This window comes from Juglans regia, chromosome 11 (assembly GCF_001411555.2).
Source record: "Juglans regia cultivar Chandler chromosome 11, Walnut 2.0, whole genome shotgun sequence".
NCBI classification, from domain to species: domain Eukaryota; kingdom Viridiplantae; phylum Streptophyta; class Magnoliopsida; order Fagales; family Juglandaceae; genus Juglans; species Juglans regia.
In genome coordinates this window covers 1498744-1612996 of record NC_049911.1, presented here as the reverse complement: position 1 = coordinate 1612996, position 114253 = coordinate 1498744, and the positions used below count along the sequence as shown (strand labels likewise).

At 36.7% G+C, this 114253-nt stretch overlaps 8 protein-coding genes and 1 non-coding gene across 11 annotated transcripts; 5 read left to right on the top strand and 4 right to left on the bottom strand.

Moving 5' to 3' along the window:
- The first annotated feature begins 21168 nt into the window (after nt 1–21168).
- Nucleotides 21169–22746, top strand: LOC109020625 (transcription factor bHLH94-like). The gene is made up of 3 exons (XM_019003130.2): nt 21169–21850; nt 21977–22375; nt 22553–22746. The coding sequence occupies exons 1-3, from the start codon at nt 21380–21382 to the stop codon at nt 22646–22648; spliced, it is 966 nt and encodes a 321-aa protein (XP_018858675.1). The 5' UTR covers nt 21169–21379; the 3' UTR covers nt 22649–22746.
- A 4280-nt stretch (nt 22747–27026) lies between these two features.
- LOC108988833 (branched-chain-amino-acid aminotransferase-like protein 1) lies at nt 27027–54601 on the bottom strand. Its single transcript, XM_035695368.1, has 31 exons — nt 54429–54601; nt 54129–54198; nt 53461–53589; nt 53297–53360; nt 53130–53217; nt 51889–51973; nt 51495–51551; nt 51141–51257; nt 50972–51042; nt 50261–50746; nt 49013–49034; nt 48684–48764; nt 47461–47559; nt 46001–46072; nt 44499–44591; nt 43387–43524; nt 41926–41984; nt 41031–41133; nt 40510–40698; nt 40304–40404; nt 39515–39569; nt 39277–39363; nt 38568–38619; nt 37410–37495; nt 36203–36256; nt 30137–30220; nt 29672–29743; nt 28868–28948; nt 28208–28243; nt 27590–27742; nt 27027–27301 (listed from the first exon to the last, which is right to left on the bottom strand). Exons 1-30 carry the CDS (start codon nt 54527–54529, stop codon nt 27611–27613), a joined length of 2964 nt encoding a protein of 987 aa, XP_035551261.1. The 5' UTR covers nt 54530–54601; the 3' UTR covers nt 27027–27301; nt 27590–27610.
- Nucleotides 54602–61437: 6836 nt separating this feature from the next.
- On the top strand, nt 61438–67130 carry LOC108988830 (kinesin-like protein KIN-1). Its single transcript, XM_018962202.2, has 17 exons — nt 61438–61551; nt 61709–61811; nt 62052–62095; nt 62188–62217; nt 62301–62423; nt 62531–62556; nt 62750–62831; nt 63098–63139; nt 63214–63247; nt 63733–63808; nt 63881–64097; nt 64179–64270; nt 64896–65010; nt 65092–65271; nt 65515–65724; nt 66178–66290; nt 66737–67130. The coding sequence occupies exons 1-15, from the start codon at nt 61438–61440 to the stop codon at nt 65680–65682; spliced, it is 1446 nt and encodes a 481-aa protein (XP_018817747.2). The 3' UTR covers nt 65683–65724; nt 66178–66290; nt 66737–67130.
- Nucleotides 67126–71459, top strand: LOC108988826 (GDSL esterase/lipase At1g54790-like). Of its 3 annotated transcripts, XM_035695415.1 has the most exons (6): nt 67126–67534; nt 69004–69229; nt 69415–69615; nt 69735–69901; nt 70031–70301; nt 71012–71436. In XM_035695415.1, the coding sequence occupies exons 1-6, from the start codon at nt 67247–67249 to the stop codon at nt 71278–71280; spliced, it is 1422 nt and encodes a 473-aa protein (XP_035551308.1). In that variant the 5' UTR covers nt 67126–67246; the 3' UTR covers nt 71281–71436. The 3 variants fall into 3 exon arrangements, with proteins under 3 accessions (XP_035551308.1, XP_035551306.1, XP_035551307.1); XM_035695413.1 differs by lacking the exon at nt 69004–69229 and having other exon boundaries at nt 67130–67490; nt 71012–71459; XM_035695414.1 differs by lacking the exon at nt 67126–67534 and having other exon boundaries at nt 68933–69229.
- Nucleotides 71460–73692: 2233 nt separating this feature from the next.
- Nucleotides 73693–80420, top strand: LOC108988829 (sodium/hydrogen exchanger 1-like). The gene is made up of 14 exons (XM_018962200.2): nt 73693–74018; nt 74113–74231; nt 74554–74651; nt 74808–74867; nt 74958–75004; nt 75092–75286; nt 76071–76117; nt 76945–77011; nt 77736–77836; nt 78536–78637; nt 78875–79013; nt 79094–79156; nt 79239–79319; nt 79860–80420. Exons 1-14 carry the CDS (start codon nt 73836–73838, stop codon nt 80178–80180), a joined length of 1623 nt encoding a protein of 540 aa, XP_018817745.2. The 5' UTR covers nt 73693–73835; the 3' UTR covers nt 80181–80420.
- Nucleotides 80421–86644: 6224 nt separating this feature from the next.
- LOC108988832 lies at nt 86645–89163 on the bottom strand. Its single transcript, XM_018962206.2, has 3 exons — nt 88674–89163; nt 87942–87965; nt 86645–87088 (listed from the first exon to the last, which is right to left on the bottom strand). The coding sequence occupies exons 1-3, from the start codon at nt 88870–88872 to the stop codon at nt 86796–86798; spliced, it is 516 nt and encodes a 171-aa protein (XP_018817751.1). The 5' UTR covers nt 88873–89163; the 3' UTR covers nt 86645–86795.
- A 5506-nt stretch (nt 89164–94669) lies between these two features.
- LOC109021273 (phosphoglycerate mutase-like protein AT74) lies at nt 94670–97786 on the bottom strand. The gene is made up of 2 exons (XM_019003877.2): nt 97185–97786; nt 94670–95189 (listed from the first exon to the last, which is right to left on the bottom strand). Exons 1-2 carry the CDS (start codon nt 97666–97668, stop codon nt 94762–94764), a joined length of 912 nt encoding a protein of 303 aa, XP_018859422.1. The 5' UTR covers nt 97669–97786; the 3' UTR covers nt 94670–94761.
- A 3102-nt stretch (nt 97787–100888) lies between these two features.
- Nucleotides 100889–100970, top strand: TRNAS-UGA. The gene has a single exon. It is a non-coding gene; the product is annotated as a tRNA-Ser (tRNA).
- Nucleotides 100971–101732: 762 nt separating this feature from the next.
- LOC108982881 (protein FANTASTIC FOUR 1-like) lies at nt 101733–103252 on the bottom strand. The gene has a single exon (XM_018954352.2). It carries the CDS (start codon nt 103018–103020, stop codon nt 102046–102048), a length of 975 nt encoding a protein of 324 aa, XP_018809897.1. The 5' UTR covers nt 103021–103252; the 3' UTR covers nt 101733–102045.
- Nucleotides 103253–114253: the final 11001 nt, after the last annotated feature.

Sequence of the window (114253 nt, the reverse complement as noted above, 5' to 3'; positions counted from 1 at the left end):
AATAAAAAATTAAATTAGTATAATATTTATCACTATTAAATATAAATAAAAAATAAAATCAATATAATATTTATTACTATTATATATAAATAAAAAATAAAAAATAAAATCACTATAATATTTATCATTATTATATATAAATATTCAAAGGGAAGAGTTGTTTTTATTAATAGATTCGAGATAGTTAAATCTTCTAATATAATACATATTAATGCCTCAGCTAGATCTTAGAAATCTTAATGCCTATTTAAGATGTGTATTTTAATTTTTAATATTAAATACGATAAGATCAATTAATATATGATTCTAAATTATGAGATATATTTAGATAAAAACAAATTATATAAAAAAAAAGTCTTTATATGAGTTGAGACTTTTTTTTTTTTTTTGAAATGAATATGAGTTGAGACTTGAGAGACGTTCTTCGAATTTTCGGGAACGGGAAAGTCGAAAGATATGAAGTCATTGGTAGCGTCACACGTGGACTAATTCCAGGTGATTAGGAAGGTTCCGAAAGAAATCAAAGGGGCCGCGATGAAGTTGGCGTCCAATAATTGAGTCCTTAAATTAAAAAATAAAATAAAAAATGATGACGTGGCTAGAAATATAATATGCTTCTATAATCTATATTTCTAGTTGTACGGATTAAAATGGACTCTCGAAAAAATAGTTTAATTCAGCACTACTTGTATGACCACCGCGGTACCATCCAAATCCTTTGTATCTGTAACGCACAAGTTTTCTAGTCAGAGTCAACATATTCTTATTCTGCTTTCCAAAAGAAAAAAGAAAAAATAATAATAATCTTATTCTTATATTTACAACCTTTCCTATATTTTATTTTGATCTTACACATTATTTTGATCTAGAAATAGAATAAAAAATATTTTATTATAATTTTAGCTTTGTTCGGCCCCCTACAATAAATTCCTAATTCCGTCACTGATTTTTTCAAAATTTTAAATAAAATAATTCAATTTTTCAAATCTTAAAATAAAAATAATATTAAAAAAATAATATTTTAATAATATTTTATTCAATTTTCATCTCATCTGTGTAATCAAATGAAATGTTATTAATAGTAGGTCTCACTATTTTTTGAAAGGAGTGTAGATTTACACACACTATAACTGTATATAACTTTATTATTCATTTCAATATACATTATTTAGAAGAGTAGTGTTATTTGATGGTCGTTTTGGTTTTGATAGTGACTTGAGATGAGATAAAAGTTGAATAAAATATTGTTAGAATATTATTTTTGTTTTGAGATTTAAAAAAATTGAATTGTTTATTATATTTTGTTTGAAAATTTGAAAAAATTTTAATGATTAAATGAGATGAGATGATTTTACTATTCAAACTAGACCTAAATCAAATTATATCACGCGAATTATGTGTGGTGTAAAAGCATGCAATTAGAATTACTAATGGAACTGTTTAAAATTGGACAAGGCTCGTAACTTCATCAATGTGATGTTTTTTGTTTCTTTCCTTCTTAGTTATTATGGGATGCTCGAAGGGAGGAATTTGTACAGCAAATTAAAGGGGTTGGCATGTGAATTGAATCTTGAATCGGATACCGATATTCTAGAAGAATGTGATTCTGATGTAATCTATATATTGACAAATGGGTAGGAGTGGGTGAAGGAGATTTTATAGATAGTCATGATCACTCGTGTAGACATTGGAGGTCATGTGTACAGCCACATTCAAATTAACAAAAAATTCTCAGCTTAATCATGGCGTGCAACGACGACCACCACCATCGCTTTCTATCTTGACCAATTGACATTTGACACTCCGTTTTTAAGGCTTGCATGCTGCTCCAATCGATCAGTACATATGAGGTACAAAAACGTTCTTCTTTATTTTTAGATTATGTTGTATGAGTTACACATTTTAAATGATTCATATTCGTTTAATTGGTAGATATATAGAGTAAATTAAAACTTACGGTATTAACGATTTATGTGAATTACATATATTTATATTTTATAATATAAGATAGTCAAGATTAAGTAAAAGTTAAAATTAGGAGGTCAGCTGATCATCGAAATGAAGCGTGTCTTTAAATTAGGCATTAGGCGACGTAGAGGCATGAAAAGCAGCACATTTTTCTTGCTTCACACCCTTTAGAAGCGGCTAGCTGTGCGGTGATCCATTATATATCAAACTTGGCTGCATGCAGCTTGTGATTCAATGGGTCAAGGATTAGGAGCATGAGCAACCATACTGTATTTTATTGCTAGTCAAACGAAGTTCCAAAGAAAACAAGTGAAAGGGAGCCATGGCATGCATGCAGCAGCAGCAGCAGCCGCCGCCGCCGAGTGAGATTCTTAATTAATATATATATTGGTTCAAAGTTGGACCGGCCAGCGCGTTCTTTCCAGCTTCCTTCCTTCCTTCCTTCCTTGCAGGTGAAACATATAATAATAAATTATGGCGGCCTGCACCCGATGAATCCGTACGTCTTAGCTTCGAAGGAAACGGCAGGACAGCCCCCCTCATGCTAATGGTTTGGCAATTTCTTGTTCATATTGATGATCTCTGCTCCAAAAAATACGAAAACCAAACCAGACACCGTTTGTTCTTCTTTCCATTAAGCCCATAACTGACTTCTCATATATAAATGGTCCAGCCCTCCCATTGGACCACATAGACACGATTTGTCCACAGTGCTACTTATAATATAGTCTATAATTCTGGCCCAATTTCATTTTCATGCATCTATTACCTGTACTGTAATAATTCTAATTGCATACATTTATAAGACTTGACATAGAACTAACTTGTTGAGATTTAAAAATCTCACTATGGTAGTCTCACTATGCGTCGATTTTTTAGAGCCATAGATCTTGCAGACAAGTTTGATAAAGGCGTCTACGAGCACGTCGCAACCGGAAGAGTAAGGACCGCTTATTTATTTATCTTCTATGTTTTGGAACAATTTGTGGTTTGTAAAATTACTCAGCTTGATACTGTGGTTGTAATCTGGTGACTTATGGATGGCATTTAATGCCATGCTTTGGGGGTTTATACTAAACATTGGGCCAAATTAGTAATATGCTAGGAGCATGATTATAACTGTCATGAATGCAAGGTCGTCACACCGGACCCTTCATCATACAGCCCCCGCCCAGGCGGGTGCGGGGTCTGGGAGGGCAGGCTACTCACCCGCATAGGTCGGGTAGCATCCCTACTAGATAGATCTAAATAAGGGAGGGCTTGAGCTTGGGCTTCAGGATTGAGTTTATGAACTTTTTTATATTTGCATTAAGCCCACAACTGGCCTCACATAAATGGATGGTTTGGTTCAGGCTCTGGTCCCTACCTAATGTCCCAATAGATCTGCTTTCCCATTCTCTTGAAAAAGGCTCGGCCGGACAACATTGGGCCACAAAGACATGCACGATTTGTCCCATTGCTACTATAATAGTGGTCCAATTACCTTGAAAAAACAAAAGGTGGTCTAATACAACCAACATGTATAACATTTTTGTCCCTTATTTTTAACGTGTAGATCATCGAGGTTGTGTTTTTCCTAGCACTAAAAGCCCTAGGGCCACATCGATCATTCATAGCTCAAAAATCTTGTTTTTCTTTGCTACCACATACCAGAGACAGAAACACACTTGTTTATGCATATTTCCCAGTTGGGGGTTTCATTAAATTAGTGCATGAAAGATCTGGATTCCAAAAGGGCGGCTGGCACCATCTATCTATATATATATATATATATAGATATATCTCATGAAACACAGAGAGACATGGAGCTTTATCGATCATCAAACCGTAGACACAACGCCCACAATCAACCTTTTAGGACTTTATATTATACTGATGATTACGACTGAAGTAAACAACATAATAATAAAAAAGAAAAAACATGTTTTGATGAATGTCAACCTCAAATTGGGACCCAAATGCACGAAAGGCAGGATTGAGGAATGGATCGACATGCGTATATAAAAGAAAAAAAGCCTCTAGAGTGTAGGCATCTCTGCCTCTATGGCTATATATGTTGTTTTGGAGTTTTGTTTAGGTTCAAAGCAACCATTATTACAATTACAATAATCATGAAGAATAATTGTAAAAAGTAATGAAGCTTATCCAAGACTACCGCCCCTTCATCTCCCTCCCTCCCGGTCTCCCTCCTTTCAACTTTTACCCGCCCCCCTGTAAAGATCAACCATTAATAATCCACCTCATTAACATATATATATATATATATATATTATGTGTATATTATTCCAAGTGATCAAGCAGGGAAATTAAAAGAAATTCCTGGATGAAATTAATTAGATGGGGGCCAGAGCACATAGGTCAGCACGAGTTTGTTTAGAACAAGACAAGTCTAGCATCATGTCATTTCCAGTCATGTGTTTGTTTCCCCCCCCAACTGATTCTCTATTGGGCCGTATAATGGCCAATTATATATTGCATACCAGCTGCTAACTTCGAAAAGCTACCTTGTTCATTATTAATTAAACTCATCATGGACAATATTCAAATTTAATTAATTAATTGGTTAAATTTTGATCAAATAGCTAGCACCACTATCTATATATAATATATATATATATATATATGTATAGGAGTTTATTAAAGGAGTTCATGAGATTTTGGATTATTTGTTAGTACCCTAATTTGTTACCATTAACATTGATGAGGTTCATTTAATTACCATGCACATATAATTTTTACTTTGGATAGTGTATTGGCAGTGCATGTGAGTAATATGCATATATGGGTTGAGACGTACTACGTCTAGTTGCAAATATTTAAGTTGTCAGCAAGTATTACGTACGTGTTTCTCGAACACATGATGTCTAGGCGCTCTTGATAAACTTTGATGTGCTCATGTTAATTAGCTACCACATGAACTATTTTTGGGAAAAAATAATTCCACCTTTCATATAATTAATGCATTAATATGTTATATATATATAAATATAAAAATATATCCTATATATCATCTATATATATATATCTATTAACTTGAGCTCATGCATCTTGTTGATCCCCAAGAAAAAAAGACAAAAGAAAAAAAAAAGGGCAGAAAATTCAACTTGCTCAATCACATAACAATAATTTTTCTCTTAATTTGTCTGTATTCTTGATATTTTTTCCCTAATAGGGAGCTATCTAGCTAATAGTAATAATAATAATGTACATATATCACGTATCAAAGTAGATCGAGAATCGACGTAAATCTTGAATTTGTCAGCATGCAAGATTCGAACATATCATAGACGACGACCTAGCTACTCTAATTTATGTCGTAGCAATATTGCAAGTTAATGAAACAAAATTATAGTCAGCCTTTCTTAATTTCCAAGGGATTAATTAATTAAATAAGAACACGTACGTACATTCTAATTAATTAGGATTACGACCACTAACTGATCGACCGATCTGTTAATTATAGCCCATATATATATATTTTCCACATTTTCTTGCTTGGTCCCAAAGCTCAAGTACATATATACATACCTCATCAATAACTCACAATTAGTTAATAAGAAAAAAAAAAAATTGAAGCGAAAAATGGGCCAAGACCCATTATAATATTTATGATTGATTTCTATTAATTCTCTGCTACGTACGTACATTGCCTGATCAAATACATATATATATATATATATATATACACGTACATTGCCTGATGATATATATATATTTATATAATCATGTCAGTGTCCATCACCTTCAAGAAAAGAGGCAGGGCCGGCCAAAATGCATCGTGTATGTTTTTTCTTTCTTTCGTGGATTCCAACTTCCAAACCGAAACCGCTGTGTAGTAGTGGGAAGTGGTTTTTTTGTTGCAGCCGCTGTTTCTGATCTAACGAGTGCACTGCATGGGAGGGAATTTTGGGGGTGAAAGCAACATGTGATGTTTCATCATGAGCTGCCACAAACATCTACGGTGGAGATTGTCTTGCCCGCCGAGGTGCTCTTCCAAATGCATAATGACAAACGACCATTTTCTTTATGTCAAATCGAACAGCGTCCATTCGATTATATGTTTTCTACGAGGGCCACTCGATATCTTTTGCATGCATATGTTAGGGTTTTGGGATTTTGATTGGGTCACAGGTAGGAAAAGCGTTCTGTCTGAAGTCATGGAGTGACACGTACGCACGTGGCTGCATATCGATATACAGTTCTTTTTTACTCATTTAGTAAAATATATCTAGAATCATTTATACAACCAGCTGTTCTTTCTTCTGCAGATCATGAATTGTTGACATCATCGATCAATACTTTTTATATATATATATTGCATGTCTGCATGATCTATCTGTTTCTTAGATGCAGGTTCTTACGTTAATTTGTGGATCGATCAGTTCAACCAACCTAAGAATTAGTTGCTGATTTTGGGTTTTTATCCTTAGATTGTGGTAAATATGTGTTTTCGTTAATCAAGCTACGTGTTTTAGACAATATTGTGACACGGGTATTGGCCGTCCATCAGGAATATCTGTCATATAACGCGTGAAATGTAGATCAGAGAGCCCAAGTCCATTTTTTATTCATCATGTGTACATCAATTCTTTGGTAGTTTTGCTGCGTTTGTTGACTCCATCAAAAACTGTCTGCTGTTCATGACAATGCCAAAAAAAGAAGAAGAAAAATAGTGTTTTTTTTAATAATGTTTTTAAAATTTGACGTTGTACTTCCAAATGATCAATTCCATGCAAAATAGGTATTTTCAGAAAGCTATATACGTATACCTGTAGTTTCTAAAGATATATATATATATATATATATATATATATGCTTAGAAGTATTTGCATTATTTGATTAATGGATGGAACTAATTAAAGAAGGCGTTTAGAGCCCAATATTCTATATATCCTTTTAATTGAATTCCTTTCATCATTTATATTTGTCTTGGTGGGACACACAAATATGGCCCACCAACCAAGGTTTTATCTTGTGGCCACAAGTAGTACTAGTACTACTCGTAGTGAAATGAACCATATATATATATATATATATATATAATAAGATCATGAGTACTACTTAATAGTCTGGCCTAGTCATATGCATGCATATTGACAATCCATAGATAATTATGCCTTAGAAAAGGGAAAAGGTTTCTCATCGATCACTTTGAGATACCAAAGCCTTGATAAGAAGAATTTGATTGGATGTGCGCATAAACTTTTTGCTGTTAAAATCATAATAATTGATCAAAGGTGAGAAATCATGTTGGGTAGGTAGGTAAGATTGTGGGCGGTCGATAGATTTGATTGAGCTTTTAAATGAAAACGATTTTGCCCGTTTGTTCGGATAAACCTTGAAAAAAGTATTTGCCTTTAGCAAATCATGATCATTTTTTCCTACCGATCGAATTGGCTTCTACTTTATATATATAGCAGCATGGTTCATTTATATATATATATATATATATATATATTAATATGGAAGAACTATCTATATATTTTCTTGAAACTGTAGGCAATGATCGAAACACACACTCTCTCTCTCTCTATATCAAAGTTTACAGTTGGATGAAGGGAATAAAGTATCGAATATGCATGAGAGACCCCACAAATATTGATGTCTATTTTCACATGATAATCAAAAGATTAAAGTAATTCTCTCTCTCTCTCACTCACTCTCTCTCCTTCCTTTTGTACTGGTTCCACATGAAGTAAAGATAAAGCAATGAGTTTCCCTCTGTGTCTCTCTCTCTAGCTAGCACCTATAGCTAGATAGGTCGATAGAGATTAAAGACATCAGAGTATTAATGCATGGTCATGATGTAATCATTATCATTGTTTCAGAGTTATGCGTTCAACAGTCTTCAGGTGTAACATGTTCCTAGGAAGCAAATTAAGAAATACATTGAACATATGAGAGAAAGAGAGAGAGAGGGAGAGAGATTTTATACAGCAGCCTCTTGATCATTTACTCGAACCGTGTGGAAAATGGAGTCCCTCTATGACTAAATCTTCTTGGCAGTGATCACTTTCATGATTTCCTTGCCTCTGTGCAGCCGCCTCATTGTCTTAAGCTGTGAAAAAGTTATGGCCAGCGGGGTGATGGAATTATCACGCTTTTGGAAAATGAACAACCTTTCGGGTTGAAAACTGACATCGGAATCAATCAAAAAACTTGCAAAAAGTGAGCATTAGTAAATTATTTGGTCATACGAACGTACCTGCAGGTTTCGTTTTGCTGCCATGTAACAACAAATACATGAACTAAAATTCCAGGTGTCGGGCAGAAGCATTAATGTATGAAAATAGTAAGGCATCATAGCTTGGGGAGACGACAGAGTTCATTATATATCAAAAACGCTTTATTTACGTCAGTTCTTTTTTTTTTTTTTTTTGGGAGGTCCTTGTCGAGATTTTGTGTATTAATTATAAAAAGATTCATAATGCAAGGCTACTGTTCTAGTACTACTATCAACAAATTGAAAGGCGTAACGTAATTTAATTTAGTGGATATCCCACTTAAAAAGATATCATAGAATATAAGATTTTCTGTAGTAGTGGCACCATAACATGTTCTATATATATAGACCTAATTAAAGCGCATGCAAGGCGCAAATTAGATACATAAAATTAAGAATCACAGTAACATATATATATATATATATATATATATATCATGTACAAACATGCAGTAACCATTTTAGTAGTAGTACTAGTACGTATATATACATGAACCCTAATGTGTTTCTATATATCATGATCAGTAGCTACTACTGTACTCATGATAATTAAATTGCGTGTTTCATTAAATAAAAATTAATTAGGGTGAACCTGAACCATGTTCGTACGATATATATATATATATATATAAAGCTATAGCTATTGTACGAATGGATGGAAATTAAAATATCAATGTTAAGGTGATCAATTAATTTAATACCGATGCATGACCTATTAAATATTGATTATACTTATTTAATTAATATATATAGTACTATAATCTTTGTGACGTAAGTTATTACATAAAACATGTAATCATGAATTAGGTCCATATTTTTGTTTCTTTAAGGGATGAACTTATACGTAGTACTAGTACTACTACTGTGAAAGATAAGGAATTTTCAAGAGGAGACAAATTTGCCTAAAATAGACCAGAGCATGATCATGAGAGGGGTTAATTTAGTGTGGTTTGGGGCCTTCGATCTCCGTCGGCAACAACAAAATCTAAATCCTTGAAATCTGTTTGTTTCCATGCAGAGCTTGACCTGATACTGACAAAGTTTCGGGTATTAATTCCTAGCTAGCACTAGCAGTACCAGAGAAATTATAATGGAACCAAAAAATCATCGATCCATTCTTCAAACCTATTCCCAGCAGTGGTACCTAATGCTTTAAATGTGTCCCCACCGACTCCCTAGGGTCCAGGGCATTCATGCATATATATATATATGAACTACAAATTTATATATATATTGCTACAGAAAAAACCCCAGAAGACAGGAATTTTAGAATATTCTACAACAGCTTCCCAAAATTAAACGAACAGACCCAACATGATATATATAAGAAAATGAAGGAACATGTTTACGCGTAATTCTTCTATGTTTGGTTGACTTTTTTTGGCATGTCCAGCCTCATTAAAGAAAAAAGTTCCCAGGTACGTTATCAAGGGAACATACCACCGGATTTTGCGATACAAATTACGCAAAAAAAAAAAAAAAAAAAAAAGATATCTTGACGATAGCCAGCGATATATATACCTGGAGCTTAAGGTACTATATATACATACATACAAGAAATTAGAGTACTCTAGTAGTAGTACTACGACTGCTACTGCAGAAAAACAAACACATTTCGAACTGCTGCATGGGTAGCTAGCTAGCATGGATGCATCTACATATGGTTGACTTGGTTATTAGAAACATGATCTAGTGAATGAAATCGATCAAATGTGAACTCAAAACTACTATTAAGTTGACATATTCATCAGCACTGACAAATAGCCTTAAGGGATCGAGTGAACACAGTCTCCCATGCATGCACAGTTGGTATTAAGTCCATGGATGCGACGTACGTAATTAATTAAAGACGATCAATTAACCGGCCTAATGACTAATATATTCGCCCTAGCCCTAACTACGACCACTTGATCCAATGATATTCTAGCGATTCATAATTATCAGGATCGATTTTAATTACCTACTCAACGTCCATGATCATTGGATGCGTTTCTTAATAAATTAGATTTTTCATCGACGTAGATCAACATGTTGACATCAGTACTCGTATATGCTAGCTAGCTAGCTAGCTAGCTTATTTTTACCTGCTTAACATTTTAATGCATGTTTTTTGATCTAGAGTCAACATGTTGACATCAGTACGTAGTACTATGTGTGCAATATGCATGGTGGTCGTACTTCTCCATATATATATATAAATAAATCGCGTAATTAGAGGCCAATCAAAGAAAGCAATTAATAATGTTCATGTTACTGTTTTTGTTCGAATAGTACAAATAATAACTTGATCGGTCTTTGCTTTAAAATTTATATACTTTACATGCCTGAGAATACGTACGTGTATTAATTAAAACAAAGTCTATGAATGAATATCAATAGTCATATTATAATATATATAATATATATATATATTAGTTACAGAGAGAGAGATAGTGTGTGTGTGGGCGTGTTTTTGTTTGATTGGCCACAATTTGCATCGGGGTGCATGAATCTACCCGCATACTGAATTGCAGAAAATTAATTGAAAAGAAGACACATCCAACATGTAGTTTTATTTTTTTGCAAGACGTGTTACCAAACGACAAATGGATATATTTAAATTGTCGATCCAGCTTTTGTTTTTATGTGAAAATAGCCAAATGTATGACATAAAGCTGTTCAAAGGTGGTTGTTCATGAATATAGAATAACATCCATATAAATCTACACAAGCAGGATGATCAGGACCACATCCTAAAGCACTTAATTAGACGACACATGAGTAGCACGACATATCGTATATTGATTAATTAGTTAAACTAAAATCTGCAATATCCTGATGCATTCTAATTAGGGTTTTCCTTAAAAAGGTCTAGATCGAGAACACATTGAATTGAAGTAATTGAACATATCTATATATATATAAAAGATCATGTTATATATATGATGATTCAGATCAAGTTTTACATGTTGTCTGGCTTGAAGACTTAATTAATTAGTTGTCATCGTATGATCTCTTAAACTATGACATTATCGATACATTCAAATGAGTGCCAGTTGGGTCTAATCTTTCTTTAATAGTTTTAGATGGGTTGGTGAAGATGGATGACCATTTTTTACTCAAAAAGTATTAATTAGGTGCATATTTCTTGGTACAAGATATTTTATTCCACCAACTTCCAAGGTAATCCTTCGGAGTAGCTAGCTAGGACTCGGGAGTCTTCCATCCTTTAAGGTAAAAGAACGACATAATCGTCTATATGACGTTTGCATCATTCAAATATTTTTTTATTACTAAATCGGTCTCTAGAATGAAGACCAACTTAAGCCTAGCTACTAGCTAGCTATGTGGTCGGTGTTACATAGGGTTGAATGCAGTAGGATTTTCTATATGTTTTAGCTGCTAAATCTCTACGTTGACTAAAATTACTTGTACAAACCAAGAACCTCGGAGCTGGCTGCATGCAGTTAATTAATTAGTACTATTAAGATTTTGCTTTGGTCATGTTCATTAATGGAATCAAATAATACATTATGCATGTCGACACATGAACTGATGAGGAGAGGTCGTCGTACGTGATGAAGACGATGGAGGCACCCTCACATGACATGCATGCACGTGATGCAGAAGATGGTCAGCAAGCCACATGAATTGCAAATCTGGCCGTATGATTGCTTTAAGGAGCTAGCTGGACGTTACAGTAATCTTCTTATAGGCTGAAAGGATCATCGAACAATGAGTAATTTGTAAAAAGATATATAGAGCCGTACAGTTTTATGTATGCATGTGGCCCGGAGCAGTAGCTAGAAGGTAGTCGACGTAGCTTAATTTGGCTGTTTGTTTTGGATCACATGGATTCCTTCTGTACACTTCCGACATCCAACGCTATCATGTACAATAAAACTTTGCATCTCCTCTGATCGCTCTTGTAAAGTTCTTAGGCTTTTCTCTTTCTTTCTCTAAACTTTCTTTTCTTTGTAAGAATCTCTGCAATGTACAGCCTTCTCTCTCTCTCTCTCTCTGCTCGTACGTACGTCCGACCGTATTATTACCAAATGACGAAGCGCTACCTCTTCTCTTGATCCGAAGGATTTTAAAAGTTGCTTGGCAGGACGTGTAAGCCACCCTCCTTAAAATCTGTGGTCTATATTGGTCTTTGATTTTCACACTCAATGAAGAGTACAAGAAGAACGCACGGAGATCTCCCAAAGTTGAACTCAGATCGGAAAAGCTGAGTCACAGGGAAAAAAGAAAAAAAGAAGAAGAAGACAGAAGATAAGAATAGCTAGCTAGAGAAAAAGGAAAAAGAGATCAGAAAAAGCATAGCTCCATGATTAATTATATATATGGGATTAGAGATTATATAATCTCTGACCCACATTAATCTTGATCTGGTGATCGATCTCTTTTAAGATCAATTTTGAAAAGGACCTTATATATATATAGCCGAATAACCAATTCAACACATCATCTAAATTAATTAGTAAGGAAATGTGAAAAACATTGTCGTCTTAATGTAGCCTCACTTCAGCAAGTACTTCATCATGTGGTATTGTAACTCTTCTCACTTTTTTTTTTTTTTAGAAGAGACGAAGATCACATGTCCAAGAGTGATTCCCTCTCAATTTTATTAAAGAAAAAGGACCCTCACTTGTAGCGGAGGAAAACCGTGGTAACAATAAAGAATGAGAAATACAAACAAAACCCAATACCCAAACCTAAAGAATTCTAAAAAGAAAAAAAAATCAACAAAACTTACTTATGTCTCAAATATGGCAAACCACCCTTATCAAGTCTTAAATAACCTCTAGCCAACCGAGAAAGATCTGAAGCATAATAATAAGTAGAATTTTTACCCTTAGCGCCATCTTTTGCCAAAACATCAGCCATCGCATTGCACTCCCGATATATGTGTCTAAAAGTGAACCGTATCTGACCAAGAATGCTCATGATTTCCTCCCAGTAATCTTCTAGATACCACAAACCACATCTTCCATTATCAATCCAGTGAATAATCAACTTTGAATCCATCTCAATTTCCATAGCAACACAACTCATATGCCTAGCATGCCTCAAGCCATAAAGCAAACCCATAACCTCAGCATGGTTATTAGAGCAGCACCCAATAGGAATAGAAAAGCCCAACTGAAACTCACCCTCATGATCTCGAATAACTCCTCCTACCCCTGAAGCACCCGGATTACCCAATGAACATCCATCAACATTTAATTTGACCAGCCACACTGTGATTTCTCCCATCTAACAAACTTCTCCCCCCTCATACCAGCATTCGGGACGGGAAGATTTAAAGATTGAAGCAATTCTTCGTCTCTTTGTTTGATATTATTCTGAAATTTAAATTTTAAAGCAACCCAAGACAACCAATATTTAATAGAAATCCAAACTGTATCAATAGATTCAAAGGAACCCTCCATCCGAGCTTTACATCTCCGCCACCACAAACGCCAAGTAATAATAATAGGAAGGAGACCAAGCATCTGACCATGACAAGAGGATCGTTTGGCCCGACGAAACCAACACTCCATCCTCTCTTTCCAATTTCTTCCAACCAAACTTGGCATGCCTAACAGGATACAAGCCTGACACCAAATTTGTGATGCAAACTCACCCAATGCAAGAACATGATCTTGATTTTCATAAGCACCCAAAGCACAACAATCACATTTTGAAACCAAAAAAATCCCCACCCTCCTCAACCTATCATCCACAGGGAGACAACCATTCAAAACTTTCCATATCAATATGGACATTTTTTTAGGGATAAACGGATGCCAAACCCAATCCATTCACGGAAGCCTAGGAGCTTGATTTGTTAGGTTGAGTTGATAATTTGATCTATTTGGCAAGCTTGAACCCATCACCATCTGCTGATCTAGAACCTTCTTCATCACCTGGAATCAATTGGTGCACCACGTTCAATGAGGCTTGGACCATGGAGTGCATGCATGCTTTGGCCGATAGGCCCAAGCCGAAGTGAATGCCAGACAGACAAATTGCTCAAGAAATGCTAGACAAATGGTTTTTTTACTCTGTTTGTGGCTTAAGAAATGCTAGACATAAAGTTCACTTGACAGGTCGCTCAAGCGAAATTCAAGCAAGGAGTTCGCTTAACACTAGCTTGAGCGGATATAAAATAGAGAGTTCGCTTGAGTGAATAACGTGATAATTGTGAAATTAGAATTTTCGCTATACAACCCTATATATATATATATATATATGTTTATTATGAACAGTATGGTCGTTTGAAACAATGTGTTTCGCTTCCACTTCAAGAAAAATGAGCATTTATGATGGATTATTTGTGACGATATATAATGACTATTTGCGACAGAAACAAACTCATTTTAACAATAAATAGTCATTTTTGCAAAAAATAGTTGGCCACAAATAAACAGTTTTCTTGTAGTGATCAAAGTGTATTCTGTCATTCCTCAAGATAATAAAATCATTTACAATTCTGTGGATGTATGCATGTTACCGAACCACATAAATCTTTAATTATGTTGCATGATTGTTTCTTACTTTGTTTTACATTTCTATCATCGTTTACCACATCATGGGTTTAGGAACAATTCATTTTCGTCGAGTTGCTAACACCAATATATTCTTTCCTAGCTTAATGTTCAAGCTGGTATGGATAGTTTGTCACCCATTAGGGAAATGCTAGGATCAATCATTATTAAGGCACTCAGTAACCTATTCAATCGCATAACCACTCAAGCAACCATGCACCAGCAGTAGGCAAAAAGCATATTCTGGAACCTACCTCCATAACAGAATAATATCCTCTCAAGCCACCTATCATCACATGAGTGGCACATTGTATAAAGTTTGTTATGCAATCCTCTATAAATAGATGTTCTATTGTACACGAGATATAATGAAAAATAGAATCATTGAATTTCAGTCTATATCTTTTGTGTGTTTAGTCTGAACTTCTCTCAAATTTCTTGCCTGCATTCTATTCTTTCAAAGTTTCAACATGGCATTTAGAGCCTAAGACTCATGTCTCCTCCATGGCCTCTCTAGAAAATACCTCCCATCCGTCCCCTTCCTCCTCCATTCTCAATTTTGCTGCTCACTTTGTTAATATTAAACTCACCATCCATAACTTTCCACTATGGAAGGCACAAATTGTGCCTTTCCTCAAGGGCCATCAAATGTTTGGTTATCTTGATGGTTCTACCCCTTCACCCACTACATTTGTTGATGGTAAAACAAATTCTGAATATACTCACTGGCTTTTACTAGACTAGCTCATCATCTCTGCTCTTAACTCATTGTCCGAGTCGGTTCTTGCTCAGGTTTTGGACTGCACTACCTCTCATGAAGTATGGACAACTCGTAAGAATATTTTTCAAGCTCAATCCTCTGCCCATGTCATCCAAACCCAATACCAGCTTGCTACCCTAGAAAAAGGCACTGAATCCATCTCAGAGTATTATAACAAAGCCAAAACACTTGCATCTTCCCTCAATGCCGCTAGTCATACCCTTACTGATCAAGAGTTCTCCATCTACCTTCTTGTTGGACTTGGTACAGAGTATGAATCAATGGTTACCTCTCTAACCACTTAGCCTAATCCTTTATCCCCTCACCGAATCTATAGTTATCTCCTCAACCATGAAAGTCGCCTCTCTCATCAAAACCAATCATTGATCACTAGTTCCTCCTTCTCTGCAAACAACACAACAACTCGCCCACCTTTTCTGCTTGGTCTCCCTTCTCGTGGTCATAATGGGTTCTCTCAGGGGGGATTGTCATGGTTGTCGTGGTGGTCGTAATCCCCCATCCTCGAACTACTTCACCAACCGACCTGATTCTTGCCCTATTTGTCAGATGTGTAACAAACCAGGCCACTATGTTATTTCGTGCTACCATAGGTTTGACCATGATTTCCAGTCCCTTGCACCCTCCTCCTTCACCGCCAACTACACCCATCTCCTACCCCAAAATTCACATCCCTCTAACTGGTTTCCTGACACGGTTGCCACAAATCACTTTACCCTTGACCTCTCTTATCTCAACCTCGATTCTGTGTCATACCAGGGTTTGGACCAAGTGAGGATTGGCGATGGATCTTCCCTTCCCATCCAGAACGTTGGCTCAGCTCAATGGAGTTCTGCCTCTGAAAAATTTCTCTTGACTAATCTCCTTCATGTTCCCTTGATTTCTCGCAATCTACTTTCCGTGAGACAATTTTACCTTGACAATGATGTTTTCTTTGAGTTTCACTCTAGTTTTTTTCTTGTGAAGGATTTACGTTCCCAAGCGGTGCTTTTCCGAGGTCCAGTTGAGAACGGTCTCTATGTTCTGTCATCCAAGCCCTCTATTTCGTTGTCTCCTTCATTTCCACAAGCTCATCTCGGCACCAGGACCTCCTTTCTTCTTAGGCATCAACGCTTGGGCCATCCCTCCTCCTGCATCACTCGCCTAGAGCTAGGCGTTGAAGGAAGCACTTCAACGTTTTCAGCTTCCTTCAACACCTGGCTCTAGGGAACGCCTAGCTCTAGGCCTTTCTTCTGCTTGGCCTTCTCTCAAGGTAAGGCCTATGTTCTCCCCCACCCCCCTTCCCCCTCACGGTCCACTAGGCCTTTCCAACTTATTTTCTTAGATGTTTGGGGTCTAGCCCCTGTTTTATCCACTATGGGTTGTCGTTTTTACCTTTCTATATTAGATAACTTTTCCAAATATGTTTGGCTCTTTCCAATGAATGCTAAATTTGATGTTTCCTCCATTATTATTGCTTTTCTCAAATTTGTTAGTAATTCATTTTCACATAATATTATTTTGGTCCAAACCGATGGGGGTTGAGAATTTCGTCCACTTCGGTCCATTTTTCACTCATGTGGCATATCTCATCGAATCATTTGCCCTCATTCCCATCCTCAAAATGGAAGTATTGAGAGATGCCATAGACACATTGTAGAAACCGGTTTATCTTTACTCTCTCACGCTTTCATGCCTAAAAAATATTGGGCCGAGTCATTTTTAACCACTACATATCTAATTAATCAATTGCCCACTCCAATCCTACAAAATAAATCTCCTTTCGAAGTTTTAATGGGCCTTGCACCCGATTATATTTTTCTCCGAGTGTTTGGGTCCGCTTGTTGGCCCAATCTAAGGCCCTTCAATTGCCATAGCTGGACATTCGCTCCAAGATGTGTGTCTTTATGGGCTACAACCCAGACCATAAAGGTTATAAGTGCGTCCACCTTCCCTCAGGCTGGGTATACATCTCAAGAGATGTTATCTTCAATGAACTTCTTTTTCCCTTTGAGCCTAAGTCCACTGACCCAATCACTTTCTTGCCTTTTTCAAATATTCCACTCCTCTTTTCCCACTTTCACCATACATGGCCCAGCCCACTGGCCCAATTCCTCCACCATCTAGTCCCCATAATACACCCGAGCCCAACTCAATTTCGCCTTTACCTTCAAATCCTAATTCCTCGTCTTCTTCCTCAATCGACATTGACTCTCCCACTCCCTTAATCTCTTCTCCAATACCAACTCCCATTAGAACTTCATCTTCTTCCAATCATCCTATCCAAACCCTTCCTCGCCACCGTATGACCACTCGGTCTCAAACCCAGACCCTATGTTCTCGAGTTCGGACCGATGGCACTGTCCCGTAGCCTTGAAAGAAACCCTCTATCTCTCTCACCATCATTCACCCCACCTCATCATCTTCCTCCACCTCTTCTATTTCAGAGGAACCTTCTGCTGTAACCGAAACTAACAGATACTCCGAATGGCGTTCTGCCATGGTTGATGAGTTTCGAGCCCTTCTCCTTAACCAAACTTGGGATTTGGTTCCCTCTACCCCCAATCTCAACATTTTAGGAGCTAAATGGGTTTTGAAAACCAAGAGGAGAGCTGATGGAATCCTTGAAAGCCATAAAGCACGGCTTGTGGCCAAGGGATTCCATCAGCATCAGCAACCCGGTTTGGATTACACCGAAACCTATAGCCTTGTGATTAAGCATGTTACAATTCATTTAGTCCTCTCCATTGCAGTGACCTTGAACTGGCATCTTCATTAACTCGATGTGCAGAACGCATTCTTACACGGGGACCTCGATGAAGTTATGTTCATGCATCAGCCGCCTGGTTTCGTGAATCCAGACTACCCTTCACACGTGTGTAAGTTAAGAAAATCACTCTATGGTTTGAAACAAGCTCCTAGAGTTTGGTTTTCTAAACTCTCTGATAAATTACTTTCTCTGGGTTTTATTTCATCACGCTCTGATTCTTCCTTATTTGTGCTAAAAATTGATTCTGATTGTCTTTATATAATGATATATGTTGATGATCTTATTGTTATTGGGTCGAACTCTAAGATGATTTCTGATTTCATTGATTCTTTGAGTTTACATTTTCCTATAAAAAATTTGGGTATGCTACACTATTTTCTAGGGATTGAGGTTTCGGATTCCTCAGGGTTGTATCTTTCTCAATCCAGGTATATTTCTGATCTGTTACTTAGTACCAACATGCAATGTTCCAGACCAGTCACTACACCCATGTCCTCAACAACCAAATTAACCTCTCTTGATGGATTTACCTCTGAAGATCCTCAGCTATACCAAAGTGTCATAGGCAGCCTTCAGTACCTAGCCTTTATCAGACCTGACTTTGATTTTTCTGTAAACAGAGTGTGCCAATTCATGAACTGCCCAAGACTGCCCCATTGGCAGGCTGTCAAAAGGATCCTTAGGTATCATCGACATACTCCACTTCTAGGCCTACACTTTTCTCCCACCTTATCCTTTAAACTTTCGGCCTTCTTCGATGTTGATTGGATAGGGTGCCCTGATGACTGCAAGTCTATTGGCGGCTTTTGTATATGTTTTGGTAGCCACCTGGAGTTAAAAAAAATAAGCCACTATTGCTCGGTCTCCCTTTGAACTTGAGTACAAATCTGTTGCCAATACAACATGTGAAATCCTTTGGTTGTAGTCTTTAGTCAAAGAACTTGGCATTTTTCTCACTTAATCTCCTACCTTGTGGTGTGATAACCTAGGAGCCACTTACTTGTCTGTCAACCCTGTGCTTCATTCTCATACTAAGCATATTGAGCTTGACTATCATTTTGTTCGAGAAAGAGTTGTAACCAAGACACTCCAAGTATCCTTCATTTCCAGCAAGGATCAAATTGCGGATATCCTGACCAAACCACTATCATCTACACGTTTTCATCTGTTACGATCAAGCCTCACTTTGAATTCAGTGCCGCTTGACTCGCAGGAGGGTATTAAGGCATCTCAGCAACCATTTCAGTCGCATAACCACTCAAGCAACCATGCACCAGCAATAGGCAAAAAACATATTCTGGAACCTGCCTCCATAACAGAATAATATTCTCTCAAGCCACCTGTCATCACATGAGTGGCACATTGTGTAAAGTTTGTTATGCAATCCTCTATAAATAGATGTTCTATTGTACACGAGATATAATGAAAACTAGAATCAGTACTGAATTTCAGTGTATGTCTTTTGTGTGTTTAGTGTGAACTTCTCTCAAATATCTTGCCTACATTCTTTTCTTTCAAAGTTTCAACAATCACATGCATCCATATATACAATCTAGTACACCACAGTACTATGAATTATAAAAATTATATATTTTATTCCTGTATGAATTTACATGCATGTAAATTCTCTAATGGGTGACAAAATATGGCCGTTAGTCTTCACTTGGGGGTCTTGTTAACTATCCTCTTACGACATCAATACATTCTCATAACTGCCTATTTTAATTATTGAGCTTGCAAACTCCTCAATCATGCAATTAAGCTATATGGAAAAGACTTGTTCTCATTCAATCTTCTCCAAAATATCTTTCGGGGCTGACATGTTTTCTTCTAATAACAAGGGCCTTGTTCGGGCGCCATTACAATATCGATCCCCAAATATATATCGTTGTGCCTATAACAATAATATTATATATGCATATATGTTCTAATTCAATGCAATTCATGATCATTTCATCTAATTTAATCCAAATTAATATTCTGATTTTGTCATATAATTAGTAGGACGTTCTTGCACATTTTGTCAATTAAAGACCAGGCTGATCTCCACATATAGAACAACGAATGATCATGCATGGGGTTCAAAACTCGTTGATCGCGTACGTATAGCTAGGTTGTGGGGTACTAGGCCGATCGACGAATTTCCCAAGGATGGATGCCTTGTTTATTTTAATCTCCTCTTGATGATCATCATCATGTAAATTAATATATATATATATATATATATATATATATATATATATGGTATTAACTGCTCATCACAGCTTGTTACTACTTCTCAATAATTAACAGGTCGTAAATTAAAGCACGCATGTTGGCTGTAAGAAACAATATATTTAGATCAGTTAGTCATGGAGACGAATTAAGAAGGCCTTAATTGTCGCAAACTGCATATATATACATATATATATATATATATATATAATACACACACACACATATATAGCTAGGAACTGTGCCATGCATGCAGTACGGCCATTAACTGTCCCTCAGTCTAAAACAGATCATTCTAGGCAATTAATTGAAACGGAGATTGAATATTTCTACCAATTAATCTTGCAACATTCTTATATATGATGCTGATTTTCTTTAATTTGCCATATATAATTCAAAATCTGGCAACTAATTAATTAGCGTGTAAAAATGTAATTGGTTTCGAATTAAAGTCAATAGATCATACGATGTGCACTGTAGACATGGGAATACATACACATATTATATATATATACGTGGAATAAGAGTTTTATTTATTTAAAAATGCTTTATTAAAGAAAAAAACATTGTAATTATCATATTAATTTACTGGATCATGATGTGACAGGTGTCTCAAAAATGGCGAATAAGTGACCCTACTACTTGCTGATCGTATAAGCATAAGGTCTTCGAAACAAAAGCACAGCTCTGATTATGTTTTCTCCCTTTGAATGAGTTCAATTTTATTTCACGTGCCATATATGCTGTAGATTTTGTTTCATGTAGGCCTTTAAAAGCTCCAACCCTTCATCCAAAGAGGACCCCAAAAGGCAAAGTGGTCTCTTTTTGGGTCTCTATGCTACCGATCTTCCATATATTTCTTTCAACTTAGAGAGAGAGAGAGAGAGAGAGAGAGAGAGAGAGAAATTAAGATCAGAGAGGAATCAGAGGAGAGAATGGCACTTGAAGCTGTGGTTTATCCACAAGACCCATTTGCTTACAGCGGCTACAACTTGTTAGCAGGAAGCAATTGGAGCTATGACTTGGGCCCAGAAAGAGAAGATGAACAAGCTGGCGGTACCTTCGATTTTCTCGAGAACCAAACGGAAAACTGCCTATATGGAGATTACCATTCCTCAACTTCTTCAATGCTACCACATCTGAATGAACTGCACAGCTACAATCCATCCTTAGACGCCACCAATGCTACTGCGTTAACTGCTGACGAATCCCAACAATTAGTTGATACATCAACAACCACCATGCCCAGTCGTCCGAAGAGACGTCGGGCAAAGAGTAGAAAGAACAAAGAAGAAATCGAGAACCAAAGAATGACTCACATTGCTGTAGAGCGGAATCGAAGAAAGCAAATGAATGAATATCTCTCCGTGCTTCGTTCTTTGATGCCAGACTCCTACGTCCAAAGGGTATCTTTCTGATCCCCCTCTGATTTCCAGCAAATCTACAAAAAAAAAAAAAAAAAAGACCCGGTCTGCAAGTTTATCTTTTTTTTTTTTTTGCTGAATTGTTTATTTCTAAATATATTTGTTCAGGGTGACCAAGCATCTATTATAGGGGGTGCCATTAATTTTGTTAAGGAGCTTGAACAACGTCTGCAATTGCTTGGTGCTCATAACGAAATGGAGGAAAACTCCGATGCTTGTGCATCTTTGCCTTTCTCTGAGTTCTTCACCTTTCCGCAGTACTCAACAAGTTCGAATTACTGTGATAATTCTGTGGTCATGACTGAACAAGTGGGGGAGACACGATTGGCCATTGCTGATATAGAAGTAACCATGGTAGAGAGCCATGCAAACCTCAAAATAAGATCAAAAAGACGGCCAAAGCAGCTTCTTAAGGTTGTCTCTGGGTTGCATACTTTGCGCCTCACAGTGCTTCACCTCAATGTCACAACTGTAGACGAAATTGTGCTGTATTCTCTCAGTGTCAAGGTTAGTCGACAAATTAAATAGTTGTCACAGAAAACAAACACTCACAGGGGCAAAAAAACTTTATATTTATTGTGGAAAAGATGGAAATTTAGTATGGTTTCTCCACAAATTTTGCATTTATTAGGTTGTTTTGTCTTGAGCCATAAGTGGGGTTTAATTATGGAGATTTTGACTCAGGTAGAAGATGATTGCAAGCTGAGTTCAGTGGATGAGATCGCCACAGCAGTGCATCAGATGCTAGGTAGGATTAAAGAAGAGGCAATGCTGAATTAAAAACCTTGTTTTAATTTGCTCTATTTCACCATGCATGAGAGACCACTCTGTTTTTAGGCAGTATCAAAATTATTGAAATTAATGTTACTCCCATTTCACTGTGCTTGCTCTAGGTTTCTTTCTCTTCTCCTTTTCTTTTTCTTTTTCTTTTTCCTCTTCTTCATGATTCTCAGACTAGTGATCTTGCGCCGGCTCTTTCTTTCTTTGTTATAATTGTTTTATTTTTATTTTTTTAGATTAGTTTAGTTTCTATTTTATTTTGGTTGTTTCCAAAACATCAAGATTCTGTATGAACAAAATAACGCTTGGGTTAATTCAACCCATTTCTGTTACCTTTTCTGGAAGAATATATAATTATAAATGGATCACATGCATGCGTAGACTGCGAAGAAATTCATGATCTAATTCATTTCATAAAATCGATTTAACAAGAAAATATTATTAATTCTTTATAAACATACTCAAAACCTTATTCACAGATAATATAAGATTATTTCTCAACGGTACCTTTCCTCATATGCAGACTAATATTTTTTCTTGTCTTTGTTACATGATAAGTAGTGTGTACCTCCGTTCATCTTATGACAGGCTAGCTTTGATACTGTAAAAAATTTTATAGACTTAATTCATCGCATAAAACTGATTCTATAAGAGATAATTGTTCGTTTCTTATAATATGCTCAAGATTTTATCCAAAAACAATAAGAGATTATTTCTCAATACGGTATTTTGTTTTATCTGTAAAATATGTAATAGATCATAAATTAGCTTGGATATTATATATCAATGCCGACCAGCAACATTTTAAAAATCAAGCACAATTTATCGTTTTCTTTTCTCAGTTTTCCAGAAAAAAAAAATATATATATATATATATATATATTATTGTGGAACAACTTAATTTTAATTTATTTTTTTTCTTACCACCGTTCCAGCTACTTGCTGGTCCAAAAATGGCCAATTAAGCCATCAGACTCGAGCGCGAGAAGATAAAGACGCTATACAAACGTACAACGAAGAGTTCAAAATTCTAATGCCACTTATTTAGAAAGTCGTAAAAAACGTCTGAAAATCAAAATTTATTATTTTACAAAAGTTCATGATCAAAGACCTATGAAAGCCCCTAAGAAAGGTACGTATTAAAAGCTAGCGCAAGAGAAGGCTGCCATATATAAACAGCTTTATTGGAAGAGATATAAGCTTTTCTGCAATATCTCAGTAGCATTTCATGAGATTCCCATACATGATTCCTATTATATATATATATATATATATATATAGTGATCACAATATCACCGAATAGAAGCCAAGATTGACCAGTAGTACGATACCATGCATGCAGGAAGCTAGCTAGGAAATATATATTACTTCCTTTTGAATTAAGTGCATGTCTATAATAATTAGCATCATTAATATTAATGTGTATACGACTCTCCAATCATCATCATTAGCGCTTTGAAGACAATTAATGTGGACCATGATCAGTCGTACGATCGATCGATATGTTCAAGGTTGCATCCCCTATGTGAAAAAAGTAATTGATATATATATATATATGCTGGTGGGGTTTGAGTATCTTTCAGAAAAAAAAGAGCAGCAGAGAATAATTTTTTTTTGCATATGCGGGTGTGAATTGTTGAAGAGACAATTGACATGAATTATGTGATCGATGGATGTTTGCAGAACAGTGTAAGTTAGTACTATGATTAATGTTAATTTCTCGACATGGTTCTTCGATCATGTAAACATGATAGCCGCCTTGTCCTCGAAGTTAATTTTTTTACACTTAATTTGGACGGTTGTTGTAAGCTGTACTGATAATATCTATCTTAAATCAGATCATCAGCCTGCAACCCAAAAAGTTAAGATGGTAGAAATCATTCTCTTCTATCCCTAGCTAGCTACTTGGCTAGCTACTTCTTTCTGATCGATGAGTCCAATTAACCATGTTTATTAACCTCTGATTAATTATTTCATTAAGCCGGCATGCATGTTGTTCTTCGTGAATATATAATCCAAAAAGTTAAGTTAAGATGATTTTTGTATACAAAGAAACGGTTGCGTATAAATTATTTGGATAATATAGATGAATGATGTATAAATAAGACTTTTAATGTACGTTATATTTTTCTCTTTCCAATTAAAAGATTGATTATTAATTGATCAGACAATTAATAAGATATTGGCCACAGATCAGGCTGATGAGATGCAATTATGAGCTTGCCAGTTGCCTGCACAGTGAAAATCCAAAAGTGAAATGATTTTCCCTTGGATTTTCTTGGATTCAGAAGATGTAAGGGAAACAAACACCTAGAGTACTTTTAGGGTCTAAGTGTGAAAGCAAGTTTAGGTTTTCTGCTTTTGTGCCAGCCTGCAATATCGACACAAGTCCCTGTAAACGAATGAATGGAAAATGAACCAAAGAGGATGTCTCTTGCTGGGTTACTGTATCGCTTTGCATGTGGACCAATACTCTAGCTAATTCAACATTATTTGCAGCTCATGAGTCATTATTAATTAATAAAATCGATCACCAATTAAGCTTTTTTATACATGATCGCTTTTTTTTTTTCTTTAATTTTCTGGGAACGTTTTTATATCAGATTTCACATGCAGTAGTACTGGATCGAGAAGGGTCTAGGCCTCCACAGGTGAACAGCATCATCAGGTTACTTTGATTCTCAGAAACCTCTAGGGTTTTTTCAGAAGATTCCCTTACCCTCTCTCTCTCTCTCTCTCTCTCTTCATCTCTGTTTTTAGCTTCTTGTTTTCTAGTGACCGGGAACATTTGGTTGAAGGAGCTCTCCATCATAGGTGCCACAGATAATTAATTGGGCTTGTCCCACACCGGAAGAAGACTAGAAAGAAAAAAAGGAAAAAAAAACACAATAAATACAGATGCAAGACTAGGCTTCGCTTATGTAAATGAACTATTCCTACACAGATATATAGCACAAGTTATAATAGAGAAACAGATGCAGACAGCGACTGATTTCGATCAAACAGAATAAAGCAAAAGAGTTGAAGTCCCCAAAAAAAAAAAAAAAACAATGACAATTACTCGAACAGGAAATAAAAAAAAGAAGCATGCAATAACAATTATTGACAAAAAGTGATGTGATAATTCTACGAATCTTGCTGCGCATGCATATCGGTCCTACGTATGCACGAATATTTGTGCAAGTTGGATTTAATTTGCATATATAATTTTGGTTTTCGGCATTAATGCATTTTTGGAAGGTTCTTTCAGCATTTAGGTGAATACATGAATACTGAAAAAAGAAAAGAAAAGAAAAGAGGAGTAATCATGATCAGGAGGTAGTCGATTTATACGTAAAATGATTATGATCTAAAGTACTACACATAAAACGATTTTGAATATATATATAGTATATATAGTTGGGATTCGAAACCATCTCTATTCTGAGGTGACAGTACTGCATTAAGCATCGGGATTCAACCACCTCGTAAGTCGTATACGAAGTGATTGTTCGTCCAAGAATGTGCAGTTACATGACTACGTCGACCCAGCTCGTAATTGTTTGAAAAATAAAGAATATAGTTTCTCTTTTGTTCGTTTGTCGATTGGATATATAATAATCAAAACCTTTACATTATTAATTAGACTTTAGCTAGAATCTTTTTGGTATATACCAAATCTCAGAATCTTTTTAATTAAGAATGTGATCGATCATTTCTCATATTCATGTAGATCATTTGATTGCATAATTTGTATGCTAGCTAGCTCTAATAATATTGATCTGGTTATTTGTTACAACTACGTTGTTGATCGAGCACCTTAATTGTTACTTGAAGCAGATGATCACATCGTTGTTGTTTTTTCCCCGAACAAATGGATTGATAATGAAAAGTGAAATTAAAGATGGGGTCTTTTTAGCTGTGTCTAGAGTAAATATATGTTAATTAGACTTGTCGGGACGAGACTCCGGCGGAGTTAGTGTTAGATCAATATAATCTAAATAATTAATTTTACTTGATTTAACAGTCGGAATTTGGCTTATTAGATCAATGCATGGGACAGTGCATAAAATGGAGTCTTAAGGTGCTGCAAAGCATGCAATGGATGCTGATCCGAGCTAGTCTAAAGGGGGCTGTTAATTGGCCGGATAACGTATGCAAAGTGATTATAAGAGAAGATCAAGCTCACACTTTTTTTATTTTTTGAGGATGATTTGCACGCTGAAACTGTTCGTTAATTGTTTCGATGGAGTGTTATCATTGGCATATATATGTTTTAAGTATCTCGTCGGGATCACTGCTGTAGTACTCGTGTTATCGAGTTTAAATGGTCTCAGATGGCTTGGGATTCTAAGAAAAGCTTCGAGAATTTAAGTTAAGAAAAGAAAGTGTTCTACAGTAGATCAACAGCAACTGTAGATTTTATTGCTTACATAACTTTAAGCATGTTAATTTGCAATTCCTTCTGTTGTAATATTGCATTGATCAGCAATACATGAGTACATCAGGGACCTGATGCAATGATATATCCCCAAATAACTGGTAGAAACATTATTTACCTATATAGCAAGCTTAATTTCAGAAATTGAAGGGATTGGCACCCACAAATCTTTGTTCCCCATGATCTCCTTAGCAATTTCCATGTTCTTTCAATTTCCGGCCATGACTCCCACACTTCATTGATATTCCCATGCATAACAACAAAGACACAATAGCATATGATGTAAGTTGCGGCGTAAGTTTAAAATTATAGAAAATTACTGAAAACACTTTCAGACCAATTAATGCAGCTTGTTATAATTTCATCCGGCTTGCTCTTGTTTTCCTTAACGCGTGTTTGCACATTTTAGTACTTTGATAAATCCACCATAGATAACAGAAGTTTTATTTGATACTGAAAGAGTTTTTAGTAGTATTATATCAGTCACAAAAATCCCAAACCACAACTAGGAGAAGTCTCACCTTCTGACAACATAGTATCAACTATCCAGTCTCATTATAGGCCGGTATTGGCACTCCCGACTCTTCTGTCAGTTTTTTGTAAGCATCTTGCAATCTTTGAGTCACAGGGCCAACTTCTCCATCACCAATGATGCGGCCATCAATCTTTACCACCTGGAAAAGGTAATTTCATCTACGCGTTATTTATTACCAAGATAGACATTAAAACATCGAGAGGACACTGAAGAAAACTGACAAGTCTTCTATCTTTTGTTTCAGCAGTATCATATCCTGCTAGTCAAATTCTTCATAGGGTATCAGTTGATTGTGACCAAGCTTACTCATTTACTTCCTTCTAATGTATTTTATTTTGGTTAACTGTTTGGCTTTGTAACTTGGATAATCAAAATAGACTATGTTGCCCCCGGCACAACTAAGCCCCAAGTCTATCTTGGGTAACGTAAATGCTATGACTTTCAAGGTTTAAAAATAAAATTTTAAGGTTCAACAATGAAAATAAGATATAAAATCAAACTATTGTAACATCGGTGCAAATTGTTTCACTTATTATATATGTGATTTCCCCACAGCATTTAGTATTTCAGAACATTTAATTTATGGGGAAAAAAATGCACCTACCGGGGTGAGTTCTCCCATCGTACCTGTCGTCCATACCTGCAGGAATTTGTCCAGCTTTAACTAAAAACATAAATTTGAATGAAAAGGGTGGTAGGGATCTCAACTAAAAAGAACAGTCATGAACAAGATATTAACTGGATTTGACTGAATTAGCATTCGACCCATATTCCATCCATAAGAGTTCAAGTTAAATTAAATTGGATGTTTGCTCAGAAAATAAGCCATATTTACCTATCATATCATACGATTTCTTCCCATTCAGTGCATGTGTGCTTTGTTAATTTGCAAGCAAATAATTGGCAGCATTACTATTAAAAGTGAAGTGAAACTAATCAGAATAAAATAGCTATGTTTCAAGCACAAATGATCTACTTGGACTTATCATACATAGTATGATGTACATGTTATAAGGTATACAATGTTCAGGAATGGTTCAGTTATCTAGTGATCAGATCCATGGAACCTTAGTCTGAAAACATAAACATCTACTTTTGAGCATTATTGCTTTGGTAGAAAAAGAGAAAAAAAAAAACTGGGGCACTTGGCTGTAATCTAAATGAATATATCCATCAATTCTTCATACATTCCTACAGTTCTAAGGCAAAACTTGTTAGAGATCTTCACAGCAGAAATACCAAAAAAATAAATAAATAAGTAAACCTCATCTGCAGTGTGGAACTCTGATATGCTGATTCTTCTCTCCTCTAAGACGAACTTTTCCTTTATCACAAGGTCCATGACCTGCAAACTCAAAGAACAAATTGGTCATATAAAACCCAAAATACAATATGCCTTACCGATCACGTATGTATTAGGGACTGAGGTTGAAAATTTGTTCTCTCATCTATTTGGTAAATATAGACAAAAAAGAGCAAGCAAACAGTCATGGAAAAAAAAAAAACAGTCATGCAAGCAAGTCATGATCAGTTTGGTTCAACTGGAATGGGTTCAGAATCCCTGTTCATGTTACATTATGACGTATCATTTTCTGAGATGCTCATCTTGTTTGCTTTATGAACAGATGCTTTATGAACAGATGCTTTATGAACAGATGCTTACAACGTTGTTACCATAGAAGTATAATATGTCGATTGGAGTACAACTAAATAGTTGAATTTAGAGTCCAATAGCATTATGAATTTGTATCCTCTATGTATTGCACGACTACACCATACTTCATGTTGAATTTTATAGTGAAGCATAGCCATATATCACATTACTGGCCCCATCCATGTCAACATCAAAGCGGGTAGCGATCACTAGTCAACCTAGTATTATAAATTAATTAATTTATGTCTTTTTTCTGTACAAAACCACAATTAGCTTAAAGAGACTTGCAGTTGACAATGCAAGGTTTCTACATTGATTTACATGGTGTGTCTGCCCGTTTCCAATTTGAGAGAAGTTCAAATTTTCATGGTACAACATAAAACTGTAGGATAGGAAGAAGAACACTCAACTTACAGTTGCTCGAGTAATGCCAGGAAGGCAATAATCAGCATGGGGCGTCAGAACCCGACCTTTCTTCACTAAAAACTGCATGATTAAACAGATACACCTTTTTCAAGATACATGCAATATCATATACTGTATTCCTTCAATCAAGAGATTTGAGAGGAAATCCTGCCAATAGAGGCTGCCAGGAAATAATTAACTAACAGCATGGTAAAATTGTGCTGGATAATGCAGGGAGCAGGGATCTACCATTTATGCATCCATGAATAAAAATATTCACTGTGATTGCATAATAGAAGTTCATTGCAATCCACATCGTGGATGTTTTAGAAATAGGCATTCCAAAAAGTCCATATCATGACTTCTTTTTTACATTCGTAAATGCTCATCCATATGATTAACTGGAACATGAAGAAACCCCCTTTAATAGATGGAGGTCTCAACCAAGAAACTGTAGGAAAAACATAGGCTTACAATATTTGTAGCATTTGTTTCAGAGACATAACCATCCTTGTCAAGCATGATCGCATCATCAGCCTTTGCATTATTGCCTTCTATCTGCACCATAATAGATGATTCGAATTAATGAAGACGGTAATTCAAGAGAGAGCATCTATTAAAGTGTATGCTAGTATCACAACAAGACAATTAAGGGCTTCTACCATGCTTTTTTTTTTTTTGATAAGTAAACGATAGTATAAATAAGAATAGGCCAAGCCCAGGTATACAAGGTGGAATACAAGAGATATGACCTATCTAGTTGCTAAAAAAGAAAGAAGAAAATCATGTACATTTAGGCCATTAAAATCTACAGCACTCGACCACAGAAGTAAGGTGCGGTAAAATAAAATTCTAAGATCCTCTATTGTCCGCTCCTTATCATCAAATGTCCGCTCATTACGCTCCTGTCATATGCACCACATAATACAAATAGGAACCATCTTCCACACCGCTTTGATTTGTGGAGCACCACCTGGCATTACCCAACAAGCCAATAACTCTACCACTGTAGCCGGCATGACCCAAATCAATCCTATTCGAATGAACACATCGCACCACATTGCTCTAGCTGTCTCGCAATGTAGCATAAGATGATCCACTCTCTTGCCAGCTTTCTTGCACATACAACACCATTCTAGAATAATAACCCAACGCTTCCGCAGATTATCAGTGGTCAAAATCTTACCCAGAGCCGCTGTCCAAGTAAAAAATAATGCTTTTGGAGGTGCCTTATTCCTCCACAAACCTTTCCAAGGAAAATTCGTGTTTGGAAGCTTAGTAAGGGACTTATAGAAGGAGCGAACCGAAAAAACACCCTTACCTGCCGGGTTCCACCACGACTTATCTTCTCTCAAACCAGACATCCTTGTAGAGTACACTCGACTAAAAAAGGCCTCAACACTGTTAAGTTCCCAATCATGTATTGCTCTACTAAAGATGACATTCCAATGGAGTTGATCCCCTGAACGAATCATGAGATCTGCCACAGAAGCCTCTTGATCACATGCTACACGAAACACGGAAGGGAATGCATCTGCTAGAGCCTCCTCCCCACACCAAATGTCTCTCCAAAATTTTATACGAGTGCCCTCCCCCACCAACAATTTAGTATGACGAGAAAACACCCTCCAACCACGTCGTATGTGCTTCCAAATCCCCACCCCATAGGACCCATTCCCCTCTCTAGTACACGACTCCCCTCCCATCTTACCATGTTTGCAATCAACCACTAGTTTCCATAGAGCATCTGGTTCCATATTGTATCTCCAAAGCCATTTCCCGAGCAGTGCCCGATTAAAAGTTCTCAAATTCTTTATCCCCAATCCACCAGAAGAAATTGGTCTGCATACCTTATCCCAACTGACTAGATGAAACTTGAATTAATCTCCCATCCCACTCCATAAGAAATCCCGATAAAGCTTTTCGATTCGCGCCGCCACACTAGCTGGAATGGAAATAAAGATAGGAAGTAAGTTGATAGGTTAGAGAGAGTACTTTTGATAAGAGTCACCCGGCCTCCTTTCGACAAATACAGTCTCTTCCATCCAGCCAATCTTCGTTCTATTTTCTCAATAATTGTGTTCCAAATAGACAAAGCCCGTGAAGCAGCCCCCAATAGTAAACCCAAATAAGTCATAGGAAGAGAAGCGACCTTGCACCCAAGAGTGTTAGCCAACTGTCGAGAAATGTTGACATTTCCAATAGGCACTAATTATGATTTATCTAAGTTAACTCTTAAACCTGACGCTGCTTCAAAGAAATAAAGGAGTGCCTTCAGTGCCCTAAGTTGATCTTGCTCTGCATCACAGAAAATTAAAATGTCATATGTGAATAATAAATGGGAAATTGAGATAAGGCCCCTTTGTGGATCACCCACCGAAAAACCAGCCATAAGACCATGACTGGCCACAGCCGATAACATCCTACTCAAAGCTTCCATGACTATAACGAAAAGCAGAGGAGACAAGGGATCACCCTGTCTTAAGCCTCGAGAGCTATTGAAAAAACCCTTTGGGTTACCATTGATCAAGACTGAAAATCTTGCCGTTGAAATGCACCATCTGATCCACATACACCACCTCTCCCCAAAGCCACATCTCTTCAGTAAGTATAAGAGGAATTCTCAGTTAACATGATCATATGTTTTTTCCATATCTAGTTTACAAATAATGCCTGGAGTTCCAGACTTTAATCTACTATCCAGGCATTCATTTGCAATTAAGACAGAGTCCAGAATTTGACGACCCCTTACAAAAGCATTTTGTGGCTTTGAAATTACTTTATCAATTGCCGACCCTAACCTGTTAGCAAGCACCTTTGCAATAATTTTGTATATCCCATTAATGAGGCTAATGAGCCTAAAGTCCTTCAACTCGACAGCTCCAGATTTCTTCGGGATCAAAGCAATGAAAGTCGCATTCAGACTTTTCTTGAATTTCCCTGCCGATAAGAACTCCTGAAACACACTCATAATGTCATCTTTCACGACCTCCCAACATGTTTGAAAAAACCCCATCGTAAAACCATCGGGACCTGGTGTTTTATCCTTTACCATCTTCTGAACCACCTCCAAAACCTCCACCTCCTCAAAAGATCTTTCCAACCAAGATGCTGTCTGTGGTTCTATGGACTCAAAACCAAGTCCATCTAGCTTGGGCCTCCAACCCTCCTTTTCTGTGAACAAAAACTCATAGAAATTCACCACATGTTCCCGGATCACAGGGGCCTCTGTGCAATCACTACTGTTGATTTTCAGCATCTCAATAGAGTTAGATCTCTGATGGGAGTTAGCCATTTTATGGAAAAATTTTGTACTTCGATCCCCTTCCTTTAACCAAAGAGCTCTTGACTTCTGTCTCCAAGAGATCTCTTCTAAAGTTAAAACCCTTTCCAACTCTGATGCCATCGCTGTCTTACTTGAAGCTTCCTCTGGGGTTAAGAGCTCTATCATCAATAATCTTTTCAAGATTCTGTAACTCCTCCATTAAAGTTTTCTTTTGTTCCCCTATATTTCCAAAAGAGTGGAAATTCCATAGCTTTAAATCTTTCTTTAACGCTTTCAGTTTGCCTGCAAGAACATAAGAGGGAGTACCATAAAACTGGTAGGAAGACCACCACTGCCTTACCATCTCCACAAAGCCATCGCTTTTAAGCCACATGTTTTCGAACTTGAAATAACAACGACCTCCTTGAATACCACCTCCATCTAATAATATTGGGAAATGATCCGAGCATAGACGCGGCAGTCGCTTCTAGCATACCTCTGGATAATGGCTTTCTCATTCCGGCGATATTAAGAATCTATCCAGCCGGGACCAAGTTTGACTGTTAGACCATGTGAAAAGACCGCCAACTAACGGGAGTTCAACCAAATTTAGATCAAAAATGCACTCTGAGAATTCAGCCATGGCTGGATGTAATCGGGTGCTTCCACTTCTTTCACTAGGGAACCTTACTACATTAAAGTCTCCTCCAATGCAACAAGGAAGTCCCCACCCACTATAGATAGCAGCCAATTCGTCCCACAAACGGCTTCTAATATTGTCAATGTTCGGTCCATAAACACCTGCAAAAGCCCACAAGAAATTATCCTCTACCATCTTAAAAGAGCAAGCCACTATAAATTCCCCTGCAAACTCCTCCATCTTCTCCACAACCCTTTTATCCCACATCACCAGAATACCGCCCGATGCCCCCTCAGAAGCTAGATAAGCCCAATCTGCATACGGACAACCCCACACATTTCTCACGAGCTTTCTGTTAACCAGTTTCAGTTTGGTTTCTTGTAGACATACGATATCTGCCTTCCAATCCCGAAGTAAGTTTCTTATTCTTAGCCGTTTATTAGCCTCGTTCAACCCTCGAACGTTCCAAGACACTATTTTTGGCTTCATAAAGACACAATCAAACCCTTCCCTTTAGACCTAACACGGCTTGAGCTACCCTCATTCAATGACCAATTAAGCCTATTAAGCTCCCTTTTCTTCTTAGACTCAGCTTTCGTGGTCTGATTATGACTCTCCTCAATGGACGTGAGAAGGGCCATAAACGTTCTTCATATCCCACACAATTCATCCCCACGACCTGTTGAATGTCTTTTACCGTTTGGAATACCCACTCAGATAATACAAAATCATTCGGTAACGAACAGTGTAATGGAAAGGGCTCCCTTACTATTGCGTCTCCCTCCCCCCCGAACAGATTATTTCCTTTCCATTCTACTACGGTACCCACTTTGTCCACTGCCAGCGAATCCGAGAAATCCATATTAACCTCCAAACGTCCCTGCGATAACCCCCTAGCTTTATCATCCAAGAAAACCCCCCTCCTTGTTTCTCCCTCTTCCGATAATACCTCCAAATGTTCGTCGTAGGTAGAACAAAGACCCAGCTGAAGAGAAGGGGATTCTACAATATGGATCGGCGTTTTCTGGGAGTCTATTTCTTGAAAATTGCTGAAGGGATGCGGAATCTGCGATTTCTCCTCCTCGCGCGACGGTAGAATTTGATCTACCACCCTCGCCGGCGTTGAATGAGTCGAGGCCGAGTCGTCGACCACCATCGGCGAAGTCTGTGAAGATCCCGCAACCAATGGAGGCATAAATCCCTCGGTTTGGCTACGAACCATACCCAGACGCACTGGAAAAATACCCTCCGACGGCGTAGATGTCATCTCCGATGAAGCGACAGCCTGCGGCGAGACCATCGGCGCGGTCATCTGCAGCGAGCCCACCTAAAGCCTCATCGTCGATGTTGATATGGGCCCATGGAGTCCCGACAGATTCCCGACAAATTCCGGGTCGAGATTGGCCTTTGGAGTCCCGACAGATTCCAGGTCGAGATTGGCCTTGGGCTGAGGCCCAACTATTGCTCCCACAGATGGGCTATGAGCCTGGCCCTTTCCCAAGCCCCCAAAAGGTTCCACCTCCTGTTCCAAAGTGCTGCGTTTCAGCCAACCAACAATTTCATATATTTCTCCCAAATGGGTTTCGATGACAGCTAAGGCCTCTACCAGTGTTTCCTTATTCGGACCAACATCCTCCCTGCAATTGACGTCGCTGCACTGACCTCTTTCCAAAGCTGTACCACCACCAACCTTGAGCACACCTGATGTCTCTGTCCCCTTCACAACCCAAGGCCCCTCATGTCGACCAACTAACGCCTCCCTGAAAGATGCCGGAAGGACTCCATGTAAAGGTTTCTAAGGTGCACCACCATCTTTAACAGCATCCTGCAACACCACCATGAGGTTCCTCCAGCCCACGCCACCTCTGCCTTCAGGGATAAAGATGAAACTCCTTCTCCCACCACCTTTATACTCAGCTAGAACCATATAAGTCCCTCTAGCATTGGAACAACTTTGAGCAAGATAGCCTCTGTCCCCATCCTTGTGGGCAGAGTAGAAGCCCCTATCTGACGTCTTCAGACCACCCTCCAGAGCTCTACAAAACCACCTAGCAGTCCCCACCCCTACTCTCATATTTTTCACCCCTTCTCTTCCTTTCTCGCTCAAAAATACGTAACGCCCATCCCTGCTTATCTCGAAGAGCTTAGCCTCAATCACAACACGTTTCATGACTGGCACTAACCATTGTACCAGAACACAAACCAACACCCACAGCCACCAACAACCTACGCCATTAGTAGGAAGCTAATGGAGAAAAATACTAAAAGGGAAAATAGTAAATGACTGCTAAAGGGTAAGCAGTTTCGGCAACAGTCTCGTAAGCACGCTCTCATATACTGAGTGAGTCATGCTTTAAATTCTAACAACATCAAACTGTCAACCCTTTGGTTTATCTTAGGATCACCCCCCGTGCGGGATGTTTGCCAAAAGATGGTTATGGAACTAAAGAGCTAATGCCATTCAAAGCATTGATTAGATTAAAAGTGCAAAACAGGATAGCTTTCTGTTTCCATACACATCTAAGGGGAATTTTTCCCTCACCTGCAAGCATAGTAAGTTAAAGGACCATCATTTATACAAAAATTGAATATCATCATAGTCTTGGCTCTTAAAATTTCACAAATAGGACAATACCTTTGCAAGTATGTTATTGAGGAGGTTGTTGTGGTGAATCTTTGAATCCAGATTCTGTTGAGGGCAATAGCAACAAGTCGGTCTAGTTAGATGAATACAAAGCCACCACAACCTAAAATAACCTTTAGTTCATTTGAGTTATATGTTAAATTTAGATGTAACTAGGGTTTTCCTCCACCACAAGTGAGGCCTTTTTTTAAAAAATGAAAGTAGGGGCATCACCCGATTTGAAAAAGAAAAAGTTACTTGTTGAATCAAACCTTCAAGGATCAGCATTGAGAACAATGTATAATACCAAAGAGAACCAACTTAGTTAACACAAATCAACAATTTAGTTAAAGTAAATAAAGTTAAAAAAAAAAAAAAGTTACTGTTTCATATGGTGTACACGAGGAGACAACATTGGGTCCAAGTATTAGGAGGCTTTTAAGGGAAACCTGTTCTGCATACCCTATATACCCCTTTTGACAAGTTTTAACATTTTTGTCTCATTAGGATCACAGTGTTAAACAATCCAAGAGGCCAACCACCACTTACAACATCCAAATACCAACAGTGATCCTAAGTCAGTAATTTAGGAGAGTTCAAACTAAAGCTCTTTTCATTATTTGAAGGCAAAACCATTGATTTAGGGGAGTTCCAAATAAGCTCAACATTATTAAACATATGATGTTCCACCCATGCATATCTTTCCACTTAATACAAAGCGGATTCATTCCAGGCCAAGAATTGAAACTGACTGATCATATTTGATGCCTGGTTTAGACAGTAACTTCAATTCAACATTTAGCCTACTCCTAAGTGATTAGGATTTCTTTTTTTTATTTATACTTGCCCACAGCAAGGGCTCTACAGCTCTCAATTATTTTGTTTTCTCTTATACATTCCTATATTAAGGGCTCTAGAGCACTCAAAGTAATGGTTCCTAAATGAGAAATATCTTAACTAAAGTCAAATATCACTATTGTGAACAGAAGAGAATGAACTGACACCAAAGATACTCAAGAAGAACATCTAGGTTAAGCTTTCCCTTGTTTTAACACGGGAAAAAGGTTTTTTATTTTCTATGTTTTGTTTTACCTTCACTATGTAATAACCATTAGGAGAGGGCTAAAACTTTCCCGTGCTAAGACAACAGAAAGAGGATTTTTTTTAATCTTCTCCGTGCAATAATAATTTGGAAGGGGGAGGGGGGGAAGAATCTTACATTTGGTGAATTCCGACGCGTGGTAGCAGTCACCAGCATTATACCATGGGTATTATCGTAGACAGGGGGCTTCCATTCAGGTAGCACTGCATTTTTCAAAAGAACAGAAAGTATAGCCTATGCCTACTGTTATCATAGAAAGAAAATTCTATTGTCACAAAAAAGATCATTCTATCATAACTATCATGCAAGGGCAAAAAGAAATATTGTAGTCTAATGAAAACTGTGATGTACGACAGCTAGAGCCTTGCAGGCAAACCAATTCTGAACAGCTCGGGAAAACCAACATTAGCTCCATTGGCAAGTTGAGTATGATGGAACAGATAGACTCAATAAAACACCCCAGCATACCGGTAGATATCCTCAATAATTTGAAAAAGATTATAATGGATCTGATAATAAAAATTAAGTTCCTGAACCTTGATTTAGAAAAATCTATCATGCCCATGGATGAAAAACTCGTGTTCAGAATGCATATTTCAGAAAAACTTGGGAGTCTCCATGATCTCTTCAGCAGTTAAAGTAGAGGAGCCAGTCACCACCAAGTACAGTTAAAGCCATTAATATTTAAATTTTGATGTACCATAGCTGGAGGTCACTGGAGGTCACAATTTGGATAACCACGTTTTGAAAGCTACTGAGCAGGGGTGATTTAGGAATCCTCCCCAAAGTTTGTATATTGGTATGGAAAATAAGACAGTTTAACAGAAGGGTTGACAAAAGACTTTTTAGAACTACAGTGAGTTCATTGGTCAACCAACATATTAAAAGGTCAAAATCACACAAACCACGCAGAATCCATCAATTCCATCAATTTTTATCTATGCCAAATGGATTACATTTTTAATCAAAACTAGGCCAGAATCCTAGAAGAACCTTTTTGAGTCAGGTTCTCAAACTTCCAGGCTTTTTCCTACTAAAAAAAGGGGAAAAAAAAAGATTTCGGTGTTTGGTTTTGCTGGTCTCTTTGAGAACCTAGTCAACCATGCAAAACACTTGAACAGGTTTTTCTCTCACGCAAGCAAATTCAAGCACCTCTATATGCTCCACACATGATTGTGCACATTTGGGTCCAACATGCAAATCTTGTACACGACAACGAAGAATATATAGTAGTTTCTTTTTTATTGTTGCAGTGGACTAGGAATTCCCTCTTACCAATTAAGGTGCAACCATAAAGATTGAATGCCGGACTCATGCCAGAAGTAACCTGAAGAATGAAGGCATGAATATGGCAAATCGGTAAAGCATAGATGAGCTAGAAAGTTAAACAAGAAATTCCTTATTTTATTATCTCTGTCATGTTTATTTTTTTAATAGGTAACAGCAGAAGTAACGAATGTGGGCGAATTGAATGGTCAATAACATGGTGACAACCGAAATGATATCTTGGCCATTATGGCATTGTCCCCAGTGAAGTGTTTATACGCTATTAAAATAAAGAAGCAACTTAAATTTCAAGACTTAAAAGTACTTAATCCTATCATCACCCTGCTTCAATACGGTGAAAAGATCACTACCAAAAGAAAGTTGTTCACCAAATAGCTTATTGACTTGACAGTGAATAGTCTCCAAAACAGCATTTTAATGGACCCTCTAAGAAGTGCAGTCCACGTGAAGGTTCCAACGAAGCATACACTAGTTTTTTAACAAAGAAATGAAATGGTGTAATCCACATGAAGGTTCCAACAAAGTATATACTAGTTTTTTAACAAAGAAATCAAAAGGGTAGTGTGTTAATGTTATTTTTATGGGATTTTTTGAACACAAACCTCTTATATTGCTGTTTTCCAGCCTAAACACTAAAATGCTAACTATTGCCCACATGAATTAGAGAAAAAAAAATAAGAGAGAGAGAGCGAGAGACCTTCTTGCCACGAGTTAGAGATAGCCGGATGTGTGCATTATCAAACATTCCATTCCTAATGAGAGTTGCGAAGATGGCTTCCTTGACCTGCATTGATGCAATGGTTACCGGATGTACCATGGAACTAATTTCTTTTGCCCAAGACCCAGTGTGATTGACGATATACAACAGAAGGATACAGTTAAGGCAGTAACAGATTAAAAGAATGACAGAATAATAGTCGTCTTAAGACCCAAACCTCTTCTCGAGTAGGGACATTGTTGAAAGCCAAAGCCTTTGCCGAGTCAAACAACCTAACAAAAAGAAAAAGAGATCAAAGATTTCACTAGACATCATTGACGAAGGAGCCCAGAATGTTTTCATCATGGAAAATTTAGTCTCCATCCATCTATTTAAAAGACCACCACAGAAATGAAAAACAAAAAAAAAAAATAGTCCATGATTATTCATGACTTTGTGAGAGATTTAAGAAAAATAAACATTATGCTTATGGCAATAAAAATAAAGAATACATGATTACTGCTATTGGAAAAAGAATATGGCACTCATGGTTCATTTACATCATTACACAACAGTCAAAGAAATTTATCTCCCAACAAATGCATGACTCTTATAAACTCAGCAGCTGCTCGCCAAAATTTTTTGGCAACAAAATAAATTTCAGAAATGTCTAGCAAATAATTTAGACTACTTGCTTTCTTCATAATTGATTCAAACATGTAAACTAATCTCCTGCTCAATGAACTTCAATCAATTGGTCAAATTGGCTAATACAAAAGCATCTTGAATATATTCTCCTAGACACTGAGACACTAATTACTCTGTCCTTAATTGATTATAACTCTCCAAACCAAATATCCTGCCTGCAGGATTCAAGATCTTCATTTTTTTTTTCAAATTGGCTAAAACAAAAGCATTGTAAACATATTATGCTAAAACAGTCTGAACCATATCAAGAATGTCCAGATAATGAATCACCACTATGCATTACATGTTAACCCTCTCTTTTCTATTACAGTATACTGACCTGTCTAAATGCTCATCAAGCTTAAATATCTTCCTACTGTAAACTCGAAGACCCTCCCAAACAGAATCACCGCCTTGGACGACTGAGTCAAAGACAGAAACCTAAACAGGTAACAGAGTAAAAATAAGAAACCTATAAAGCCAGTGCAATGTAAGTTCAACTACACAGTGGAGCAGATATTAAAATGTCCATTTGTATGCACATACCTTTGCACTGTCACGAGTTAAAATCTCATCACCAACCCATGCAAGCAGCTTCTCGTTTGCAGGAACCGGAAGATCAGGAGGAGGCAAGGGGGGATTTAGAAGGGATGATGTCTGCTTCACATGGCGCTTAAGCATGTTGTACAAGGGTAGACTTTGCTCCAGCAAGCCATATAGAGAAAAAGGAAATGTCTGAAAAAGACTTAATAGTTTGAGTATAAGCTAGTTATATAAATGCAGCTAGTATGCTTATTTCAATGCTCTAGTTGCTTTTATCTATCTCAATATTGACAATTTAATAGAACTCCACATAAAATATCTTTTATTTTATTTTATCAGTAAACAAAATTGACAATTTAATGGAACTCCACATAAAATATCTTTTTTTTTTTTTTTTTTTTATCAGTAAACAAAATTTTATTGATCATAGGAATAGGCAAGAGCCCAAGTATACGGGACATATACAAGAGCATCGCCTAAGCATGCTATCAAATTAACATGTTAGAAGAATATAGGCCACATACCGCAGGATATTTTTTTGCTGCTTGAAAACCTGTTGATTTATGTACACTTTTATACCACCATGGTGCCCAAATGCCATCTACTGGTTTTGGACCAGCTTCCCATCTGAAAATGTTGGATCATAAATTTGAAAAATAAAAACATAATTCGGGAAATGAAAAGGATTGCATTCAGAGTAAGAAAATCTGGCCAAATGCATTTTACAACAATTTTGAGGGAAAAATTGATGGATTTAATGGAACCCCAAGATATAAGAAACACTTAATGTAAATTTCAACTAAGAAAAGAATAGTCCTTGAAGAATATCGTCGAGATGAAGGCCAAAAAAGAAAGTTGCATAAGATAGGAATTTGATGTTAAATTGCAAATGTGCATAGTTGAATGGTAAAAGAAGCTTACATAACCAACCATAAATTCTAAAGAGAGGGCTTTAATGATTTCAATTTTACAATTTTCATTGCATGTTCAGTAAAGAACGGAGCAAAAATACCTATAAAAAAAACAAAAAAAGAACGGAGCAAAACAATTTTTTTTTTTTTATAAGTAAAAAAGAACGGAGCAAAAATACTAGAGCTTTTATTGCACCAAGGTCATATGCCAACAAAAACTTCACCTATTAGCTTTTGACCAATACTACTCTACATCCTTGATTTTGTCATCCCCAGTCACACTTGCTGGGTGGCCCATTTTAAGTGGCAGTTAATTTAAGTGGTTGGCGTATAAAACCACTTTTAATGCACCACATAGACAGTGAGACTGGAGACAACAAAATCAATGATGAAGAAGACTATTTCTCTTAGTTTTTTCATGCATGTGCATCTTAGGGTTACTCACAAAGAGCATTTAAATAAACCATGTGAAAGTATTTAACTCTTAAAGGGAATATATTTTGCATACTTGAGCATCGCTTCTTGAAAGGGAATATCCAAGTCATCACAAAGACCACGCAAAGTAGCCTGCCGTCAATAAGATCAGTATGCAAGATATACAAGATATAATATTTTAGTCATTGACTATGTTCTCTAAAGATAAATAAACAGTAAGCAATGGATAATGGATAAAAAGTAAAAAATATGCGGTAGAGAGAGAAAGAGAGAGGGAACAGCCAAGTCATAAAGCTAACTTCCAACATTATATGAAAAGAGGCTAGACATAGCTGACTTGTCAAACCTAATTAGAAGACAGTCCAAGATCTAGACTAGTCCATCGCCACATGGAGCTAATGCCTGCTTCGCATGTATAAAATGGGAAGGGCTTGAATATTGAAAAAACACAACTAAATACTCAAAAAAATATAAATTCTTTCAGCAGAAACCTCCAACATTAAGGCCAAGAGAACACCGTCTAAATATGGTTTTTTTTTTTTTTTTTTGTGAAATCATAAATATTTTGCTCATCTTTCACATATGCTAATGCATTAACAGCTCAAACAATCAAGAAAGTAAAGATGTATAAACATAATTACTTCAGGGAAGTAGCATTTGTTCTCTGATAGCTGACTATATTGCATCCTTCTATTATTGCGCCAAGGATGACTAGTTAGTACAACAAGTACTTGTAGCTTAGAAGGCATTCCCTTAGGTCATTATAGAGTCAAGGTTAGTCTAGAATTAGTAAGTGTCACGAGATTTCTATTCCACTGCATATGGAAATATGCAAGTTCTTCATGCAAATTAGTAAGCATCTTGCTCTTTGTGTGTCGATTTACATGTTTTTCCTTCATATCTAGATTGTATTTAGTAGATAATTAGCATGTAAATAAGATTGGAAATACTTACCTTGTATAGTTTTTTTAGGCGCTAGAATTCTGGCAATCAATATGTAAATCTTTTCTATATAATGAAAGCAAACCCTATGGAAAGGGTATTCAGACCAATTTGACACACGAGACCTCAAATCCATTGAGGCGTGGAACCTCACCAAGGCAGGGACTTCAGACAGCCCCACCAAAACCATGCAACAGGTAATCAAGGAAACTCGTAGTGCAGACTAACCTAGGATATCTAAGTCTGCTCATTCCAAGCCCGTCCTTTGACAGTTAGGCTGCACCTTAACAGGACTAGACTACATGCTGATGGGTCTACAAGCAAAAATATAATAGAGACTTTTATCACTTGGAGCCAAATTAAATTTCACCAAAAGCTTGAAAATCAACACTGATCTTCTTGTTTAAGCATGATCGCAATTAACTCACAGTAAGCATACCTTTCACCATTGCACCACCCGGATAATATATTAGAACAGCACTCGCAGAATTCCAGAATAAGCAAAATCCATGAGCAATATACAATCGTGTTCAAACTTTATGCAGAAAAATCACTTCATGATAAATCATGCATAATTATATAGCAAGAATACCTCAGGATCACGCTGAAGATCTGCTGCATCAATGATATGTGGGGCCTTTCCCAACTCCGAGAGCTCATTGTATATGGAGACTAGTTCTGCCAAACCTAACTCACGAAATGACGGAGGCACTACTTTGTCAAAGGATGGCTGAAATGCATTCCCGATCGAACATGTAGCATATGTAAGTCAGTGGCAGGAGGAATAACAAACCATTACCAAAAGAGTCTTTAAAGCCCATATATAACAAAAAAAAAAAAAAAAATCAGCACTACTAGATAAAAGTTCAAAGATCAAGCTCATCAACTATGTGCAAACTAACATCCAATCAACTGATAAGTTCAACTATGTGCAAGCTACATCCAATCATATGTAGTTCTTTTTTTCGTTTTTGTTTCAGACTGATTATCCTCGATGAGAGAAAAGTCCAACATATTACATGGCATGATCTCCTGCTCTAATAGGCCGTCTGGTAAAATGAAATCAGCCTTCAGTATCACTCTCCATCAAATAGAATTGTTTGATGTTCATGAACCCCATGCTAAAAGCTTCAAAATGAAATCAGCCAAATTGATAGCCACTGTGTAGCCATTAAGCCTAGCCTTACAAGTTACCAGAATCATCTACTCTCGAGAACGCCAACTCAAATAAAAAGTAAAGAAACTGAAACTTTTAACAAGGGGTAGAAATTTTCAGAGAAGAATTTTAACACACTAAAGAATCACCAATGTCTCTCTTTTTGCATAATTTGGGGGGGGTTTGCCAACATCATTTTGCTGTGCATCAGTTGGGAACCAACAGATGCGACTGCCTTTTGCTATGTGCGAGACCCCTTTTTTTCCAACCAGGAAAAGAATATATTTGAAAAGAGTTATTTTGGCACCAAAATGCTGCCATTATGGACATCTAAAGCAGCCTTCCTGACAGTTTCTGACAGAAAGGACAACACCGGCTAGAGTCTGAGATTTTATGGCCAAATTGAAAAAATAAAAAATTAATAAACAGATAGCTCAGGGAAATTTAGAGGGACCAATTTGAAGTTTAGCCTAGATTCATGTATTAAAAAATTATACTTTTTGACGAGTGAGGCAAATTACAGATAAATCAATTGCATATGTACTTACCAAAATATCAAGAGGATTTCGGATCAATATAAAGTGCTTTCCTTTCTTCATCAAATCACTTGGCAAACCAGAGAGGTGTTGTTTCGCAATATGCTGTAAAAGTGGATGTGAGGATAATCTTATGTAAATCATGGATTCAAATTCAACTATTCTACTCAAGTAAGCGAGATAAATTCTTGGGAAAATTTTCAGACAAATTTTAGTTTGATTTGCAACTAAGAAAAAACTAAAGGTAGTAAGAGGAAATGACTGATAAAAATCTCGATTAAAATCCAACACATAATTATCTAAGATATATCATAAACTTGAAAAAATAGTAATGTGGATGGAACAATGAGGATTTATCTATGGTTAGCATATCTAAGTTCATTCTACTCTTCAAGGATGCAAGGATGATCTAACAATAGATTAAGGGAAAACTATCACTCGAATGTTTTTCAAAAAGGTCCAGTTCATTTCATCTTTTGTGATAATTAGTGAAACAAAAATTACAACCATTAAATTAACAAACTTTTGTTTCAATCTATCACCATTGTCAACAAGAACAGGTCTGCATATACTGATTAAATGATGTTTTCGTTTTCTTCTTCCTAATCACTGGAAAAAAATAAATTATTATAATGATAATTCTTTTACATCACGATTCACTGCCACACAATGTTGATAGATTTTTTTACTCTTATTAGGTGTCCTTTGGTTTATCATAGAATGTAAATATCAACAAAGCTTTCATCAACTTGGTTCTTAAAGTGACCACAGACTTGCAGAGGGACCAAGACAGTACCAGACGACATCAGCACATTTGAAACCACTAAAATAGGTGCCTCTACTCAATCCATCTCTGAACAAAGTTTAGCAGTAGGTTATAATCCAATAATGTATTGCAGAAAACAATCCTTTTATTGGAGCACCTTTTAGATGTGAAGAACTTCCACGACCAAGTCTGAATTGGTTGGACAGTGGCAGATACCCTAAAAGGTGCACTAAGGCAAGGTTTGCTGTTTAATATTGTAGGAAACATGCTGTTCCTGCCGGCATACATCATATATGTGTAGAAATGCGACTCTTGCATATTGCATCTTGTAACAGGTAGTCTGGCTACAAATATTTTTTGTAATAGCTAGTGTATCACCTATGAGGATCCTTAAGGTTTGCTATAAAATATCCCTGGAAACATCCTGTTCCTTCTGTCATACATCATATGTGTGTAGGATTTCACTTAAGGAAACAAATATATGTGCAGGATTTCAAAAGAAATTGGAATGCCATTGTTTCATATTGCATCTGGTAACAGGTAGTCTGACTGCATTACACATTATACATTTGCCAACTATGAGATTTGGTTTTTCTTTTTGTCTTTTTGGATAAATTGCACATTCTACTGTATTGTTGCGATAAAGTTACTGTATCGTTGAAATACAATCATCTGAAATAGTAAATGCTTTTAATTAATTTGATAAATAATGCATTCTAATTGAATCATGGAAAATCCTGTTACCTACCTTACAAAATCGATACTTCTTTCTTCCTGGGCCAAAGATGACCTCTTTGACAGCCTTATTTCCATCTGATTCCTAGTCCAATCACACAACTTAAATTTTAATTTCATGCAAGAGAAGAAGAGCAATAGAATATAACATATTATTAAAATAAATGGAAATTTTAAAAAATAGGAAGACAATAGAAGATGATCTAAATGTAAGAAATTAAGATGCAAAAATAATCAGATCTCACTGAAATAATAGAATGCAGTCAACAGGAATAAAGGGAAGAGTCATGAAACATGATATTCTAATTAGGAAATCACATGGTCCAGCCTAAAGTTGTGATGATAGAATTATCAGGAAAAAAACTCCTCTCTAGACCTCACCTTGTCCTGTATTTGAATTTTTTACAAAAGAATTGCTCAACCTTAAAAACTAAAAGTTTTGTTTTCATTGTTTTGGTTGGTCATGTGACATGTACAGGGATGGCAATTTGAATTCAGAAAATTAGGCTGATGTAGCGTAATTTCCTGACCTCTCACTAGGGCAGCCCAAGACTGGGAGTTGGAGGTTATCTCAGACTTCTATGCGGCACTATATTCTGTACATATGACCGAGGGCACTATGGACAGGATATTTTGGAGCCCTTCCAAGAAAGGTAAATTCACGGTCAGATCATTTCACAAAGTTTTATCGAACCTAGGCAAGCTCACATTCCCATGGAAGAGCATCTAGCAGGCCAAAGCTCCTTCAAAAGCAGCTTTTTTTGTTTGGACAACAGCTTTAGACAAAATTCTCACCACAGATAATCTAAGGAGACGTTGATGAATGGTATTGGACTGGTGTTACATGTGTAAGAAAGATGATGAATCAGTTGATCATCTGTTTCTACATTGTGAGGTGGCCAGGACCATGTGGGCTGATTTTTTTATGGGACTGGTTTATCATGGGTCATGCCCGGCAGATTGGTGGACTTTCTAGCATGCTGGAGAGGCCTTCGAGGAAATTCAAAAGTTGCAGCAATATGGAAAATGGTCTCCATATGTATGTGTTGGTGTATTTGGCGGGAGCGAAATGATAGAAGTTTCGAAAACCACGAGAGAACAATGGAGTAGCTGAAAGTTTTTTTCTTTAAAAAATTGTTTTCTTGGGTGGGGGGCCATTGTTTGTAATGGACTTAATGTCCATGACTTTCTTCTTTCAGTTGTAAACTATAGCTAGGTACTTCTCATGTATACTCCTTGTGTGTACTTGGGCTTTGCCTATTATTATGAATAAAACTTCTTGATTACTGATAAAAATAAAAATAAAATAAAATAAATTCTTGACCTACACCAGTCTCAAATTTAGTTCTTTTCATTTCATGTGTATGCTAGTTTTTATATCTCTTAGGGTAGTCAACCTCCTCAATGAAGCCAAATCTGACAAATGCATGAAAAACAGTCTGAAGGCAAATTTTAAGTGTTCCATTAACATACCACTTTGGAGAGTAGCTCCTCCCTGTAGGGCCTATCAATGCCAGTAACCCGCAGGAAATGTGCATATAGGGGTTCATCAAGCACTTCCATGTCATCTCTCTTAAATAAAGTAGACAATTAAATCATAAATAAGTACATGAGTAAGAAGAAAATATGCTCTCATCTTTCAGCAAGCAAGAAAAAGAAACTACAAAATGTTGCCTACTTTCCAGGACCCCAAAAGAAACTGGCACAAAGCTGTGCTCATGAGGCAATCTCATAGTAAACCATCATTACTAACTAGCCCAAGTCATATCTAACATTATACATAGCAAAATGAATAACCAGAAATAAAAAGGAAAGAGTGCAGTATCAAAGGGACAACATGGTGTTCTGAAAAAGCAAATTTCAGCTGTGGTTCAAGAAAAAATTTCATGAAAGGATAATTAAAAAACCAGAGCCTTTTTCAACAATGCTGAATCGATTTTCAAAAAGAAAGATTTGTAATAAAAAACCACCAACGTTTTTTTGTTCCTTTTAATAAGCAATTCAAGGTAACTTCTATTACCAATAGAGCATAATCAACTTCAAAATGCTACCCAACAAAGAAAATCAATTTTTAAAACAATGTCGAACACGATTGTCTAGTGCACAAGGCTGACAACCCCAACACATGAATTGAGAACGAAAAAAAGTTATTTTTAATTCTCATCAAAACTATAGGCTATTAATAAAAAGATTATATGTATCAAAGATTCAAAATTTCATTAAAACGTTTAAAATGCGTGCTCCAAGTATACGGGCTGTATACAAGAGAGATGCCTATCTAGACAGAGGAAAAGATACAATAAAATCGTGTAAACTCTACCCATCAAAGTCTATGGAAGTTCCACAGGAGTAAAGTATGGAAAACAAGGTCTTGAGCTCGTCCATATAAGCCCATTTGTAGAAAAATTAGCCAAGATTTCTTTGGAAACGAAAAACATTAATCATTCCTCATTTTGTTGCAAATAATATATTAAATCCAGAAAAATTCACCTACGCTCCGATAGGCAGCTGAGGGAAGGCACAACACAAAAAGAACCCATTTAAGAAAAATCACCACCCCACTCAACCATATCACGCAACAAAAAATTCAGTTGACTTTCTTTCCTTTCCTATCCTTCCTTTTATTTATATGTTGTAAGCAACCAGATAGAGAGAGTTAACGACGGACGAATAAAGGAATGTGAGAGAAAGAAAACCTGAGCAAAAGAATACATGAGACCGGTACTGAGGGATCTCGGGGCGGACCATGAGTGAATCACCTCCACCTCCATCTCTTCCTTTTGTTCTGCCATATCTTGATAATGGGATATAAGTGATCACGTCGACGTTTTTGAGATAAATGCTGTTCCGAACTTCCAAGGAACAGCAGGTACTGTTACTCTAACACTACGCCGTGGTTTTACGCACACTTCAATGATTGTGGTGTTGAAGCTGGAAGCTTTACGGTTACAAAAAAAAAAACTTGGACGTTTCGATAGAGGAAAATATTCTCATCCGCCACTGTATCAAATCCCACACCCCACACTTTGCTGATGCATAGCAACTCTCTTCGAGGAATTAGTGCCAGCATGAATCTCGGTGTCGCTGTTTTAACATTATTCGTTTTATTAGGAAAAATAAAATAAAAACTCATTTTTCAAAAACTGGTCAATTAATGAGATGAGTTAAGATGAATTGAGATGAATTATAAATAATAATAAAATAAATTATGAATAGTAATGAGATTTGTGAGTTAAATTTACTGAATAATAATGAATAATAGTGAGATGAGTTAAGATGAACTACGAATACAAACGTCTCTTAAAAACCTATCATCATATTTATAAAATAAATATATATAGAAAAATGTTAATATGATTTTTAAATATATTCATTAAATGTATTCATTCATATATTTTAATTTTTTTAATTTCTAATTTTTTTAATAATTAAAGAGATGATTATTAGTAAATTTGTATTTGTTTTAATGGCTAAAGATATTTAAACAAATACTTAAAAAAAGAAGAAAAATCATTTACGTGAATATTTGGAATGCCTTAACATTGTCCATATATATTATATATTATATATAAAAATATTTGTATTTTTAATTTTTTTTTCCCATAATAAACAGTTTATTTACGTGTCAACCTGTAAATAATAGAATTCTTTATACATCAATCTTGACAATTATATTTTTATATCTATAAGATAAAATATTGTAGTCAATTTAAAAATATATCTTAAAAAAATAAAAATATTCTTTTAAAATTAAAAAAATTATTTATTTAATCCCGCTTGCGCATATTTGGAACCATCCTGGATTCTACTATAATTCCCTATTGCATGCGGAAGGGGGAAATTCATACGCAGAGAGAGAGGTGTTATCTGGGCATCGGCATAGTTTGTTTTGAGAAAATATCTCATCTCATCTGATTATCATAACTTTTTTAACTTCTAATATAAAATAAAATAAAAAAAATTCAATTTTTTAAATCTTAAAATAAAAATAATATTAAAAAATATACTCTAACAATATTTTATTCAATTTTTTAATTATTCTGATTGAGGATATCGACATCTTATTCTGATTGAGGATATCGACATCTTTTTTCTTAATTATTCAAGAAAGAAAAGTCAGAAATCTGAATACAACAAAATTTTATTGTGATGGATAACAAGTCAAAAAGCTATTGACAATGTCAACTAGATTGATATCTGAAACAAAAAATAAGGAGAATCAGACTCCGAAGGGAGCATATAAAAAGATCACAAGGTTACTTAACTACTAGACAGAACAAGTAGTCTTACATTGGATCTATCATATGACTGCATGTAAGGAAGTAAATTGATGGGTTTGAGCGTTTCAGTTAGGTCTGTAATAGTGATGTTGGCTTGGTCTACCAGATAAAGAAACTGATTGAATGTGTCAACGTTGCGAATAACAAAAGCAATATAAGCCAATGGTCCTTTCCTTGCCCCACAAGTGGTGCCATCCCAAATTGTTTTGCCTCCACAAGCATCAAATCCATCGCCACTAGCATTGGTATTCGCTTGCTTAGCACCATTGACTTTACCATCCAATCTGTCGTCCTTTTCATTGGCATTCCATCGATTAATGTGATTGACTTTATCACCAACAGAAATACTATCTGACAAAGAGCCCTGCCTACTGTCATTCTGCTTATGGGAGTATGATTTCCTCTGGGTCAAAAGAATTGAAAGTAGGCGAACAAGATGCGGAAGGCATACAGGATCATATATTACATCTGCACCCAAACTGGAGAACAAGGACGAAGAGAATAGCATTTGTTCAATATGAAAACAATTGATAAACAGAAGTGGAAAGTTCCATAATCTGGTGTCCCTCCATGGATCCTAAGTTCCAAGTTGGACGAGCAGCACAGAACCATCTATGGGAAAACCTTGCCATAAAATCCTGAGCACAAAACTAAGATGTTCTAAATATTCACAGGAAGCACAGATAATTGAGTTGAATACTCACATAACATCAGGCCTTAAGTCTTGAAGCCCGCTTTCGGATGCAGATTCCCATGGCAGATGAATGCATTTTACCTGATAATTAACATTTGTTTCAGCTTCAACTGCTATAGGATCCTTTTATTATGTGATCAATATGATAAGACACTCCATTCACCGTGACCAGGGCTCACCATATTTAGACCGTCAGTAACTCTTCCTGGACCAGCAGTTCCAATGTTCAAATTATTGTACTCCAAATTACGCTTCATGTTCATTAATGTTGACAGGTCACCATCACTTAATATGACCTGTGTCAACCACAAATTCTTCAACGGGTAATCAACCACACAGAATCTCCAGATAATGTATCTTTGTCGAATAAGAAAAATAGCTTTTCTGAGACCGTAATTAATATGCTTTGCAGGGAAAGAACTCTAGAACTTTTTAGGAACTTCTATTATAAACAAACCAGCAGATTTTTATAAGGACATCAAATTTGTAGCAGAAGGTCTAACTCATATTCATCAAATTTAAAAATAGCTTACCTTTGAGGCTTTCACATGGGCAAGACAAATGCCAACCAAACCAACACCTGATCCAACCTGTTTTCATATCTTTGGTAAGCAAAGCAACCAGCAATGAAAGCTCAAACTGTCAAAATATGACATACATGGTCCAAAAAAATGAAACAGAAAACTCTAAATAAATGCAGTTCAAGTTAATAATACAGAAAAGGTGGGAAAGACAATTAAAGTAGGTAAGAAAATGTTTCCAAGATGCTTCCTACTAAAACATGATTTAACTGATTGTCTTAAAAGATTTTGTAGTATATGAAAAAATCTATCTCATTGCTCAAATCATTCGTGATTTTTACAAAGACCACACAGATTCAATTTGTGTGATTCAATTTCATGAAAAAAACTTAAGCGCAGACCTTACCTCAAAACAGGATTTATTAGAGACTAATTCAGGAAAAGAAAGTATGAATTCTGACAAAAAAAGACTCGAGGGCCAAACTGAACATCTGCATAATCCAAGCCATAACTAATTAATATTTTTCCAAGGTGTTAATGCAACAAAATGAAATAACTTTTATTTCCCTACTCAAAAAGAAAAAGAAGAAAAACAGACTTTTTATTTATTTATTTAAATCCAGATAAGTCCAATATGCAAGAATCCAAAACTAGTCACATTGTCAAATGCTATAAAGATGTCTCTGGCAGCAAGACGGAGTATAAACGTTGAAACTGCCTCCTCTCCACACATGCTTCATTCTAGGAGAAAAAGTTGAAGTCCATGGGAAGCATACAAACCATAAGTAGTAAGGTAATTGAAACCAGCCTCAAAAGATTAACCAGTAAAACCAATATCTCAATTATTTCACGACATTGTCAAAATCCTTTTTAACTGTATCCACCTAAATAGCACATACAGCTTACCACAATTCCCATGTTCTAGCAACTTGGTCTTACACAAATTTATAACATAAATGTGTTTCCAAGTGAGCCAGCCAATATCTCAATTATTTCACAGCATAGTCAAAATCCTTTTTAACTGTATCCACCTAAATAGCACATACTGCTTACCACAATTCCCATGTTCTAGCAACTTGGTCTTACACAAATTTATATCATAAATGTGTTTCCAAGTGTGTTAGCCGGCCAAATTCATATAAAACCCACCTGACCACCGTAGCAGAAACTAAATCCATACTGATTAAAGAAATTAGTAAGAGTAGAAAATCAATCCTTTTCATTCATTCAACCAAAAGGAGGCTAGTTCACTGTATGCAGGCTTGAAATTGCTGTCTCATTCTTTATTTTCCTCAATGGCTAGTCATCGTTCTTACTGACCGACTTAATAAACACTAACAAAATTCGGTGAATTAATGATATCTTACAAATGATTTGCGAGAAAAATTAAATTATGGTTCCAATTCTTAATGAAAAAAAAATATTGTTCCAACTGATGCAATGTGATCAAAAGAGTTTCAAAAAATGAATGAATCACGTCCAAATTCCTTTTCTTTTCCCTTCTCTAGGCAATGATTGAAAATGTTTTCCAAAAATCTTGCAGTTTGATACTTGTTTATAATCAAACTTTCATACTGAAAAAACTCATCAATGTTTTAGTTTTGCAGCTATCACCTGCAAGATATAGGCATCAACAATGAAGCTTACCCAGTATCTCCTTTGAGCATGTTGAGGGAACATTGTAGTGGGACCACCAATTTCCTTGAGTTAGGACAACTTGGAAGCTCAGAACAACCTAGAAGTACCAAAAATCAACTTAAGATAAGCTGATGCAAATGAATAGCAACCAACATCAAATGAACAAATAGTTTTACCATCAGGGAAAAGAAATGAAATGAATTTGCAGACCCTTGCATTTCCTTTCACCAAATTATCATCCTACCAAACAAACAAATTTGTCAGCCTTGTTCAAGCAATATGATTCCTGAAATAGAAAAAAACATAATTCGTTAAGAAACCATGTATTCGCAAGCTACACCTTCAATGATGTCATGTAATAAGCATATTGTTCATATAATTCATCCAAAACAACACCATGGTTCAGCTCAACTTCAGTTATAAGCTTCTTTAGAAAATTCCTCACGTAAGGCGCATGAGATTTTCCATCCTGCATTGACCATTCAACCGAACAAAGCATTATACTTGAGGAACTAGTAAGACAGGATTTGTTGAGAACATGCAGGTCATGGAGATTATTAGCCTGAATGAATATTGATATGTAGTTCAAGATCATAAAAGTAAAACGTCCAGTCTACTGAGCGCAATGCAACTAAACTCTGCCCTGAAACGTATATTCAAATTTAAGACTATTTCTTTGCCTATTCACACCAAAATATCAGTTAAAAAACATTGGACGAGAGACAAATATGGGGACTTCAGAACTTCATTGACTAGAAACTTATGTTCAGATTCATGAGGAAAGGGGAAAAAATCTTTCATGCCCCTAGTTATTTACCTTTCTTTTCCCCCACTTTTCATATACCAGACAAAATTTTACGCCTAAAATATCATCTCATACTAAGAACTAAGCCACCAAGTCCTACAACACATCATACAATTTGAAACCCAAGATATTAATTCATAAATAAACAATTTAAAATTTTTTATAAGCAAAAATCAATAAAATTGAGTTTGGAGAGTTTTTACTGCTTTGCTCAGGCAATGGTCCCATATGAACCTCTGTACTGTCTCAGTAACGGATCCTTCACCGCATACCCTAAAGTTCAACAAACCAATACATTCATAAAATTCTTAGATGTTATAGTCAAGATCAAGAAGATGCAATCTAGCTAGGCGCACCATGCCATGCTAAAATGATCTGGTGCTTGACAGAGTGTAATGGTGACATAGAATGTGGATACTATTGAATTGTATGCTAAACATGTACTGTGGTTAGCTAAAGTGTGTCGCTTGTGTATGTGTGTGGCAAAGTGCGCCAAGGAGTACCGGGCAAAGGCGACCAAGGATTCAGCGGGCTCCATGGCAAGGAAAGCTGAGAGCATGTAAAGAGATGAAGGGGTTGAAGGATCGAGCTCTTGGTCCGCCATGGCTGATCAACAGTCAGGGTTTTTCTGGTTTTAGGGCTCGAGAGGTAGAGTGAAGAAGGCGTCGAGACGAGCCTCTTTGTGGAAAAAGAGAAGCCCGTGCTACGAGTCGTTTAAGAGAAAAGACATAATCTTTTTAGTATTTTATTTGAATACTATTTTTTTAATATATTAATGCATCATGTTTTACTTTATAATAAATCACAAATGATTCATCGAGGCTATAATTGCTACAATTTTGAAATGTAATGTAATTTCAAAAAGTTTCAAGTTATTTTGATGCTCTCTAGTAGGGCTGCACCAAAAAAAAAAAAAACGACCCGACCCGTTTTACCGAATTAACCCGACCTAAAAAGCCGACACGTTTGCGGTTAAAATCGAAAACGAATATTACCCGTTACTCTATTTTAACCGATTTCCATTTCAGAACGTACGTACGTGTGGAACTCAAATAGAAAAGTACTTTTAAACTGAAAATTAATGCTAGTTTCGGTGAGTGTCCTTCTAACAATATTATAATATTGCATTTGATTTATATTATTATATTGAACTATACCTTTTAAGATTTTTAGAGTATTCTTATTGGATTTTTTATAACCTCTTTTTTCCTACAAAAAGTGAGTCTCTCTCTACTATCTCTAGTCTCGTGAGTTTCTCTCTCTACTGCATAAACACCTTCAGTCAACTACCACTCTCCGGCTCTCTCTCCCTCTCGAAACACAGCCGGACTTGTTTTATGAAATTAGTTATGTTTCTCTATGTTTCTATACGCATTTTAGGAAGGAAAGTTTCAAGAATGAAACAAAGCACTCTTCAAGTTGGCGATCGAGAATCAAGAAACCACCATCTGGGAAATCAAGCCCAAGAACAAGAGAATCATGGTACAATAACCATCTTCCATGTTTCTTTCATTTTGTGTCAGAGTCTTTCTTATTTTGTTTTTCTGAATTTTTCTTTTGGGTCTAGTCAATGTGCTCTTTTTTTTCAATGCTAATATCATATTTGGCATCGATCCGGGTTCCATCCAGTTTTGATTTTAAGATGATTATCTATAGATTTGATTGTGATTTGGAACTGTGTTAGTGAGAGAAATCTCCCTAAATAATAAAAATTTTAAATTTTTAAAAAAAAATCGAGTAATCGGTTAATGGGCTATCAGCATGAAACAGTTTCGGGACGTGTTAGAAATTGATTTTTCGGGTCGGGTCAGGGTTTAGCCTTCAACACGACGTCGTCTCACTCCTGTGAGCTTGAAGAGCTGAAACTTTCCTCCTCCTTTCTCATTCCTCATGAGAGACTGCTCCCCTTTTCTCCCGAGACTGAACTCCCCCTTCCCTTCCTCCTGAGCTTCATCGTCCGTCCCTAGTATTGAGCCCTTGTGCATCGTCCACTTCCTTTGTGCCAATGGGTATAAGCGTTGTCCCTCTCATAGGTAAACAAAATAACAAATTAAAACGTCAGCGTTTGAATTTCTTATGCCCTAACCTTCATCCCCATCATTGTGAGCCTTACAGAGGTCATTTCGTAAGAGAGGTTTATGCTTACATTTTCATGCTGATAGAGGTTTATCCCCATTCTCATTGACTCACATTTGTTTATGCTTTACAGAGGTTCCTTCATCTCCTTCATGCGTCGTCCCTTTCCTGAGCTGTAGAGGTCTATTAATTATTTTTTGTTCACTCTCTGTTTTAGTTTTCTCTATCAATTTCTTTTGTTAGTTTTACGTTTTCTCTAATTTACTCTTTTTCAGCCCCAAATTTTGTTGGAGGAAAGTGCATAAATGAGACTGATCACATAACAAGGCAATCAGGAATAAAATCTAAAGCAGTAGTCTTTGTTAATTGAGTTGTTCCTTTAAACTTGTACTTTGTAATATATTTGGCATTTTTGTTAAGTAACATATATGTGCATATAAACATCTTTGTTAAGTAATAATAGGTACAAGTCACAAATAGATAAATCTTGTACAAGTTATTTGTAAAAAAATGGATCCTACTAATAAAAAATATTTTTATTTTTTTAAGGTGAGATCTATTTTTTTACAAATTAAGAATAGGGCATGATTTGTCTATTTGAAATTTATACAAATCATTTCTCTAAAAAAAATTTGTAAGAAAATTCACTTGGCTTACTATGTCTTTTGAGCTATTAGGTTACGTGTGGATATTGAAATGAGTTGAGTTAAGTTATAAATAGTAGTATTTTGTGAGTTCTATTGAGATGCGTTTAACTTTTTTAGGTTGAAATGTATTATTATATGAATCAGGTTGAGTTGAGTTTAACTTTTTTTATGAGAAGTTAAAAAGGTAATGGATCCCATTAATAATTAATTTGAGATGAATTGAATTTGATTCAACAACCAAACACAACCTTAAGGTTGTAGGCTTCACTTTTGGGCCTTACTATATACTTCCCTTAGATAAACTTCGATTCAGATCGTAGCCCACGACGGAGCAAAAATTGGTTCATATACTTAAGAATTACACAAGTATTTCGATGTCATCATACACAAGAAAGAATTGGTTCAAGAAGTATTGATTTTTACACAATAATTAGTACGATAAATATTGATCAGAGATTCAGAGGCATCCATTTCATTAATAAAAAAAAAAGTAAATATCATATCCGTAACTCTTTTAAAATCTAAAGCTTTCATGATAACATTTATATATGTAAGATTGAAATATTCAGATCAAGAAAATTTTACATTTTTATGAGGTGGCACTATCATATTAATTGATTTTAAAAGAGTTGCATGTATTTCATATATATATATATATATATATATATTCCCCTTTTAAATTAATTGAGAAATGTTACATTTACAAAAATATTTATAAAAGTAAATTTACATATTGACATGACTCAATTTGAAGGAGTGAATATATTTATATATAAATTTACAATATATCACATGAAACCATCTCAATTTATAGTTTTGATTTTATCATAATTGTTTGTAAATCGAGAAGTTATCTAAATTCTGCCTGTACTATTTTAACACATCTTGTACGTCAACCTCATGATATCAATGAATATTACAATATTGTCTAAGTCTACCTCAATGTTGGCATGCCTCTATGTGAGTTTGAAACCCTAAAACTATTACCATCGATATATAAGGAGATCAGGACATTGACGCCACTATTGAATTGTATCTTTATCCACTAGACTAGCGTGACGGGCCAACAAGTGAGCAGCTAGCCTCATTTCCTTGTCTCCCAACATGCCTGAAATCTTCATAGCAAATGCTGTATTTCCATAACCAAGGGATCCATAATAGTGAGATTTTGTTCTCTAGAAATCACAACTTCAATAATAGATCAAAAGTCACCTTCTCTAAATAAACCATGCATACCAACATGAAGAACCATCTGTGACGCCTTAAGCGCAACAAGAACTTCAATCTCATTCACTTCAAACTCTCACATTTCTCTCCTGTTAAATGCCATTAACATTTCACCCTTATCATCATGTAAGATAACCCTGATTCCAGCAGATGCAAAATGTTTAAATATAGCTCCATCAAAATTCAATTTAACCTTACCCAAAGGTGGAGGCTTCCAACAAAGTAATCACTTTTTATGCATCACTAATTGATTAGTCTTGATGGTTTTAAAGCTTTCAACATACCCAATATAATTATCAACAATCTCTTGAATAGCACAGTCTGAATTTTCAAATAACAAGAGATTCCTATACTACCAAATACCCCATGAAATTGTGAGGAAATGATGGACTATAGAATTAGTTTCCTCCACTAATTATATCCTTAACAAAGTCTGAAACTCCAAATTCACATGCAATAATTGAAAAATGAAAGGACATCGAAATTTCCATACGTGCCACATGAATTTAAGCATCCCCAAATAACATGACTACAACTCTCATCTTGCATCTTGCATCTTGCATCTTGCATCTTGCATCGATCACAAGTCGCTATAAGTAGAATGCCTCTTTAAAAATTCAAGTTGGTGGGTAAACTATTAGTACATGCTCTCCATGCAAAATTCTTCACTTTATTAATTTGGTAACTTAAAATTCCATAGCCTTTGCCAAAAATAAGAACGACTTGTACATAAGAACATTAAGCTCTATTCTTTGTAGACATCCCATTAGAAACAAAGTGGTAACCTGACTTCACTGTGTACACACCACTTTTATTCCCATTCCATACAAATTGATAATCTTTTCTCCAAAGATAAAGGAATCTTCAATATTTGGGCAGCAACGTGTGGATGAAAAACATTATGGATTAGGACCTCATTCCATGTACAAGAATCACCATTAAACAATGCACTAACGGTGGAACTTTCTTGTAAACTTGGATCAACAACTGCGAAATTAGAAGCCAAATTTGTTGTGAGCCATTTGTCATGCCAAATATTGATAGAATAACCTCGTCCTACTTTCCAAATACACCTTGAGAGAGAATGTCCTTGGCAACAAAAATACTTCGCCAAACATAGGAAGGACAGTTGCCTAAAGTCGCCTTTAAAAAAGTAGAGTGAGAAAAATACTTCACCTTAAAAACTCGAAAAAACAATGATTTAGAATCATGCATAAGCCTCCATCATCCTTGTTTTGCTAACAAAGATAGATTAAACATTTATAAGTTCTTAAAATCCATACCACCTTAAGATTTAGAGGTATACAATTTATTCCAACCCACCCAATGCATCTTCCGCTTCATACCATGTTGGGCCCACCAAAACCAAGGAAACATCTTCTCCAATTCTTTACAAAATAATTTAGGTAACTGAAAGCAACACATTATGTAAGTTGGTAATGCTTGCACAATTGCCTTAATTAGAATTTTCCTACAAGCTTGTGAAAATAAATTCTCTTTCTAACGTTGTAGTTTATTTCAAATCTGTGTCTTCAGCTCCCTAAAAGTAGTATTTATGTTTTGACCAATAAATGATGGAAGACTCAGATACTTATCAATGATGGTGTTGGATAGATTGTACTTCCCAAATCGACTTAATGTGATTTACTTCCTCTTGGCCCACATTTATGCTAATCAACTCTTCTGTTTTCTCTAAATTCAATTGCTGCCTAGAAGCATATTTGTATGTGAGTAAAAGCTGCCCTAGAATCTCATTTTCAGACTTTGTAGCTTAACAAAATAATAAACTGTCGTCAGCAAGAAAATAAATAGCTTGACAAAATATAAAGTGTCTTGATCTAGCTATTTTGTGTCTTAAGAAAAAACAAAAAAAAAAGTATTTATTATCATTTCAGTTATTATTTCTTGAGGTGATATTAATAAATGATCGAAATAGATACAAAAAAATATCAAACAATTTTGTAATAATTAATTAAGTACCATATCAAAGATTACGTACGAAAGGTGCAGGTAGTTAAAATAGGATGAAAGCTTAAAAAAAAAAAATATAGATATCTTTTACGTAGAAATCATGCGTACTCCAAACCAAACGTTGCAAAGCGATTATGTAGAATCAGAGAGAAGTTATAAAGTAAAGTTAAAATATTTATTCCGATGTTTTACACAAAAATCAATACGAGAAAATATTGATCTTGAATATTTTCCCTCAAACCCTAATCCATCCATCCTTGCACGGCAAGAAATTAACTAATCTAATTAACTCCTATACATCAAGATCATCAACAAGCATGCTCTACAAAAAGAAACCAACAAGATCGATCGTGTCTTAGCCGGTGACCCTTCTTCCACGGACCACCTGACTCGCATCGCCCTCGGCCAGTACCTTAGGTGCGCATCTTTTGATCTCGACGAGTCGTCTCCGATCAGTACTCTTTGGTTTCGTAGACGGCGGCGGACGCAGACCCATGCGAACATCGTAAGCCTCTCGGCTCGCCTCGTCGCTCAAGACTTCCCACGCCTGGTTGATGAGTCGAAGAGCACCTGGCGCAGCTGACGAGCCAAACACGTCGGGATGCACCAACTTAACCAGCTTGCAGAAAGCAGTGGTGATGAAGTCGATGCTGAGAGATGGGTCGGCCTTGAGGCCGAGAATGGCATAGAGATCAGTGTGCCCAAACCTGTTCTTCTTGGTGGCCGCGTAATGTACCCGGAAGGTAGCGTAGTAATTGTTGACGGTACGGAAATAGGGATCAAGATTCTTGGCCAGACTCGCGAGATGGAAGGCTTCTTTCCCTCTGCCCTCGATAAACTTCTCTTCGGCGTAGTCTAGCAAGACTTCTGTCATGGTTTCAGTCTTCAGATTGGAATGCAAGGAAAAGAAGAAGAACTTTGCGAGGCGGAAGACTAGGAAGGAAGTAAGAAAGAGAGTGTGCGCGGCTTGAGCCTTCTGATGTGTACGTAGGTAATATATACACGCTCTAGAGAATGCATAGCCCTTAGGGCAAAGTGGTAATTATCGGACTTCCTAGGTGCTTTGGGAAAACTATTACGGACTTTATCTCGGATTCTGAGGTTTAAGTACTTGTGCATGCCACGTGCACAATTTTCTCTGCGGAACTTTAAAACGACGGCGTTCTCTTGTGCATAATTCTCACCGCCTTCATTCTCTCGCGCATATAAAAGCCACTTTTCAATTCCTGATCCCCGCCAAAGAGATCGAATAGCGCTAACCCCAAAGTACATCTCTCTCTCTCTCTCTCTCTCTCTCTCTCATTTCCTTGTTTGGTCGCAAAGAAATATCAGGAAAGCAAAGAAGCCAACTCGATTTTCAATGATCAATATCCAATATATTTTGTACTGGTGGAACCTTCGTTTTCTCTTCTTTTCACTCGATTTCTCAGGCTTAAAACAGTGGACCGTAGGAATTATTTTTCCTTTTTTTTTTTTCCAACTGATTCTGTTATTTCTAGACATTTCAATGTCGATCTAAGTTCATTAGCGATTTCACGCTCTTTTATTTTAGGTTTAAATTGGAAGTTAAACTTTCTAGCGCCAACAAAGTATGTCGAACATAACGGTCTGTGCTCGCTTCAGACCCCTAAGTTCAAAGGAGAGAAGAGATGATGGCCACAGAATCTGTATTCGATGCATAGACACTGAAACTTTCATTTTCAAGGTTTCATTTGGCTTGAATTTATATTGTCTGGAATTTTGCAATATGAATTTGTGCGTGTCAATCTGTTTCTTTAGTAAATTGGAGTTAATGTGCGTGCGCGTGAGCGCGAGCGCATTTAAGTTTGATTGTTTAAGAAATATGTATAAATGTGTTGTAGGATGAGAAGGAGGAAGATTTCACTTTCAGCTTTGATAGGGTATTCTGTGAGGAATCTAAACAAGCCGAGGTCTATGAATTTCTCGCCCTGCCTATCGTTCGAGGTATATCTCATTAACTTCATTATTTGTTTGGAGAGAATAAAAGTACTTTGCATCTAGTCACTTTGAAACTTATTGACATAATCCTTTATTATTCTCATCTTCATCGTTATTAGAATGTGGAAAAGATTAAACTGAGTCGGTATTGATTGGTTTATTTAAAGCAAATCTATGCAGATTGAGATAAAACCTTGTTCTTATGCTGTGCCTTTGAGTGTATTTATGTTTATGTGATTGAAACAGATGCTGTTAATGCAATCAACGGGACAATTATTACTTATGGACAGGTATCATATAGTTTGTTAATTCTATAAAAACTCTTCTCGATTCTTGCTTATCTGTGTTTGCCTCTTATCTGTATTTGTGCCATTGATGACAGACTGGAGCTGGAAAGACTTATAGTATGGAGGTAATGCAATGAATTGAAAAAAGTTCTAGAACGGCAGTCATAGATATTACTTTAAGCTCATACATGATGCCATTTTGGATCAGGGGCCAAGTGTTCTGGAAGTTGATGAGGAGAAGAAAGGGTTACTTCCAAGAGTGGTAGATGGAATTTTCGAGCATATTAAATCTTTTGACGAAATCACAAAGTATTCAATCAAGTTGTCAATGGTATCGAGAAACACATTGCTTTATCTAGTGCTATGGCTTGCATTGGCTATAATATGTCAATATCTCCTCGTATGTTTTTCTGATTGAATCTACATTGATTCGAACAGGTAGAGATCTACATGGAAAAAGTAAGGTACTTATCTCGCAAATATTATTTTTACTTACATGGTCCTTCTAAACATGATGGTTGATTCCCTTACCTACTATACACCTTAGTAGCCTTGATTATTAACTGTACTTTTTTTTCTTGGTAAAATCTGGGAGGTTACCTCAGATTGCTGACCTTTCCTACTCATTTCATCATAACTGAACCTTGCTCTACTCAGGGACCTATTTGATTTATCCAAGGACAATATACAGATTAAGGAGAGCAAAGTACAGGGGATATTGTTGTCGGGCGCAACAGAGGTGAGCCTATCTTCTGTCACAATCTTACTTCTGGTTGTGTTAATTTTCTGCTGAATCTCTAAACCATTACATCACTAAAGCTCGTTATCTTACAATGATAAAAATGCCAAGTCAAATAAGATCCATCCAAACCATTATATCACTAAAGCTCGTTATCTTACTATGACTAAAATGCCAAGTCAAATAAGATCCCTTCTGTTTATGTCTTTCAATATTGGGTTTTCCTTAATATCGTATCATCAATTTTAAGTACTTTCCCATTTCAGATATCTGTATCGGATCCTTCTCAAGCATTACAGAGCCTGTCAGTAAGTCAAGAACTGCTGGATAATTTTTTTCTCGTTCTATTTTAAGCTTTAATGCTGACTTTGGAAATGCGCAGACAGGGATAGCTAACAGAGCAGTTGGAGAGACCCGTATCCTGCCTTTATAATTTTTTTCAATTCTTTATTTATTCATTAAGAGATATATAAGCAGCCTGTTTTCTGGGTGTAAATATCATTGGATTTATTGTGGCTAAGCCTTGGTTTGGTTTCGCAAACATTTGAAACCATCCCATTTTATCTCATCTCATCTCAACATTCAAACACCTTTCAAATATAAACATTTTTCAATTTCAAATTTTCAAATTTTTTATCTAATCATTACTTAATCATTACAGCTTTTTCAAACTTTAAAATAAAATACAAAAAATAATTTAATTTTTTCAAATCTTAAAACAAAAATTATATTCTAACATTCTTTTAACTTTATAATTTTTTTATTCAACTTTCTCTCTCATTTTTCAAAATCCTATAAAAATCTTAACTCAAATCATTTCACTATCATTTATAGATTTCTTATATCATCTCAAGTAACCAAATGAGGCCTGAATCATGTTTACAAAGCTTAATATAGGCAGAAATGAACATTGCCAGCAGTAGAAGTCACTCTGTGTACATGTTTACCATCCAGACAGAATTCCTTGGAGATAAGAGGTAGTTGTATTTATTGAGTCGGTACTGGTATCTCTAATGAATTAATATTTAACACTTTAAAATTGTGGACAGGATGAAAGCTGGAAAACTAGTCCTCGTAGACTTGGCAGGATCGGAGAAAGTGGAGAAAACTGGTGCTGAAGGGAGAGTTCTTGAAGAAGCTAAAATGATCAACAAGTCCCTATCCGCCCTTGGGAATGTGATAAATGCTTTGACATGTGGCTCAGGCAGAGCAAACCACATCCCATATCGCGATTCCAAGCTTACTCGGATTCTACAAGATGCACTTGTTGGTTTCGTGCCCTTCTGTTCTCATCTTTCCAGCATCAAATTGTAGTTAAGATCTGATCTTCAGCTTCTCATCTTGCAGGGTGGGAACTCCAGAACTGCTATATTATGTTGTTGCTCACCGAGCCCTTCAAATGCATCAGAGAGCCTATCCACCTTACGTTTTGGTGGGAGGTACAAATTCAAATTCTATTTCATGTGTTGATGCCAAATAAAGAATAAAAAATCCCTTGACGGAGTACTAGAAATGTCCTACTTTTGTTTTACGTAACTAGGTCAGTGCGGAGAGAGTTCGGGGGATGTGCCCCCTGAAAAAAGAAAATAGAAAAAGAAAAGAGTTAGGTTCCGAAACAGTGGGTGAGTATAACAAAAAGTAACCAAGATTGCTGACTGAGCCAGCCTACTAGCTTGTTGGAAGAAAAGATAGAAAAGAGAAGAAGGGAACGAAAGCACAAAAGCACATCTAGTTTCAGCCGGAAAGAGAGGACTAGATCTAAGAGGTCCTAGTGGTATTCTTACCTAGGAACTAGAGCAGACGCAAAGAAGGAGATGAAGATTGTTGCGTCTTCGTCTCCAGCTCATTCCAGAGCAATAAAGTGAGGAGCACCCACTCTTTGAATGTATAGTATTTGTTAATCTTATGATAACCAAGGTAACTGACGTACTGAAAGTTAGTGCAGTAGTTTCTTCAGACAAGCTTGAAACCATACCAACGAAATGTTACTTTTTCCTTGTTGTCAACATTTTTTGGTTTCATATAATGACCGAAATCTGATTGTGGAAATGGACAATGACGCAGGGCAAAGCATATCAAGGCATCACCACGTGTTAGCTGCAATGAGGATAAATGTGCCAAGAAGCACGAAACTCTTTTTGAGAATAAAGATGAGTCAAGCGACAGAATTCTAAACAAGGTTAGAAGTATATTGTGGAACTCTAAATGTGATCTAGAGTATTGCATTCACCAGTTTCTAAAGCAATTTTCATTCATAAAGTTGAGGGAGAGATTGGATATTGAAGATGTAAAATTACTCGAAGAGTTGTTCATACTGGAGGGAATTCTCTTTGATCCGTATTCGGTTGAAGAGCTGGAATCAGACTATGAAGATGTTACTTCGCGGACAATTTCCTCGTTACAACACCACGTGGAAGAACTTGTATCTAGTGTGAAAGAGGTGAAGTGTTAAATTTTTACAATTTTATGAAATAATGGCTGATAAGCATCATTTCAATGACTTCTGGTTGCGTATTTTTCTATAAAGGAGAGAGAGCGAGAGCTAGAGAGTGAGCATTCCTTTTACTCCTTGTCAAGAGAGATTTCAGAAAGTTGAAAGGCTGGAACAATCTATCGCATATATATATATATATATGTTTTGGTACAATGTACACATACGTTTTCATATTTAATACTTTTACAGCTTAAGAGGGAGAACAGAGCTCTCAAAGCCAGAATAGCAGCCGCTGAAAAGCACGATACACTTCACAAAGAAGATTCCATAATTTCAAATGTTCTGCGCAAGATTTCAGGCATCTTCAGTTTCTTCTTCTTCTGGGGTTCACTCTATTCTGTCGAGGTCCCGAAGTGAAGACTTCATTCCCATTCCATGGTGTTGTATTACAAACATAAGGTATATGCCATACAAGTAAAGGAAGTACATAGCATATTTCATGCACTTTGTGATATCCACATGAACGGATGACTTCCCTAATCTGATTTTTTTTTTTTTTTTTCATTCCCTTAAAAGTCCGGAAAATAAGGCTGTACAGAAACAAAATAATAATAAAACCGAAAAAACACAGGTATTATGTAAAAAAAGTATGTGCTTAATGATAATACGTATCATTTAGCAGCTCATGATGCTTATTCCCATCCTTGTTATTGATAAAAAAAAAATACCACTAGATGATCATCTCTTAAATCATCCACACAATTCTTATTTGTTCTAATCCAGAAGCTTTGCGTTGGTTATGTGAATGGCTTTCTTTTTTAAGCATCGAAATTATGTCTTTTTATTTATAGATTATCTCAAAGAAACTAGCTTGTTAAAATTATCTGTGAAAGTTGGGCTTCAATTGCGCAGTTGCCCAAATTCCTTGAGATATAGAACTGCAGAATCATCATGATCATCATCCTCTAACCATGCTTCCCTGCTCCTGCGTGCAATACGGGCCTAATTGGATGGGTCAAGCGAGGGTACAAACTTTTTAGCTCTACTCTCCTGTAAAAATTCATACTTTTTTACTGTTCTATGGTATAAATTATATATATATATATATATAGATATATTTAAATTCAACCATTATATTCAAACTATAGCAGTTGAGATCTTTTCCTATAAATAATACTAAGATGATAAGGGGTATGGTAATCTAAATAATATTTGCTAATATGTCAAAATCTCGGCAATTTAGTTTAAAAGTACGACTGATATTAAAAGAGATTTACACTAAAATATTCTAGAAATTAAAAAAAACTATTTTTTTTTTTTGAACGATTATTTCATAAAGATATGCGTTAAGATTATTTTTTCACCCTACTAGTAAGGCAGGCGAACACGCAAAGTAGAAGGATGAAGAGATAAGAGTGATGATAATTATAATTGAGGCTGTTTTTGATTTAGAAATCATGGTTCTGTGCAGAGTGGCAGAGAAAAGAACAAAGCGAATTATTGAATGCAGCATGCAGGAGTGTTTGATTAAAAAATGAAGAATGCAGTTAGAGAGAAACATCCGTTCTGGAGACGTGTGGGTTTTAGTTTGGAATTCGGGAGGAAGAAGCAACATTAATGCCATTCGTGAAAGGAAAACTCAAACCCCTTTTGCTTTCAGTTTCAATACCCCCATGTGGTCTGGCTTTTAGAACTCACTCGAAAGCTTTTTTCACAATCTTCTGAACAGTAAACACTAAACTCCATGCCTCTTTCTTGTCCCCATAAGAACTCCATCACACCTGAGACTGATGTGTTCAAGGGGCTTTTAGAGCAATAATTGCGCGATGAATTGTAAAAAATAAAAAAAATAAATAAAGAAACCTTTCCCTTTGGCTCTCTTTGCCTTCCCAAAACCTAAAGCAAACTCTCACTAGCTACCTGTATAAATACCGACCTGATCCACGAGCCATTTACACACATAAAGTGAAGTGAAGGCTGCATGGCTACGAAAACCATCAATATTCTGATCTCGACTCTCGCCTTGTTTTCCATCTTCCTTTCTCTTGCAAATTCCACTGATTTCCATTATCCCTCGGTTTTCAACTTTGGAGATTCAATTTCTGACACAGGCGGCCATGCTGCTGGGCTTGGCTTCTTCCTTGGCCCCCCAAATGGAGAAAAGTACTTCAAGACTTCTTCAACAGGCAGATTTTCTGATGGTCGTCTCATCGTAGACTTCCTCGGTAATTTCTTCCCCTTTATTTTCTATTCTCTGCAAACTTGTAATGCTGCAATTTTCACCTTTTTGTTTTCTCTATATACAAGGATTAACCATGCTCTTTTTTTTTTTTCAATCATTTCTTCTGGCACATGCTGATGATATCTTACATTTTGACTGATTTTAAGGGTAAATTTAATCATTTATTTTATATTTAAGATCGTGGATCAAACTTTCACTAAAAATATAATAAATGGTTTTAGCACTTTGCTACCATGATAGAAGTTAAAAATATAATGAAATTGAAATAGAAAATAGAAACTTTAAGTATAACCATCTTTATTAGGGTTAAATATAAAATTATTCCCTTAATTTGCTCCAAAATTTAATTACTCTCTTAGTGTTTTTATTGAGCTTTTACTTACTACTACGTCAATATTGTTAGACACCTGCAGTGACCTAAATAGAAAAACTAAAAAACTTTCAAAAACCAAGAACTTGAAAAAATAAAAATAAAAATAAAAATAAAAATAAAAATAAAAACAAAAATTAAATTTATTGTTTTAGAAAAGAAAAATTATTCTCATCAGTTATTATTCACTAGTCTATATCTTATGAAAAATATCTTCACATTTTATGAAAAAAAAATTATAAATATAAAATATGAGAGTAAATAGTGACTGATTTATAACATTTTTTTTTTAAAAATCCCTTTGGAAGCCATGCACCAGTGCTAAGTAGCCTGTCGCTAACCACATCCATGGTGGCCTAGGTGGGGGAGGACGGAACCACTAGCCCTCCCTCTGTGCACCACAAGGAGGAGGGTATTTATAAAAAAAAAATTGTAAGTTTTAAGTTTTTTTTTACTAATTTCGTGTTTAACCCTCTTTATTATTCTCAACATAGATAAGAAATTAGATTATTAGATTTTAATAAGATAAAATAAATCTCATGATAATTACAAACTTAAAAGTTAAATTTTTTAAATCAAATAAATATAACAATTAACTCAAAATTATTTACCATAATTTAATATTATCTCCTAACAATTATATGTTTCACGCTGAAAAACAACACAACATGAGAATTTACGCTTGTTGAGATAAGGAAAATACTGACAGGTACGTAAAGCCATGCAATGTCAAGCAAGGTGGCTCCTCCGCATGGGGAATATCCCATGACACTTGTTAAAATTAAGCAAGGCGTGATAAATATGGGGGGACGTAAAGACGTCGACGTCACAAAATCTTAATTAAAATAATGACTCAGATTCAAAAATAATTTTAATATTCATGAGTTGAAAAATCGATAAGAATAGTTTGTCTTTATTTTTTGTGGGTCCTGTTGGCTTCCTATAATTGTAAGGAAACTTCGACCATACCCATCATGGCACACCAAACAAACTTCCATTGCAAGAGATATCATAAACTATGCAAGCGGTAGTTACAAGACAGTAGAGTGCTACTAAAAGGCTTTCAAAGTAACAGAAGTCCCCCATCTCTTTCTCTTTCCTGTATTGTCCATCCATGGCCATCAAGACATGCTTTCTCCATGTTCTTTTCTTAATTATGTTCATCTGCTTGCCTCTTTCCAAATCCATTCACTTCAACTTTCCTTCGGTTTTCAACTTTGGTGACTCAAATTCTGACACGGGCGAGCTTATTGCCTCCGGGATTGAGAGCCTTGATCCTCCTAATGGGCAGATTTACTTCAAAAATCCATCTGGGAGATACTGTGATGGCCGTCTCATCATTGATTTTCTCAGTAATCTCTTTGCGTTCCATAAACTTGCTTCTTTGTTCTGCTATCTATATCCATCTAAACTCTGTTTTGGTTCTCTGGATTCCCCTGTTTTATCTGTTTTCAAGGATTACCGTCTCATTCATTCTTATGTATGAGGCTTTTTATTTTGTCATGTTAGATCCTCATTTCTGGGTGCGATTTTACAGTGGATGCAATGGATCTGCCATTTCTAAATGCCTATCTGGATTCAGTTGGTGTGCCAACTTTCCGAAAAGGGTGCAATTTTGCAACTGCAGGATCGACTATACTTCCAGCAACTGCAACATCCATCAGCCCATTCTCATTTGGGATTCAGGTGGCTCAGTTCCTCCGATTTAAAGCTCGAGCTCTCGAATTGCGTGCTAAAAGTACGTATATATATTATCATATTTTTCCATTCAGTGGCTAGAGATATTGCTAGGAGTAAGGCAAGAAGCTCAAATAAGAAATATTATCAGATCACCAATGTTCTTAATTTTTGTTTCAGATAAGAAACTTGACAAGTACCTTCCGAAAGAAGAATATTTTGGGCAGGCACTTTACATGTTTGACATAGGCCAGAACGATATTGCTGGTGCTTTTTATTCCAAGTCATTGGATGAGATTCTTGCTTCAATTCCGACCATTTTAGTTGAGTTTGAAAATGGAATAAAGGTCAGGTTCATCGATTACTTACTAAACAAATGATTATTTTTATTTACTGGAAGTTTAACCAAACATGATTCAAAATCAAGGAACATCGAATTCTCACAGTTCCCTTCAATTCCTTGGCTTGTTTTTCAGAAACTATATGATCAAGGGGCCAGGAATTTTTGGATACACAACACGGGTCCTCTTGGATGCTTGACTCAGAATGTTGCCAAATTTGGAACTGACCCATCAAAGCTTGATGAGCTAGGATGTGTAGGCTCGCACAACCAAGCTGCAAAAATTTTCAACGTGCAACTTCATGCTCTCTGCAAAAACTTCCGGGCCCAATATTCGGATGCAAATGTCACCTATATTGATATCTTTACTATAAAATCCAACCTCATTGCGGATTATTCCAGATACGGTCAGTACTACGTCTCAGTACTTTGGTATTATCTTTCAGTATTCCAGACTAACAACAGTTTAGGACAGTATATTCTCCTAAGTTCAGCATATTACAATCGTTCACATTCAGTTTAGCATTGTTAAAAACTAGCAAGTCAGTCAATGAGGCTGCAAATGGACTGTAACTCAAAAAAGTTTTTCTCCTGTCCTCTTAACCATGAGGCACCTTTCACTCAAACATTAAAGCTCCTCATCAATCAACTTACAAGGTTTGATTGAAGAAAGCATTCTCCTATGCTTCTTACTCATGTTTTATTTTCTTTTAATTTTTTCATTTCAGTACCTTCACTTCAGATCCACTTATTTGGTGTACACATTGATACTTGAGAACCCAGCAACTAGCATCAGTAGGCATGATGGGCATTGTATCCATGTTTGTAAAGAAACCGCCTTTTAATTTGAGAGAATGCTTACATCACAAAATACTTGAGAAACACTCAATTCTCTTCATCCATTTATTTTACTTCGTTTTCATGATAAAGACACCTACTTTTAACTCTTTCTTTCCTGTAGATGATCACACTGGTTAGTTAGGGTGGTTATTCCTGGGTGTACCTAAGAAACATCACAAGAATTCCAAATTTAGTCAAATAAATCGAGGTGGTTTGGTATCATGCCCCCACAGATAAAATTTCTTCCCAATATAAAACTTCATTTTTTTTTTTTTAGGATTTGAACAACCTATAATGGCTTGCTGTGGGTATGGAGGTCCACCATTGAACTACAACAACCGCATTAGATGTGGGCAGACGAAGAACTTGAATGGAACCTGGGTCACGGCCAAAGGGTGTCCGGACAGTACTGAATATGTGAGTTGGGATGGAATTCATTACACTGAGGCTGCAAATCAGTTTGTGTCATCACAGATACTCACTGGAAAATATGCTGATCCTCCTTTCTCAGATGAAATGCCTTTCCTTCTGAAGCTCAAGTTTTAAAAGTTCAAAACGCCTATTATTGTAATTATTAAATTCTTTTGTTTCCCTTAAATATTGTCTTACACATGTAATTCTAAGCTATCATTCAAAACTTCTACCAATATGTATATTTAGTAACTGGAATGGTCTTGATATATCTAATGGATACGAGTTGGTTTAAAACTTTTGTTCTGTTGCAATGGGTTTACCCAATACTGATAGAACTAGTGAGCCCAATCAATGGCTACAAATGGGCCTTTTCTTCCTCCTCTCAAGCCTCTAAACACGGAGGGGGATAATTTTCCATGCTTTTCTCTTTGATATATTGGCCTTTAAAAATTTGTAAGCATAATCTAAAAGCTTGTTTAGGCAGTAAGATGATATAAAATGAAATAATTTTAAATGAGTTGAATAAAATATTATTATAATATTATTTTTTTAATATTAATATTATTATAAAATTTAAAAAAATTAAAATTTTTATTATATTTTATATAAGAATTTAAAAAAATTATAATGATAAAATGAGATGAGTTGAAACCATACATAAATCGCAATACACATATAATTTGGTCAAGAAAAATATTTGAAAAAGAAAAGATGAACAACAAATAAGAAAAGATGCTTATGCTTAAGTGCTTTTTAATTCATAAGATGTGGAATTCAAGCTGTCTTAGGTTAGCTGGCAATAAAAGCACTCAACGCAACAATATTCTATGCCATCTTGAGGGAGGGGAAGAGTAGAAACAGTACTGGCTGCGAACAGTTTCAATTGAAGCGGCCAAAGCAGTCCTTTTCAGTTGTTTGTTTGCGTCCTTGCATGGCTTTTAACCTTATCAACGATGCCTCATGGCCACACTTCAAAGCTACCTGGAGCTTATTCTTTGTTTCACTTTCACTCTCACCCCCACCTTTTTCATGATCTTCGAACTCGGGCATCTTGCCTCAGATTGCGTCAGATTGATAGCCCTAAATTTCTCATGAACTTTCTAGGAGACCCGTGTTTTTCACGAGATTCATGGCAGATCTAAATTACCATTTTTTTATGTTATTAATTTAATATTATTATTTCAAAGTAACATATATCCCCTGGAAAGGTTGAAGTTTAAATATATATATATATAGATATATATATATATATATATGTATGTATGTATATATTTACCATAAGATCCACTTTTCTTTCCCCCCACGGAAAGACGTGATGATGGAACATGTGATTTTGATACGAGAAATATAATTATAATTATAATAGTATAAATATCGTATAATTTTTTTTAAATAAAAATAAATATAAATTTCATATTAAAAAAAAAAAATTTAAAAAAATTTAATTTTTTTCAAAATAATTATATAATACTTAAGTACTCTCTAACTATATATAACATTACTCTATTAGATATCTAGTGACATGATCTGTAGTTGTGGGTATCCATGAAAATAATGGATAACACAAGATGTGAGTGTGATGGTGTACCTAAAATCAATCGTGGGATCCATTCATTAATTGGAGGTCCATCTGGGTACCCTTTTCATTTTTGTTGTGAAAGCCACGTTTCTCTACCGTATACTCTTCTAGTCAAATCACATCATATGCACCACCTGTTTGAATCTCGTCCTCAAACAAACTTCCAAAAATTAATGTTATATAAATTTAAACACGTGATCCCGATCCAACTAACTAGCTAGCTAGCTGATTATCACTTAATTAAGATCTCTTCGTTTATAGTCATTTGATGATGTTTGTATTGTCTACAGATTCAGATTACTTATATATAGAAATTCACCTATTATTATGTCTACGTCTATTTAATTTACATATAAAGTGCTTGTGGGCAGCTTTCTATCCCATGAATGGCTCTATGGTTCTCAAAAAGGCTGAGCAAAGATTTCTACCCAATACATTTTACAATATATTTTAAAATATATGTTTTAAAATGAGAATATTTTTATAAAATAATGCTATTTTTATAAAATATTTTACTAAATTATCATAATTGTGTAATGTATTGTGAAAAATGACGTGTGTTTATCATTTTTTTAAAAATAATATTTATAAATAGTAAATTTTCTCATTATCCTCCAACTCTGTTTTAAGAGTATTCTGTGTTTCAAAATTTTTATTTAAGAGTTGTTTAGATTCAGAGATGAGTTGAAATAGTTTATGAATAGTAGAATAAAAATTGAATTATTTATTACATTTTGTGTGAGAATTTAAGAAAGTTGTAATAATGAGATGAGATGAGTTGAGATATTTATAGGAGAATAAACATTACTAATAATTATGAACTGTATGCATGGCACGATCCCTCAGTGACATCTGGCAGATGCAGATATAAAGGCTGCATCTCATTACACAGAATCCGAACACGTACCAACTACCATTCTTCCCTCCATTACATCCTTGAATCAAAGTCCTGAGAGCCCAAGGTTATAAAACAACGTCGGACTTAGGTCTGAACGTCCAATCACTAGCTCCAAACTCCTACAAATCCCACACCGCGTGTCTCTTAAATTCTCTCCAAACGAATCGAACCCGTTTTGTGAATGCCAAATCCAGCTACAGAATCCAATAAATGGCTGTGCTCGAAACCTTACCGGTTCTGCTCCCCGACCTCCAATCATCATCTTCGTTTCTTAGCACAAGCACCATCATTGCACTCACCGTCTTCTTTGCGCTCCTCTGCGCTTGCATCGTCATCGGTCATCTTCTGGAAGAGCACCGCTGGGCCAACGAATCCATCACTGCCCTCCTGCTGGTACTTGGAACTGTGTTTATATGATTGGTTTTTTTGGTAAAAGATGATCTACTCAAATATGGGTTTTCTTGTTTTTTGCTATTGGTTGGATCAGGGGTTGTGCTCTGGAGTGGTGGTGTTGCTGGTGAGCAAGTTTCAGAGCTCTCAAATACTAGTCTTTAGTGAGGATTTGTTCTTCCTTTATCTGCTTCCCCCAATCATTTTCAATGCCGGGTATGATCTCTTCCCATCTCTCAATGTCCTTGTGATTGGTTCCCAGAAAAACCGTGCCTTTACTATATATATGGTTTGTGGTTTGTTTTGGGGTCCGAAATTCCAAACAACGCAAGAAAAGAGAAGATAGTGATGTGGGGTTAAAAGTTCTTCTTCTAGAGTAACAGAGAAAACTCTTAAATGCTGTTTCATTGGAATCTTTTTCTGGAAACTATTTTTTAAGTTTATTTTTAATTTTATTTCCACGAAATGTCCTCTTTCTTAAACCTGTATTGATTCTTACATCAACGTAGATTGACATCAGTTCTTGATCTGTTTCCAGTTTTCAGGTCAAGAAAAAGCAATTTTTCAAGAATTTCACAACGATATTTTTGTTCGGAGTATTCGGTACAATGATTTCATTCTGTATAATATCACTAGGTAAGATCTGCAATCTTCCATCCACTTCGACTGTTTGCTTTTCCTATTCAAGCATGATACTGATCTTTTGCCATATACTCATATTTGGTATACGATGTTATATTTTCACTCAATAATAAGTCTTAAGTCCATCATTTTTACTTTTGGACTATCTAGGTGCCTATTTGCTATTTAAGAGGATTGGCGTGACAAACCTGGGTATTGAAGATTACCTAGGTGAATAATAACTACCGTTGAAACAATTTTTTTATGCGATGGTTTCCATTATTCTTTTATACTGAGTATTTTATCTTCCTATATGTGCAGCTATTGGTGCGATATTCTCAGCAACAGATTCAGTTTGCACTCTGCAGGTGCAGTTGACAATTCGACCCTCATACTTATTAATATATGGTTGTTGATATATGTGATTAATCCATGATCTTTTTCTCATGTTAAAGGTTCTCAGTCAAGATGAAACACCCTTACTTTACAGTATTGTATTCGGTGAGGGAGTGGTGAATGATGCCACCTCTATTGTGCTTTTCAATGCAGTCCAAACACTTGATTTCAGCAATATTGATGCTCTTACAGCATTGAAATTGTTGTGGACTTTCCTTTATCTCTTCTTCTCCAGTACTGCTCTTGGTTTAGTAGTAAGTTGTTTCTTCATTTCCTCTTTTATTGTTTTTAGTTGTTTAGTTGGCGCACATTGAGTTCATTGTTGATAATCAAGCATGACTGTTATAGTGAGGAATTGCATTGTACGGATTGTAAAGCATCAAGCTAAAATGTTAACCTGTGCAGTATGCTTGAGGCCATGTAGGTAAAATCACTACTTGTCTCAAAAACTTAAACTTATAGAAAGAGATAGATTATATTATTTATTTTATATCTTAATACTCCCCCTCACGTGTGGGCTAGACTCCCTCTGAATGAGTGCGCCAAACATGTGGAGTATTTAATTAAATGAGGTGAAGTGTAGAGTCAGGATTCGAACTCAAGACTTTTACTCTAATACCATGTGAAATCACCACTTGTCCCAAAAACTTAAGCTTATGTGAAAGGGTCACAGTTGGCAGAACAAATTCTGCAGATATTCTTAATACAAATTTACTTACTTTCTGTATTTGTGAATGTCCAGATATACTTTGTTTTAATCCTAGTTAATTTTCACATGCATGGACACAATTACATTCCTCATAGTGGTGAAGAATTATGCCATTTGTTTAAATCAACAACACTTATGGTGGTTCACCAGCATTGCAGCTCGTTTAAGTATTTCGTTGCTTGGACTTGCGAGCTCATATGCTAGCAACTTACCATCAAATCAGTCTTATTTTTTATGTTTTTTGGGCTTGCTAAATTTTATTACGCTGTTTATTGGAAACTCACTGTCCATCTATATATCTTCTTACTTTCTCTATGGTCATGTTTTAGGCGGGTCTTATAAGTGCTTATATCATCAAGACACTTTACTTTGGAAGGTACAAACATATGCATTATGGCTCTTCATTCACAGTATTTACCTATTTTACATATTTCTTTTAATGTTTTTGCATCCCCGATACTTTGACACTGTTCCACAGGGTTCCTTAGTAAGTAATATTGGATCTTTGCCTACCTATAACCCCATGGCCCCATCATATTTGTGTGGGCTTCCTGTCACGTAAAATTGATGAACTTGGAGCCCCACCTCAGCACTTTAAGTTAGGCTTATAATTCATAATTGGTGTCAGTATCAAGTTTGAAACAATGAGTCTGTAAAGAAGAGAAGTGTAGGATAACATACAGTAATAACATTTATTCTGATTGATAATAGAAAGCAAAGGAAGCTGAAGAGTTTTTTGCAATGTGAAACTATATCTTTCCTGCACGTGGATAAGTTTCCAACTTGTAACTGAACTACACAATATCAGTCTGTAACCTGGGCAATTCTTGGATCTCTATCCTCATACAAGTTTTACTGCATATTTAGGCATTTACACAAAAATTAGCTAGTAATTACATTCATCCAGGAAGAAACTACATGATCTTGCACGCATTTGAAGATATTAAGGTTCAAATCCTGGATAGAGACACAGCTAGTTGGGGAAAAAGAAAATGGACAATTAGATAAATTGAAGACAGTTGCTAGTAAATATGAGCGTGCAAAACAATGTGGCTAGAGTGGTAAAAGACATCAAGGCCAAAAGTTAGGATCCATTTTCTTGAACTGAGATGAATGGCAAACTAAGACTCCAGATCACAGGTTAAAGGACCCCTAATTATGTAAGCCTGATTATACCCTGACATTATTGTTCTTCCACCACAGGCATTCCACAGACCGTGAAGTTGCACTCATGATGCTTATGGCTTATTTATCATACATGTTGGCTGAGGTACCATCGATTCTTATTTCTTAAAATTCACTTCCTTTTTGTGTCCTCATCTACATTTTTCTTTCTTTCTTTATCCCTTTTTCTTTTCTTTATTTTTTGCTTTTTTTTTTGGGGATTGTGATTGCTATACCCTTAAAAAAGAGCTGCAACTTATATCCAGTTAAATAATGAAAATTTATTTAGTGATTGAACTGTAAAAATAAACTTGCGATTAATGTGTGGGAAAGTTTTGTCCCCATTGACACAATGGGTTAAATTTATTGTTCCATGTCCATTGATAGCCTTGGCAGCACATCAGCAGTCAATGATGTTATATCTTGTGATGCATTTATAGTGGTTAATCATTTTTGGCTGGCATCTTGGACTTTCAATTGGAACCAAATAAGTTACACTTGCTGAAGGTTCTTATAGAACCCATGTGTTGACAGTTTGCTCTCTTATGTCTTCACATCATGTCGTAGGTTTTATACTTGAAAAAGCTATAACTCAATATACTATTTTGTGAGAAATATTGAATTTGTTGACCACCCAAGTAATAATAATATATGAGATGATTTCAGAAATAGGGTGTTTACAGATACGAGCAGAATGGAAGATAGAGGCCATATCATTTTCATAACCTTTTTTAACACTGAAAATGCCACTTTAAGAGTTGGTGACTATGGATCCATTGCTTTGTGGTGAATTTCATTGAAATTAATAAATTCCTAATTTCTTCCTGCAGCTTTTAAATCTTAGTGGGATCTTGACAATATTCTTCTGCGGCATTGTCATGTCTCACTACACATGGCACAATGTTACAGAAAGCTCGCGGATAACAACCAAGTAAGACAATAATCCCTTAATCTGTTTTATGCGTTGGATATTTGTATCAAAATGTAAGATGATTGTCTGAAAATTTGAATTATAAAGGGATCATATTATAGTGAAGATACGAAGCATAACAATGCCTAAAAGGAGAGAGGCCTCCTGGTACATATTACTAAGATCCGTTCCCATATTTGGGAATCCATGGTTCTTTATACTCATTGCACATGAAAAAAAAAAAATATATATATATATATATAGATTTTGCTTTTGTTATTCCAACTAAGAATTGTAATACCCATCATTAGGGCCCTTAAAAACCTAGAGAAAGATAAGTAATAAATGCTTGTAAAACTCAGTAACCATGATAAAAACAGATCAAACTAATCCGTACGCACAAAAAAATCACAGTTTGTAAATTGTGCAGAAGACTGCAAAAGACAAAGATTTAGGGTGCACCTGCAAAGAGAGTTTGATAGGCAAAGAAGGTAATCTGTCCGTCTGAAATAGAATAGATAAGCTCGAAAGTGTAATTGCTGGGGAACTTTGATTTTGTTTCCCTGGTCCTGATTCTTACTAGGATGAGTTAAGGTTCTCATGAGTTAGATAAAAAAAATTAATGAGTTGGGTTGTCAAGACAATAACCATGAGTGAGTTTCATTTAACAAATGAGTTATGTTGGTAAGTCCTAACTTGCAAATGGTTTTATGATTTCAGGCATGCATTTGCAACAATTTCCTTTATTGCAGAAACTTTTATATTTCTGTATGTTGGTATGGATGCCTTGGACATTGACAAATGGAAAGAGAGCAATGCAAGGTATTTCTACAACTTTTCTCCTTCAGTTTCAATAGCTAATAGTTTGTTGAAAGTTTAAATGTCGTCATAGGTGAAATGAAATGACACTTACCACGTTTAGATATAAGGTATCCTGAATGCTTCCATTGCCATAAAACTTTGCTACCGAATAAGTGCGTTTTAACCATTGCCATTATCCCTCAGAAAGCAAAAGAGATGTATACTGCTCTCTAACTGGTATTGTTCTCTTTTCTTCAGTGCAGGAACTTCAATTGCTGTCAGTTCAACATTGTTTGCGTTAGTGTTGATTGGAAGAGCAGCATTTGTGTTCCCTATTTCGAATATTACAAATTGCATGAAAAAGCGAAACAATACAAAGATTGAGCTTCGACAACAGGTAGCAACGGCAGGCACTTGGGCGCTTAGCTATTCTTGTTTGAGTCTAGTTGAAAGTGTGCTAACTATTTGAAATCTCAGTTTATAATATGGTGGGCAGGCCTAATGCGGGGTGCAGTAACTATTGCATTGTCCTATAATCAGGTAAGTTTCTGGCGTTTCATGTCTATAATATTTTAAATCATTTAGTTTTTTGGCAGATATTGATTTGTGAAATTACATGCAGTTTTCGAGTTCTAAAGACATATCAAAGGAATATGCACTGATGATCACTTGCACCATAATTGTTGTTCTATTTAGTACCGTGGTATGTTTTCTTGTATTTCCGTGAAATCATTGCTTTAAAGTAACTGTAAGTAGACTGTCATGTAACACTAGCGCTATCCATTGAACCCACAAGTCTTTGGTTCTGTTTGGCAAATTAAATGGTGTTTTATTCTCTGGCTTATGTTTGGGATCCCAGAAGATTTTCATCAAGGAAAAAAATTGTCAGAAAAAGAACCAAGGATATGAAATTAAAAAAGATAGCCTTTTCAAAATTGTGCAAGTTATTTAGAAAAGTTGGTACACTTTTCCAGTGCTAAAAAAAGAGGAATTTTTCTTGCAATGGTCTGTCTTGTCGTTTTATATTGCCCTATACTCCTTTTCCAATAACTTTTATCACACTCATTTGACTCGAAACAGAACATATATGAAAACAAACAATGAAGGGTCCAATCTCTTGTTTCATTTTTGGATTATCTGTAGGCGGTTAGGTTGCACATTCTATTGAACCTGTCAGTTTCTTCAACATTATATGAGATTATCTTCTTATTATTACAACTATTTTCTTTTTTTTTCAAAATAGGTGTTTGGTTCCGTAACAAAGCATCTAATTGAAGCAATGCTGTTACGCCATGCAAAACCTGCAATCTCAGATGCAACTGACATTCCAAGTCTAGAAGACTTGAACATTTCATTCATCGAAAATGGCGATCCAAGTGAGGAGGGCAACAATCCACCCCCCCGCAAGAACAGCTTAAGATTGCTAATAAGTAACCCCACTCACACTGTCCATTACTGGTGGAGAAAATTTGATGACAAGTTCATGAGACCAGCATTTGGAGGACGGGGTTTTGTTCCATTTGTTCCTAGTTCTCCAACTGGTGCAAGAGACGAAGCATCTTGAAGTCAATGCTTCATCATATAATTTGTTCTTTATTATAATTTTGTTATATAATAAAATGTATCATTATTCTGTAACATAAAAAGAAGGGTGGATGGTATTAATTGCTAGGAAGAGTTGCACAAGACTTCTTTATATATATATATATATGTATATATATATATATATGTATGTATGTATATATATGTATGTGTCTGTACACAAATTTTGTTGCAATAATTTAGAAACAGAAATGTGGCTACAGATTTAATTGTATCATAGGATTTAAGTTGAATGAATTATATCTCTCATAGTGTCTAAATGTATACTTTGTGATTTTTATTGTTATTAATGTCTTCTTCTTCTTCTTTTTTTTAATCAAATTAAACGATGCTCTGAAAATTATTGGCTCATTCAATCCCACAACATTCATTAATCAACAAGTGGGTTTTTTTTATGTCATAACATGATCACTAATTATATTAAGGATTAAAAGTGTCTCTAATTATGTGTGGATGGTCAAATTTAAAAAGAGAAACATATAGTATGAGGGTTCAAGTTCTATATGGATAATATTAAATATGCGCGGGGTCTGATCTTCAACTCAGCCGAAAAACTTTGAATTAAACGTTGTGGTGATGAACATACATGTTACTAAAAACTACCGAATTTTACTTTTCTCGTCCTCTGTATGCTTCCATGGAATCTCAGATTCGAGGTTGTCGTGCTGATGCCAGGTTTATATATACATTTCCTGGACGCTAGAATCTCCTCTAGATGGAAGAAGATATCATTGCTTTCTTCTAGAGGAAAGATAGAGGTTGGGTTGGTTCTGCAATTTACGATGCCACTACTTGCAAGAAAGGCCGCCATTTTTATTGAATTACTACTGTCTTCGCCCCAAGCCAGAGTTCAATTACTATGGCTGCCAGCTCGCATGGAGGATCTCTTTTTTGTAGTTCGAACTTCAAATTCTGAACATGCAGCATCAAGCATCTGTTCATATTGCCAACGCCCAGAAGACTGATACACCCCGATTTGTCGATTTGTCAAGCATCTATTCACCCGCAAGCATTGACATTTAGGTGGATATGAAGTTATGAACTTGGGAGCTTTGAGATTTACTGTGTTTTTTTTTTTTTTTTTTTTAACTTTTCTCCAAAGACGCAACCAAGCTATACATGCAGGTTCAATCTTGCCACACATTCAACGCCATAAATGATGCCATTTTTCAGGGCAAAGCCTACCAATATTCTCTAAAGCTCCTTTACTTTGACTACAACTTTAAAAGTGCAGAAAGCTTTAGGGTTAACTTCTCCTCGAGAAAAGAAAAGGATCTCTCCCAAAGAACTCCCCTTACTTCAAAGTTTGTAGTTTGTACCCACATTATCCGCAGCAGATTCTAACTTAAACCCTCCCACCAATACCCTGACATTTCACCCCCAATACATCTTCGGACAAAATTTAACTGATGGATCAAAGGGAGCACCAACTCCAAAACTCGAACATCTACATCAGGCTCTTCAACTTCTTGAAAAGCCTAGTATCACAAGCGCTCAAGATCACCTTGGCTTTGGGGCCCCCTCCATTAATGAACCGTGGTTTTTCCCAAGTGCCTATACCCAGTGCTGCAAAAGATGGGGCTGACTCAAAGAGTGACCACCAAATGGCTGCAGCAAGCCCAGGTGAAGCTGCACTTTCAGGAGCCAAGATTGAGCTCGAGCAAGACAACGCTTCAAAGACTTTAGAGCCTTTTGGTGATTCCCATGGTAGGGAACTCCAACCAGTTCAAGACAATGATTCTCAGATAAACTCTGTTAAAAGGCAGCTGGAAGAGGAAGAAACATCATCTGCTGCGGTACCACAACCAAAAGCTCCAAAGAAAAAGGTTAGCTTCCATGACGTGGTGGAGGAGATGAGCATGAGTAAACCCAAACAGAACAAGAAGATGAAACAAGCTACCAAAAAGTCAACTTCGTTAGAACGTGAAGAGGATCCAAAGCCCTTGCGGTCAATTCTGAAGGTAGGGTCTAAAGTAAACGAGAAATCAGATTCGTTTGTGAATCCTGGTGGCGATGGATGAGTACTGTTCTTCATGCATGTCATGGAATATGCACGAGATTGATTGCATATATTGTGTAGTTACAAATTAATATGATTATTTGCAACTTCGGTCAGCAATTATAGCTCCACCTCCAATTTGTCATTCCTTTTGCACTTTGTATCATCATTGTTGATGTCGCGTTTCGCATCCCAAGTAACTCCGGGATGGGTCGATTTGTTTCTATGAAAATGGAGAAATGAAGGCTCGGGATGGTGAGAAACACCTCCAATGCTTAAGTCAGTTTGAGTTTTCAGTTTATGATTTAAGAGGGCTGAAGTGAGAGTGTTTAGAGAGTTTTTTGCCCTAGCCGGGCGAGGGGGGGTTATATATACCTTGTTGGGATGGCCCCCTGGCAAGCAGAACATGGTGATGTCGCTTCGTACTCAGGTTGTGCCATCTTCCAACATTCTGCCACACAACAGGTCATACATGTCTGATCGTGGCAATTGCTGACAGCCCAGGATACACGTCGTGGTGTGTCAATCTCCGACCTTCATTAAATGTGGAGTGATCTTGGCTTGGTAGGCCCACCTTCAAGTCTATCCATCCATCGGTGTCCAGGGTCCAGGGTTGTCCCTGACCTTGTGTATATGGATTGTCGGCTAGTAGATGCTGGATTTTTGGCCAGGCCCAGTTCAGTGGGTTGAACTTCATCTTGTAGCGTTGTAATACTGTGAAGGTTTCTTGAAGGTCGAACATATGTTGTTTGGGCTTTTTATTCTTGACTAGCAGGTTGTCCACTAGACTTCCATGCTCTGGCCGATTTGGTCTTTGGACATTCAGTTGACCTGTCGCTGGTATGTGGTGCCAGCATTTTTTTAGCCCAAAGGGCATGGCCTTATTGCTAGCAGTACAATCCTTGGTCGGTGATGAAGATTGTCTTCTCTTTGTCATCCGGGCTCATGCAGATCTGGTTGTAGCCCGAGTATGCATCCATGAAGCTGAGTAGTTGGTGGCCCGCAGTTGAGTCGACAATCAAATCAATGTGAGGCAGAGGGAAGCTGTCCTTTGGGCAAGCCTTGTTTAGGTCCGTGAAGTCAACACACATCCTCCATTTCCCGCTCGCCTTCTTGACTAATATCACATTGGATAGCCACTCAGGATAGTGGGCTGCGAGGAGTTAGTCCACTTCCTTAGCTATGGCGGCGTACTTTTTGGCACTGAAGCTCCAGTGTTTTTGCTTGAATTTTCGAGCCCCAGGATCGACGCAAAGGCAGTGTTCTATGATTGTGTTATTGATCTCAGGCATCTCCTCGTGACTCCACGCAAAGACGTCCTGGTGCTTGATGAGGAATTTCTTCATGGCTTGTCTTAATTCGGGGGCCATCTTAGTCCCTACCTGTACGGTGCGCTCGGGCCTTTGGTGGTCCACAGTAACCAGCTCCGAGGGTTCATTGGGCTCTACCTGTCGTAAGGTCTGTTGGCTCATCTTGGACTTCTTCGTCCAAATTTGTTAAGGTCAGTTGGGGGGAGGGGGGGGGGGGGTTTCAATGGTCACCCCTTCTCTTCGATTGCCCTGACGTCCTCGCCCTCGTGTTGCAATTTCCGAGCATAACACTCCCGGGCCAACGCTTGCTCACCTCGGACTTCACTCCCCCCGATTACATGAGAAACTTCATCTTGAGGTGGTAGGTGAACGTCACTGCCGTTGAGCTTTTCGAGGTCAGTCGGCCCAATATCACGCTATACGAGGATGGGGCATTTACCACCAGGAAGTTGGTCATTGTGGCAGAGGTTCTATGGGCCTTCCCGGCCAAGATGGATAGGGTGATGGCTCTCATCAGCTGGATGACATCTCCCTTAAAACCTTTAAGTAACATCGACATCGATCGTAGACTGTCAGGGTTGATTCCCATTGTGACGAACGCTTCCCAGAAAGAGGATGTCGGTTAAACTGCCAATGTCGATCAAGACTCTTCGTATCATGAAGTTGGCGATTTGCACAGCGACCATCAGGTCGTTGTCATAAGGGTGGAGGATGCCCTTCTCATCTTTTTCACTAAATGTTATGAAAGCCCCTCCTGCATGTCTCCTCATCCTGGTGGTTGTCCTCTCAGCCGTGAATACTTCCTCATACCGTGCCCTACAGGCGTGGGCCCGTCGTGCCGACGAAGTGGGGCTTCCTTCGGGTTGTTTGCCCTAATCGAGCTTTGAAGACTCCTTTGGGCTTCCCTCCTGACCCTTCGTCCCCTCGGGCTTTCACTTCGTCGAGGTCTTAGGTGCTTGTTTGCCCGCCGAGTCGACCGTTCACCTTCCTAGCGCTGTTGGTCCAGCAAACTCCCAAGTTCTTCCATTTTCTACTTTAGAGTATGGCAGTCTTTGGTGCGGTCCCTGTTTGTTTTGTGGTAGGTGTAGTACTTGTGGTTCTCCCGTCCTTGCTGAGGCCCCTCATGCGAGCTTGGGGCGTGTTTCCTTTCCACGATCATACTTGTATGTGCTCGAGCTCTGCAGTGCGCCCGAGCCGGTGCCTCATTCCTTCGTTTGACTTCTTGGGTGCACTGCAATGCGTTTGCTCTATTTCAATTTTTCGGGGGGTCATCAAGGCCCGGAGGGTGTCTTCGGCGTTGATGAAGCCATCAACGAGATCCATGAAATCTTTTAGAGTTTTAGGGGTCTTCTGTGCTATTTCGGTTATGAATCGATTTCGCGACCGAATTCCTCCCAGCACGGCCGCCAAGGTAATCTTCTCGTCTGGGTCGTTCGTGGTCATGTGCTCCTGATTAAATCGGGAGAGGTATGCCTTAGGGCTTTCAACCTCGAGTTACTTTATTGTTAGGAGGTAAGCAGCTGGGTGTTTCCTCTTTCAGCTTGCCATGAACTGCATTAGGAAGAGGTGGGCCAACTCGCCGAAACTATCGACAAACCCTGGTGGTAGGGATCTGAACCATGCCCTTGCTACTCCCTTTAGTGTCAGCGGGAAGGCTTGGCACGAGATCTCGCCCGGGAACCCGTGGAGGGTCATGTGGGCTTTGAATGTTTCCAAGTATTCTAGCGGGTCCTTGGACCCGTCATATCCTTCCACCTGGGAGCAGCTGATCAACGAAAGATGACGTGTCCATCCGCTTGGCCATTTCGGCGTACTTGTCCCCAAGCTCCCAGAGCTTGAGGTGCATCCGGGGGCCTCTCTTCCTCGGCCACATTGATCTCTGGGGTGTGTCGCGACTCGACATGTTCATTGTGGCTGGGTTCTACTCATTTTGCCAACTCTTCATTAGCAATGAACTCTTCATTGTGGTTGGGTTCTACTCATTCCGCAGCACTGCATTTTCCTATTGGAGACCTCCCACTTCTTCCATTAGTTTCTTGATCGTGTCTCTCATCTTAGCAAGTCTTGCCTCCATGGTCTAGGGGTGGTCTTCTTCTCTTTGTGTGGTCTGGGAACTCGTCGTTGTCGGCATACGAAGGACACGTTTCTATAGGAAAGATCCCAAAGATGGCACCACTTTTGGTGTCGTGTTTCGCAGCCCAAGCAACTCTGCGATGGGTCGATTCGTTCCTGTGAAAATGAAGAAATGAGGGCTCAGGATGGTAAGAAACACATCCAATGCCTAAGTTAGTTTGGATTTTCAGTCTATAATTTAAGAGGGTTCAAGTGAGAGTGCTTAGAGAGTTTTTTACCCTTGTTGGGGGGAGGGGGTGTATATAGTATATACCTAATTGAGGTGGCACCCTGGCAAGCTGATCGTGGTAATGTCGCTCTGTACTTCGATCGTGCCTTCTTTCAACATTCTGCCACATGACAGGTCATCCATCCTTGATCGTGACAACTACTAACAGTCCACGGTACATGTCGTGGTGTGTTTGTCTCCGACCTTCATTAGATGCGGCATGGTCTCGGCTTGGTGCGCCCACCTTCCAGGTCTGTCTAGCCATCGGTGTTTAGGGTTGTCCATGATCCTGTGTACATGGATTGTCGGCCAATAGAGGTGTTAGGCATTCTGACTCAAGGGTCCACACCCTGCGCATGCTAATTTTCTGCTTCTTTATGAGCTTCTTGGGCCAGTCTCGCCCTTTAGCCCGGCCCATCTTGTTCCTCATTTCAATTCCCTTCTGCTAGAGCGTCTCATGGCCCATCTATTCCTATGGGCTTGGCCCGATCTTGTAGCGGGTGGTGCCTCCCTTACAATCATACTACCTATTTTTCATCCGATCTTAACTTTAGAAAATATTAATGAGAACGGTTGCGATTTGTCTCAAATTGCGAGCAAAGTAATAACTTAGATAGTTTGGTGACAAAAGGGTACGTAGTAGTTTCAAGGAATAAAATGTGGTTTTGAATTTCATTTTCACTAGTTATTGATTGATATGATTACTGTAGTACTTTCATTTTGGTTTGAACGTAGCAGCCTGAAAATGTTTAGTTCTCAGACTGAAGACCACTTAAAAGGTTAAAAAAGGTCAAAGGTAATGTCAGGTAATCTATATTCACAAGCGAGACCTCTAAGCATAAGTTGTAGAAGCTACGTCACAATCTAAAACCTAACATTAGCATAGGAGAAAAACATAATAATGCTTTGGTATATTCTTCTGCTATTCTACCACCCATGTTCGCGAGCTCGTTTCTCCCACAATGCCGAAAGCTTAACCTCCTCTGCAAGTTCTCTTTCAGCCCTCTGCCTGGCTTCCTCGCAAGTTTCCACTCCAGCACTGCACTTTTCTGCCTCCCGTCGATAGTGCGAACAGGTTTTCATAGCATCTCTCACTAATGCTTTGGTCTGTTCTATGGTATCATTGGCAACAGCTTTCCGTAAATTTAGCTCCTCTGACAGTAAAGCTACAAAATCCTTCTCCATTTCCTCCTTCATATCGGGATCATTTTTACCACAGTCTACACATGGAGAAGAAAATGATTAGACAAACATGCACAAGAGAATTGCTAAATGGTTGTGTTGGAAATTGACCTGTACTTTCTTTGACAGTTATGCAGCAAGTCTGCTGTGGGTTTGCATGAAAACTGAGGCCAAGAGGGCATGCATCAAACATGTGTAATTGTAGCAGTGAGCTTCATTTCTTTTACTAATTTATCCATGTGCTCCTAAAAGCCAGAGCTTTTCAGGTTCATTGGTATACTCTTGCAGTTAACCCGCCTCCCGTCTCATGGCAACGCCAATCTTTCTTAGAACATGGGAGCCTTCTTACCATATTCACTTTCCACTAACAGTTACTAAGCTCTATACTAATATTCAAAGAAAATGACTTGAGTTCTTAAGAACCTAAATATTCCATTTCAACATCAATGGGTTACTGAAGGCAACAGGCGTCTTTTAGCAAAAATATCTCAAATTTCCAACCATCTTATCCTGACTTGGAAAAGGATTTAACCATATCTCAGTCAATCATTACTATCCATAGAAGAAGATGGGATGGCTAGTTTACCTTAGTATGCTAAAAATATGAAGATGAAGGTCAAAAGTATTTCTTAGAATACTTCAAAAACACTATCAACTTTAAATCCTATTTGAGTATCTTTGTAGTATGATTTGTTTTAAGAACTTCCCGGATAAGGAAATGCTAAGTTTATTGGATGCTTCAAAAAGTTCTACACGTTGAATTAGAAGCTTCAAACTGCCAAGAACATGATCACAAATTTTAGCGGTTCCAACTACCAAACCACTTGATCCCTCTGGAGTGCTCACAATACCACTTCACAAATAAAACATAAATAAGACGCATGAACTGACCTGCCAATGAACTGTTGATGATTTCTGCAAGAAGGATAAAGAACAAACCAATGAGTTCAAGTGACATCAAAATATAACTAATATCAGCAAGTTCAAAGATAGACACCGATAAAAAAAATACGATGAAGTATAAGTTATTAATAGAAGGATCTGCACCTAAAAGGGATCTAAGTATTACCGGCCTCAATTCCTGCCATACTCACAGAAGTTCAAGTTAAACAGGATAGACCACTAGAAATTTCAAAATTCTAACCATCCCCTAGATTAATTAAAGGAAAGACCTAGTAGGGGGTTCGCTAAACTTATGTGAAGAAAACAAAACAAATAAATAAAGATGTCTGAATCGTGTAAATCACTTGGCAGACCAACCCGTAAGTGGTCTTCTTCAACCATCTGTTCCTCAGAGCTGTAAATCTTAATATTCTCTTCAAAATTTTGATGTATCAATTAGGTCTATAAATTTGGATTTTTTAGATTTTATCCAGAGCATAATCAACATCATTATCATACAGGATTGACATATTCTAAGACCAAGATTTAAAAATAACATTTTAAAACTAAATTCACCAGTCACTGGGCAAGTCATCATCTGAAGCATAACTACCAATGGGGTATTATTTGTAATGGAAATGTTCAAAGTCAGACAGGAGGAGTCAAGACCTAAATATGCAAAACGACCAATGTTACAATATTTAGAAATACTTTTAAAGGGCAATGAAAACTGAAACTCGCCTAGATGTACGGGTAGGAAATCCTCAGAGGAACAATTGCAAACACATAAAGGGCATGGAGCTTGGGTAGTTGAATTCCACTCCAAACGCCAGTACCGCGACGGCCCAACTATGTAGCCAGCCAAACTCAAACCCACCAAAACCAACGCCAACCTCAAAACACCTTTAGTGTAGAATGCTTGGTCAGGTGGATAAGCCATCTACCCTACTGTGAGTTTATCCCCAAAACGAAAAACACGAGATTTCACATACTCAAGATGTGGACATGACTCAGACGTTGATAACCACTAGAAGCGTGTGAATGTTACAACAAAAACAGAAAATGAAGAGCTCAGATTAGAATCTAGGAATACATGCAGGATCTGTGTATCAAATTTCCATAACACAGTCATTAAACCACCCCGGTGTCTTCCAGACGTGGGTCTGAACTTTATAGCGAAACTAGAAAATACCCACGATTAGATATCAGACACCTATTTCATGCTAGGCTGTCGGCCAACAATGTCCACCGGTCTCCGCTAACATAAATTTTCTTTTTATTTTATTTTATTTTTTAACATATTTAAATATTTTTAAAAAATAAAATAAAATATATCAATATGTTAAAAATTATTTTTTTAATTATTACGTTAAAAAAATTTAAGTATACAAGTGATTAAAATGAAGAGACAAAATAAAGTGGTGAAGAGAGAGATTCTGTCAGGATTTGGGTTAATGCAGGAGGAGCAGCTTTGCTTGTTTGTTTTTACGGGATAGCTAATTTTATCTTATTTAATTATTATATTTTTTAAAATTTTTATATAAAATAAAATAAATAATTTAATTTTTTTTAATTTTAAAATAATAATAATATTAAAAAAATATATTTTAACCTAGTGCTCATCAATCATCCCACAGTTCCGGCTCAAACACTTTCCCCATGCGATCACCCTTTGGTGAGGGGGGGAATTTGGGAAACTCAAGGTTTAGGCAATCCATGTGAATATTCAAAGACATATTTTTGCCTGCTCAATTTCTTTCCCATGTGATCATTGGATGATATTGGTATCATATATTATGGGATTTTGAATAACTTCCTTCCTCGTAATGAGGTTAGAAGAAACGACTCCAACTTGTGTGCAAAAGCGTCTCTAGCATGCAATCTTCTCAAAATATTCAAGAACTTGTATGATATGAACAGAACAAAGCCTGTCAAGATAAACTTATTCTGCATTATTGTGTTGAATTTTGAATATCAACAAAGTGGTGTTGGATTCGAATATTTGAGTTTTTATGATGCATTTGAAGCAAAATTTACTAATAAAAGCACAACAATCAAGTTTGAATGACTATAACTACTATTGTATTCACTTTGTGTATAATGACTTTGCATTTTGGTTTGATCAAAAAAAGGGGGACACGCGATTGTTGCTCAAGCAATGATTTAGCCACTCACATTAACTATCACATACGCAGGATTTTCTCGGGATCGGGGTGCGTCCTAGGGTTTTGTGCATGGTTCCATCTTCCGCCCCGTCGGCTTCTTTGGCGGGTAGCCATTGTGGTGATTGATCGAATCTGGAGAGAAATGCAAGGACGACTGTGAGATTTGGGATGGCTATGGAGACTGCAAGGAATTGTTATGCAGATATTGTGGTGCAGAGGCCGCAACCTTTACCAATGATTGATCTCCCATTTAGAGAACCATGGTTCAATGATGGTGAAATGTTCTTCATCTTCTCTAAAACTGAGATCACTAAATCGGTGGAACCTTTTTTATTTTTGGTTGTGCTGAAATTTCTTCTTCGAATGCCTTCTTTGGATCATGTCAGGGGAGTCATTAAAAATTGTTGGAACTTGAAAGCCATGCCCGTGGTGGGACAGTTGAAAAATCCTCGCAATCTACTAGTTAGATTGTTGACAGAGGAGGATTTTGTGAATGTGATGGCGAGGGGAAATGCGGATATTGAAGGGGTTTTGTTTCGTGTTTTTCATTGGACTTTGGATTTCATTGAAGAAGAGGATTCTCCTTTGGTTCCTGTGTGGATTTCGTTGCAAGGGCTCCCTCCAAATTATTTTCATTCCTTTATTTTGAAGAGTATTGGCGGTGGATTGGGGCGGTTCTTGAAGCGTGATAATGCCACGACTTGTGTTACGAGACCAGAAGCGGCAAGGATTTGTGTGGAAATGGATGTGTCTAAACCTCTAAGGCATCATTTTTGGTTGGGTCCCCTAGGACTTGAATCGAGTCATTATCAAGAAGAAATATTATATATAGAAGCCACTGTTTATAGCCGCCAATTTTGCATACATGATGTGGCAAAATTTACACCACATGTTTGTTAAATTTACACCACATGTTTGTTAAATTTACAACTAGAGATGGATGGGAGAGATGATGAGAGAGAGGGGAAACGAGAGAGAGAGTAGAGAGGAGAGAGAGAGAGAGAGCGGAGATGACAGAGAGCGAGATGAGAGAGAGAGAGAGAGAGCAGAGATGAGAGAGAGCGCGAGAGCCGAGACGAGAGAGAGCGAGAGCAGAGATGAGAGAGAGAGCGAGAGCAAGACGAGAGCGGAGATGAGAGAGAGCGAGACGAGCGAGAGAGAGAGCAGAGATGAGAGAGAGTGAGAAGAGAGAGATGAGAGAGAGCGGAGATGATGAGAGAGAGATACGCTAGTTAGAGAGATGAGAGAGAGAAGCCGCTGCGTCTGAAGGAAGGAAGAGAAAAAATATATATATATAAGTGAAAGAGAGCCATCCACATATGTGCATTGTGTGCACCACTACAATGAATACTGTCTAACATTTCTGTATCAAGAAATTGTTTATGAAGCGGCCTCGTCGTTTTGTGGATGGTGTCAAAAACAAGGTCACCTAGAATCCAAATGTGGGCCTAAAGAAAAGTCGATAAAGAAAGGCAAGACGAAGGTACACCAAGAGGATGTTGGAAAGGGGGAATTGAAGCAGGAATGAAAGATGGTTGGTATGAAAAAAGACAGTGCGATTGAGCGTGATCTTGCTAAGGTGAATGCGAGAAAAGCCAGACGGGAGGAAATCTTGGATGAAATTCGGGATCGCCGAGGAGGTATGGAGCAGAATTCGAAGGAGATCATTTTTGCGAGTGTGAATGGTGAACTGTTCTATCAATTACAAGAGCATCGTATCCTGAGTTTGACACCAGTCTGTCTCTGCGGGAGGAACCAGTGGAAATGGTTAGCAGGGTGGTTTCAAATGTTGAGAAAGACTCTGTGCATCGGGAGGCTACCCCTTTACAGATGAATAAGCCAAATGGTTGTTGGTTTGAGAAGTCTGAGAAGGAAGCGGCACTGGCTGAGGTTGAGGAGCTTAATGAATGAGTTTTATCTCCTAGAAGTTCTTTAAAAGTTATTGACGAAGCTTTGGAGTATGAATTATGTAGAGACTATGATGGAAGAGGAGAGGAGGGGGGAGGAATGGTTAATCATATAGGATGCCTGGTCTTTCAGTATCGGAGACGGAAGGTGAAGAGGAGTTGGAAGAGTTGGCTGCAAAATGCTATGAGTCGGATATTGATGTTTCTATTCCAATTAAAAATCTTAGGGGTGGAAAAAAGAGAGAAGATATCGTAGTTCTTGAAAGGACTACTCGTTCTAATAAACATTATTAATTGACGCAAATTCTTATTTGAAATATTAGGGGTATTTGTTCGTCGAAGGCTAGATTGCGGCGTATCTTGAATAAACATAAGCCATCAGTGGAGGCTTTGCTAGAACCATTTCTTTCTGTTAATAAATGCAAGCGTTGGGTTAGGTGGCTACATCTTCCAAATTTTTGTCATAATAATAAGGTCGGAGGTAAAATATGGTTGTTTTGGGCGGATGGGATTGAGTTTGAGTTGATTTCTGTTATAGACCAGGCTCTGTCTGGTTGGTTTTCTTGTGGAGCTACTTGGGTTCTTGCTATTGTTGTGTATGCTAGGTGTTTCCAATAGCAGCATCAGCTTCTCTGGAGGTATCTTGGTGAGCTAGTGGTGGAGGGGTTACCTTGGTTCTTGGGAGGTGATTTTAATATTTTCCGGACAATGAATGAGAAAATTGGTGGTAGTCTCCGGTCCTCTCGTGCCATTATGGAGTTCAATAACTGTATACAAGCATGTGGAAGAGGGTGGGTGGAAGAGGGTGGTCTGGGTATCCGATATCTCTTAGAGGTACAATCTGAAATTTGCTTGGAAACTACTTGTCGGGAATTCATTATGGGCAGAATTCTTTCAGCAAAAATACGTTGGGGATGCTCATCCGGCCTCAGTCTGCAATCAGCGGGGTACTAGATTTTGGAAGGGTGTTATGGCGGTGCTTCCTTTGATGATTACGAATTCAAAGTACTTGGTTCGTGGTGGGGAGATCAACTTTTGGTATGACAAGTGGTTGGGGGACGAATCCTTGGCAGAAATTATAGAGGTGAGGGGATCTCCGTCGTTGTAGGTCCATTCGGTTTTCGTAAATGGTAGATGGGATGAGCGGCAGCTATGTGAGATTGTTCCAACAAAGATTGTTAGTGAAATAATATCTTCCCAAGTAAAGGTGAGAACGGGCAGAGATATTTTAATATGGATGCCGAAACCGGATGGGATTCTTAGCACTAAATCGGCATGAGAGATCATTTGTAGAAGATGAAGTATTTGTCCTTAGAAGAAGTGGTTGTGGCATAAACATGTGCCTAAAAAGATGTCATTCGTTTGTTGGAGAGCCCGGAAGGAAGCTTTACCGGTGGGTGAGTTTATTCAAAAACTGGGTATATCAACTGTGTCCAGATGTAATTGCTACTTGTGTCCTCAAATTGAGAATATTGACCATGTTTTGTGTGATGGTGAAGTGGCCTGCAGAGTTTGGGAATATTTGCTACTATATTTGGCATTAGACTTCCGCAACGGCATTCTTGGCAAGGTGTAGTAAATATTTGGTGGCTTCATGCAACTCAATCGTATCAAGCAGGGCTGTGTAGAGGTATACTTCCCATCCTAATCACTTGGGCTCTTTGGAGGTTAAGGTGTGCGGCACGGCACGTATGGAGGATGTGGTTTCAAATTGGGAAACTGTAGTTCGGGTGGTAAAAGCCTTCATATTGAATATCACTGTGCAGATTAGGAAATTCTCAACGTTGTCAAGTAGAGACGAAAGACGATTGAAGGAACTTAACTATCTTGTTATTCGCATTACTTTTAAACCGCCCAAAGTCATAGCTTGGTCAACACCAAGGGACGGATGGTTAAAGTTGAATGTTGACGGCGGATCGAATGGTAACCCAGGCGGCATTCTTCGGGATGCTCGTGATCATGCTTTGGCGGGATTTGCGCATTCGTATGGCGTTGCAACTAATTCGGTTGCAGAGGGACTTGCTTTGTTGGATGGGCTAAGGATGGCGCAGCAGGAATTTGCCTAGTTGAGTTGGATTCAAAAGTAGTTGTGGGATGGCTCAATTCGGGTACTTGCAACCTCTAGCATATGTGGAACTTTTGGGAAGAAATTCTATATCTTTTTCGGACTCTGAATTGCCGCTTTCACCATATATATAGAGAAGTCAATATGATAGCTGATTTTTAAGCGAATGAAGGTTCAAAAAGTAGGATCATGGATTTTGACGGGGATGACATTGGGATTGGAAGATTACGGGCCTCTTGACAACAGATTATTTGGAAATGCCTTATTTATGTAGATAAACTCTAGCAGTTTGCTTGCTTGTATATGGTTATTCCTCTACCTTAGTGAGGGTATTTTTAATTTGGGTTTTATTTTTTTTGAAAAAAAAAAAAAGAAAAAAAGTTTGAATGACTATAGATCAAAATATCCTCTGATGCAGTCTCTGTTTTTGGTTAATCCGTAACTTGGAAGCCATGGGCCCCAACAGCAGTTCTACAGTTTCTAACTGATTGCCATCATCCCTACTTAGCCAAAAATAAAAAAAGCTGGTTGTCATCTCCCCTATTCTCAAATTGGAATCCTAACTTTTGATCTTTTACTATATGACTTCACCACCAAATCAACATTGAAATTTCTTTTCCACTATTTAGATTCACTATGCATAAACTACGATCAAGTGAACAAAAAGAATGTCAACTTAAATGTCAGACAACCTATGCAGATATGCTTGAAGCATCATTTGGAGTTTTGTCGTCTTCGTCATTTTCATCCGAATCAGCTAGATGGTCAAAGAAAGCATCAAGATACCAGGGACAATTTTCATTCCAAGCACCCTTGTTAGCATGGGCTCGCCATTTTTGGTCCGCTATCATTTCAGAGTCGAGTCCCCATTCTCTCATTTCATCCTCTGTGTGATGGATTGCTAAGCTGTATTCTCCACCACTCCCTAACTCTATCACTCGGAATTCACAGTTCCCGAGATTGTTTAGGTGCTCAAATTGCTCAACTGTCCACTTGAACCACTTCATGAGGAAGACACGTGAGGTTAGCCCATGTGATATAATTATGAGATTCAGGTCGTGGGAAGGGTCATGGTGAAGCCTGTTCATATCTATGTCCCTCCACAGAGACTCAAGGAAACCTGCAAGATTCAAGTTATCTCTTCAATATTTTCATTTCAATGACATAAAATTTTGAAAACAATTCCCATTTTCAGGTATAGTTCCAATTGACAGACTCACACAATCCCCTAACTACCATCATAACAGAGTAATGATTCTGTTGATTGCAAAGGCTATGAATCTTGCATTTCCCTTTAACTAAAAAAATGTTTCAAAATGCACAATCTGTGAAATCCAAATAAAATCAGGAGGTCGATTTGCAGGTTCTACATTGCTCCATACTTCAGGCCAGTTAATACTATGCCTAGAAAGTATAGAGCGTGCACACATGCAGATTGTAACTCGTAAGTCCTACTTAAGAAATAAAAGTAGTATTGCATATGCAAATTGGTTTCATGTAATTATCGTAGTTACAAGACACTAATTCTAAAGTAGTAGCAAAACAATTAAAATTGCTATGTGATATGCATGATAACTTTCTTTAAACAAAGTTATCAACAGATGCCAGTCTCCTTATTTTAACCTTTTAGAAATTTAGAATTTTGCAAATGAAGGCACATTGACAGTTTTTAAATTTTCAGCAATCATTTTTATAGCAAAAGCTCTAATTTGCAAAATAGGAAATTGGAAAATGTGGATCAATTGTTAATGTCTTTTTTTATATGTAAATTCCCAAGCAAAGCAATTGGAGTTAACAATGTTTCATTATTTATGAAACTTCCCAATTTTGATTGCTTGTTTGTATTTTTTTTTTTTTTAAAAGGCCTCACAATTCTCTATTGGTGGATCCTAGAAGTTTTTTCATAGAGATTTTGGAAAGTTTGACATGCAAAAGTTCACCAAGTATTTCAAAGCCACGCCTGCCAGGTAAGTTTACAGTTACCACAGTACAAGACATGTCAAGCGACCAAGCATGCAATAGGTGAGCACTTAACTGAGCAATGGATATGCGCAAGGAAGGCAACTTTCATCGATAAAGCTCAATGTCAATTAACTTATATGCCAAATGCATAGCCCTAGTATAGTAGTATTTTTAATACAAGAAGAATGGGCAAGATATGTTCAGCATGTGGAAATGGAACCGTGGGATAAAGAACCTGCCTACTATAACATAACATAAGCAGCCACGATGATGCAGATTACAGCTTGGTTAGCTGAGATCAACAGAAAAATTTGAATCACATCTACAGTAAACGATAGGAGCATATATGCTTGGTGCCGTGCAAGCTAACTTCCATCAATGGTGCAGCTGGATGAACTTGGTTGACTAAATTCCTTACCTAATCACATTTCTCAAATGGGAATTGCTTAATGCAAAAGTGCTTTAAAGGGGACTATTCTCGCACCCTTAGATTCAAGACTAATCAATAAAGATTGGCTAGTCTACCTCCGATTCAAATTTTTGAGTTTGGACCCCGAGCTCTGAACAAGCTCTGGCAGTCTATAGTACTTTTAGACACATGGTCGGTCCCTTGAATTGCCTGCTAATGAGGTTAGAAGCCAAAAGATAGTTGTATGCTCCGACTTTTCTTCTCCTTTCCCACATTTTTCTATCTACGATTCTTCTCCTTTCCTAGATTTTACGTGAAGTAAACACATAGAAAGGAAGGGACGTGACAACATGGGACCAAAATAAATCATAGAATGTGATCTTATAAAGATGCTAAATAACTAACATTGTCCATTTTCAAATAGTTTCTTGATTTCCCATCTACTCAACTAGCTCCCCTTTTTTCAATCAGATCCTTCATTCCCTGTTCCATTCAAGTTATCAAGGAAACAAATTTTAATCCCAATCAGGTCCCAAACTAGAAAATTTTGAGAAAGGAAAAAAATGAAGCAAGCGACCTCTCTAGTAAAAAAATCCAAAATGCTAAATCACTAATTAAACAAAAGGAGGACAAAAACCGAAGAGATATTGAAAAGGGGAAAAAAAAACAGTAGAAAACAAAGACAAAAAGCACAATAAACAATTTAAGCAAGATAAAAATATAATAAAAAGCAAAGTACATAACTGGAAACGCGGTCGAAGACATCGGCAGCGGACTCGCCCTCGGGGAAGCGATAGAAGAATCTACCAAATCTTTCTCGAGTCTCTTTGATCGCTTTCATCCTCTCCTCCACTTGGAAGTTCCCGAAATCCTGCTCTCGTACCCGGCATTCCTCTCGGACCCCGATGACCCGGCGCTTCGAGAAGGAACGGCCTACCTCCCGGAGCGTGGATCGGGTGCGGGCATAGGGGGAGACGTAGAAGTAGACGCGCCAGTGGGAAGAGGAGGAGCCGGAGATAAGGTCGCGTAGGTTGGCTCCGGAGAGGTGGGCCTGGGTCAGGCCAACCGAGGTAAGATGGATTTGGTGGTCGGGGATGGTGGTGTAGGCGGAAGTGTCTAGGTTGCCGGCGGACTCACCGTGACGCATCAAGATTATGCGCTTGGGGAGGATTGTTGACAGGTTCTTGTGCTGCTGGTGATGGTCATGTTGTTGATGTTGGTATGGCATGATCTCTGAAATCCTCGTATCTGAGATAAATATGCAGAAATGGAGTGCTTGTTTGTTGGTTATGGCTGGCTTTGGGGGAGATGATGTGAGGATTGGTAATGAATTGTTTTGGGTTTTACTTTTGCTTTTCTCATTCCTTTATATATTAAAAAAAAAAAATTCTAAACATAAGTGTCTCATCTTATTTATCTATTTAAAAATATATTATTTTAATTTTTTATCTATATAATAAAAATAATTTCAGATATATTTATAAATAAAATAAGATAAAAAAATAAAATAATATGTTTATAAATAAATATATAAGATGTAAGTCTTATAAGAAGTACTGCTCATACAAAAAATTAACACAATCTCTTATTATTTACACAATTAGATCACTTTTTTTTTTAATTTTATTAAATATTTAATATATGAATAATGAATAGAAAAATTAAATTAATTTAAAAATAATAAATTTTTAAAAATATTAAAAATTTTAAAAAAATATAATGTGTGAATATTAAAAAATTGTATAGTATTACGTGTGTGTATATATATATATATATATATTTATATGCTTCCGTTTCTTGTTTTTATTTTATTTTTATTGTCACAACTTCTATCATTCAACGTTCAAACTTTCTTGCAAGCGGAATATCGTTATTCATATTATGTTTTAATATTGTTAATAAATATTTTTATTTATTTTAAGTATTCACCAATCGAGTCACGTAAAATATAAGAAATCAGTTCAATAATAAAATTCAAGGTGAGAAGCAAAAATTTATATCCTTTATTTTAAGGATTATGGCATTCATCTTATATGAATAATACTACTTATCATTTCAATTCACATAATTCTCTCATCATTTAATGATGTAACATTAGATGATTAGAGACTATTTATTATATTTCACTTGTAAACTTATCATTTAATGTCACATCATGAAATGATGAAAAAAAAATAATAAATAGATTTTTTCAATCTATAAAGTGATGTGTCTTGATATGATATGTCAAATTATAAAATTACTTTTATCGTAAAGTAGATATAAAAGATCACGTGAAATCACGTCACGTAATGAGTTTGTTTTCATTAGGGGTGTAAATTTAAACCGGGAAACCGGAAAACCGGTCCGGACCGGACCGAACCGGACCGGTTGGTCCGGTTTTGAACCGGTCCGGTCCGGAACCGGTTCCTATTTTATGAAAACCGGCCGGTTCCGGTCCGGTTCCGGTTCCGTAGTTTTCGGGACCGGACCGGACCGAACCGGACCGGTTGGAAAAAAAAAATATAAAAATTAATTTATATATTATACAAAATATTTATATATATAATATATAATTATATGTTAAATTTTTATATATAATATATATAATTATATATCATATATGAAAAATTTTTATATTATAATTTATAAATAATAACATAAAATGTTAATCTTAAATATGAACATTTGTAATTTATTTGATCATATGTTATTAATATAATTATATATAAGATAATGTTGTTATAATTTATAAAATAAAAGTTTAATCTTAAAGATAAAAATTTAATTGATCATGTGCTTTAAGCATAATATATATATTAAATTTTTAATAACATTTTATAATAAGAATTAACACTTTATTATATGTTTTTTACATTTAAAAAAAACCGGAAAATCGGACCGGACCGGACCGGAAACCGGTAAAACCGAAAGTACCGGTTTAGGAGGGTAATCGGGGCGTAATCGGTTTTGAAAAATACAAAACCGGTACATACCGGTTCGGTCCTAGATTTTGTCCAAAACAGGACCGGACCGGACCGGTTACACCCCTAGTTTTCATGTAATCTCTTTGTGTATATAGTGCTTATATACTACCTTTTTTTTTTTTTACTTCTAATTTGTTTTAATACAAACAGATCATGATTAAAAAACCTTAAAATATTGGCTTAAGCTGTACTCCACAAGAAAGAATTAATTAGCAAAAGGCTTAGTGAATTAATGAAAAAGGCTCTAAATTTACTTTATATTTGGAGAAGAAATGTGGATGGGCGTGAGAATTCATATTCGAATTGGATCATCCATGATGTCAATATGAGAAATCTCGGAATGATTCCTTTCAATCAGATTTATATATATATGCATGGGCTGTTGAATTTTATAAGAAACGTCTTGTTGGATGGATGCGCGCATGATCTATGCAATAGATTATTATAAGAACATGCATGACAGAGGATCCATGCATGGATCTGACAACTTGATCAGGAAAAACGTGATAGATTATAATTTATATTTTATTTTAATATATATACATGTCTATAAATAGTAATGTTTCTTTTCGTCTCATTGCTTATTTTCTTTCTTAATTTTCTTTTTCTAATTAGGGCATGCATGATTATTTTATATTGGGAAAATATCTGTAAATCTCCTCGGTTTGTGTTCAAAATTTATACAGATTTGCCTGCAGTAACACAGAAAGCAATGTGGATGCAGCTACCTAGCTAGCTGCCTGCCTTCGAGCCCCTAAAGAAATGTCAAAGGAATGCCAAGCCCACAGACAATGAAATTTCATTTCCACTTTTGACCGGAAAATGGTGGATTTATACCACCTTTTCCGTCATGTTTGAATAGACTACCAGCCTTGAATGTTCCTTCCATACATTATTAGTTCGATCTTTGCTGACTAGAAAATCTCACAAAAATGTATGACGGTGATGATCTTTGTCAAGCGAAATAGTTTTAGATTACTTTACTATTATTTATAAATATGTAATATTATTTATTATTTTTTTATTAGTATTTACAGATTATTTAAGATCACTTCAACATTCAATATTCAGCATTCAAACGTAATCTAAATCATTCCACTATCGCAAGTGACCCGAGATCTTTAAAAATCATGATATATAGGAATTAAAGGTATCCCTTCCATTATTATTTGTCCAAGGTATATGAGCATATAAATTATAACGTTGCACTCAGTACAACCTGTCACGCGAACCATGTCCCATTCCTTTTATAATTTTGAAGCATGAACCAGCTCACATCAAAGCAGGCCAGGCCAGTAGTATACTTTAGCCCAACTTTGCATGCCATTTTATAACAGATTGTGAGTTCTAGATCATCGAGCTTTCCTTTTCATTTCATGCAGGCCAGCGGGCAAATGGGCTCCTCCAAATCGTGCTGCAACTTGAAAAGAATGGGACGCGCATATATTGTAGCTTGTAGGTGAAGGATTACTACTAGCAAAAGTCGATATGTCCGAGTGGTTAAGGAGACAGACTTGAAATCTGTTGGGCTACGCCCGCGCAGGTTCGATCCCTGCTGTCGACGACGACGACAACTTTCTTTTCTATGATATTCATTGCATCTGCTAAAACGACAGCGTTTGATATAATCATAGCTATATTATGCTAAGGCAGTGTATTTTTTTTTTTCCTTTATTTTTATTTTTTTTCATCTTCCCAAGTTCCTCCTCAGCTTCTAGTTTTAGTAATTAATATGGCATTAATTCAAAGCTGTCCCTCTCCAAACCTTTTTATGTTGACTAGTAATCACATGAGACACGAGCTGAAAAAGCTCATCTTTTATCATCAAAAGATGTGCAGTACCCCCACTTTACTGGCAAGTGGCAACAAAAAATCCTATCTGGCCTCACCCGTTTTTTGACAAAAATAATGCCAAAACCATCTCACCCCACCAAACATCCCTAAAAATCACGTGAATTTCAATGTGGCCTACCAACTTCTTGGATTCAAGATAAAACTTCTTCAACTTTTATACCAAAAATAGGAATTAAAAACAAATTTCTAGTCTCTCCATGTTTTACTTTTGTTGTTAATTGCTACAAGGGTATCTGTGGCTGGTCTGAGTACTGTGTACACCACTACAAATTAATTCTGAGCACTTATAAACCTCATATATATATATATATATATATATATCATCAAACTAATTAATTAAACAATCATTTTACAGAGAAAATTGATCATGGCCATGGTGTGGTGGTTTTTGTGGTGGATAATATATATTGAATTATTGTTCTTTATTTCTTTATTTTTTTGTTTATTTGATATTGAAGATGAGCTTTGGACAGAAGAAAGTGAAACTGCCTTCTGCTGTAATAGAAAAATTCTAATTTTGGCACCATCTCTTGTCCCTCTCTCTCTCTCTGATCTCTCCTCCGTAGCGATGCAGACTCATTCAGTTGCTGTCAACCACAGAGATTCCAGTACTACTGTTATATATATGCACCAAATTTCAGCTGGGACATATCAAACATATCTGGCGGCCAAATTTAACTAGCAGATAACATATTGCAGAAAACTGCAGACAGGGTCCAAAAAGACTTGCAACTTCATGTCTTTTGCAATCCCAGAAACGCAAGAAAAAATGCTAGTAATTAACCTCACCCGGTTGTCACACAATGCTGCCTCCACGCATGCAAGTTGTGGTGGTGATTAGTATGGTGGTGATGTTCATGGTGGCTCACTAGCTCGTGACACCACCTGAATCCCTCCCCACTCCATGGAAACAGCTTCCACTCCCCAAATTTCTCTTCTTCCTTCTCTTCTTCAATCCCTTTTACATTTTCTTTTTCTTCATTTTCTGCTACTACTACTACTTCATTTTCTTCCTCTTCTTCCTCCTCCTCTTGTTCTGGCTCTACTTCTTGCTGTACTACCCGATTCTCGCCTTCTACTTCTTCTGCACAGTCTTGGATATCGTTCTCTCTGATGAGGTGCAATCTCAACCGTCCATCTTGTCGTGAAGCCCGGAGAACTTCTGTCCGATCAATCCTCACCTCGGTGAGCTCGAGCCGCCCGTCCTTCCTCACAGCTCGGAGAAAGAAATTCCTCTGGCCGTTGGGCCTTAACGACGAAAGCGGCGGCGGGAACTTCTTCACCTCCCCTCCGGCCCGCTTCCTCCAATATTTCATTCTTGGCGTGCTCCTCCGATATTGGAAACTACGTGAATTACCATCATTCTCAACCATCCCCTCCGCAATCTTGTCGTCGAAGCGCCTCTCGTCGGAGCTCTCAAACCCTAGACTCTCCGTGCACGACATCAACCCGTCGACTCCGCCTCCCATATCATCGATAAAACCCATTACGCAAAGATCCCTTTTCGGAGGAGCCAGAGGCAGAGATGGCAACTGTGTGGACTTAACCGACGAGGATTCAAGAACGTTGGGCGAGCGTTGGACGTCAGCGTCAGTGGCAGTGACTAGACCTAAGCCTCCTGAAAGCGAAGAAGAAATATGGTGTTGGTGGTAAAATCTATAAGGGAGTTTGTCGGTGTTTGAGAAAGTAGAAGTGGTATCTATGGAAGTAGCGAGGCCTAGAAAAGAGTGAACGCTCTTCTTGCAAAAGCTCATCATCATGGTTGAAACTAATTAACAAGAAAGGTACATAGAAAGCATGAGGTCAGACAGATGGAAGGGTAATCATCATGTATAGAGAAAAAAGAAGGGAAGGCTTGTGGAAAAATGGTTTGGTTTGGTCATTTTTTTGTGGAGAAAGTTGGGAGAAGGGGATGAGGGTATTAATAATATCCGCATGCCAGAGAGAGAGAGAGAGAGAGAGAGAGAGAGAGAGATCAGAGGGTGGATATGGAATGGTGAAGGAAATGCCACCGAGACGGAAAGTTCTGTGAAAAATGAGCTGGAGCGATAAAGGAAACAGTGCGGCAGGGTCCCACGTTTGAAAGATGGCGGCCTAAGGCTTCGCTAATCACATCTATTTTTTTCTTTTTTCTTTTTTCTAGCTAGGTATGAACTTAGCTAAAACATCCTCATCCTTTGCTATCTCTATCTGGTTTTTAGTTTTGTCATGTGTATTGTCATAAGGGAGATCGAGGGAAGCTTTGGAATGAGAGATATAGAAAGATTTTGAGGTCGTTGTCTGGCTTGGGCTGACATTAATGCATTAATATTGCAATCTATGGTTAATTTATGGGTTCATATGGCATGTGGAGGCCGTAGATCTAATGGGAAATATTTTTGCCTTATGTAAAAGGCCGTTCTCAAATGGTTGAAATCAAGACAAAAATGCTTGGGAAATAAACCACAGAGAGAGGGAGAGAGAAGGAATCAAACAGCTTACAAGTTGCAATATCATGTCCCGACTAGTCAAGGCCGGCCAGATAGCTCAGGATAGAAAAGGTAAAGGTGGTATCTCATCCAGAGCATGAATTGTCATGTCGCTTAGCTCCGGATCCTGGAAAAGAAAACCAAAATAGGGAAATCATGTAATCTTCTATTTGCTGCCACACCACTATGCAAATATTGTGGAAAACGAGAGTTCCAAAAAAATATATATTATATGTGTGTGTATATATATATATTTATATATATAGACACGTACACATGATCGATTTAGAATTAACACGAGAAAAAAAGAAAATGGGGTTTTCTGGAAAAAGATCGGGAAAGCGAGCACCTCGAAAGATTAAAACCATTTGATGATCTGCTGTTTGTTTGCTTCTGGGTGGGGACGTTTGGATTATTGATATTTTTCTATGGTATGAAGGATATTCTTGGAACATGCAGAAAAGAAGAATCTCGACTGTATGTTTGGCTTAATTGGAAACTTATCCTGCATGCATATAACAAACAAATTTGGTCTATCTTTGACCGTTACATGACCCACGTATGCTCTGATCTGTAGATCAAGAGGCTGATGAGTGAATTTCTGGCACGATACTGCATGCATTGAACAAGATCAGGTGGTGCAAATTCCTGGTACCTAGCTAATTAGACATGCATGAACTTATCACTACAACAGAAAGGGTCTTTTGGGACGAAAATTTTCGTCCCAAAAGACCCCAATTTCGTCCCGTAAAAATTTTTGGGACGAAAAAAATTCGTCCCAAAGTCGTTCCAATATCACTGTGCCAAAAGGTATTTTGGGATGAAAATCACCATTTCGTCCCAAAAAATTTCTTTTGGGACGAAATTGAAGGAAACCGTTCGAACACGTTCGAACGAAAAAATTTTTTCGTCACGGTTTAAATTCGTCTCAGAAAATAGTTCGAACGGGAAAATTTTTAAGTTCGAACAGTAGTAACCTGTTTGAACGATTTCGAAATATGTTCGAACACACATGAATTCGTTCGAACGTTATGAATTGTCTTTGTGTTCGAACGTTAAATGGTCAGGTCGAACGCGCTATATGGATTCGAACGGTATAGGATATGTTCGAACAGGACTGAAATTATTTACGTTCGAACGTTGTGTGATCGTTCGAACACGTATTGTCTACGTTCGAACGCTATTGTCGTTACATAGAGTTCGAACGTTTTACGTTCGTTCGAACGATATCTCTTTAATTTAAATCAATAATAGAAAACCAAATAGACATTCATACTATTTGCCACAATACATTAGAAACTGTTTAACACTCACAAAAGTGTGAAAATAAGCGCAAAGTAAATAAATAACATGCGAGACAGGTATTGTTCGTACATAAATAGATAATCCCAAAATCCATCAGTTGTTTGGAGGCCTGTACTGTTGCATAAGCTGCTGCATTTGGAGTTGCATCTGTCTTCTGAACTCTTCTTGTTGTTCTTCATGTTGTTTGAGGCGCATCTCCATATCTGCTTGTTTTGCCAATTGAGCCTCTAACTCATGCTGTCTTGCAGTCAATTCTTCGATTCTGAAATTCGCATTCTCTAGCGCCATAGAAGTCATAGATGCATTCCCAGAAGAAGAGGAAGAGGGACCAGGCTTTACACAAAGACCCAAACCCCTCAAATATCCTGAACGTTGTCCCAGGACTTGTGTAAAAATCTCAATATCACTTGTTGATGAATTTTGATCTGACGCAGATTCAGCATGTAGGGCAACCATTTTATCCTAGCCATATATAAGATAAAGAATTAATATCGTCATAAATATTCTAATATATTTAATTCAAACAGGTTATAAAACTTACATAATTTTCACGGGCATCAGGATGAGTCCACTCTCCATTACGATCAGTGTGCGATGCAGCATATAATTTTGTCAGATCATAATTAGTATCTGAATCTTGCTACAATAAATGTGTTAAAGATATAAAGTCATTATGATGAGTCCAAATAATTAACTATATCCAATAAAAAAAATAGCAATACCAATTTCTGAGAAAGACGATGGAAAGATCTTGAGCCTGCATGATGATTAATCTTCAATTTTGATCTATTTGTTTTGTTTATAGAACTTCGCTCCTGCAAAGAAATTGAAAATATTATGAAGCGAAATGACAGATATGACAAGTAAAATAATTAAATTTCATTATACCTGATATGATGGATCCTCAAACATGTCACAAAATTTTTCCCACTCAGAAGGTCGGACATCCTGGAAAGGATGTTGGCGTGCATCTTCCTTCTTCTCAAACTTATTATAATGCTCATGACACCTCGCCTTATATTTGCGGAATGCATTACCCATAAGCTCTTCCACAGTCTTACGCTCATCTCTCCGACCAAAATTTAATTCGAAATTATCCTTAAAAAAATAGTCACAAACACATTATCATTTATAATATTCTAAATTTAAGTAAAGTATAGGAATTTATTCTACTAAATCAATATTTTAAACATTACCAAACAACGCTTCTTGATAAGCTCTTTAACATCTTGGGGGACTTTCTTCCATGAAGTCGTTGCCAAAGGTGCGTAAGTTCGTGTAAGAGCACCCACATGTGATGCAAGCCAAGCTGCTGGTTGTCCTTCGCCCCCAGTATGTTCGTCAGGAATGTTAACCTTGATCTTACCCACCTTCCGATATTTTTCCAACGTCACCCCTCTAGTGGTGCCTCGACCTTGACGAGATTGTACTGTAGATTCTATAAAATATAACATTGTAATCAATTGCATTTATATTTCTATTACATGACCTTAATTAATAACTTTTATGAGTATTAAATTTTTACCTTGTTCTGTAGAATCAATCTCTAATGGTGAGTCTGAAGGAGAGCTAGGAACAGGTGGAGATGGGTTGCGAACTTCCTTCCTCTTTGGCGGCATAATTTTAAACTACTGATACATTCAATAAGTAAAATATTTGTCATCAAGTGGAATGTTAACACTTAATTGGTCAATCAGAATCTGTATCAGTTTCATTTGACAATTCGCTCTCATCATCTGTAGATACTTCAGATGATTCAACATTTTCCTCAACTGTCGCATCAACAATTTCAGCCTCAATATCTTCTCTATTTAATGGAATCATCTCATACTGGCTCAAATCCACAAACAAATTTATCGCGGGTTGACTCTCTTGGTATGCTTCTTGAGTAGAAGAGTCATCTTCTTCTTCATCTTGTCCTTCCACCTGAGGGATAACATCATATATATTTCTTGGAGAATATTTTTGAACTACTCGCCATTGATTTCCTAACTTCGGGTCATCTTAACTATTTCTATTTTAATTTAAAGATTTAGTAGTATTTTAATTTGAATATTAATTTTATTAATATATCTTGAAGTATTTAAGTATTATTAAATCTTAACTATTTAAGTATTATTAAATCTACCAAAATTTATATTTTATTTTAAAATTTTAGTAGTATTTTAATTTGAATAATAATTTTATTTATCTAGAATTAACAATATTAAATGGTAGTAGTACATATAATTTACACAACTATCCCAAACTATTTGTATTATGTATATGAAATGTCATTACCCGTTCGAACGATGATGCCCTATGTTCGAACAAAATTAATACGTTCGAACGGTAATCCTAATCCGTTCGAACGTATTCGTTCCAGATTCCAGTCGTCTTCAACAACGCCGAAAACTCCATTAATTACAAACTCTAACAAACACAAACACCAATTTCAAAGCATACAACTTTCTAACATTGCAAAATATTAAGTTCAAATCATACATTTCTATTTTAAAAGAAATACCTGACAAATTGAAGATGAAAATGAAATAATCCGAGAATAATCTGAAAATAATCACAAACTATCCTACAAGTATTAATCCGAGAATAATGGAGTGAGATGAACAATTTTTTTGAGCTTAAGGGCTAGTTTGAGAAAGAATACCTCTAATATGCGAAGGGTAATCTTCAGAGCACACGGAGCGACAGCGCGGAGAGAAAGGAAATTGTGAGGTTCTGTCGTGTTTTTGAAGAACATTTCATGTTCGAACGGTTATTTACTAACCGTTCGAATGTGAAAATATTAAGCGGGAGACAATTCCCTCCTAATTTTCACGTTCGAACGTATAAAAAGTATGTTCGAACGTTATTGAATTATTCCCGCTCGAAAATTTATCGTTCGAACGTTAATTTCTAACTGTTCAAACGGTATTACAAAGTTTTATTTATTTATTTTTCATTATAATGTTGAATAAAAGAACAACATTAATATATGTAGACATATTAGATGATACTATATTTTAATTGGCGGGATATTTTCCCACCACTGCAATAATCCGTTCGAACTATAAAAAATTACGTTCGAACGGTAATCCAGCTGTCTTTAATTGGCGGGATGTTTTCCCGCCATTTGCCTTGTCCGTTCGAATGTCTTATTTTACGTTCAAACGTTAACATATGTGTTCGAACTGTTTATGAGTACCGTTCGAACACATATCCTTTATGATTAAATATAACTTTTTTCATCATTAAATGAAAAGTACTATAACATCATATGTATTAGTTATATATACTATCATATATAATGTAATATATACTATCATATATATGGTAATCTATACTAATTATATAGTATATATAGTAATATATATTATCATATATATAGTGACCTATACTATCATATATATTATTAAGATCATATGTATTAGTAATATATACTCACATATATATAGCCCCAAATATACTAAGGTCACATAATAAAGTATGTAGAAATTTATAAGATGATAGTATATTATAAGTAATCTATACTCTATGTATATATGTTGTATAATATCATATATAACTTTAGTAGGTAAAGTATAATGGAATATGTAATATGACATATATTAGTTAAGTATAAACTCATACCATATAGCACTACATGCTATTATATAGTACTATATATATCTTAATATCTCATATATAACACTTTGATAGTAAAGTATTATGATATATTACTATTATACTATAAGAAAATATTTTATAAGATATTATGCTTTCAATTAAAGTATTCTGCTATTATAATATATATTATAATATTACATAGTAGATTACAGTATATATAATCTACTATAATAGTATATATATTATAATAATTTATATGAATATAAATATAGTATATATTTAATATATTTTTTAATAATATTGTAAAACTTCCGTTCGAACGTGAAACAGTAACGGGCGAACGGTTTTATATTAACGTTCGAACGTTTAATATTAACGTTCGAACGGTTCTGCAGGTATAAGTTTATCGCGGGCTTCCTTCCTCTCACGCCGCCGTCTCCACCGTTTGAAAAAGCAAGAAAACGTTTGAACGCACGCTCTTCACCGCCGTCTGCCGTCGTGATCAACACATAAGTACAACATTTGTCCTCCCAACTAAAGGTATGTACTTTCAAACTCATTTTACCGTTTATTTTATAATTTTATGGTTTTATTTGGTTTTTTTCCTTAAAATTATATTTTCTCATTAATAATTACCGTAGAACATCATAAATCTATCGTAAGATGTTTAGAAATGAAGAGTACTTTGTTTTTGAGTCGAAGAAACCACGGAATCGAAACATTTTTGAGTATTTTCATGGCTGCTGAGTTGACTCAGCCATGGCCGAGTTAGATCTGTTTTACGTTCGAACGGTATTAACCAGTACGTTCGAACGGTAAACCTGTACGTTCGAACTTTATAGACACGTTCGAACGTTATTAATTTTCCGTTCGAACATATATTTAGACGTTCGAACGGTAATTATTAAGTTAAATCCATTAACATTTTATTAGCTTATTAAATTGTTTTCATCGTTTAATTGATTATATGTTCTATCAATTAATTTATTAAATTGCTATTAGTATATAATTTTGTAAATCTTTTAGTCGTAATTAGATTTTATCACTAATCTTGAATGTATATTTTATTTTTTTAATTGCAGGATCATAATAATGTCTTCTCGGGGCCGTAAACGTGGTAGATCAGGAGAATCTTCCATCCAAACAGTTCGAGAGCGGACCGTTTTACTTGAGCGACAGGTAAAACTGTCTGATTTTGTCGCTCTTATATGGGAGGGTCATTCCCTCCCATCAGTATTTAATGATCGTGGTTGGGCACCGATCTTAGATCAGCGAGAAGAAGGAATGGAGCTCCTTTCCTTCATTGAGATCGTTACTGAGTTCTATAAAGAGCTCGGTGCTGCTAGCCCAGACGATGGAGGGGCATATAGGATCTCTGTCCGAGGAGCTCCTGTTATATTTTCAGCGGATGGACTCGCTGCATATCTGGGTATTCCTAGGCTTCTTGATGCCTATCCAAACCTCCCGCCTAGAGAGTCTGGTCCCTCAGGTGATGCAGCTCAGTCTCAGGACGAGGGACTAGATTACACAGATGAGATAGATACACTTGCTGATCACGAGGTCAGGGACTTGATTGTTGGTCCAGATGCTCCAGTGTATGATGGCTCCAAGAGTATTAGGCAGGCAGATTTATCTTCTTTCTTCAAGATTATGAATTTGATCATTGCCAACAATATTGACCCACGGCAGCACAAGACCGAGGTCGGCATGGATCGAGCGAGATTTATGATACGGGTCGCTCGTGGCATCCCGATCGACCTCGTTGGTTATATATTTGAGAGGATCCGATCAGAGGCACGGTTTATTACGACAGATATACTGCCGTTTGGGATCCTCATCACTCGATTTTTGCTACATGCCGGGGTTGTGCCCGAACCTGCCGAGCGTTCTCGATTTCCGATGGCACCGATCAACAGCACCACCCTATCACGGAGCACGGGACACTCTAGATTTCGTTTTCGTGGAGCTGTTCCAGATAGGGCTGAGATTCAGAGAGATGGGCAGCCAGGAGATACTGGAGTATCGGCCGGTGAGACATCTACACAGCCTGAGACATCACGCACATATATTCGCGAGGAGCTGGCTGACATATTGCGTGCTGAGATCGGTGTACACACATCAGCAGTGATTGATGCAGTGCATACTGCCATGTCTGAGTTGCGTACAGAGATTATGGCTACCGTCTCTGGGTTACGTACAGAAGTTGATGAGTTACGTACAGCGATTAATGCCAATAATGCAACTCAGGTCACAGTTAGTACTCGACTGACACAAGTAGAGACACAATTAGCTGCAGTCGAGGATGTGTGTAGAGACCTCGCATCATAGTTTTTATCTTTTATTTATATTTTCTTTTGTTGTAATTATGAACAATATATATGGCATTTTGATAATTTGCTTTATTTGGTTGATTAATATGTATGTGATTGATAATATTTATTTACTAAATATCTTATTTAACGTAAAAGAAATCATTAAAATATTTTAAAATTAATTACATAAAATTAATTAATGAATTTGTATATATGATAGATATTTTTTATATTTTGAGTTTCATACCGAGATTAATATTATACCTTCAAATGTATAAATGTGGTGCTTGAATATGTTCTAACTAAATATATTCCGTTCGAACGGTTTAGAAAGCTTCCTGCCAGGATTTGCCACCAAATATGTTCCGTTCGAACACAACAAATTATCGTTCGAACGTTTTTGAACTTTTCCCGCCATAATAAAGTAATTATCCGCCAAATTTTACTGTTCGAACATATTTTTTCATGTTCGAACGGTAAAAATTTTTTGGGACGATTTAATTCGTCGCAGAAAAAACTGTTCGATCGGTTATTTTGACGTTTGAACGGTTTTCTAAATTCATCGATTTTTTGGGATGAAATTTAAATTTCGTCCCAAAAAATGACTTTTAGGGATGAAAAAAATTTCGTCCCTAAATAATTTCGTCCCAAAATCTCAAATTTGTTGTAGTGTATATTCCAAACAGTATACATGATATCCCTCTAGTCTAGTCATCTTGAACAGCTAGCTTATAGATATTTCAATATAATATCGTTCGTACAACAATATTCTAGCAAAATACCGGGTTTTCAATATTCTTTTCCTGTGATACATATAGGTACGGTTTGGACAGTGAGATGAAATGAAACGAAATATTATCTCAAAACCAACAAGTAATGGGATCGAGACCAGTACTCATGTGATATTTCTTTTTTCTTGGTTGACATGCACTGTTTGGATTGATCCGGTAATTGGCTTGGTGACGTGCAATGTATTTCAATAGACGTTAATGGTCGTGATCCCTTGAAATTTATAGCTTTCTATTGATTGTGATCGAAGTATATGACATGATATTGTTCACTAATGGCTAGCTGATGCATGCATGAATTCTAGCTTCTTGCCACAAACAACCAGCAGCTTGCGTCCAACTGTACTAGAAGATGAAGATTATAACAAAATCAATGCAAGTTTGCTAAAGTATCAGAATTTGTTAGATATTATACAAATTTCATATAGTCCACTTCATTCTTTAATGGCATCCCAAGTCGTGTAGATAACGTTCTCTATAGATCGAAGTGACCTTTCAATTAATAAAGATAGCTTCAAAATTTATAAGAAACAACATTGGGTACGTACGTAGTCTGACTAGTACTGATCATGTTGTGGTCTTGATCTTCCTCCCTATCCCATCCGGCCATTTCTTAATTTTCTTTCAGCTTTAATTAATTATCATAATTCGCTCGACATTTTGAATATTAATGCTTTAGGGTACTGATCTTTCATGAGATTCAATCCTCGATCTTCAATTTTATAACCTGGTCGAGATAATTTATAGGTTAAGTCATGATGATCTTTCCTTATCATGATTTTACCCAAAATTTAAAAATTAAAAAAAAAAAAAAGAAATATTAGAAATTGATTTTAAATGGCTCATATATATATATATATATATATTTATATTTATATATATATAGATTGATCTTGTGACGTTACAACAACAATGAAATTAATCAAGCGTGCATACAACTGGTTGCTTCCACCTTTCTAGTTATTAGCCAATTAGCTAGCCAGAAGCCATCCACGGCACGTTCATGCATGGCTGCACAATCATGTAATAAACACGCGTATGATTGACTAGGACGTACGTTGAAAAATTTAGTACGTACAACTTCCACACACACACATATATATATAAAAGTTAGAGCACTACAAGGTTCAACAATTTTGCCAGCGATACATAATCGCTGGCAAAACATTACAAATCGCTAGCATATATCTACCCCAGCGATTTTTTAATCGCCGGAAATTCGCCGGTATTAACTCCCCACTTTAGATCTACTGCAACGGAAACCAAAACTCGCTGCCATATATTCATATCCCGGCGAATTTTTTTTCGCTGCTGATTACAAATTAATCGCCGCTAATTCAAAATAGGATTCTGTCGTTAAACGCTGCGATAGATTATTAGCAGCGTTTACTACTCGCCGCTAAAAATGCAAATATCGCTGCCAAATATATTTGCCAGCCACTCCACAAAATCGCCGCAATGGGAAAATCGCCGTATATTATCATGATGCAGCGATTAATTATCGTTGCTATATTATTATCCCGGCGAATTTTTTATCGCCGCCATATTATTCATAGTATTTTGCAGCGATATAATATTCGCTACTAAATACTATTATACGGCGATATTTCACTCGCTGCGAATTGGTTTTCAAATCGGTAATTATATGGCGGCGATTCAATATATCGCCGCAATATATCTAAAGGCAGCGAGTTTCCAAGGTCGCCGTAATGTACATTCTGCTACATAAAGGTATTTGCGGCGAATATTTAGTCGCCGGTATTGAAATTTAGTAGCGATTTGTACATCGCTGGTTTAGGAGAATTTAAGAGTAGGTTTATAGCGGCGAGTAAAAATTCGCCGCTAAACCTTAATTCGTGTTTAAATTTCCTGAGCTTTATTTTCTTTCTAAGCCTGGTTTTTAGTTGTTCCTAAATGCACCATTCATAATCCAAACTCATTCATTCAAGTTGCTAATCAATATAACATGCAAAATAAATACATAAAGTTCCATCCAAGCCCATCAACAAAATCCAAACTCATATATATTACAATGGGGTGGTGTATTAATGTATTCTCATATACAAACTGAGCTTTTATCCTTAATAATAAATAAGCATCACAATCATCCAAAGGATTAGTACCAAATCATTGGTTGCAGGAAGAATTACACTTGATCAATCAGGCCGTTACATGGGCACCAGACACAGCACAACAGAAGACATTAGGAAACCTGGCCAAGGTCATAGCTCAAAGATATCCACCATAACTCCACCCATACAACCCAATATGGCTAACTTTAGCAAGCCCTCGTTTAAATGTGGGGTGCGGCTCCAGTCAGCTCATCATCAGCATAAATCTGGCCAGCCTTGTATTTTAAAGAGCTTTCATTAAGCCCACGTCGAGCAGTTCCTCTATTGTCCATCTGTACAAATGGTAAGAATATATAAAAAATCATGAGCATTACGCCTATCAATTTTTCAAAATAAGTAGTATGATGTTGGGCTTAAAATGAGTAGTATTGATAGCTTTTATCAATATGTTCGACAAAATGAG

Coding starts and splice junctions, on each gene's coding strand:
- LOC108988826 (XM_035695415.1), top strand. CDS start 67,247: ATGGCTACGAAAACCATCAATATTCTGATCTCGACTCTCGCCTTGTTT. Junction 69,902..70,030: donor AGTTTGAAAATGGAATAAAG/GTCAGGTTCATC, acceptor CTTGTTTTTCAG/AAACTATATGATCAAGGGGC. Junction 70,302..71,011: donor TGCGGATTATTCCAGATACG/GTCAGTACTACG, acceptor TTTTTTTTTTAG/GATTTGAACAACCTATAATG.
- LOC108988833 (XM_035695368.1), bottom strand. CDS start 54,529: ATGGCGGACCAAGAGCTCGATCCTTCAACCCCTTCATCTCTTTACATG. Junction 51,974..53,129: donor ATGCTCAAAGGAGATACTGG/GTAAGCTTCATT, acceptor TGGATTATGCAG/ATGTTCAGTTTGGCCCTCGA. Junction 47,560..48,683: donor TCATGTATTCTTTTGCTCAG/GTTTTCTTTCTC, acceptor ACTTTATTTAAG/AGAGATGACATGGAAGTGCT.
- LOC108988830 (XM_018962202.2), top strand. CDS start 61,438: ATGTCGAACATAACGGTCTGTGCTCGCTTCAGACCCCTAAGTTCAAAG. Junction 62,424..62,530: donor ATTCAATCAAGTTGTCAATG/GTATCGAGAAAC, acceptor TGATTCGAACAG/GTAGAGATCTACATGGAAAA. Junction 62,832..63,097: donor TGTTGTCGGGCGCAACAGAG/GTGAGCCTATCT, acceptor TTCCCATTTCAG/ATATCTGTATCGGATCCTTC.
- LOC108988832 (XM_018962206.2), bottom strand. CDS start 88,872: ATGGCTTATCCACCTGACCAAGCATTCTACACTAAAGGTGTTTTGAGG. Junction 87,966..88,673: donor TTTCCTACCCGTACATCTAG/GCGAGTTTCAGT, acceptor TCCTTCTTGCAG/AAATCATCAACAGTTCATTG. Junction 87,089..87,941: donor CATCAACAGTTCATTGGCAG/GTCAGTTCATGC, acceptor CTCCATGTGTAG/ACTGTGGTAAAAATGATCCC.
- LOC108982881 (XM_018954352.2), bottom strand. CDS start 103,020: ATGATGATGAGCTTTTGCAAGAAGAGCGTTCACTCTTTTCTAGGCCTC.
- LOC109020625 (XM_019003130.2), top strand. CDS start 21,380: ATGGCACTTGAAGCTGTGGTTTATCCACAAGACCCATTTGCTTACAGC. Junction 21,851..21,976: donor CAGACTCCTACGTCCAAAGG/GTATCTTTCTGA, acceptor ATATTTGTTCAG/GGTGACCAAGCATCTATTAT. Junction 22,376..22,552: donor TGTATTCTCTCAGTGTCAAG/GTTAGTCGACAA, acceptor ATTTTGACTCAG/GTAGAAGATGATTGCAAGCT.
- LOC108988829 (XM_018962200.2), top strand. CDS start 73,836: ATGGCTGTGCTCGAAACCTTACCGGTTCTGCTCCCCGACCTCCAATCA. Junction 74,652..74,807: donor ATTCTGTATAATATCACTAG/GTAAGATCTGCA, acceptor TGGACTATCTAG/GTGCCTATTTGCTATTTAAG. Junction 76,118..76,944: donor AAGACACTTTACTTTGGAAG/GTACAAACATAT, acceptor CTTCCACCACAG/GCATTCCACAGACCGTGAAG.
- LOC109021273 (XM_019003877.2), bottom strand. CDS start 97,668: ATGCCATACCAACATCAACAACATGACCATCACCAGCAGCACAAGAAC. Junction 95,190..97,184: donor TGTCTTCGACCGCGTTTCCA/GTTATGTACTTT, acceptor TGAATCTTGCAG/GTTTCCTTGAGTCTCTGTGG.